Genomic DNA, 141873 nt, shown 5'->3' on the forward strand with positions numbered 1-141873 from the left:
ACACACAGGCAAACACTCGGTCACAGAGAGATCGAGTGACAGAAATTTAGTTTTTTCTGCAGTACTTCCATAAGTTAATATTGTTTATTTATCCAGCCTGCATCAGGAAACTTATAGGGCTGTGACAGGCAGACACAGGCAGATTGGCTCAGGCAGGAAGTTGTTTAGGGGAGCACTGATGACTGAGCACACATATTCAATATAGGGCTTGGGGAACCACTTTGCACTGTGGGATGTGTCGTCCATGTTTGGGGCTTGCGGTGTCAGAGGTGAACGTAAAAAAAAAAAGCTGTGTTATCTGGCAACCGGAATCTGGCAAAAAAACAGCGCCTAACATGGCCGACACGCCCATGATGCAACACGGCGCGAAGACATGATCCCATTCTCTAATGAATGACTACGTTCATGAGAAGTACAATAGGACAGGTGATGCATTTATTCTAAACAACTCTCACTTCAATTCACTCCCTCAATGTTTGTGTCCCGGATTTTTCCAAGTTCCCAAAATGTTGTATTTGTGAACAGATGGACACATCTCATCATATTTGTTTCTGTAAATCCCAGATTTTCTGTGGGAAGTGACGATTTAAACTCTATTTGTTTCCATATAAGGTGAATTAATGCGGCCTCAAACATTTGCATAAATGTAAATCAACATAGTTCCTTTGAACTGATGGTACAATTTTTGTTCATGAGGATAACACACACACTTGTTGTTCTCTGATCACTGAATGTAATGCATTTTTTCCATAATTTGCTTCGACGATTACATCACATCTTCAGGGATCTTTCCTCACTAATGTTTCTGAGAGTAGGAGTTGTTAAAGTGGTGATTTCTTTTTCCAGTGTGTTCTTATTTACTCCCCTGTGAGCTGAACTCTTGAGCTTATTGTTGGAGACTCTTTAAATGATTTCATAAAAAAACTAACACAAGCCAAGAAAAAATCAACAACAAAATTGAAAAAAGAAAACTTGTCATACAATACATGATCATTTACACAGACTATTGAAATCCGATGATCTCAGCCCAGTGATTTGAAAACAGTTTTTTCCATCAGAATGTTTAGTCTATAATGAATCAAAATGAAGAGAATTTTACCTGGTCATGACATGACTACAACAGATACTCAGCCTTTTACTGCTATAAAGGACTATTCAATGCAGTCACTCTATATTTACACATGCAGGTCATCTTCATGTCTTTACTCTTATTTATTTTGTAGGATAGCTGATGCATTTATTCTCTACAACTTTAACTACGTGGGTCTTATGAATAGAAAAAAATAACGTACTTTAGATTAGATTAGATTAAACTTTATTATCATTACACATGTCACAGTAACGAAATGCAGAGGGCATCTAACCAGAAGTGCATAGCAGTGAGGTATTCACACAAATATGTACAAATGGTTATGGTGAAAAATATAAATATGAGATTATATACAAGAATAAGTAGGTTACGAAGTGATATGGCTATAAATATAGCAGTATATACGGATTGAAACAGAACTATAATAGGTTATTGGTAGTAAGAGTATACTTTTACACTTTATTTCAAAATATTTTACTTGGTAGGGAGGCTGAAGGTAGTTTTAATTTTAGTTTCTGTTATAAAATTGACTTCTTACGTTATATGGAAATACGACTATGTATACGAAACAAAAAGTATGAACATTTTACTGACGCACAACAATCAGCTGTTTTTAAAAGTGTGACACAGACCGACCGGCTCCTCTCCCTCACTCTCAATACGCCATTCTTTTTTTTTTTAAGTATATTATTTACAGTGATTTTGAAAGCCAAACCCTATGTAAAACACTGCTCTGCAAAGTGGATGATGTATAATATAAATATATGCATGAGTATTGGAAATGTTTTGCTTTAGTGCACTTTTATAGTGTATAGTTTAATGCAGAAATGTTGCATAGTGTATCTTTAAAACAAGTCAATGGGAAAGACTAATTTAATGAGTTATTTAAAGCTCAATTTTCCAAATAATTTTACACAGTGTCTCACGAATATGTGATCTGTTTCAGACAATTACAATGCAAACTCATCTCAAATGGCAATTGTTGAGCAGGACCACAAACCTAACAAAACAGAGTTTCACCTATTTCTCTCCAAAAAAACACCTCTCTCACCATCTTCTCTGCTTTAAGAATTTAAAATAGATGAACTTCATGTGAAGTGAGCATGCTCTCCTCCCACCTGGGCCTCAAGACAGTAATCAATGATTGAGTGCTGAGACAGATTGATTGTCTTTTATGTGAAGACACACGTGGAGGAGATGACAGGAACATTCATGTGAGTTTTCAGTGATGCACTTTGCCTTTCAGCACTGCAGAACATGTCCCACTGATGTCATATTCAGCCAGTGTGTCATCACTGGACTGCATCTTTAACTGATCGCCGCCATAATACAGCTTTGAGGAGCAAGTATGGAAGCATTCAAATCAGTGGAAAGAAGTTTAGGAACCTGAATTTTAGTGTATCAAAGATGTTGGTCAGAAGCAGCTAAATACCAAAATCCGAACTGAACCAATCACTGTGCAATCAATTCACACACAAATATGCTGTAAATATGTTATAGAAGAAGGTTTTAGATTTGTTAACAAATAAGTGTGCAGCAGAGGCAGTGTGGTGATGTCTCAATGGTGAGAGCATCCCAAGTGTACATATTACAGTTTTTTAAATAAAAAGGGGGAAAAAAAAGAATCCCCCTCCTGGCAAATGTGAAACACATGTTGGCGCCATATGAAAGTAATAAACAGCTTCTGGCCCCATGTCTTCAATTCCAGCCATCATACAAGGCAAGCGTAGATAATAGAAATGATGAATGCCCAAAACACATTTATTGCATTTAATTATTTAGTATATGGCGCTTTCAAGTCCCTGAGGTTATATGAGACACAATCATTTACCATTAATCACACAGTTGGAAATCCTAATCAAGGTCATGTGTGATGGCTCAGTATAATCTTGGTATCATGTCCATTTTTTTATGACTGTCAGAAGTTTTCCATTGACTATTGCTAAGAAATTGAAAATGCAGCATCATAATTTGATTTTTTAAAATCTCATGTTTGTTTTTTTGTTTTGTTTTTTTTTACAGTTTTTATAGTTTAATTATGCCACTTTTCCCTTCAACATAAACAGATAACTCTTAGAAGTTATTTAATAGCAGATGCTGACTCATACACAAGTCATTAGGATACATCCATACATCCACCTGTCACTTTATTAGATACATATAATACCTAATAAAAGTGACCGACAATGTGAGATGGTCTTCTGCACACCTTGGTTTTAACAAGTTACTTCTGCCTTTTATATCACTTAAACCAAATATGTCCATTCTACTTTGAACCCTGGCATCAACACACCACTTGGCAATAGCCGCTCCCAAAACAAATAAAATGCATCACTATTGTATGCTCTCATTTAACACGGATTGAAGTATAAAATTTGATATTTACTATATGCAATCAAAAGGCTTAATTCTCTCCCATGTGGGTCATACATTTGCTAAAATCTGCATTAGTGAGCACTCATCCACCTGGCAGGTGAGATTTATCAAGATGAGAATTGTAGCCACAGTGAACTCAGCTGAGTCTGCCAGTGTTTTGATTTTGCTCTGCAGACACGTCTGGCAAGGACGCCGTTTTGGCCAAATACAGAATCTCCTACAGAAGGGTAACCAATCACAAACCTCTGGCACATTAGCGGTGGTTTTTAATGTGATGATGACAGAAGCAACGTCTAGCTCTTTCATCTACGTCCATCGATCACAGGTCTTCAAAATGCGAGCTGACTGATGCAGTGCCTTAGACTGATCACAATAGGCCACTCGGGCAACACAGCACAATGTCACAGGTTTCTCAGAGAGCGTGCAGCTGGCACACTAACTACAAGAATGTCCACCAGAGACGTTGCCCTTTCTTTGCATATACACAAGACCTTACATTGTTTCAAGAAAAATGGAAGAAAAAACAAAAGTTTATTGTGGATTTTCCCCTTTTCAGACCATTCCCCTGTAAAAATCTAAACATGGCTACGTGTGAAAACCGCAGTAGATCAGCAGTTTTCTGAAATACTCAGACCAACCAGGCCATGCCACGTTCAAAGTCACTTACAGTAAATACAATTTCCTCCACATTCTGATGCTCTCTTTGAACTTCGTCAGGTCCACTTGACCATGTCTACATGCCTAAATGCACTCACTTGCTGCTCTGTGATTGGCTGATTGGCTAGTGGCTATTCCCACAGTCTGGCACCCAGTATCACACATGGACACACACAAATCACTGCTCCAGCTTTAACAAATAAATCTAAAGACAAAACGTTGCACAGTACATTCTTGTTCTTGTTTTTCTAGACAGTGTGGACAATAGCACCAGACATTAACTTCTAAATCTACCGACTTTAGCGAAAACAAAAGTAAAAGACCTTCCTGAAAGGATTTGGCTTTATTAGACTGTCAAAAATGATGGCCGGCTAATAGGAACCGCAGGTCACTGGAGACTTTGTGGCCAGAATATAATGCAGTCAGCTTCAACCTCTTCTCTTTTTTTCACTGCAGAAAAAACAGCGGTTATGGCAGAACAAGAGTAGGACCAGCAACCACACTGTCACTCACAGCGCTGTGCCTAGACTGTGTGGGGACATGTGTAAAGTGTGTGCATAAAAAGGCATTTCTATTTGTTGTAAACGGCGAGATGCACATCCATCTGTGAGCACACATCTACAGCGTGTGGTGCCTGAGTGTTTTTTTTCCCCCTCTAATCTGTCAACTAACCACCTCGCTGTTTGATCGCTAAAGCGTCGGTACTGCGTGAGGACAGTGGTGGTTCAGACTGGTATTCTTCGTCTGTCCCCTCGGGCCAACCGCAGATCCAGATGTGAGATAGCTTGTAACCTACAGTAAGTCTGGTGGCGGGCTGGTGGAGACCTCCAGCAGTTCAAAGTGGTTTCAGTTTGCAGCTGCCGAATTTGGCGGGAAGTGTTATTTTGTTGGAATTAGTTAACCTCTGTTGTGCTTGCGTGTTGTGCGGGTCACAGTTGAGTTCTTTTAAAACTTGGGAATGCTTGCGTACATGTGTGTGTCTGTCCCATAAAAAGGATGTCAGACTATTTCATAAAGGGCTCCTAAATGCTTCGCTGCTGCCATCTGTTTGTTTAGAGAGAAAACAAGCCGAATGAGACAGAGGAAAGACTCTTCAATTTCCTTATCTCCAATTCTCTCTGGAAACTGTCCAATATCCTTAGTGTGTGTGTGTGTGTGTGTCTGTGTGTATAATCCGTCTTCTCCAGCAAGCAGAGTCCAGTCTGTGTGACCTGATTTCACAGGCAGCCTCTCTTGCTCTGCTTTCTACAGTAACAACGTCCATATGGCGGGGGATATGATTTTGTGCTTTTCTCTTGTACGAGATGGATCAGATAGAAGCATCCTTTCAGTCACACATGCAAGCACGTGAAGCTATTGGTATGCTTACAGTGCATCAAAACAAACGCTGTCGAGTAAACTGGATACAGTAAACACACGGAACTTACTGTGTGCGAATGTACGCAAAAACAAAACTCGAGACTTTAACACACACAGAGGACATACTACAGTTGGCCTACACCTATGTCTTTCTCCACCCTCTTCTCTGTACCACACTGCAATCTCGTATCACAATAATGATGCATAATATTATAATAATAATGATAAAATAATAATAATAATGTTATCTCAAAGAAAACAAGACAAAGATTGTGGAAAGGAACTCTGGCCAAGACGGCAGCAAAGATGTTGCAGACAACAATGCAAAGACAAAAGCCAAAATGAAAACAGCACACAAGACAATAGGCAAAAAAAAACATGAGGCCGTTCTTCTCTCTCTCAGTGGGAAAGAGAATGTGGGATGAACTTTAAGAAGTTTACAAAGAATAAGATTCATCTCTCAAGGAAAACCCAGTGACCTTTCCACATTGACCATAAAAAATATCGTGTTAACATGGTTCATAGGTTCATCCTTCCTCACCTAGAGTTATTTCAGCTGGAGAACATGCAGCTGTATTATCATGCAAGTTATGAGATGGTACTGTATATACAACTTTGTTTACATCAAGTCTAAATTTCTCTCACAAGAAGTTCATCTCCACTACACCGTTTCCTTTGCTTCACTGTCTTGTCAGCTGTCAGAGTTTATCTTACCTTGGCTTTAAGACTCAGGTCCTCCACGAGTTGATGTGAGAGGAGGAAAATACTTTCACATTTTAGAGTCAACAGGTAAATGTTTGGCTTAAACTTATCATGATGATGTTAAAAACTGTGAAGAGGAGAATATAAAAAAGAGAGTCTCCAGTCTTCGGTTAAATAATATGCCTCGATGATGCACCAGAGCCGTAGCTTGCACAACTCCTCCTCAAACGTTGTCATGGTATAAAAAAGCCTCAGTGCACTTTATCTGTGGTTTACTGTTCACACATGACTCGGTGCACCTGCTCCAACTCTGCCACCTTCTACTCTATGCCAACTAGCTTAAACATCTTTGTTCTGGAAATCGTTCCTGGATGCAGAAACACGCAGACAAGCTCTGCCACTTCATTCAAAATTCTTTAAGATGAGGATGATGTTCTCAAATGTCTTGTTTTTGTCCACAAACCAAAATGATTCACTTTTAATGATTTCTTTGTTGTCTGGAGCAAATAAAATAAAGAAAATACTCAAATTTAAGAAGCTTAAACAATCGGAAATCTTGTTTTAATCATGAAAAAAGCTTTGAACCGATTCATCGATTATCAAAATAGTTGTTTAATTGTTTCAGCTCTAACAGATATTGTCAATTAACTACACCACAAACACCACAAAACTATTCATACCTCACTGTAGTGATGTATAAATCAATTCACAAAGATGTCCACAGAAAAATTCTTCATTTACAATGCGGGAGGGACCCTCCATTCAGAATAGTTACTATGGTCTGTGGCCACAAACCTTGAGGTGTGTTTGGCATATAATTAAACAAAGTTGAGCGAATGAAAGATCAAACTTGAACACACTGAAAGTGTCCCACCAGATCGTGATGTGATATTGCTCCTAAATCCCTGTTGGCCGAAAGGAGGCGGAGCTGAAAATAGGAGTTCTGAATGAATCCCACAGAGAGCAGAGAATGACTGTTCACGCTGCAAGAAGAACCCAATTCAGTGTCAAATTTTGCTTCCGATCCTGATGCAACATTGATGGGATTTGACTCATGGCAAGTTGAGTTGGCTTTTAATTCCTAGCCAGTTCACTTATTTACATAATTAAAAAGAAGGGTCATATTTGCACCATGTTGCAGCGCAATAACGCGCTACATTTAAGCTATAATTGCAATGCATTTCATGCAGTTGTATACTTGGGTCTGAGCAGCACGGTTTAAGTGATGACATGGGTTTTAGGTAAATGTGTACTCAGGATGGACAGCAATGATTGTAGCTTGTCCCACAGACTCACATTTTAAAAAGGTTGATCAGACAGTGTGTGGGCCTGATCCTGGGCAGATACAAGACAAGTCTCCTTAACCAACACCTTCTAGCTAGGGATTTGGGGTTAAGTTCACATCATGTGCTAGAGTTTAGATATAGATATATAGGTAGATACGAATTAACTAGCTAACTAATTTAACTTGACCTAGCAAACTACAAATTTAAGTGTTAAACTGTTAACTCATAGATTGGTGATGGGTTAAATGTATTTAGTTTTTCTTTCAACTTGTGTCAGTTAATATATTTTCTGTGTCTTTTCTCCAATGGCTGTTTTGTGTGATACAAAAAAACAGCTGTCTCCATGAGGCAATACTGAAATGCATTGTCTAAATTATTCCACACAATATGCACGTTTACATGCCATGGTTTTGCGTCACACACCACTGCTATTATGCTCCATCTGTGCAGATTGGGGCGGAGGAAATAGAGAGGCAAAGACGAGCAACGTACACGACAAACATCTCCCACTATAACGAGAGCTGTACAACGTGCCTCCACACTGGCACACAGTTGTTTCCAGATGTTCTCGGATTCGCGGCTGTGGTCCCACCGTGAATGTGACATGTAAGAGACAGAAGCACAGTATGGAAAACTACAAACACCAGAAAAAAAAAAAATAAATCACGCAAGTGTGAAACATCGTACAGCACTCGGCCAAGAGCCTTCCACTAACCTGCTCCTCAAAGACAGAGCGGGAAACACACACACACACACACACACACACACACACACACACACACACACACACAGGTCTAATGAGTCCCAGCTGTGATGGTTGCGTGATACAGCAAGACAACAACTAATGTGGAGAGGAGGCAGGACATGTTGACCTACTAAACAGGGAAAGAGTGGGAGAGAACAAGAGGATGAGAGAGAAGGGAGATGGAAAGATGGAAGGAAGGTGAGAGGAAAGAGGAGAAGAGTGAGGAAGCATAAAGTAGAATAAAGATAAACACTGCCGCAGTGTCTTCCAGGAGAGAGACAACAGTGTGCAGCTGCCAACAGAAAACACCACTTTCTCAAATGTTTGACAGTGAAATACTGTCACCGTGAAAGAAAGAAAAGAAAAAAAAAATACTGCATACAGTCTCATCCCCGAGCAGCGGTTGGAGGGCAGTCGATGTCAGTTTAACTGCTCCTGACAAGCTCCGCAGTGCAGAGAAAAACCACTCAACAGATTTCCCATGTGTTTGTGAAGATCTTACATGACTGGGATAATCGTTGTGAACAGGAATATGTCTCTCGCAAAGCTGGAAACCAGAGAAATTAAGAAAGCAGTGAAGGCTGAATGTTTGTGTTTAAACTGTAAATCTTTTTATTTCATTGCGGTATTGACGTCTGTGAAGAAGAGAATGTGCCCGTATCCCCCATAAAACTTCCCTCTGTGCTGCCAATGCCTGTACAGTCAGTTTTTCATTATCTGTCAAAGGAGTGACTGTTGGGATTGTGAAGTCAAAGTCTGCAAATCGTGACTCGGCCGTTCGACAAAGCAGGTTTGTGCGAACTTGACTTCAGTGTGTTTAACCTCGGTCTAAGAAGTTGAAGTGAAGAAAAGCTACAGTATATTCATGAGTCAGACAAAACCAAATCCAGAAAGATGCTATTGTGTCGTGTTACTGCAACTCTCGAAGGTGTAAAGTGGGGTCATGTCTTTGCACATGTTACGTTTCAACGACAGCCATTGTCTCTCTTTTACAAGATCTGTGCACCAGACTTTCTCTTGAGAACTCAACTGTACTTCTGTGCCCATCATCTGTAGACTCTCAGTACTGATTTTAAAAGGTTTTTTTGAGCAGGTGGCAAAATAAGAGTCCTGCTTAATCTGATTGATCATTTTATTTAATTGCAATGTGACGTACGTAGCAATATTTATTCATATAATCAGTATAATGTTCATAGTAAACACACTGTGGTCTAACACCACTATGCACACTGGCTTGTCTTTTACTTGAGCAACAATAATCATTTGTCATGGAAGGCCAACATTCCACATCAGCTTTTCTTGACAGTTCCTGTGATGTTTCCCAGTGATGACACATAACCCCCGTGTTTTGAATTCACCTTGACCATAACCTGAGAGCTACACCTCTGGAAGGGACCACATTGAAGGCCATGTTATACAACAACTGTTACACATTATTTTCTTTTACCACAGGAAAAACAAAACCAAACATCATATGCTGTATCTGTAGCTATTCTTCTCATTGCTGTGAAACTCTAGCTTCTATGGCCATAATGTCAGATTTAAAGCATTCTTGAGAACATTTTCATTTAAAAAATAGACTAACGTTATATATTTTGTTGAGTATTGTACTTAAATCAACCTTTTCTCACACTTGTTGTCAAGTCACTGAGAATCCTCTCAGTTTGATAAAAAGACATCACTCCATTTAATCCAGGAGGCTAACTGAGACAGAAAGACCAACTGTAAGGTCAGCTGTATGTAGTGATCCTGCTTTCTGGCAGATAACAGTCCAACAGGAGCTGCTGCCATATCGGCAACACCGTCTTTTGAATGTATTGTAATATTCTTGCAATATATTTAGAATTCTGTGTGGATATTTGAATGGCATGCTGTGCTGCACCTGTCAGCAGGTGAAAGCAGCTGGGCGCGTTAAATGCCTGTTTGTTGTTGCAGACTCTGTAAAACAAAAACAAATAATACAGTAATCACCTCCCCACTAAGATTTTAAGAGGTGAAGTCAACCACACAACAACCACAGCAACTGGTCAAAGTGCTCGAAACAGACGCACACAAACAAGCAAGTACATAAATATATAAACTCCCTGCTACAGTTACTCTCTCCACACACACAATCAGCCAACAGAGTCATGCTTTTAAATTTGGCCACCCAACACTCATCGAGCTAATAAAGCATTTGGGCCGCAGCCCAGAGAGGGTCTGGGTTTGAGGAGTAAACAGAGCTTTAAAAACAATAACAAGTCACTTGTGAAGATGTTGGCTTTGCCGCTCTGTTGATTAATAAACTCTGCGTAAGCGGCCAACTTTATTCAGACCTTGGGGGGAAATGCATCAGCGATCAGACTATCTGGTGTCTCTGGTGACGGCCCGACGAGACAAGCAAGCACAGACGTCATTTTTACTGTACTGGTAGATATTTGGACTTCCGTACCAATTCCTGAACAAAACCATTGTAAATCCACATTGAACAAGAGTTACTTCACATATTTCAGTAAAATGATTTGGTTTTAGCTGACCCGGTCATGTTTACAAGTCCAATAAAAGAACAACTTTCTGCTCTTGTAGTTATTCCATGCAGCATCAACTTTTGAATTCAATGTGTTGTGTCAGTTTAGATCCACATCTCATGAGTCATTAAATCAAGGGTCTCAAAACATGGCAGAGAGATTAAAGACACATTAAGCCACTTCCTCTTTTCCTTTAGGGAATGAGAACCATCTCTGGCCGTGCCTTCCTGCACACCTTGATCTCCAAATAGAGGAGCTATTAGCTTTTGGGCAAACTGCATACTTCATTGCTATCTAAGCACAACACACTTTCAATATTAAATGATACAGAGGAAGTTCAGTCACTACCACAAAGGTATTTAAGTTCCAAACCTAACTCTAGTCCAGTTTTACTGAAGCACAGGGTCTGCAGACCAGGGCAGAAATTAAATAATGTTCACAATGACAATAAAAAACACACTCTCCCTCCAAGAAAACAAGCGCCACAGCTAGTGAGGTGGAAAAGTATTCTTCACACAAAGATGTACGCTGGAAGATGGAGCAACAAAATCCTGAGGTTAGAAAAGAATCTATCCCGATGAGTTTTGATGAAGAGGTATACAATTAGAATGTGTCTCTAAAACATCTGCCATCTTTTTTCTAATCCGAGACAGCAGCGCCAATGTTAATACGCCTCTTAGAACACGGAGGCAATGTTTTTTCAACTGGATATTGAGTATCTGTCTGTGTGTTTGTGTGAAATTACATCTAGGAATTGCCAAAATGACCCAAAAAGTCCATTTCAAAACCACACACACACACACACACAATGGAATCTCCACTATGTTTATTTTGTTTTGTTTAATTCCAGAACCCCAGTATGAGACCAGTGAAACAGGAGCTGAACAAGGGCCAGGCGCTGCCAGGAATGAGACCAAAATGCACTCACTCACACCTTCCCAAGCCTCCACCGAGGTGCACCCCATCTGTCATATTTACAGTGATCTTGAAATCATCTCTCAACAGAGGAAGTGCACAACAAAGGAGGACGCTTCGTTGGGTCACTTGTGGTACCTTGTACCGGAGAAGTGATAACGTTTACACAAGAGAAAACTTTTTGGGAGTCGTTCAGTACGAGACAGGCTACTATATTTGGAAAAAAAAGAATTTCTAAAGTGGCCACATACAGTAGTGTTCCAAAAAAAATGTTTCAGTAAGTGCTAAAAGGTTAGCACTAAAACTGGCTCAGTGTTGAGGAAGGAATTTGATCAAGAGACAGACGGCTATTTAAAAACACATTTGAGAAGATCACCACAACCATGGGGGCCACACGGTGGTGTAGTGGTTAGCACTCTCGCCTTGCAGCGAGAAGACCCGGGCTCGAGCCCCGGTTGGAACAAGGGCCTTTCTGCATGGAGTTTGCATGTTCTCCCCGTGTGTGCGTGGGTTCTCTCCGGGTTCTCCGGCTTCCTCCCACAGTCCAAAAACATGCAATGTGGGGATTAGGTAAATTGGACACTCTAAATTGACAGGGAATGGTCGTTTGTCTCTAGCTGTGTGTGGCCCTGCGATGGACTGGCGAACTGTCCAGGGTGTACCCCGCCTATCGCCCGATGAAGCTGAGATTGGCACAGCACCCCCCGCGACCCTCTGGTGGAGGATAAAGCGGTAGATGATGACTGACCACTGCCATGTCTGTGTTAAATGGGCAGCCCATCAGGTCAAAAGGTCAAGGACTGGTACCCCTGAGCAAGGTAACCAACCCCCATTGCTTTCCCGGTCGCTGCTCAGTGGCTGCACCCTGCTCCTAATTCTAGGGACTGATAAAGGATTAATTTATTTAAATGTGTTCAAATGGATGTCAAAATACCTCATTCTGAAGCTTTATGTACCCGATTTAAACATTCCACAGGTATAAGGTTGATTCATAGCAGTGACATCTTTTAAAAGCAAATATGTATGAAAACCCAAGAGCACATGGTCCAAAAGTTATAAAGAATGTTAACTAATAATATGTATTTGCAAGGAAGTATTTAACAATCTAGTTTCATCAAAATATATGAAACTAGATACTACACTGAATGGAAATCTGCAAACTGTCTGAGCCAGGATCATATTTGGAGAATAATTTGGTCATCTTAATAATAAATAATAATAAAGATCTAAATTCAGTGCACCTGTGCTTTAGGGAAATGTGATTAACTCCACGCCAGATAAGGAACCAGGCGATCTATGAATAAATACACTTCCAGTTTAAATTTATGAAACAATATTTCCTATTTTTTGCTGCTTACTGTATGCTGCAGGTTCTTCCATTTCTTCCAGAACTTGCGACTAGGTTTCCTTTTTGGCCAATTACCTTGTGTTTTGATATCATTTCAGGAAAAAAGCCTCAGGAGAGAGCTTGTGTAAAGAGCTGTACAAACAATGCTGATTTAGATTTTGTTTGAGTGACATCGACCGCGATCGCTGATGGGAGAGCAGAGATGATCTGTGCCTTTCCACATCTAAACAGACAGGCAGGTAATTTTAGACGCTAGGAGAACAAATTGGCCTGTTTCTCCCACACAAGTCAATCAAGAGATCGAGGGGGAAGCGAGACACAGAGGGTAAACCAGTGATGAAGATCAAAAAGAAATGAAAGCAGGAGGGGTTGTTTTTTTAAAAAGCAACTGAGAAAAAAAATGTCAAGAAAACAAAGTCATAATAAATAAACTGCGAGAGAAAACAAAAAGGGGATGATTTAAAAAAAAAAAAATAATCCACCTCTCCATCCACCTACTGGTGGTCCATGTTCCCACTGTTGCCTCTCTTGGTTTAATTGCCCGGGTAGGAGTGAGATCAGAGCAACAGTTCAGCACTAGGCTTCTAACAGAGTTAAGAAACAATAACAAATAAATTAAAGACAGGAGACAGGAAAAAACAACATGACCGAAGAGCAAAAAGCCAGTGATGAATGGGGGGGAGGGGGGAAGGCAAATTACAGCGCACATCTACAGAGCAGGCAGGAAGACTGAGTGAAAGACAGGGACAGACAGAGGAAAAGCAGAAACAAGGAGAGCTGGTGGTCCATTTCCTTGTTTTCAGATATATTTAATTACCCAAGTAGGAGTAAGTTCAGTAGATCAGTAGTAGGAGTAGCAGGCCTTCATCAAAGCAGCAGTCACTGCTTATTAGAATATTATTACAGAACAGCAGCAGTCAGCCAGTGGGCTGATTACTGACTGGGTCCAATGGGAGGCCTCATTTGACTGGAATGTATGGAGGCTGAAATGGAGAACAGTGATAAACACAGAAATGCCATTTATAGACTAGACGTTTTGATATGCTTTTATACAGCTCTGTGTCCACTGGTGTGGGAGTAAAAGAGCAGGCGTTCTTTTTCATTATGCAATGCTTCTCAATGGCTTTCATTGATCTCTAAAAAACACGAGGTAAACTGTAGAATTCCTGTGTTCGTACGTAGCTATTACACGAGTTAAATGCGCTAAATGAAAGGTGTTGATTATAATAAGACGGGTGGACGCTTTTGAGGTGGTTTGTAAATAATGATATTCACGGAAGCTTCACACAGGCTGTTGTAATAAATGTCCCGGAACAAAGTCAATGAGAGGAAGCCAAGTTTAAGCAAACTTACATGAAAGCTTTAACGCACAAATTGTGTAATTGTGGAGCAATATAGAAGAATATGAGAGTCAATCCAACCTTTAGTTTTATTTTTGGGGGCAAGCACTATGCCTATATGAGTTGATGTCTATGATGTCTATTTTAAAATGTGAAACACTCTACTCTTAGTTGAATTAAACCAAATGTCAATCAAGGACAAAGGCAAAATCCTGTAAAGTAAATATTTTTAACTTTACATAAACATGGAGTACAAAAACACAGACCTGATCTATGCAAACCAATTCTACCTGAGTAGAACAGCACGCTTGGTAATTATCATAACCAGAGGTATTCATATTTCATCCTGTCCACCAATCAGCACAGTGACTGAACTGGGGATGACTGCTTAGGTGAAATTAGGAAAAGCAGTGCCCGATATTTATCGTCAGTTTTGATATGGTTGGTTGATACTTGGTTCTTTCGCCACACACACACACACACACACACACACACACACACACACACACAAGTATGCATGTACTGTACTGTAGGCCAATTTCCTGTACAACACATCACAGCTCTCTGAGCTCACACAGAAAACATAATGCACACCTAGTGTGGTCCACGCGACGACCACCATGACTGAATGAGACACAAACACACTAACCACAAACATTCAGTCACTCCTAGCTGGGGGGGAAGATCCATGTAAAGGTTTGATATGGTAAGAAACATATGACGTGTGTGAACAATTGAGCACAGGAGCCAGTGCTGTGCACAAATACATTAACACATGCATTCACGCTGTTAACTGGATGCCAAAAGTAAACCCCCATCATATGCTGAGGTGATGTAAATCCTCTTATAAATGGACAAAAAAGTCTTATAATACATGGAAAATGCCCAAGACTTAAAAATACAAGGTCTCTTCGGGTGGTTGAGAAAAACAAATGCCTCACCGAGCTGGATATCCACAGTTTGTACTATTATGACTTGGATCACAAACTTAAAGTCCCGGCCCGGCCAAAGAACACAAATGGTGTCCATCAGGGAGGATTACTGGAGAATTATTTCCATGATTTTAGTATGGGCACTACGACTTTTCTGAAGTCTGATGAGTCAAGTAACGGCAACGCACAAACTAATATGTAAACAATAGTGTAGTATTTTCAGGCCTTAGTTGGGTTCTCATGTCTTTGTGTCTTTACCCCACTGTTCCAACATGGACACATACAGAAGATGAGGTGGCAGAGTGTGTTTGTGTGTGTGCGTGTGTGTGTAAAGTACGGGGTAGAGCGAGTCAAGGTTGGCTTAATTGGAGGTTGTTTGTGTGTCTGGGAAAACGTGTGTATGATGGAGGCAAGAAGAAAATGAAAGAAAGGGAGGGAGCAGGTGGCCTCCATCATCTGGACCACAGCTGTACGCAGCATGACTCACACACTCCTACCTTGACCAAAAGACACACACACACACACACACACACACACACACACACACACACACACACACACACACACACACACACACACACACACACTTGAATGTATAACACATGCACGTTTAAACAAATTTGTGACAGCACAACACTAAAATACCTGGAGACATCTTGAATCAGTCTGCAAGGACCTCCATGACACCCACTGATGCACGCTTTGATGTGGAGGACAAAGTGTAATCAATTTAATTACAAAAAAACAAATATTAATTTATGGCTTTATCGTTGCTGCTGCAACACTGTTCACTGCACAACATAAAAATGCCTTCCTAGACATATAATTTCTAGTTTATTTTTTATTTTTTTAAAAAGGAAAAGGACGTACACACACGGCTCCCATTACCAAGTGTGTCAGGGAACTATGATGGCCACGAAGGCCTGGTTTTCTCATTTCAGGCCTCCCTAAAGCAAGGACATTGTCTAAAGTACACAAGGCTTCTTAGATCTCAAGATTCTTAGCTCTCAATTTACCGGTCGATCTACGTTCCTATCCTCACCTATGGTCACAAGCTGTGGGTAGCGACTGAAAGAACGAAATCATGGATACCGAAATGGATTTCCTCCGCAGGGTGTCTGGGCTCTCCCTTAGAGGCTCGGTGTAGAGTTGCTACTGATTAACTGGTTAGGATGCCTCCTGGACTCCTCCCTGGTGAGGTGTTCCAGGCACTTCCCACTGAGAGGAGGCCCCGGGGAAGCTGGAGAGACTATGTGTCGAACAACATTCTTAACGTTAGTATTTTTAATTTCTGTCAATAATCCTGCCTAAATATTACACACTGAGCCTTTAAAGTATATGAGAATTATACAAGGAACTTGTTCACCTTGTCCACTCATTCAGAACTTTTTAACTTCATATCCTGAGCAGTCTCCATAAATGAGAGTCACAGTCACTTGTGCTGAGAAAATTTGCAGGTCATTTGTGTGCATGTGTGAGTGTGTGGGTGTCACAGAGGGGATGTGGAAGCACCCACACACGTACACACGTGCACACCCCCAGCAGGCAGTTAAGGTCCTTTGGAGTTTTTTTTCTCCCTCTCATTTCACTTTGATTCCTGGAACACTTAACATAGCACACGCATGAGCAGATTGAACACACACACACACACACAGACACACCTAAACATACATGCTTTACTGACAAGTCTGGCAACAGCTCAAAACGCCGTATTCAATTGAAACCACACAGTGACACACTGACCCCGGTCTCACTGTGAATCACTTACATGAATGTTGCTTTTATTTTAATCAAATTTGGTGTCTGATAAAAATCAAGAAGGCATGCAATTTTATTTTATTTTTTATTTTTTTACTTCAGGTTGAAATAAATGATGAGCCAAAGTTTTCTTTGATGGGAACTTGAGCTAATGATTTGGAAGTCATGCCAAGAGTGAAACTTGAAACTTTGTGTTTTATTCTTTTATAATTTCATATAAGCCATTGGTTAGTTGGTGCTTGAGCAGTATTTGGGCGTCTTAAGGACACATTAGAGTCATAGCTGGAATAGCTGCAATTTGTTGTCTAAGACACCAGACAACAGGTAACTAATTATCCTGTACAGTACAGTTCAAAGGGCAATAGCTCATAGTAACTGGTACTTAGAGTTCGGCCACACGACCATTTTGGACTGTGGGAAGAAAGTGGAGAACATGCAAACTCCATGTAGAAAGATCCCTTGTTCCAACCCGATGGAAACCCGGGGTCTTCTTGCTGCAAAGGCCACGAACAGTGCTAACCATTAAAATGATGTCTGCTGTTTGAATTAAAGTCTGTCGCATGGGACCGGCTCAAACACGAACCCTTTTCTCCTTCCTCATAAAGATCATTGTGAAGCTTGCGTGTGTGACTGTACAAAGCACTTTTGCTTTACAGACGGCAGGCATTACCAGAGCAGGATTTGGGTTTTGTTTTTAGTAAACAGTAGTGTAAGATGAAGCCTATTAGTGCCTTGTTCTGTTGCATGCATGTGGCCTGGGTCGGATAAGAGATGGACCATACTTGCATCCTCACAGGGAGTCACACCCTACACTCAAGATACCGTATAAACATTACAACACAACAAATGGTAAAGAAGCATGGAGATCCAGGGAGATAATTACAGCTGCAGAGGAAAATTATTTTTCCATAGCCATGGCCCAAATTCAAATAGTTGGGAAGAAAAAGCCAAGTTTGGACTATCACACAGGCCTGTTGTTGACAGAAGACAGGAGGACCCGCAGCTCCAGACCCAGAAAACCCATGGTTTGGGCAAACTTTAGGATAATTCACAGATGAATGATTTTATTCAGAGATTTGCTGAACCAACATGTGTGATGGATTAATAGTGTGTAAGAGGGCAGCATGTACTTCAGACCTCCTCTGAAGATTCTTTTCCTTCTCCTTGTAGACTTTTTGTCAACATTTTTTTTTTTTACACTCTTCCCACTTTTACACTTTTCCCACATTCTTCATGGCTTGTTGAGATTCCATGTCTTATATTGTGGTTTTCCTTCGTCGTGATGGTTATTTGACTGAAACCTGGCATCGCTCATATTCCGAATTCTTAACATGCCCCATTTATGGTGAGACAATTGAGGACTGATTGTATTTTCCATTGTTGGAGAAAGCCAACGCATGCTTGTTTTTAAACATACCATAGCACTTATTGTGACGAGATTTGGTTTTCCCCTCCTTTTTTGAATACAGGGATTTAATGATTGTTTTTAATTGTTTCACTGGATTCCATTTCATTTTTGACATTTTGACAAAAATTTTGACTGGACAAAAATAGAAAGGATGACACGATGCAAAACAATGAAATCAATGTAAAGCAGATGTACACAGTGCTGTACAAGATTTGCAAGTGTATCATGGAGGACAGAACTGTACGGTGACATACCGTTATGATCTTCCATGAAGAAGATGTGAAACAGCGTGATACAAAGTCAGGAGCCAAACACTGGACACAATGCAAGGCCTGGATATAGTCACATCACATAGATAGTGACAGTAAGAAGCATGGCCACCATCCTTCAAATGTTACGCATATTTGTCTCGGATTAGAGAGAATACTGCTTTGCATGGACTGTTTTTGGAAGGAGTTGTGCCCATTTCAAACTACATAATGGCTCTGCTTTGCTTTGGTGTCTCGAAAAAGCTCTGTGGCAAATTCATCAGTCCATCATGGTGTGCGCGTGCACAGCGGCAGAGATAGATAATCAGGAGGGCAGATGTGTGTAATCCACACAGCTGAAAACTAAATCCAGCGCTAATATCTAAACATTTCTTAGAAGCCGATTCAAGATTTTGCCGAAAGTAACAAGGACTTAACTTGAAAGTCGCGAACAACCGTTTTGTTTGTGTTTCACTGGACCTTGAGCCAAATTCCGACTTCTTTTTTTGTTAATAGAAGTCTGTGTAATTATTATCATTCAACAGTACAAACATTGCTACATCTTCAGCGCCATAATCAAAACAAACTAAACTCTATTGTTATCCAGGACACAAACTTTTTCCAGCTTATTATCAAGCTGTGTATAAGATGGCAGACACCTCCTTTTAGGGTTTCAATTCTCAGAATAGTAAAGGTAATCGGACTGTAATCAGTGTTACAGACAGTTTTATCAATATTGATATCATCTTAAACCAAACACAAACGCAGGAGTGGAAAGTTTTACCCCTTACCGCCTCCTGCCCCTCATCAAAATAAAACTGTAGTGCAGGGAAAAACAGGAAGACAAATGCTTTTTTGACTTGTATATGAAGAATTAAAATAGTTGGATGTTGCACCATTCGTGTTTTTTTTTTTTGTTATTTACAAAAGCCACCAGTGACTTCTAAAGTTTCCATCTTGGACATCTGTTTTTGTCCATCACCCCTTTTCCTACTACTCAGTTTTTCCCCAAAAAACTTTCTCCTCAATTACATCCAGTGTTGGTTAAGCTACTATAAAAAAGTATTATACACACAGCCCAGCTCTCTTTCAGTGATCTGACTCAATGGTGCAAATCCATTAGTCACGTCATTTCTTTAATTTTATCACAAAAATAAGTGTTAATTGCTGTGGCAACTATAGACCTTTGAAAACAGTTATTACATTACCTAATTTTTTTACCTGCAAACCAGCCGTAACAAATCACGTTACTTTTGTTACGCAGTACTCCCAAAACTAGTTACGTCACTCCTCTCTCTGCTATTTCCCACTCCCCTGCTATTCCTCTACCCTTTGTCCTTTACCACATCTTCATACTTCCCTCTGCCTCCATTACCGGATCTCTCCCACCCCATCCTTTACTCCATCACTCCCACAGACCCATCAGTGCTTTCTTGCGTCCAGGCTTGTGTATCCATTAGTCAGTGTTATCTTCGTGTCAACAGTTCCTCTCAAATATTTACAATAGTCGCTGGTGGGGAGACGTCCAGCCCGCAGTGGGATGATTCACCCTTCATTAAAACACCCTAAAGCCACTCGGAAACACGTGGACGTGAGTAATGGGCCCAAAGTGTCGCAAAATGTTTGGCACACCAAGAAGAAGTTGACCTTTTCAGAAAAAGGGTTTATAATGTAAATCAAAAAAGACGGGAGAACGAGACGGAAAGAGGAGAAACGTGGGGATTATTACACAGTAGCAGAGGAAATTTAGGAAATGAAATTAATAGGAACGTAAGAAATCAATATAGCGAGTGTGTTGGAATGACTACACCACCTCTAAATATCAATGAACTGTACACTTAGTAAGAGCAACACCTGGAAAAAGCAACTGGAGTTAAATGCATCAGACAATTGATAAATTAAAAGGTTATAATATTATAACTTATAATATGAACTAAGGTGGCCTTCATATACCAGAAAGGATGCAGTCACACTTCTGATTTGTCTTTTTGAGCTGCTATAGAAATAGGGTGGTACAAAATGTGGCCTCCATGATACAAATATGCTTGTACAATTGACTTGTGGGTAGTATATTACACTTATGCCAGTAAACCTTCCTTGCAATGTTAGAGGAATTGGTGTATGGTCATTGTGAAAGGTCACAGGTGACTTCAAAGGTACAGAAATAATGATGGATTCCTTAAAGCTGCGCGGGAAAGTGTGCTGCACCAAAGACATGTTAAATAGGTTTCCCTGTAGTTACAGACCTATTTCATGTCACCATCCAGACACACTGTGTTATTACTTTTTCAACACATGTCAGACAGCAGCAGTAGCAGAAGCAAAGAAAAACAAACCCAAACATACACTTTGAAACATATACTGTACCAGCAGTGGCAGAAAGGCCACCCCATGTTAACCACAGACAGTATAAGCTGCAAATGCACACTTTGTAACACCTCTCAAGTATGACCAAATGACCAAATATTGTACATGAACACAACAAAAAACCCAACACGTGTTGCACAAGCAAACGCGGATGTGTGTTCACACACATACAGACCCACAAGCAACACAACATAAATCCAGTGAGTCACCAGTAAACTCAAAACATCAACATTTTGGAGGCCAGAGTGTTTATTTGACATTTTCTCTATTTAGTTCTCTTTATAATGTCTTTTAGCCCATTTTAAACCTCCCGCTCTATTTGTTTTAGAGGTGGGGCTGTTCAGGGAGACACTTGTATGTTGGACACACACACACACACGCACGCATGCAGTCTCATTTTAGAAAATTACTTGAAGGATTTAGTGGAAAATTTTCCATTCTTAACAAAAAGTATCACCAGGTCTTCAATATTAAATTGGTTCTTGAGCTTTAACCCTTTAACACCGAGTGTATCACAGATGTCACCGTCAAATTTAACACGCAAAAAATAAAACCTTTTGTTTTTCTTCATTTTAAATTGTTAAAACACTCCTTAGCATGCAGTAAATTGTAAATAACTGCCAGATATTTTGGAAAAATGTGCAAAAGCACTTACTCACAGGACATTTTTTGTGCCCTTTTATGGTTAAAATAAGCAAAAGAAAAGGTCAAGACGGACATTTTGAGGCTTAGGTATTAAAGAGTTAAAGGACTTTTGGATCTTAATCTAAAGATGAGAGACAAGCATGCCATTTAGAAGCTTGGAATTTTTTTTTTTTTAATTACCTTTATATCAGCCATTTTATACTTATTGGTAGGAATAACACTGTATTAAGAAAAAAAAACTGCCAAGATGGTCATGAGCAATCACCCCCATAAGTCCAAATTATCATGTGGAGGAACAAAAAAAGCAAACCAACTTATCGGAAGTGCTACAAACTAGTTTGTCCATGTCCTGGCAAAAATCCCACAGGACCATATCTTTGCTCCTAGACCTGAATGAAAAGTTGTGGTATTTTTTTTTTCTTAAATAATTACATCCAGAGAAGGAAGGAAGGAGAAAGAACAGAGAAACAGATGAAGAAGGGTAAAGGTTCAAAGTCAGTATTTCATATTACTGTCATTATGTAGACATCAGCTCGGTTTTGATGAGAATGGTGTATCTCCCTGGGTAGTCTTTCAGTCAACGCTGCACTGGTAGTTAACCTTATACCTTCATAGACTGCAGGGTAATCAAGGAACACCCACACATAGGCACGTACCGAGGAATGCACACACACACACACACACACACACACACACACACACACACACACACACACACACACACACACACACACACACACACACACACACACACACACACACACACACACACACACACACACACACACACACACACACTGTAATGAGCTGGCATGTGGAGCAAACCATGTGCATGCTGGGGTGTGAGGGTAATGTTTCAAAACACGTGGCCAAGTCTGCTAACAAAAAAAAAGATGAAGTACGTACACGTACATACACACACACAGACACACACCTGTGTGGAGAATTTGGTATCAACATCCAGATATGAAAGGTTTAGATGACAGAAGAATTATTTGGCAGCAGATACAGAGATTTGCTTGCCTATTACTTATCAGACTTTATTGATAATCATAATATTTACCAATAGATGAATAGATTTTTCAAAGATTAAAAGCTTTGGAAATGAGCATTTATGTGAGCCAGTGTACAGTATGACAAGGAACATTTCTCCAGAAAACTGATTTTTCAAAGGCTTGGACAACATTCTCCATATTAGGCTCAGACGTCTATGACGTCATACAGTGCAACATCATATTCCTATTTATTAAACAAATTGATAACTTGTCTTAAAAAGTGATGTCCACCTTGTTTCACTGGATGCATCGAGACTGGATCGTTCAAAAAATGTCGAAATGACACATGGTTCTGTTTTAAAGTGGACTTTCCCATTAATGGAGTTCAAACATTTTGCTCGGGCCATCTCAAATAATAGACCCCAATCAATTCTGGTATTAATGTCCACCCCAAGTGATTTGATCGCACGCAGACAGCTCATAAGTTCAGGTCTGAACAGAACAGATCTGATCACTAACACCACAATTGGACATGGTTTGAGGACACATACAGTCCGTCCACACATTCCTGAGCATTTTTCACCCATCCAGCTTATAACGCTTTATCCTCCACATGAGGGTACAGTGCGGCAGGTGAAGCCAGATTCATGGTCACAGAAGACGGAGCTGGGATGAATGTTCATGTCAACTTTGACCAGTCAATCTTAATGCTTAATCGTGATCAGATCACTCAGGACCGATGTTATTGACCAGGTCTGACCGGAGCCTGAGCGACCAAAAACAATAGTGTCTAAGCTACATCTGTATTCACAATCCATGCCTTTGTGTTTGTGGGTGGGTCGCATGCAAACTTTAATGTCGGCTTATCCACTGTGTATTTGTAGTTTTGGCTTCAAGAATTATCTGCAGACAAATAATCGACTGTGGTCTCTGGGTTCACTCCATCACCGAGAAAGACACTGGAGAGGATTCCGTGACTTTGGTGCATATTTAAAGTCAGGCACCGAGACAAACCGCACTCCGATCAACTCAAACGCACACACGTGCAGGAACAATGTAACCCCCTCTGGAGTAACCAGAATAATGCAAAATAATAACGGCTTCGTGGGATCATGGGTATGACAATGCAAACGTGGTGACGGCCCGGGGGAAACTGTTCTTCCACTGCAACGACTAAGGAACATCACGTACTGATGCTGTAAAATGCACACTTCTGAACATGGTGTCTTAATAATACTGCCTAATCTGGAGTGTTCTCTTGGCAGACTGAGATAAGCTGTAGCAGTGTGTGGCCCCTGATACACAAACACATGAGAGTTTCACTAAATCCTCTCTAAGTTTTATTACTATTCCATGAGGTGACTCATCAGACCAGGGTTCCCCTACTTTTTCCTCCCGTTTTGTTTACTTCTGTGTTCTGGTGCGGGCCTCCCTTCCCCTGAGTCATCACAATCATTAGGGTCTGGCTGGTGTAAATATTTTCGGACCAAATGGTGATTTGGAGCCAAAAACCAGCCGGGTATATCAAATACAACTGGTGTCATTTCATAACTTTAAACTTTTATAACTTCCCCAAGTGTCAACCACCAGTTGTTAGAGTATGAATTTTTCAATTCATATTGAATGTGAATTTATACTTTTCACGTTTATTTCCCTGCTCCTGATTCATTCAGCAGTAGGGATGAAATTATTATTGGACTAATCGATGACTAAATTAATTGTATTTTTATTAGTAGAGTTTAATAACTTGAACCTTTTACATTTTATGGACAAAACATATACTCGATTCGTCAACAGATAAATCGATTAAAGAAAATAATAATTTGTTACAGCTCTGCAACACAGTGATGTTGCAAGGCTCTGTAAGTATATGACACTGGAGTAGATTCATGAAGATGGATAAGTGAAGACAGATAAACTGTGACTAAATGAAAACATGGCAGCAAAACAAGAACCAGAGATTCTCTTTGCTATTCAAAGTTGAAAACTTGTGATGTAAATATGGAAATTGTAGAAATAGCTAAAAATAGACTTTTTCGGTACTTATAAACAATAACAACCCAAGACACGGTCTGGCTGCTGGACACATCTGCACAGCAATGCAGAAAACATCTGAATGGTTATTATTTCCATAAAAGGTTATCCTTTACCTTTCTTTGCATATTATCTTCTGTAAAACACTTCAAGGAGCAGTGCTGCCGATTACAGCCGTGATGCCAAAAACTCCTAAATCTGTACTGAGCAGAGCTCATCGTGGCATATTTGCTGTCAGCACTTACTAATATCCTCAATTAATGCAACAAATCCCAGATGGAAATTATGTTTTTTGCTGATTAAAGTCTGAGATGTTTCTGATACCATTCAGGGAAATCTTGTTTTTCACTTTGAATTGCTCAATTTTCCATCTGCACAACACATTTTACCGTTGGTTACGAGCACAGGAACCTTGACCTTTAAACAGAAACTAAAGAGACTGAGATTAATAGAAGCACTTACCGATGCTTTGTTAAAATAACAAGTGACAACCTCCCATAATAGAATGGAGGAGGAAAAATTGCTCTTTGTTGTGTGTTCCAGAAATACAATTCAAAGCAATCACAGATGGCCCTCTACTGTTCTGCTCTTGTTCTCCCTTTTTCACCCTCTTCTCTCATTGCACGAAATATCCATTGTCCATCCCACAGTCGTGGTCACGAAACACCCAGTACTACATCAGTTTCTTTTATGTGCCTCACAAACTCCTGATTCATGTGACGATGTGGGTACACTACACTGGGTTCAAGGGTTTACCACAGCTACTGTCAACGCTGTCAGGAACAGGAATCCACGCTACAATGCTGATGCTGTCATCAAAACACCCTTAACCTCGTCTCACCAACATTCCTTCACTGATAAAGTGCTGCCAAAACTCCGATTTTTAAATGGGTCTGCTTAGGAAACAGGAAACGTTTCTGTTGGGTCACTGTTTTTGAAGGAGCAATTGCAAGATGCCAGTGATGACTTGGATATTTTTCCTCAGAACCAGTATTGTGTCACATCTCTGTGTGGAAAAACATGATACACTATTCCATTCAACTTCTTGTTTTTGGATAAGGAGCAATGGCGTTCCTCTGTGCCATACACTGAGCCATGAAGTTTTACGCAAAAACTTAACTCAAAGAGAATAACATCATTTTAAAAGCAATTCTTACAGGAGACGATGCAAATGCAGATGTTTTTCTATTGCCATTACACTATGCAATTAGTTTTAATGTAACAATGACAAGTTTAATCCAAGAGAGATCTTTTGTGGCCCTTTCCTGGCCATCTTCAAAAACAACATGTTCCCAAAGGCATTATCCCAAATATTTATACCATTATATTGTGTACTTGGTCTGTTTCGGTCCTTTGTTGTTATTTTTTTCCCCTACACGTGAGCTTGGATGCCTAGAAAAGCTTCATACGAGTCTAAATTACTGTTAAAAAACGTGTTTATTATAGTGTTAATATCACTATACAGGATAAGGGGAAGATAGCTGATAGATTCATCTTTTCACAGCAAAAATCACAGTTTAAATGTGTATAGTTGATCTGTTATTTGTTGGTACAGCTGGGTAGAAAAGAGGAATATTAGCTTTCATACGATGGATCTCACTGCTGAAAAAACAAACAAAAAAAGTTTTGGAGTGACTAAAAACTTGATTTGAAAACAATTAATCTTGCAACTCATTGATGTTAGAAGTTAATTATTTTAAAAGCATGTAGTCCAACAAAATGAGAGACTGTTGGTCCCTCATTAATGGATGTCGTATATCCGAGGTAAAGCACCAGCCCAATACATCAGCATCACTCCCTCCCTGGCTAAAATACAGGGTTCCATCTGATACGCATCCAGACTGTGTGATCAAACACTGATCACTGAATGGGCCACCATACAGCTGGGGAGCGTTCAAAGGCTCTCAGGTAGGTAGGCAAGTGAGGTATGCTGGCCCTGCTGTTTCCCTCTCATTCAAACACCAAAACAAACACACAAGCGGCACATTCCTTCTGTGACATTAGCGCTGCCCAAATAAGGGGCTCAGGTGTTTCTGCCTTTGTAGTTTCACAAACACCAAGAAAGAGACAGAAAGTGAGTGAGACAGAAAAAGAAAGGGAGGGAAAAGATCTGATGTTTTCCTTTTTCTGCCTCGGCTGTGAAACCTCATCCCTCTTTCATTCCCTCCTTCATTGTGTCAGTTGCTCTTTTGTGTGTGTTCCTATGAGGCCCCCTCGACACCAAAGGTTAGCCAGCTGATACCTGAATCCCATTGAAGATGCTTTTCACTCAAAACATAGGCCTCAGTCTCTCCATTTCTTCTTCGCTTTGTTCTTTTAGTCACCTCTTTACCCCCACAAAGATACACAGGTCACACCAAAAAAAAAGACAACACTTACATCATCACTGAGAGGAGGAGAGGGAGGGAAAGGAGAGTGGGAGTATGAGGTGGACAGATATCTTCTCCCATCTGTATCTTTTTATCCTCGTCCCTGCCTCTAATTTGCACAACTCCTTTCCTTCACCCTTGAGTGTGAAAGAAAGGCTCTTCTTAATTAGACCCTGCGTCCATCATTAGCAGAGATTAATAAAGTTCCATCACCTTGTAAAGATAAGCAAACTCACTGACAACCTCCTACAGTCCAGATACAGATCTAAATGGATTTACACCCTACTCCAAACTAACTTACATAAAACTCTAGAGTTCCATGTTAGGTTAAAGACAGACTCAAAAGACAAGTGACAAAAAAAGGGTCTCTGTGAGGTCTTAGGCCCCCACAAGCCACAAAACAGCTTGGCATAGATTCATCAAGGCTTGGAAACTGTACCAGATGATTCTTTGAGAAAACTTTGATGACAATGATGGAGATAGTGGTATGCTAACAAGTTGGTCCAAACCCTACCATAGGTGTTCAACTGGAGTGATATCTGGTGCCATAGTCCATGGCTCACATCATTTTAACCACCCAGTGACCCCTCATGCCCTGAGGATGGGGGGAAATTGTCATCGGGGGTTTTTTCCACTCAAGCTGCCAAGTTACAAATACAAAAGCATTCCCGGGCCAAGTCTATCCACTTAAATTGTAGGATTTAACTTAATCCACAGCCAGCATAAAACATGGTTAAAAAAGGGTTGAATGTAAACATAAAAAGTGGGGACAAAGTGGCACAGCAGTCTTAGGTAATAGCCGACCACAACAGTTATCATCGTTATCAATGTTCTCACTAACCCAGTGCCCACAACGTTCAATTGCAAGTGGCCTGTGTCCACATGAGCACCTACGGATGGAGTTGGAACATTTCCAGCGGGAAAAAAAGTTACACTTTTGACCAACAAAAACCTGGTCTGGAGAAGATAGTGCATTTTTATTGTTATTTTAAAGGTAACATTGAGATCGTAATTATACACAAGTGTGTGGACAAGTGTTCCGTCTTGCTACTTATACTTTAAAAAAATGCAAGGGCATCTGGCTTTTAAAGGAAATGGAAAATGGCTCTGTGATAAGTTAATGGTATGTTATGAGTCTCAAGTGATTGAGGTCATACACCCGCAACTTAGACGGTGTATTTTTGCTGAAATGTAGGCATATTGCCACCGAGTCAAGTGTGTCTGTGTAAACTGATATAAATCTACAAGTTATGCAAGCGCATGGTACATTTGATAAGCCCCGATGAGACGCGCTGTTTGAAATATGAATAAAAAAGAGACTGGATCTCAGCAGTATTTACCGAGCCACCGTTTCTACTAAAAGTTTAAACACACAAACCCCTTGCTGGGACAGAGCTGTTCAAACTGCCACCCTATAGAGGATGCATTTTACAACCAGACAGGCCCAATTACACACAGTGGGGACTTGGCAAAGTAAGCAAAGGTCTGACCCCAACCTCAGACTAAGCTGTGGTGTCTGTGCTGCCTTGTGGGTCATTTTAAAACATTCATGCAATAAATATAAAAGGGGGGGAAATGTTTTGGGGGTTTTTTTATTCAAGAAATAGACAACAAAGGAAACGTTTCAACATCCAGTCATCTCTTTTCTCATCTATATTTAACTTTGTCAGCATAGAGGATGCATATACGGTTCAAAGCTGCACACACACACACACACAAATGCAAACTGCCCGAATAGCGTGTCCCAACAACAAATCTATATTTGATTATTTGCATCCCATCACTTGTGTTCAACAGCAATGAGACAACACTACCTTTGAAACCAATGTAGTGTAATCCCCTGACTGAGTTTCCTAACCATTAAGTGTAAATATCATTTGTTTTTGTTTTGTTTTTTGGGGTGGTTTGCCCCTACAACTCTCGCCTAGCCACAAGACAATAACAAAACTGATAGTAAGTGGTCTGGGAAGATGGTTTAAATAAACATATTGTTCCTCTGAGCTTTGCGATGCCTCTGCTTTAAACGGCACATATGCACAAACATACAGATGCAGGACACAGAAATATAGGGGGGGAAAACACTCTGAATGATGTCTTACTTCAGGGAAAATCCTCCCCTCACTTCTCACCACTACATTAACCACCCCCTCCCTTTTCCCCTGCTTTATTCCCCTTTTTCTCCCAACCTTCCATCCCGACTTCTCAACAATTTACATCCAGGGGTTGAGGAGCAGCTGGACAATAAAAGCAGCTTAAAAGGACTCACTCCCACCATGTTTATGTTAGCCAGCCCTTAGCAGCAATGAAACAGTAAAGAGGCCAGTTGTGTTGCTCACTGGCTCAGGTTAGTGTGTCTACATTTATCTCTGGCTGTCACCATCAAAAAACGACTTCAGGACAGTCTGGGGCAGATGCTTTGTGTGCGTGTGTGTGTGTGTGTGTGTGTGTGCGTGTGTCGTTGGGACCATGTATCCAGGAGGCCTGGGTCTGGGGTTTTAAGGCTTCTCTAAACAAGCTGTTAAGACGATCAGATTAGACATTAAGTAAGGGAACATGCCCAACAACGAGGATGAAAGAGATTCCTCTTGTTGAAAGGTCCACAGACTGATGATACACCACCACTCCACCTGTATATGTACAAAGACCAGTGCTAGAGTGATGGATAAAGGACCTCCTATTTGATCCTTATAGCCGTTACTCAACATATAATGGCGGTTTACTTAGAGGGGAAGTTTCTGTCATGTGTACAGTGCAGGTACAGTATAAACACACAACGTAAATGTGGAGGTTCATATTAGACATATAGTAGCCATGATGAACAGGGAAACTGATCATGCAAGGCAACTTTTCACAGTGACTCAGTCTGTCTTGTGTCTGAATTTAAACAAGCAGCTAAAAGTAACTAAATAACACAGTGACTGTGTTTCACAATGTCATTTTGTGACAGAAGTATACCTTTATATAGTTACTCATTTAATGCCAGTACAGGAGAGAGAACAACAACATGTGTTGTCTTTATCAACATTGCAATGACAATGATTCAAATATCCCCAGAGACCCAGAGGAAACCCTGTAATATTGCAGTCTGAAACAAATTTAGTGAACTGTAATTCACACAAACCCACTCAAGTAGAGTCCATGAATAACAGTAAAACATATTACAGATGAAGGAGAGATATATATATTTAGTTAAACGTAATGTCATACCAGATTTAAGGCCTCTGCAAGACAGGTGCATTACAGCACTATGATGAAACCTGTTGTGTGACATTGATATAAGAAAATTAATATGATAGATTTAGCCAGTTTATTCTATTCCCTTTGCACATACATCAATACACACTGAGAATATTTTAATAGGAGGTTAAATACAATTAGAAATGTTATATATCACGACAGCAGCTGCTCATGTTTATTGGAATTGCTAAATGGCATGTTAATCATATGTTGATTGTTGTATAAAAAGAACATTTCTTCTCATTTTGACGCAAACAGAAACACAAACACCACAGATCAACTTCATCTGTGATGAAGGGCCATTGACAAATCCCTCCAATCGCACATAGTTTCATCTGCACTTCTGTCATCGAGGATTACTTAATGTACACAAGTCTACGTGTGCGCTCTCGACTAACTGGGGTCTGTTGGTTTGTTGCAGAGATGCTTTTGAGTGTTGTGCAGGGAGAGAACACTGCACTTACTCAAGACTGTCAAAGTATAGCGGTGACTCAGACAGTGCAGCGGGAACCGAAAGTGCTGGAACAATGGGTTCCTACTGTGGGACAGTGAAGGAGTTGCACGATGCTTGCAGTTTCACGGAATTTAGGAATACGTTTTGAACTCACAAGGAGCAATTCTACTAAGCATTCAGGAAGTAGTCAACCCTAACCCAGGCATCATTGCAAAAAAGTTACTTTACAGTACAATAATTAAAAATTGAACGCAATGAAACTATTTGCTCCTAAAATAATACATAGCATGTGATCAGCATAAATAGCATGAATCCCTGGGATGGGGAATGTTCCTGCAATACCGGGAACTGAGAAAGATCTGCAGCAAGATGACCAAGGAATTGATCGACGTGAAGGTGGAAAGCGCAATAACAAAGTGAGTCATGGTTGGGCTGCACTCTCCTCAAGCATGTGAAAAGAATGGAGAAGCAAAGCGAGGCAAATCCTACAGATGAGATGGATGACTAAAGGGAAAAAATTATGCATTGACCTCTATTGATTGGATTATTTTGTGACCTTTGGGAAGTTGAATATGCCAGGCAACAAGTCGAGAATATCACGCACGACAGAATATCATGGACACATGTACAGACGCACATGGAGTCTGAGTTGACTGTCGAGAGCTAGACTATATTTCTGAGTGCTACCGGATGAAACATGTTTTCTTTGTCAAAATGTCATAAAACAAAAAAAAAAAGATAAAAATGAAATGTATGATGATAATGTGGACGGGACTAGATAAGCTTTGCTTCTCCCGCTTTCCCTTTCGGTTATGTATATTGTGTGAACTGCACTGTTGTGTGATGAGTGATCTAAATGTCATGACCGAAATAAATAAGTAAAAAATGAATAAATAAATCATTTCTCCAGTGATCATACATTAACAGTTTGAGTAACAATTACAGGGAGTGGAAAATATTTACTCACAATAATGTGCAAAGGCACTTTAGCCATTATTATTTATTACCATTCATCACTCAACATGATACAAATTCACTTTGCAGGATGAAATTTGCAGGGGAAAAGCCAGAGTCATAAACCAACCTGCAAAGTACACTGAGAGACCACGTCAACAAATCACGTGGACCATCTATAAATTTGCTAAATGATGTGTAAGGGGTTTGTGCGATAGGTTTATGTGCATTTCCACCAGAGTGCAATGTTATTTGAAGGACCTGTGTGCAACTAATCACTTGACAAAGGACTTCAGGTGGAAATTAGCCTCAGGCTACAGCCTAGCATAGTGTTTATTAACATGCACTGTCCATTTCCATTAATAAATTAATAAAACACATAAGTGAAGGCTTTTCAAAGGCCAATGGTGTTTTTTTACCAAACACTGACTTGATTTGTTGGCCGTGTTTTCCCTGCTTGTTACAGAGCAGTGATGTAATAACGTTAAGTGTGGAAATCCCAACAGTCAACATGCCACAGGAGTGTAATGTAATGTTGCCATAATATTCATTACACTGACCTCATGTGAATTGACCCACAACAACAACAGCTCTCTCCAAAAAGGCCTGTTAATCCCATAAAACTCTCGTTACACAAACATGACCGTTCATGAAAGCAACGGATTCAAAGCATCATAATAAACACATCCGACAGCAACGAGCAAAACAAAACTGTTCAAACCACAGCAACACGTTAATTCACAGCAGCAGCAGCGGTAGCAGCAAGTGAACACAAGCCAAGTGAATCAAACAAACATTATAAAAGCACGACTTACTGTACGTACAGGAAGAAGAAGGCCTTTAGCATCTCAGGCTGTGATAATCCAACAGGACATGAACCTCCATTTGCAGTGTGTGTGGGGCCTGGAACAGGCAGAAAACAGCAAACTTCACCACAAACACAAAAAAGAAAAAGAAGTTTTGAGACATAAAAATATATAAAACTAACATTTCTCTATGAAATACCTCGCCTTGAAACTGTTACAGTGGCAGGCGACGGTGTATCGATCTTTTTTTACAACGTAGATTAGCAGCACCTGTGGCGTTGAAAAAAGTGGGCGGGGCCACGCGATTTAAAGTAACCGCTTTTCAGAATACAGGTGTGTTGCCAGATCTCGCGAGAGAAACAAGCAACCGAGCCTACTTCTCTCTTCCGCACAATGACCACAAGTGGGCCTTAAAACCAGCTTTTAACGTTTATTAAACATAATAAAACAGATGTGAAAACAATTTTAGACTGCGTCTATATTATATACACAGTAAATATCTGATAATTAAACTTTGCACACACATACATGTCATCTTTATTGCTTGTTATGTGCTCAAGTTCCTTTTTTCTTTTTGTTCCAGAACCTCAAACCAATAAAATGTCATAAAACAGAACCAAACTCAGATTTTCCCCTCTTTCAAATATATCTCTCACCAATAAAGAAAGACGGCATAAAGTGTCGGAGACTGCTGTAAACAAAGCAGATCCCATTTACAAAAAGGAATTACAAGATAGAAACAGGTGAAAGAAGATGAACTCGCAGCAATGATGTGGTTCATGCTCCGATAGACAAATGAAGTCTTAAATCTTAAATAAACTAAAATGGTGTGAAAACCAGGTGGTGAAACATGAGGTTCAAACAAGACACAAATGGCCTATTGTGCAAGTCAGTACTTGGATACTGGACTAGTTCTACATTACTACTCATTTTGTGTTTTGGGACCTCACATAAGAAGTGAGTATAAACTCGTATAAACTATGTTTAAATGATGCCTGTTGCTGCATATTGTGAATTGCTTTCCAGAAATATTGCTAAAATAATAAAACAACACTATATAAGTACAATTGGTTTAAAAATTGATAAATTGAGTGAGTATCCTAGGAGCCACACAGTTTAACTGCAACTTTTAATACTACTTATGCACTAGTTGTAATTTTACAGTGTGATGTTTTTGCCTTCACCTGTGTTTGGAATTCCAGGAGAACGAAAACACATTCTCGTTGTAATAATTAAATACCCTCTACATCAAATTGCATGCAAGGCCAGGCAAAACAAACCTGTTTTTTTCCAGGAGGGGCTGACTGACTCTCCTTGATGGGAGAATGGATGGAGGCTCATTGTGGGATGGAATATGCTGGCTATCTTCCAGCCCAGCCAGATAAATACAGGCAGTGTGACAATAGGACCAGCTTGAGCTGAGGAGGCTGTCACCTTCGTGCGTATCACACCATGGATCTTCATGCTCTTTATCTCCCTCCCTCACACACACGACCTTTGACAGGATTTGAGACTTAAAGTTATTTAAATAACAAAATAGGAGATAAAAATTATGTGGAAATATCCTCTGCTTGCGTGTAAACAAACACCACAGAGATGATGCACACAACATGACACGCAACAGACACAAATACCCTTGAAGGTAATTCCTTCTTTTATCACTACTATCTATCGCTGCATCTCGCCTCTGCTGTGGCAGTGACAGTTCTCCTCAGATCTCCTCCCCACGCGTGAGAGCAGACAACAACCCCCGCCTGAGTGCTACTTGTTGCAGGATGAAGCCACCCTCATCGCACACACATGCAATCCCCATCGCCATAAATCTATCTACGGTCTAATCTCCTCCATCTCTTTTGGCCGCCACTCCCCTTTTAAGTAGCACCAGTTCACTCGCCGCTGATGAATGGCAATCAAGTGCCGCTTGTAGGTGAAGATGTAACACACACTGATATTTACATCTCAGTCATTATCCCAGCCCTCATGTCGGACTCATGCGATCTTATTCCATTGCATGGGGACACTGAGGTTTTAGAGGTGGCTTTCCTAACCATCATCTCATTGAGGTAGAAGCCCTTGTGATGATCTCTTCATTTATTTTTTTATTTTTTTATGGAGGGGATTCCTGTTGCACGACACAGATTGCAGCATGGTAAAGAGGAACCACAGGAATCCCTGCTGTTTTCATGCCTTTTTATGCAACACATGTTTGATAAAGGTTTGAGTGTGTCCTTAGGACAGGGGTCTGCAACCTGTGGCTCTTTATAGATAACATCTAATGTCTAAAGTCAAATACAAATATTAAAAAGCCCTGACAAATTTGTGTTTGAAATATGGGAAGCCAAGTAGTAGAAGTACACATTTGGAGTCCTGTCCATCTTTGGATCCACATACTTACTGTATACCAAGCAGGTTTTCTCAAACATACATAACATCCAAATATTGTTTCATTTATGTCAAAGTGGGTTACTTTTAATTTTATTTCATTTTCAAGTCTGTGTTTTATTTCAAAGTAGATAGATAGACAAATTGTATTTTATATATATATTGTATTTTATATATAAAGTATATCTGTAGAAAAAAAACTTGATATTATTTTTGATTTAATGCGTTTTGTGGCTCCAGATTAGTTCTATTTGGGTGGAGAGGGAACAAAAAAAGGCTTGACTTAGCAGAATTCATTTGCAAAAATATAATAAACTACCCAAATATGCTTGCATACGTGTGTAATCACTTTGAAATAAAACTTCTTTGCTTTCCATAGCATTAAAATAAGCCTTTCATATGTACTTTAGGCTGTCATCTTGCATCGCCACATCTCTCAGCAGCCCAATCCAATCCAACTTTATTTATAAAACACGTACAAGTGTTGTGCGGTCTAAAATCTTTATGTACATAGTACGCACATAAAATCGACACAAAAATGCGAGCACCCAAAAATTAGTAAAACAGCACGTTTAAAAAGTTGTGGTAAAAGCCCAAACAAACTTAAAAAAAATTGTTCTTTTGCATGTAATCACCATTTTAGTGCGATTATAATTTGGAAACAGCCACAGTGTAGTTTATAAAAACTTTTGTGCGAGTGTAAACATTTATTTATTTTTTTGGACGACAAAGCTGCAAAGTGCTAATATTACTTCGCACAACATGTAGCTGTACATGATTTGCTCTGACCCCTTTAAAGCAGCGCTGCTCACATGAACTCTGTGTGCGAGAGTCAGTGTGGATACAACTCCTTTCCCTCATGATCCGTCATCCAGGTAATTGCAGCAAATATTTGAGTTTTCATCCCTGGGAAGGTAACATTACCGTCGACGCTGTGGTAAACCACAGGGGAAACCGAGCAGATCAACTTGTTTACTATTAGGGAACCCAGCTGCATCTTTCAGAGTGTGCCAATGAAGAAACGACACCTTCAGGCAACATCTAGTGTAAATACAGGTTTATTAGGGATGAAACTGTTCCATGACAAACAAAAGAGACGGGGGGGAAAACATTCACAGTACATTTCAGTTAATTCATCTCTTCAACGTGGTGCACTGAAACAACTTCAAATCCCACTGCTGCTCTGCACACATTCGATGCCTGCTTACAAAAATACTCTTAAGGAAAAAGGGGGGTCGTCTTGGATCAATTATCACAATATTCCACCTGTCTTTAATTCGATCAATCCCTCATAAATGGCGACAAACTACAAACATGAGGCGGGTGTATAACAGTTGCTTGTGTTTATTGACATGTTTTTATAATAACCTCACGTGAGCATCCATGACATCTCAAGCACCGCGTGCCGTTTTCTTGCGAGTTTTACTGCACGCGGTGCAGTAAAACTCGCAAGAAAACGGCAAAAACGGCAAACTGAGGTCTGATGGTTAAAAAATGACAACAATGAAAACTGAAGACAGTTGGTCAGGTTCAGGGAATGAAGTGTGGCTAGAAGATGACTGGTCCACTGTGTCCTGTTGCAAATTCAGTAAAAGGTTGATTGGTCTGATTGTACGGGGGGGGGTGAGTTTTGTGGTGAGGTAGGATCGTTGTCATGGTCAATGTATCAGGTCCCAAGATAACCAACTTCTTACAGTACTTGTATGTATGAGCTCAAAGTGACAAAAGCTGCTGACGTGGCAACTCATGGGTTATTCTTCCTCAAACCTGGAATTGGTATAAATCCCTTCTAATTCAATGTGACGTCAATATGATATCCTCAAAATGAAAACTCAAAGGCAACGTTTTTGATGATTTGGATGAGTTGTGTAAGGACATAAGAAGAGTGGTGGCTACTTCCAGGTCATCAGGGCTCCTTCTTGAACTATTCAAGTCCAAACCTTTATATAATTGTGCCAAATAATGTATTCAGACTGATTGTAAAGGTTTGGGTAAGGTTTGGCACAAGTCTACAATTTAAATTTAAAAATTCACCTGGACAATTCATGTACTCTGAAATGTTGCAACACAATATAATCGCAGAGACGCGTCGTCGTTTTAGACTTCACACAAAATGTCATTTAACATCTGGGCCTTTACAAACAATTACCCTTCATTTTCCATCGAGAGCAATAACAAGGACACATGTAGATATCGGAGTGGCACAAAAAACGCTAAGGCATCACATGTACTGTCATATCTAAAAATCACATGGATCGAAAACATAAAATCCATTCAGCTATCAGAGTGACATGAGTGTGTGTGTTTGTACGGAAGAGTTATTGCAGGACAGCTGGGGTTTATTGCGGTAAATGCTGGAAAGACGAGGTTTGAAAGGATTTTGTACCTTCTTGGTCCATGTGGTTGGTTCAGTAAATGAGTGGAAGCCACTTCACGGCACACACGTGAAAAGAAAAAAAAGAAAAGAAGATGCACAAAACAGTGTAATCTCACTGTCACAACAGTTTCTAAAATGTCATGACGTAATTGTCGTTATGATGATCTTTTGAATACAAAAATCTCCCAATACAGTATAAAACTCCAACTGAAAGAACTTTACAAAATGTTGCACTATTCTGCTTTTTTTTTCCTTTTACCTGTGTAGAGAAAGAGGGAACGGAGAGGAAAACACGCAACGTCGGATATAAACATTTGAGCGCACAACTTTACCACAACGAAAACAAACTCGGAGGAAAAGGGTGAAGACGGCGCTTTAAAATGTGGGTAATTTAATGTTAGTGCTGAAGTCTCTTCTACTTCTTTCTCTGGTGATTCAGTATCCGCTTTTGATTTTCACTCAATTAAATCTAATTATCAAAAAGTTCTCCTTCGACGATTACCTAAAAAATATCTTAATAACGAACTTTACATATCTAACATCTTAATGCATCTACATTTCTGACAGTTTTCATGAGATTACATGGAGCACATGCACGGTTGTTGTTGTTGTTGTTGTTGTACCACCCTTCCTCTAATATCAAGAAATAAAAGAAAGCATCAAGAGCAAAATGTATTTCGGTGCTTAAATACAGTGGGACCACTAAACAAAACCTACAGCGTCTGCGTCGCTCAGCTTCTGCAGCACGTGTGTAGTTTTCACGGTAAACTTTGCAGTTTCTTTTATTTACAGATAATAGGAAGGGTTTGCCTTTTTTTTCAAAGATGATGTTAATGCTGAATAATGTTTGTCTCATTTGTCTTATGTCTTCTTCACTCCATAAGTGTGTGCCTTTTGTGGGTGGGTGGTGTCTGTTTGGAGCCCAGTTGCCTTATTGGCTCTGGGACTCGCGGACCTTGGCTTGCAGGGCATCACACGTCTTCTTGGCGTCGCCGAGCAACATCGCCGTGTTGGGCTTGTAGAAGATGGGGTTGTCGACGGCTGCGTATCCCACGCCCAGCGAGCGCTTCATCACGATCACCTACAAGTAAACACACACTTACATGAAACTATTCCATCATTCCACACGCAACTTTGAACAACCTTTTACTTTTGAGCTTAAATGTAGAGCTAAAGTCATCTAATTTATTTTCCCCAACAGCTGGGATGTTTGAAAAGTGGAAAAAAAAAAACACTTTGACAAACAAACTAATCCGTCTTGGTCCTAAAATCTCAAGTTGCTTCATTTTATCTCCTTATCGTCAATTTAGCATCCAATTATTCAAAAGAAATTCACTCCAATATAATGTTCTACTACTTGAAGTGGTATAAAAGTAAGTTGTTTACACTGGTGTGTGTTATCACATGACTCATGCATGCATCACCGAGCACTCATGACGATTTAAAAGCATTTGTGTGATTTCTTGTAAACCCAAGTTAAGTGTCTGTTATCTGTGCACCTTAATGTGCATCTCTGTAGGCGTACAGTAACTCTGACTGTGTGCGTGTGTGTGTGTGGTTAGAATGCAGTGTAGTTTTGTGATCCCAGAGAAGTGTGAGTGGAAACTAGTGGGAGTGCTGTATAAATCCCAGATCTCGGAGCGCTGCCAGTGCGATGCTCCGAATGTCGTCATTCCACAGCGACACAGGCACCACTAATGGGATCAGGATGGATCTGCACCTGGAGCTGTAAGAATCTGGGCCTGCATGTTGCGAGCATGTATGTCTCCGAGTTTGTGTGCATATTCAAATGGGGGCCCCCTCGACGGGTGTGGACTGCAACGCTCATTCGAGGCAATAAAATGTAGTCCAGTCATCGTAAAACCTCCTATCCCTCTTTATCTTTTTTTGGGGGCTTCAGGACAACCTCATTATCACACATGCCTGTCCCAGATGTCTCACCTGCTTAGACTTCCAGACTTCCAGCACTGGCATACCAGCGATGATAGAGTTGGGATCTTCCTGGGAGGCTGAGTTGACTGTGTCATTGGCACCGATCACCAGAACAAGGTCAGTCTCTGAATGAACACACACAACAAATGACTTTAAAACTTTATGTCTTCTGTTGCTGTGCTGCAGTTATAAAGTATGGGAATCAAAAAAAATCTAATTACTTTGTGTCATGTTTTTCTTTTTTTTCAAACACTGTCACAGCTTATTATATCAAACGTGTCATGCCCTAAAAAAAAAAAATCACTGTCGACAATCATTTGAGCTCTCTCAGCTACACTGGATGAGCAACCTGTTTTTGACATCTGGTAAAGATTTAAGACTAATCCAAAGCTAGTTTCACTTAGCATAAAGACTGCATGCATGGGGGAAAAAAGAGGAGAGGAGAGAGAGACTGATCTTACCAGGGAAGTCCTCATTAATCTCCTCCATTTCCAGGACCATATCATACGGGACACCAGCTTCAGCCAGAAGCACGTTGAGCTGACCGGGCATACGTCCTGCCACGGGGTGAATACCAAACCTGAGGGAACACGTGGCTCATTTTAAATGACTACACAGACACAGTCTTTCCTCCAAAGACCTGGTTCTAAAAAAGCATTAACCTAAATTTCCTGAACCAGAGAGACAGACACGAAAAAAGGGAGAGAAGTGATGTCAGAGGTGGTTAGAGAGCGATCAAAATGAATTATGTCACAGAGAGGAGGAAACGGCAAGATGGAGATTTTGGACAATTGGAGCTGAGGGATGTTTGTGATAACAGTCTGGTCACACACACTTCCCACTACACTCTAATAGTTGCTAAATATGTGTGCATGTGTGTAATTGGGTATGCATAGCTCTCAAACTCAATTAGCCATGCCCTGCAATCAGCAAAGAAGTAAACACCAGCCACTGAATTCTGGTGGCTGGCTCATTCCTGACTCTTCTAGCCACTCCGTCACGTGACCCGCCACTATTTGGAAACGCATTTTCTGTTTGTTTGGTGAGTTGAGGCAGACACAGATGGTCTCCTGGTTCTGGGATGTATTAGCAACTGTGGCTGCAAATTGAAAAAGTCAATTTGTACTGCACTTCACATTGTTCCATAAGGTCTGGAAGCACATGAGGACAGTGGGAAGAGAGAGCGAGGCAGGAAGTGTGCTGGTGGTTCTACACTACATACCACTGATATATTTTTAGTGTCAAAGGAAAAGGAAGTTAATGGAACAAGAAAGAGAAAGGGTGTAGAGGGAGTTTCTAGATATGAAGAGCAACACAGAACGGTATTAGACTGAGATAAAACAGCACTGAGAAAGAGCAAGAAAAAAAAATAGGAAAAAAGAATCAGAATGGAGGAGGGTTTTTCCCTCTTTTTCTCTGACCACCCACTTTCTTTTAATCAAGTACAAATGCTCTAAGTAGCAGCAGCTGCAACAGACAGGATCAAACGACTGTGGCAAGACAATTACACAAGCTTCCGCTGTACCTTTCCTCTCTTTTGCATTTCCTCTTTTCTCATGCTTTCTTTGCACACAGGTCTCCATCTGCTCAGTCCCATCTTCTCATCACCCGAGCCAACGCTTACAACTTTTATTTTCTAGCCTTCATGGTAGTGACCATGGATGTTTTGCATCAGGTTTTACACCCTAATCTTAATGAATCCATCCTGAATGTATTTATGCTTTTTCATCCATATGTCTATAGGTATTTATGATAATGACAAAATAATAAAATACCTTACCTGGCTCTCTTGTTATTCTAGTTTATTTGATAAATAATTCAATAAAATTGAAACATACCTGACTTGCTTGCCAGCTTCTTGGAGCATCTTCACCAACTCAGCGATAGGATATTGGGCCTTTGCAGCACAGAGTCCATAACCTAAAAACAGTTGAGAATGAGTCTAGTTTAGACTACACACATTTTGAGTAGTTTGCTTTAAATAAAAAAAAAAACTCTTTCGAGGTGTTCCTGACTCATTTACGTGTCATCACTACGACAAAAAGGCACATGGATGGATGACACGCTCTGCTGTCATGTACAATAATCACAGTGCAATGATTCACCACACATTCAGCCTACAATCTGACATGTATTAAAGTGACCGACGACAAAAAGACCAATCTCAGAGAGATATGGACAGAACCGGGACAACACATCCGCAGGAAACGGGCTTAATTACAAGCCCCTTTTAACTACATGGTACATGTTAACTTCTCGAAGGAGCACTTAACAGTCGTGTGTGTGTGTGTGTGTGTGTGTGTAAAACCTGTATTTAAACAATTCTATCTGTGGCAGACAGCAGTGGGATTGACAGATGATGTCATGTGAAGAGTTAACTTTTTAACTGGACAGTAAAGTTTTAGATTCTTTCAAGTAAAGACAGATTCACATCCATTGATGCACTCTGGAGGAAAAAAAAACCCAGCACAACCAGTAAAAGCTGGTAAAGTGTGGTTATTGAGTGAGAGAGGAGCAAAAATAGTACACAATAGTACAATAGTATTTGTGTCTGAACAGGAATAACACATAGTTAATATTGAACATGTGAGATGTGCATGTTTCCTCAATGCTGGTTTACTCTGCAAGTGTTTGGTTCATTTGGATTCGCTGGAGTGTGTCAGACATATGGATAGAGGATAAGGATTATAATCGATTAATGACGATAATTTTCTTTATTAATCGAGTATTTGTTTGGTCCATAAAATGTCAGAAAACTTTGAAAAATGTTTCCCAAATATGTAAATGATGAGGTTCTCAAATGTCTTGTTTTGACCACAAACCAACATTTTTCAGTTATAATTAATTCTTTGATTTATGGAGCAAAGAAACCAAGAAATATTCACATTTAAAAAGCTGAAAAATCAAGAAAGCTTGTTTTAATTATTATAATAGTTGACAATTCGTTTAGGAATCGATTAATTGAATAATCGTTGCAGCCCTGCTCTAAACTGTTTGTTTAAGTCTTATAGGAAACTTCGACATTTTTCACAGTTGATATAATCAACTTGCATTTGAGTAGCAGATAGGTGGCGCAGGATTCTGTGTTTCTGTCTCCTCTTGGATTTCTCTCATGTTAAAATACGGTGCTGTGCGTGTGGTACTTGATCTCTATCTCACTGTCACACACAGACAAGCGTCAAACAGTCCACTGGTGTTTACGAGCCTTGTCACAACAACCAGTCAGAAACCGTCTCGTTACAACACACCAATCACAATGACAAACACGGCGTAGTGGAAAAAAGAAACCCTCAAGAAACACGGTTCAACTGTCTGCAGCATAACAATTTAATAATTTTTACGTTCCCCATCACAATTGTTTCATTTCTTGTGCTTCCAATATTCTCTCTGGAGTTTCTCCTGTGAGAAAAACAAGTGGACCCAGACCACGGAGAGATGGACCAGACGAAGCCAGGAAAACACTTATGTTTATCAGACAGAGTCTTAACCGTTTCCACAGATGTCAATCATGCAAAGTGAGTGTGACGGCTCCAATTAGAGAGAATGGTCAAAATGGAAACAAGGGGACTGAGAAACCATACAAGTCTGGATATAGAAGGAGGTATATAGATGGGACATTTAGTGGAATCTCTGTCTTTACACTCACATGGTGTATTGAGTTTAATGCATAAGCAAGTGCCCTCATATTTGTATGTAAACCAAACAAACTTTGCACTTGAATTTCAAACAAGCTTTGTGGCAAAGGAGACACTTTCTTCTCCTGGTTCCAAGGCTTTGTGACGTCGTGCTGACTGCTCAAATAAGAAAATGTATTTTTACTCTGGACCTCATGTTAGCAATAGAAATGTCCAACATTTCATCTTGGAGTGGTACTGTTTTGTTTTTTTTTTTAAAACCATTTTAAGAAAAGGATCAAACATAATTTTTCATTTCCGCTCCTTCATGTCTCCCACACTTTCCAACTCCAAATTTCTTTGGCCTGTTTTTGGTTTTAGCTGTCAGATCTGCTCTTCTTTGTCTCAAAACGTGAAAAACAAAAGATAGTTTAATCTACATGGGATGTTGCTCTTTTCACTTCTGTTTTCAACTTGCATTGTCCTCTTAACCATGAGACCACTTCAATTTAGCAATTTTTATAAATTGCAGCAGAGTTTCTTTTTTGAATACAGGCTCTCAGCGCTGTGACTGGAATCACCAATTTGCAGGCTGGATGCCTTTAGTCTGTGTTTATATGTACCCACGTGAGTAAAACAACTCTGTGGAACTGTGACTGGTTTACAACAGTCTGGTGAGAGGAATGAAATGACACTGGGCCACACAATGATGGTTTAAGGATAGCAGCACTAATGACTGTCGTTTTGGTCCAAGTGGGAGGTTCAGTCACATATTTAGAGTCAAATACTGAACATATGTGAAAAAGAAGACAACCTGTGTCACTGGAACAAAGGTTGGAGCCCACACACTAACCCCCAAAAAGGAAATACAAGCCAGTTTTGAAGTTAATATTTGAATTGTCAACAAAACTCCAACATACCCTCATCCCCATTTCCCTTGACCTTGCCTATATACGCTGCACTGTAGAATGTCTATTTACCACAAAATGACGACCACACAGAAACCTCAATGTGTATGTGCATATGTAGATGTGTGTGTGTGTGTGTGTGTGTGTGTGTAGCCACTCTGCCATGACTTGTCAATTAGCCTAGCAAAATGGTGATGTAACATGGGTCAAGTAAAGGTTACATAAACAGAACACACACTTCGCTAATGCTGGAGAAAAAAGTGACTGGCAAAGACAAAGTACCATGTTTTTCCACTCACATACAAGACCTCTGAAATGTGTGTGTGTGTGTGTGTGCGTGCGTGTGTACGTGTGCACTTTACCTGGAGTGATGATTATGCTCTGGGCCTCTTTAATCATCTCGACAGTCTGATCCACGTTAACCTCGGTGTGTGTGCCTGTGATCTCCATGGGTTTTCCTGTGCCGGTGGAGGACGTACCATAGCCTCCCAGGATCACATTAGCCAGAGAACGATTCATGGCCTGAAAGGAAAGCAAAAATCATTTGTGTTTCCTCACTCTTTTGCTGTTTGTTAACAACAAATTCTGGCAAAAACAGAGGATATTTGAAGGGGACAATTACTCTGGAAAATGCACATTTGTGAATCGAGATAATACTCAAATTCAGGGATTATACAATCTTGCTAAGAAATTTAACTAAGAGTCCCTCCTGGTGGGTGGAAGAGGAACAACCAAATGAAACAGTGAACTTAAAAAGACTCACAGGAGCATTTCAGTGTATTTCCTTCCTGTGCTCCACTCACCACACACATGATGTATGACAGAATGGCTCCCGAAGACCCGATGAGAGCTCCGACGATGGTCAGCAGGTTGTTATTGAGCAAGAAGCCCTCGGCACACAGGGCCCAGCCTGAGTAACTGTTCAGTACAGTGATTACCACTGGCATGTCAGCACCTCCGATAGCTGCTGTCAAGGTTACACCCTGAAGGAGAAAAAGATATGACAGGAGGAATTTCACCCACTGGTGTGCTCAGATTAACCATTCAATACAGTGATTAGGGCCGAAGTAAAGGACAGTTTTGAGGAAAAGAAGTGCTATGTCTAGGAGGAAAGAAGAAAGGTATGATTAAAATATGATTTTTTTTCCCCTTCCATGGGGAGAAAACAGCTTTCCAGTTTTAGAAAAATATTTGTACAATGAAATCAAATTGTCTTATGTCCTTCTATCATACAAACAGTTTTTGTGAAGCAAGGGTCAAATCTCTTTAGGATAGTTGTGCAAGTGCAGGAACATACACTATTGACTCAATACATTGCACTTAAGTTTGAATGGAGATCCGATTGATCTTCATTAAAAAGATCTAATATCAATTTATAAAATCCTTCGAACAGTTTTAATATATGCCATTTCCTGTATCGTCTGCGCAAATCTCACATGACAGTGATAGTCTCACAATATTTGTAACATCATTCTACAGGAAACCGCAGATACAGATCGCCAACTTAACACACGGAACGTGGCATAAACACGCAGTCACACCTGGCCAATCTTGTAACTTCAACGCAATAGTCTGAGTTTGCAGATTTGTTCATTACTTTGCCAAAACACTTAAGTTTGTTCTTGACCTCCATTGTCAGTGCAAAATTACATAACATCACCGTCTTCTTCTCATGAAGAAAGAGGGCATGGCTACAGGCCAATCTCTGCTTAACAACATTGTAATTACTTCAAACCGGATACATATATAAATATACACAATGCAAAGCAAATATATATTTGCTTCTGTGTTGGATATTTAGACTTAAGGTTTTATGTACACATTGATATTTTAACGATGCATCAAGCTGGAGAGATCCAAATTGTGTACAACTTGCAGGGTTGGAAATATCTCTGAATTTAAATTTTCTACAGTTGCGCATGACTTAGCATTGGTGGAGTCCAGCATACCGGGTTGAAAACAAGCAGGGACCTGGCAGAATTACAAAGTGAAACCTGCTTGTTACTATGCCAGCCAGACTATTAACAGCTCTGCTTAACATCGAATGGATTTCTGGGCGGCTACTGTTTCCAGTGCAAGAAGCCTCTTTCTTGACCCTTTTCCGTAAATCCCTTCTGTTGTCTCCTTTCTCATTAAGTACATCCAAGTCTGTCTCCAGCATTAAATTTTTCTGACTCTTTTATGCCTTTTCCCTTCCTGACGTTTACTGAAGTCTTTTAATAACATTCTTACATGTTCTGTCTGTCAGCATGTAAGAACTCCAAAATGAGTTTTCTCTTCAATAGTCTCTCGCTATGAGAGCAAAAACAGGCCTCAAGAAATGCACAAAAACAAATGGGCGTACCATGACAGCTGAGAGAGCGGAGACGGATCCAAGGCAGGTGAGGCCTGTGGTGTAGCTAGGATCCAGCAAGTAGGGAACCATCCCACCAACAGAACCTGCCATAAGAGTGGCATTCAGAGCGTGACGACCGGGCAGCATCAGGGGAGCACTGTTCAGCACACCTGCATGAAGAGAGAGAGGATGACGGTAAAGGTTAGCACACACTTAAACCTATTTTTGAAGCTATGGTAAACACCACTTGAGGACTTACATGAAGTGAAAGTCCTGCCCATGCAAAATTTGTCATTACAAAATAGCAACATGGAAACGTGCAGCTGCCAGGACTGGTACCAGCACATGAACCTGATTGGCTAATTCTCTATCTCATCGCTAAATAAAGGTTTAAGCTAAGCATAAAAACATGATACAGAATAATCAAAACATAGCAATACAAGACACCAAGCATCCGCTCACATGTGACTGCGCGTCTCACCTTGCAGTTTGCCGTACGCTACCAAAGAGCCGCTGAAAGTGATTCCGCCGATGTAGGTGCCGAGATACGCGACTATCTTGGTGAGGTTGGCTGCGGGGTCGGTGGCGAAGTGGGGGTACTCGATCATGTATTCCGCCACACAGGTGAGCACGGCGGCCAGACCAACCAAACTGTGGAAGGCAGCCACCAGCTGGGGCAAGTCAGTGATCTGGATCCTCTTAGCAATGGCCAGGCCTAGACAGATAACACATAAATACATTTCAGCTGCAGTCACTGAGTAACACACAAATAACATGCAAACACACACACACACATACACACATACACAGTCAGGGCTGCTGGGAAGTGAGTCCATCTAAGGCACCAGGTGTTGCTGCTGCAACTAATGCCTGATTAGGGAAATTCCATGTTTGTGAGTGAGTCTACTCTATGCGAATGTGCGAATGAGTGTGTATCCTGCAGGAAAAAACGTGCAACACTGCTGCATTTAAAAAGGGCATTAGTGTCTGTATGGATAGTTTAGTCTAGAGTTGAGCCTTGTTACTGGAACAATTAGAATTTAAATGAAACGAGTAAGAGAACGTGAGTAACAGATGATGCCGACCATTTTGACAAACCTGCAGCGTTAGTCATGCTGTGTTTGATGTCTGTGCGCTCAGCACAACTGCTGCTCCGTCTGTCCAAGCTTAGACTACATGCAATCAATGTTGACTATTTTACAGGGGTTTTCCATCATCTGCAACTCTATCCTGGTAAGTCTCCGGGTTTGCCTAAAAGTCTGTTTTCACTTCCTTGATATGACTACACACAGACTCACCAGCGGTGCCGCCTACAGCCATGGCTGCACTCATTTGTGCCAGAAGCTCAGGATTTGGTTTGAGGGCACCCAGAGTGGCAGCGATCCCCCCGGCGACTCCAATCATGCCCAACGCATTACCCAGACGGGCTGTGGACTGGTTGGAAAGGCCAGCCAGGGCACCAACACAGCACAGACCTGAGCCCAAGTACATCATCTGGTGTGATAGAGGCAAGAAGGAAAAAAAAGAGAACTTAAGGACTACACAAAAGTCAAATGAATTACTTGGAAGGTCCTGGACAACATCTGGGCAATGCATGTGGTGTATGATTAGCCAACTTTAACATGGTCATCCTACAGGAAACCACAGACAAACTCTTCAACTTAACACATGGACGTGGCATAAACATCCTCACACACCTGCTCAATGTTATAACCAGAATTCAGAGCAGCAGCGTAGCCTCCAATGAAGGCACCTCCAGGAAGCAGGTAGAGGTAGTTGTGCTCAGGCGGATCAGTGGGGCGCTTGAACATGTCCAACATCTTCTGAGTCACCAGGAAACCACCTGGGTGAGAGAGCAGACCGAGCGAATAAAAAAAAACAACAGGTTTTTAAAAGGTATTTTACAGCACATAATGATCAGTAATATAAAAAATATTTAATGATTAACAAAGAGCCAAAATGTATAGATGAAGAATAGATGAGGACAACTTTGCACCTGTATAATATTAAAAATAGCTCATTTTAGACAACAGGTGCCTAAAAGCCAATCACTAAAATCTGTTGCCAAGCACAATAACCAATGTGAGGTATTTAATGACTCTACTTTATGTCAGAGTGAATATTTCAAGAAGCAAACATCAAAAGTGTCAAATTGGGACCAGACAGTGTCTCACCGCTTTAAAAATGGGGATCATTTTACTTTGTGTGTGTCTCTCTTTGGCCCTCTGGCATAACTGTAGCCACGTGCACACACACACACGCACGCACACGCACACACACACACACACACCCCCCCATACACCCATACATACAAGGGTGAATCTGAGGCTAGCACCTGTTTCTTTTCATTTCATGTAATTTTAGTCCTCGACTGTCTAAGTTTAAACATGTAATAACAATCTTGCGACTATTATTGGAGACCAATCTGTGTAAATATATTAATATGGAGGAATGTTCGTGAACTTAGGCAACACAAAGTCAGGATCTACTCATCTCATTTGATTATGTTTCCCCCCAGAATAAATGTGTTGGCATTATATTAAAAGCATATGCGAGAATAAAATCCCAACTAGTCAATCTAAAAGGAAGCAAAAAGGTCAAAAGGGCACAAAGCAAGGACTATAAAGACATAGTTTGGTGTGGAAGAACTTGACTGGCCCACACAGAGTCCTGACCTCAACCCCATCCAGCACCTTTGGGATGAACTGGAACAGAGAATGCCAGCAAGGCCTTCTCGTACAACATCAGTGCCTGACCTCTTAAATGCTCTACAGGGTGAAGGGGCACAAATTCCCATAGAAACACTTCAAGATCTTAAGGGTAGTCTTTCAAGACGTGTGTTATAGCTGCAAAAGGGAGACCAAGTCCATATTAAAGTACTGTATATGTATTTGGACCAGTCATTACAGTTCATGTTGGTGTAATGGTCAGGTGTCCAAATATTTGTATAGTGTATCTGGTAGCAGAAATATGCATGCCTTTTTTAAAAATGTATATTTAAGAAAAATGCATGTACTTTCACCACATTATATCCACAGTGTTATTATTTAAAATGTCAATCAGAGAACTGACTTTTGTTTTAGTAGAGTTTCTGATCAGATTTAGCACTAATGGCTAAAATCATTAGTCTGGTGATATACTGGTGTTTTCATGAATCGTACCACTATGTCGACACAGAGGAAACAAGATTATCCAGCCAGGGACAAAGGCACACAAGCTGAAAAATGTCAGGGTCTGTTTTAATGGAGTTGAATTTTACTATTGTATTTCGGCCCTTACCATGGAATGTTTTTTTTTTTGTTTTAAAGTTCCCAGGGGTTTATGGGTAATGTGGTAAACCACTTAAAAATGTGCGTGTGGAACTGAACCCATGGAGTACATCAAAAATGAAATCAAGCAATGGTTAAGAATTTAGGTAGGACTATAAAAGCTGTGGTGTTCTCTCGCTTTTGTTATGGGATCTAAAAACACTAAAACGTGGTGATGCCACAGAGCCTAAAGGGCCTGTGATTTGTGGCAGGATTCACAGCCATGCATTTGACTTGAAAACTTGTGGTGTCCTGCATCTTTACCACACAAAACTCACATGGTTTTAGTGTAGCCTTCACAAAAACACATACATGAGGTTAAACAGATCCGTTATGGCAGTTAACTACTCATCAAAGCCCTGGTGTCTTGCTGTGAGTTAATGAGAGAAATGAAAACAAATGTGTGATGAGTATTATAATGACTCCAGGAACACTTTGTCATTTTGATGGGAATCATTAAGAGTAATAACAGGAGTGGATACGTGTGGTCCAAGACTCTTTGGTATGAGCAGGTGGGAAGAAACTGCAGCTGCGGAACTTGGTCGAAGACATGTTATTGTATAATCAATATAAAACATTTCAATCTTCATCCCAAGTTGATATTTTATTGGCTAAAGGCTGCTTTGACTGGCAGGGATCACTGTGAGGTGTCCATGTGCCGGAGACTCACCAGCTATGTTGACCGAGGAGATGAAGGCAGCGAGCACAGCCAGTGTCTCAGCAGAAGTTGTTGGGGTGTAGCCGCCTCCCATCAGGGACAGACCACCCACAGCCGTCAGACCTGCATAACAAGGACATTTCAGTATTCATGAAACTCCACTTTCTTTAATACGTTATACAGGGCACAGAAAACCTTAATGAAGATGTTTCAAAAACAGCAGTAAATTATTTTAGCTAGTGACTTCAGAAGTGCATCTCAGTACATCTATAAAACTCATTTTTATAGTTTTTTTGTTATCTTAAATACTCTGTTGGCCCTTTTAAATTGGAAAAATAAAGGAATACAGAGATAAAAAGAGTAGGAAAAAGAAAGTGAGGCTGTATGTGAGTGTGTTTACCAAAAGAGACTCAGGAAACCTTGATACCATCAGTCCTGTAATGACTTACAGGCAGCAAGATGCAGTAGACAGCACCCCTGGAGCCTGCATTCACACTGACTTGTTTGTGTACAATTTAAGTTGAAAAACAGGTACAGAGAGTGAGTGAGGGTCTGTGTGTATGCGTGCGAGTGGTTTTGCGCTTGAAGTCAATCGTGTTAGATAGTACATGAGGAAAAATGCGATGCCTGACCTTCTCTCACTAAACAAAGCAAGTTTCATATGCTGCCAAATCATTTCACAACTTCCACGACATAAACACCGGCTAGTTTAAAGTTTCCACGGATACCAGAGAGACGACTTCAGTGGGAAACACCGTTACTGTGATGAGCATAGATGACAACAGAGTTCACAGGAAAATTACCTTTCCGGGCCTATGTTGTTTGCTGTTTGGCAGAAATTTACCAGAGTGTTAGGCTGCTTTTTTTTCTCCATATGCTAAAGATTAGCACATTTTTGCTGACGCAAGGTGTCCATAACTACCTTATATGGCTCACAACCTCTTCATGCCTTTATGCACTCAACATGTCATCTCCACATTTCACTTTTGTGGCCAATTCATCAAAAATCAAGGTCAATGAAAATACTGTCAAAAAGACACTCTCCAACATATCAATGAAACTAACTCAATACAATCAGAAATAAATCATATTTTATATCATATTGTGGTAGCACTGTTGTAAAGTTATAAAGAAATTTAAAAACATGTCATGCATAACTTAAAAAAAGAATGTTTTCAGGTAACTGTGCATCCAATGGACATCATATAAATATCTGTACAGTTTGAAAAATATCCTTTATGTCAGGAATGATTAAGTATGCAACAAAGCGCCAAAGACCCACCTAGACACGCACGCACACACACACACACACACACACACACACACACACACACACACACACACACACACACACACACACACACACACACACACACACACACACACACACACACACACACACACACACACACACACACACACACACACACAGTGTTTAGGCCAATGGCCTGAATATCTTGAGCGTCAGGCTAAAGGCAGACTGAGGGTGAATCAGGGCTCTCAGGTAGATTAAAGCCTCCATATCAGACACCAAATATTAGATGTTCTTCAATGGGTCATTGGATACGAAACCAGTGTCTTTAGGAGCTTAAGATGACCCACCAGTCAAAGTCATGACTGGTTGTAACACTATAATCTCTCTCTGTGAGGACCGTAACTGTCCCTCATTCAAACCCCAAATTCCAAAGGGATTCCCTAATGTCTGAGTGACTGTAGGTGTGTAAGTGTGCCTTTACGATGGCTGGCACAACAACAGAACTATGCTGGTCTCGCCATTTCCATAACCACAGTCAGTCAGTGACAAGAATTATAAAAAAAATAATAAAAATAACGAAGGCCATGGAAAGTAGAAAAAGGAAAAATATCTGGACAAGGAGAGAACAAATGATGGCAGGCAACAAAGAAACAAGGGGATAACCCCTAAATGAACTTAATGAAAATGTGATCCCTGGGTGGTCTGGTCTCAGATACTATTGATGTCATATCCAACATTATGAAATATAATGATTATTACACATTTATTGATATCATTTAAGAAGATGAGATGGTGAAACAAAAGAACGCAGATATACACAAATCCGGAGGAGCATGTAAAATGGTGTGATTATGGGAATGTGAAAATAGAGCATAGGTGTCACTAATAAAGCTTTAGAGAAAGTGAAAACAGTCCCTGAAGTTGTTACACTCCTGAAACACCATAGCTGAGCTCTGATGTCCGGCTGTGTGCACGCGACTATACAAGCAAGGGACTTCCCTGACCCTCAAAGATCACCAACAGTGTGTTACTTCCTACACCCAGTGAGGGTCTTCGAGTGATCAAAGCTGTGAGAACACACACATGCACTTACCCCTTTCACCTCCTGACCCCTCTGTGTTAAGCGACAGCCCACAATAAGGGCGCAATCTTTTTAAGTTTTTATTTGGACTGAATGGCGGAGCCGCTGGACGCGGCAGTGAGGCTGCTCTAGCTGCTCAACTTGTCACGTGACACGTTTGATCTTTGACGCGCTTGTTATTCAATAGACCAGTCATTCCCAGTGATTGTGTGGATCATGGGAGATTTATTCTGGGTTACCAGATACAATGGATAAAATGTTACTAGCATTTTACTTAGTTGTAAATAATTATGTAAATCAAATGAGTAAGAATACTGCAAAGTATGCAGAAAAATGTTCATCACAATTTATGGTATATTGTGAATTGGGTCATATAGTTTGTCAAATTTAATGCTACAGCAATGCTGGACAATGCTAAGCTTCCAGCTTTTGAGGAAGGTCGTTCTCTATTCCAACACGATGGTGCCCCACAAAGCACTAGAAAGACAAGTTTTGTATGAAAGAACTTGACTGACTGAATACTTTTGTCCATAAAGTGTGTCTTGATGAGTCATGTTTTAGTCCTTTGGCATTTTCCAAATAAAATAGGATCTTGGTCTTTGGTCCCCTTGCCCTTGGTCTCCCGATTTTATGACTGGAACTGTTTTGAGAATTAAACTTGTATTTGCATATTCAAGTTAGAAACAGTGTTACTCACTCACCAGGGATAAAATTCTATGAAGTACTTCAGGCAAAATTTGTGTTTATCCAATGCTGAATCATGAAGACTTAAACTCAATTATGCAAGACTTTGTGTAAAAGTTGAATAATAAAAACATATATATGTTTCCCTTTCGGCTGTTTGTAAAAGTCTACACAACTGACCTGAGATGGCATTGGTGACGGACATGAGTGGGGAGTGCAGAGCTGGAGTGACGCCCCACACTGTGTGGTATCCCACGATGCCAGAGAGGCCGAAGATAGTGACGATCTGAGTGAAGGCGGCATTTGGAGCCGCCAGACCCAAGCTGAGCAGGGTGGCAACACCTGGCACAGAGAGAGAGAGAGAGAGAGAGAGAGATAGTCAAATAAAAAAGAAAAGAGCAATTGTTGACGTGTCATACAAAATCATGTCCAGCATTTTCAAGGAAAAAAATCCATGTTTAACTTCAGTAAATGCATATAAAGAAAAAGATGAAGACTTGAAACAAGCCAATAATGATATTTTATTTTAAAAGGAAATGAACACTCGATGAAGTTTATTTTATTAGTTTATTTGACTATCCTGATAAAACAACATTTTAAATAGTATAAATGAGGAGTAGATCTAGACATAAGACGTAGCAGGTCCACAACTTGACCACCCATGTTCACTCCTGTTGGTTCATCTCGCATTTATTTATCAGCCAAAGGTTTTGAGGTGATCAGCTTCATTTAACTTTGTGGCCTGAAAACGTATCAATGTCTAAAATAGCAGCATTGTATTTAAAGCTAATTCAAAACAACACTAACCAACTTGTCACTCTTTAAAATAAAACAGTAGTTGTGTGGTGGTGTGAAGTAGGAGACCAGTCCAACACCTGAACAATGAGTGAAGCACATAAAGCGCATGCAGTGCACTTACATGCAACACTGTGTGGCACCACTGGAGCCCCCACGACAGCGCTACTTCAAACACACACTCCGTGTGACACAGCTTTTACAATGCACACTTCCTGACACTAACAGGGTGTCTGTGTGTCTGCGTGCACACTTGTAGTCTGGCTCTGTCACTTCTCACCTCCTGTGCACATTCCAGCAGATGATTATTAACCTGTCCTTCACCTCATGGGCAGAGCCCCCCACACACACACACACACACACATACACACACCCACCCACCCACCCAGTGGGGGCAGTTAACAAGTTACACGTTTTGAAAATAAGCATTTTACCCCTATTTAGTGTTATCATGTTTAAAGTACTTCACCAGAAAATCCAAATTTAATGGCACATTCACTTTCAACGACAACAACTGACCTCCAGTGTACACGCCAGCGGTGGTGAATGTGGTCCTGAAGGGGGAGATTTGTGCAGCCTTCTCTGCCGCCAGCTCTTGGACAGACTTGGGTTTAGGAGGAGCAGCAGTGGGCAAATTATTTGGCTGAGGAGCAGGGAACAGGTTCTTTCCATTCTGAAAGTCATAATGAACAGAGAATGAGAAAATGTGGGGGAAAAAAAAAACAGCAAATCAGATTAGACAGGAGAGAGAGAACTTAAATCACATTCATCAAAACAGTGATTTGACGTCTGCTTTTATTCCTTTATCTCAGTACCTGATTATCTGTAGCATTCCAAAATCTTTAGACGAAGATGACAATTACTGAGAACTGTTAACCGAAAGATTAAGTACAGATTATCTGAGACGGATTAAACTGTTGCAGAACAAATCCTTTTTACTCAAAAACACCATGACACTGAACAAAGCTGAGAATCATTTAGTTTGAGATTTTAAGATATCCTATTTTCTTTAAGTAAGTTTAACTTTAAAACGTATTCAGATTTTACACAATTTAAGGATCTCTATATTAATTTATTTCAGAACTGAGAACATCTGTACAGCAGACAACTTTTCTCAATCAAGTGAACTGGCTGTTTCAGTATTTCAGAAATAACCAGCATGAGTTTGTGATAAGATAATAGTTGAATATGTTATCAACAGGCTGATTATTTTTTTGAGTCTAACATCGATACCCTGTCATGGTAACATTCCATATGCAAAAGTTAACTTATTTTAAAACATCATTTATTGGTGGATTATGGATAATCTAGTGATGTGATCTCAGTGAGAAAGCCTCTAGTCAGAGTAGATTCTGCCAGAAAAAACAAGTCATCCTATACATATATTGACATTATGCTGCAATTTAAGAGCTCCATTGTCTGAAGATACAAATAAATGGATAACTACTTACTAACCAAAGAAATTATGTTTGTTTAGTGAAAGAAACATCAATACTGAAAGCTGTGCACCCAGATGTTTGGTATATTAATGGACAACTGCAAGGAGAGAACTGTGTCCATCTGGTGACATCTAGTGTCTGTTGGTGAGACCTACAATGCATTTTAATGATTTCCTACATGACTGCATGTATCCTTAAGTGTCACACCTTTCAGTGCACTAGCTCTACCTGCTGAGTTATCCGATGACCTGTGTCATTCCCTGTTTATCCACAGAATGCCTGCCGTCTTATGTGATTTGCAATGCGAGACCTTGTACCTGCATGACAACTGATCCTCTGACAACATGATCCATGGTCCCGTAGTCAAACACGTCCTTAACATCCAGGAAAAAGTTGTCCTGGTCTGGGCTGATGGCTCGCATCAGCTTAGTGATGTTGTTGGAGTACAGGGTGCTGGACTGTGTTGGCAAACGGCTGGGCAGGTCTGTGTAGCCAATGTGTGTCACTCCCTAAAACAAAATGATAATATTTGTTAGATTGTCAGAAAATCCAACCCCATCAAAAATGACCAAAATCATATTTAGTATTTGGGCATGGATACCCCTCCCAGGCCTGTTGAGTCCCAACAGTACCCAGTGGATAATTGTCAGGGAGGGTCGGGTTCCATCAAAAAATCAAACACAGTTGCTTTTCAATTTGCTTGACCTAGTGAAGCGAGGTTTATCATTTACGACACACTGAACACAGCGCACAGCAGTGGATACTTTCTTATTTGTCAACAAATAGTAAAAATAAAAAAAGATAGTTGGATTACGTAAATTATCATGGCTTACAGTACAATAGTTAATAAAGAAGAAGTGATGATCAATAGTGAGGAGTCTGAAATGTTATCATAACTATAAGTGCTTGTATTAACTGTGTGTGTTCATGGGGATAGTGTTTACTCTTCCTGGATGTAACAATAACTTTAGTAATTTACCGTAACCATAAATAAGGCTAACCTCAGACTACACTTCACCTTATTTAAATGTGTTGGTTCAGGATGGCTCTGACAAAAAAAATACAGTTGGTGGAGTTCAGACAGAAAAATGCGACCACACTCTATTTGACATGGATAGAAGAATGTGTGCACAGTACACGTGCTGACCTTGTATACTGACAGCTCTCCAGGTACTGTGGTCTCGATGTTTCCTCCAGCTTCTGCAGCCAGGTCCACCACCACCGACCCATCTTTCATACTCTCTACCATTGGTTTGGTGATCAGGATGGGTGCCCGTTTACCTGCAATGCAGCACGGACATTAACAAAATCACAATCATAATAAAATTTACTTTATAAGATGGTTCAAATCAAATAAGTAAAAAAGCTCTGTGGAAGTAAATCTGTCAAGAATGAAGACGCTATAAATACACAGACTTCGAGGCCACATGTGAAAGATATTCACGATGACTGAGCTGACCACAAAGTAACGGAACAAATGTGAAGTTGCTGTAAAATATGTTTTGGAACATTTCTGTAGTTATTTTTAAGCGTTCAATATTCCATGACTTATTGTTTTTTATTTCCAAATTTTGGGACTGGGATATTGGGACAAGCCTAGAATAGATGTCCATTCAATGCTATCCCAGATATTTCACGACCAGAGGTCAAAGCTGCTTATGCCTGACATATTCTCAGTCAGTGTTTATGTTGTGTGTGCAGTTTTGTGCTTCTGTACATACCAGGAATAAGAGCTGTACTGATGACAATGTCCACATCCTGACACTGTTTGGCAAACAACTTCATTTCTGCCTCTAGGAACTCTTTAGACATTTCCTTGGCGTAGCCTCCCTGGCCCTCTCCTGACTCCTTCAAGTGTACCTCCAGAGGCTCCGCACCGAGAGATTTGAACTGCTCCAAAGCTGCGGCTCTGGGAGAGGTAGTGGGAGACAACGTCAAAATCTCTCATAGTACATGGGCACACAATTCTCAAGAACAGTAATGGTAACACCTTACATTGCATACAACCAAATGGTATGTCATATACATAATGTTTCTCATTATCCATACGTCATGCAGTGGTGAGACAAATTTTACATATTTACAGTGAAGCAAACATCAGATCTACATCAATTTTAATGCAGTACTCAATTTAATATTTAATATAATTAGCTTTAAGATATCATATCAAAAACACACCTGGTGTCAAATCCTCTGACAATGGCTCCCATAGCCCTGGCAGTGCCAGCAGCTGCCAGTCCAGCCACACCACCTCCAATGATCAGCACCTATTAAAAAAATACATATATGAGATGGGAAGTGGACACACTCAAATGGCCTGTTAAAAGCAAGCGTATATATTATTCCCACTTGTGATGATACAGAAAGACAAATGCTCATGTTACACACCTTTGCGGGTGGCACTTTCCCAGCTGCTGTGATTTGTCCGGTGAAAAAGCGACCAAAGCTGTTGGCTGCCAAAACAACGGACTTGTACCTAAAATTATAGACACATCTGGTAAGTTCACAACAAATATGAACTGTTTTTTTCATGCGTTCAAACACGTCCAATAAATAGAACTCGAGAAACTAGTCAAAAGCCAATGGTATAAAATGCAGGATACTCTACACAGTATGACTTTTTTGTGGCACCCATGTACTGAACATACCCAGCGATGTTTGCCATGGAGCTCAGAGCATCATAACCCTGGGCAATGGTGACTCGCGGGACCTGGTCCATTGCCAGGACAGTGGCTTTCTTCTGGGACAGAAGCTCCATTAGCTCAGGGTTCTGAGCTGGGTAGATGAAGCTGATTAACGTGGCTGCTTCCTTCATCAGCTCTGTCTCGTGGACACCCAAAGCGGGGTTGAAAATGGGAGCACGGACCTGGAGGCAGAAACATTTGGTCAGAGAACATAAGCTAAGAAGTTGAACCCTCCCACCACTTGGTCCTTCAATCCTACCTTCACCAACACATCAGATGCCAGGACATCTTTAATGTCTTTAATTGTTGCTCCGGCCTGAGTGTAATGTTCATCAGAGAACTTGGAAGTCTCTCCAGCTCCAGACTCCACGATGACATTGAAGCCCTGTTTGATGAGTGCCTGGACACCGGCAGGAGACAACGCCACGCGACGCTCGTTCTGGAATATTTCTTTGGGAACACCGACTGTGAGTTGTTTGTAGGGGATTCCAGCTACAACAGAAAAACAACAACGCAGAAGCGTGCAAGTTAAACGACAGCTGTTAAAATGACTTATACCTTATAAACCCAAGTTTTGGACAACTAACCGTGGCATTAGTATTTATTCTGTGGACATATAAATGTCGAAAACAAAACATAAATGTTTCAGAGTCAGCAGAGTTTTCGTCAATGACCAGAAGCGTATTTTCTGCTTGTCTAAGCACAGCTGTTTCAACACGTGTGAAAACCAGAGGAGTTTAAAATAAATTACAATGGTAAAGGAAAGAAAAACAGGAGATTAAATGAGCGAATGAGTCAGAAAAAACTAATTAAGTAGCTAAGAGTAATATTAGGCCATGCTGTTTTAGTGATATGTCCATGTCTGGCGATCTAGCGACAGGTCACATGGTGTGTTGGCTCATATGGAAAATTCAAGTGCAGCTCTTTCCCACAGTTTCCGCGTCTATATATAAACATTAGAGCCTGGCCAGGCTGCTGTTCCTCTCACCCTGCTGCAATGACCTGTTCTCTAAAAAGCTGTGATTTTACACAAAGCTCCACAACAGGGGTGGAAAAAATTGAGCTTATTTTAAGTCACACAGTGCACCAATTATCTGGATCTCATGAAAAAAATGTCAAATCTGATGTGCATGTGCCCAGTAAAAGTCCGAATCAAATGGCACAACTCACTATATGCTGTATTTTAAATAGCTGGTTAATAGATATAGACCATAGCAGAAATCACACTGTGGGATGGTGATTGGGCAGCCTTTGGTCAGCCTGGAAATCTAGACGCACCCTCGCGGTAGCAAATTTAATTTGCAGCCAGGGTTAACCAGACCTGCATCAACATCTGATGTTGAAGGACCAATGTTTTGAAAACACAACCAATGATATTGCCATGATGAAATGGTCTAAACAGTAAGTGCACTGCATTTATATAGAGTTTGTCCAATGAAAAAAATGCTTTCCATAAAGCCAAGCGACTCTAGAGGTGTTTCTACTTGAGTAGGAGTATAAGTGCATCCACATTTTCTGAGAAGATGGCATATTATTCCACTTATCCAGCAGCTGGGACATGTTAACACCAAAAAGAATATATGAATGCGCTGATAAAATGTTGAATTTATGGGGAAAAAGTATAGGTACAGTCCTCACATTCAAGTGGAGGTCGTCATTTTAACTGTTGTAACTTAACAGAATATGTAACCATGTTTTTGAGTTAGATAAGCCTTTAACTCACTGTTTGTGTGGCTCACGCTCACATTCCTCAAACAGATTATATTTATCTTATTCCCCAGCACCTCAAGCACTGTGCAGAGGCAGAGCAGCATTTGTAGCATCTGCTTACTAAAATTATTTGCAGTTATTAAACACTAGACCCTAAAACAAATGCTTTTGGGTTGGAAATGCTTTCAAGATGTTTGTTCATTAAGCACAGTGTCAAAATATCTTTGTCACAGTTCACAAATGCATGTTCACATGTACATGCTGCCTCTGTCTGTAGGCTTGCATGAGATGAAAGCACACGGATTAGTGTGTGTTCTCCTCTTTTACTTGTCTACCAGAGTGTAAGCTGATACTTGTGTGTCTAGAATAGACACTGCCTATCAGCTGTTAGTGGAAAAGACTGAACTACAGGAATGTCAACCTGTGATCACTATGAACCGGGTCACCAGCAGTCAATAAACACCACATACACATGCACCTACACACACTCAGAGACATTGGCACAATCATGAACCCAGCACATGCAGACATGAAGCACCTGCAACCAGCTGGTACTGGCTTTCACAGCAGGCCCACATTGTGCCTGGTTAGGGGAGAGAATACTGCCTTAGGGCTCCATTATCCTGTATATGACCTTGCCGATCAGAGCAAATGACAGTAGCAACAACTACGTTTATGGTAAACAAGAGTCAGACAAACAAGTGACAGCTTTTTATTCATCTCCATTTTGCCTAAACAGTGGATTAACTTCCAAGACAATAGACATCATTTAAAAAGGAATGAGTATGCAATGGAAAAAGAATAAAGCTCTGCTGTATAATTACTCAACCATAATTGATGTATTCTCCAGTTGCCAAGGCCAACAAAGGACCATGCTATGAATGGCATAGTTGTCTGAAAGCATAACCTCTTTACACGTGTATTTGACGAGTTTGAAACACATGTCACACTAAGGTCCTGCAACTGATACACAGGTTCATGAGAAAGCACACAGAAACTACAGGTGGTGCTGCTTCCATGTTGATATTAATAGTTATTACCTATGGTCTGTAGCTAAAGGTTGTGAGTGGTGATTAGGCTGCAACTACAACCTTTTTATCTACATGATTTTCAATTAACTAATAAATCACTGGATCTATAAAATGTCAAGATATAGAATCTGTTTCATATTTGCCCATTCATTGCCCAAGGGAAAGTAACCAACGTACATGTATCAATGTTTTTATTTTAAAAAGTGACTTTAAAGATAAAGTCATGATCAAACCCTTTTTGGATGCATTAAATTCTTATCGACAAGTTACGTCATTTGATAAATAATTTATTTCCCACAGCTCTTGCCTACAAGACTGAACAGAATGTTTAATAATTAAATATGAAAGGTAGCTACCTGGGGTTGCAGAGTATCAATATAGTAAATCATTAAGCATTACTTTTACTTACCTATGACCCCTATACATTTTTTATGCTGTAAGTAAAATGGCCAAACCTGGACAACAGAACCAACAGTTGTGTCACTGTCACAACCTCCATGCTTTATATCTATATTGTAATTTTTTTTTTATTTCTCCCAAAGAGTTTAATCTCGTCTGTCTAAATGAAGATGTGCCGTTAAGGGCTTTGCGTCACAGTTAAGTTCCCAAGATCCTCTGACCCCAGTAGAGCTCTTTCATGCAACACTTCTGTGAGTATCTTACCTGGACTGGCGCATCGTCCCAGAGCTTGAAAGGTCCTGAAAAGGCGAAGGCATGAAGATTTGACAGTAGGGCCACTCTGCAGTTTGATGCAGGAAACACCGCTGAACACAGGGGTAGAGCAGGTGGCTGCCACAACACGTAGGAGGCTTGCCATGGTGTTCACATGCACCCGACACTCACACACCAGGAGGAGCTCAACAGGACAGGCAGCACTCCTCCTGAGGCAGAGACACGAGAGACGGGTGAGACACAAAAGTCCTGACAGATAGAGAGAAACATGTCCCACCCCGTACATGTGTAGAACAAGCACATACTACATATAAATATTTGTTTGTGCAAACATTCCCACACAAACTGGCTGCCAGATTCTCATTGTGAATTTGTCCTACATTGTTGACATTACATTACATGACAAGAAAAATTTTCGACAAGCTTGGTTTTAGGAGGGGGGGAAAAGAGGGAATTGGGCATCTCAACTATTACAAACATTGTGGACAACCACTGTGACTTCTTTAAATTGACATACTGACTGCATGTTTACTTTAGGGAGATAACAGAACTGGGGTAGACAGGTTTAGGTTGGCTGGTGTAGGAGGGTATGAACCAGAAGCAATTGGCAAAAACAACTTTATCACAGTTCAGTTTGCTCCACACAGGTGGAAGGAGAAAAAATATGAGTGTAATATAAATGAGTATAATGTAAAAAATATGAGTCAATCACATGATTAGTCAACTGCAACTTTCAATGTTTTCCTACATTTTAAACATTTCAAAACTGATCATGTAATGTCTACAATATAAATTTGCATATGATTATACACTTGCTGTGTCCTAATGGGGCCATGTAAATAACTCATAACATTAATTTAGTAGCAAATCTACTCTGTAAGTATATACTGTATATTTTCATCATAAATTAACTGCCAGCGGTTATCTTGGTCAATTCTATATTTTAGTCACGACTAATGAAACATGTCCACCATAATTTCCCAAAGACCAAGGTGACACGTGTAATTTTGCACATTTGCTTTAAAATGTCAAAGAGAAACACAATTATTATACAAATTGATGAGGTTTTATCTATTACACACAACCAAAGCACAAACCATTTATGTCTAAATATCATCTTTATGGAAATTGCCAATCAAAATATTCTGGACAGGGATCAATTCACAAGTTCCAATTGAAAAATTAAATATTATTGGAAATATACGGCTAAAAAAACGATTACGAACCCATTGTTGGGCCTGTAGTGTGATGTTCAGGTGCCGTTATTGAAAAAAATATGCACATCTGAATACACGTGACTGGTGTTTATTGCTTTGTCCTCAGTGGCAGAAAACCCGGGTCAAGAATTGAAAACGGTTCTCATAAAACTCAATGAACCAGTGAGTCGCCAATGAAAACACACGTACGTGGCGGCTCTTACGCAGATTTACGAAGCTAATGTGTAAAACAAGGTGACGCGTTGAAGTGTACTGTAAGTAAACCAGAAATCACACATTAAATCAGACACCACGTCTATCTTTGTTGTCTTCTTTCGCTGCAGTCTATGAGGGAGGAAGGAAAGGAGGGAGGGAGGGTGAGAGACAGGGTGAGAGCCACAACGAGCTAACGTGCGCGCTAGCTTGCGGTTAATCCGCATGTCATTTCATAAATGAAAAGGCGACTTATGACTCAAAGGGCTGCATTACACACGCGCGGAAACGCAAACCGAAACACATGCAAGGTGTAAAGCCAAATCGTGAGACGACAGCAGATAGAACGACTGACCTTTGCAGACGCTCCTGACTGTGCAGCAGCGGCGAACGCGAACTCTCAGTCGACCCGGAAGATGAATGCACGAGAATGCCGGTGCACGAATTGTATTGGATCAAGTGAGACACATCAGAGGAAATCCGATGAGACTGCTGCTGTTCTGTCTCTTTCCTATGCAAGCCCGTTTCCGCCACCGGGGAAAAGAAGACTGCATACCCAAGTCATTATTATGAGATAGTAAGTCATCATTTTGATGACATACCATTTCAGGATTATGACTTATCATCCCATCATAATTATGAGATATTTAGCATCTCATAATGGGATACTAAGTCATAATAATGATATACTAAATCATACTTTTGACTTCATAAGATATAATAATGACATATTTAGTGATAATACTGAGCTACTAAGTCATAACTATGAGACACTAAGTCATAATAATGACATGCTAAATCATACTAACTTTGGGGATTAGGCAAATGTGAGAGTGAATGGTTGTTTGTTTCTATGATGGAGTGGTGACCTGTCCAGGGTTTTCCCCCACCTTTCACCCTATGTCAGCTGGGATTGGCACCAGCGCCCTCCACAACCCTCATGTGGAGGATAAAGTGGTAGAAGATGAATGAATGAGTGAAGTTATCTCCCTGTGTATTTGTTGTTTTTGTTCATTTCTTATTCTCTGGGAAAAGGTATTTCTATGACAGGACATTAAAATACAATATCGCATATATACATGGATTGGCTGAACCCTCACACTCACACCTACAGTATGGTGAATTTATAGTGTCCAATTTGCCTAAAAATTTGCATGTCTTCCGACTGTGGGAGGAAAGTGGAGAACCCGGTGAAAACCCACGCACACATGGGGAAAACATGCAAACTCCATGCAGAAAGGCCCTTGTTCCAACTGGGTCTCGAACCTGGGTCTTCTTGCTGCAAAGGCAAGAGTATCCTGCACTGTATCAAAAACTGTTGTAGATGCAGTACTGTATTTGTCCACTGAGGTTCGCCATTTTATAATTTTTTTTTTATTCATCCTCAAAAGTGTTTTTTAGCTTTTGCTGTTTTTGTGTCAAATTCTGTGATCATTGGCATTTGGATTGGAATGATGTGACTGAAAGTCAGTCTTACCCTATACACTATTAACAAGATGTCAGTGAGTTTTAACTCATACAACGTGTGTATGTAAAGCTCAAGCATGTCTTAAATAAACCTGGCGTAAACTTTGCACAGTACTGTATAAGTACTTTATACTGCAATAATGTGCTCTCATACATATATACCTATAAGGAGGACTCATGATATATCATGTCCTCCTTCTTGGTTAAACTGATGCAAACTGGTGATTACACTATGCTTACTAAAGTTAACCTAAGTGTTACTTCCTGTTGCAGCATTACATGTGACTATTGTGCTGCTTTTTGTGCTGTTGTAGCCATCGCATTTATTTGTAGATGCCATGAGGTGTTTTTGAAAAGTAATGGGCCAAATAAAGTGTCAGATATTCTGATATTGGCATGAGGTGAGCGTATGTCACAAATGTAAAGTCTGTTCTCTTACTCATTGATGTGCTTGCAAAACACATGTAGGTTTAATTTTGTGTATATGGTGAACAGTTTGTGTCTGTGTTTCTAGGACATATGAAAGAAGGTTGGGCATTTCTGTATTTGTTTACCTTATAAACAACTCATCTAATTATTCACATAGGCCTGCACTGGCACTGGCACTCACAATATAGTATATGCACTGTTTGAAGAAGTTATCCTTCCTCTTGTATACACACATATGCACACTCACACATGGACTCACACACACCGATCTGATCATCTGGTTCTTTTTATCAGGCTCAGAGAGTGGAATGCATTGTCGCTACGCCTGGTTTTCATTGTAGCTTTTTCACCATAAAGATAGTTCTTATAATTGCAGTGATTCTGCCTGCACTGCTTTGATTTTCTTTTTCCATTTGTTCGTCTTCCTCTGTCACATTGAAAAAAAGAAAAATGCAACAGATGGAAGAACATTTCTGAGTTTCGAATGAAGCTTTGTCGTAGCTGCATGACATGTAAATACTGTAAAATTAAAGTCTAAGAATTAAAATGTACATCGGTCAATAATAAGTAAGATAAAACCTTCAAAGATATTTCAAGACAGTCAGAGATATATTATAAATATAGTCAGGCATTACATTTTTGGCAAGTTTTTCACTTTTTCACCTTCGTTTGTATCACTTTTTGCCTTTTTTTTCACCTTTTATATTTGGTCAAATATAACCATTAAACATGGAACATTGAACTGTTGGAGCTGCAATCATTTTTTGGCATGTTAAAAACGTTAAAAACAGCCTTTTGTAAGAGCTACAGTTAATGGATGGTCACACTTGTGTAACCATGGTTTTCTGAGTGAAGAGACTCTCAGGTAGAGCGAGAGAGAGTCCACATATAATAGAAAACTGCATTTTGTTGGTTGTATTAGACCATGAGAGAAAAAGAAGTGGTAGTTGTAGTGTTGGTAACTCAGTGGGCTATAATCTGTCAAATATACCCCACAAGGATTGAAATCAAGTCGTTTTCAGCCTTCATTTAATAGCCTTTCATCACGAGGTGAGAGGTGCAATACTCTGTCAAATATAACTCTCATGTCATTTTGAGACAGAGGATCATAACTCACATGATAATAATTTGTATACATCCTGTTCCCATATTGAATTTATGCTAATACTGTGCTAGTATTCTTTGCTTCAATTTTCTTTGTATTTAATTAATAAAATCATATTAACACCCATTTAAATTTGTACTAAATTAAATGTAACGTTCATTCATCTTCTTCTTCTTCAGAAAAGGCAAGGTTCACCTTGGACAGGTGGTCAGTTCATTGCAGGGAACACACATAGAGATAAATAACCATTCACTCTCACTCTCACAGTCAGTTTATAGTGTCCAATTAAACTAATCTGCATGTATTTTATACAGTCTGGAAGAAAACCCACGTGCACACGGGGGAGAACATGCAAACCCTACACAGAAAGGCCCTTAGTTGAACCAGCATCTGACCCAATGACCTTATAGCTGTGAGACAACAATGCCAGCCACTTAAAACCTGTATGGTCAAGACACTTGTCACTTTCACAGGTTTTCCAGTCAAAAAGTCTCCTGTCAATCATTGTGTGGACTTTTCCAGACGGTGGCACCTGTGACCCTGTCAGGTTTATTGATGGTTGCTGCCACTTCCTTCAAGTTCCAGTTGGACAAGTGGCTTTTAAGATGTTTTACCCTGAAGCACCAAATTTCACTCCCTGACGCTCACACACATTTTAAAGCCCCTCCCCCATCCTTTTGTTGGGCAGCCTGCAATAGATTGCAATTCTTTTACTTAGGACATTACTGAGCTCTAAAATAAAGTGACAAATATTAATAGCATCAAGAACAATCACAGTGGATATTATATATTATAAACGGTTTATGTTATCATTATTTATGTAAGCCATTTTATATGTATCTACATTGTAGGAATAACATCTTTTCACTTCTACGCAGGATCCTCTTGACCAAAAGACCCCTCCCACCCTACTAATGTTGCAACATAACATCCATGTGTATGTGATTATCTGTACATGATTATGTAAAATATGTGTGATTGCTTTTTATTTGAGACGACAACAATCGTCAGCTGTGGGAGAAGGCGCCTGTGTGTGTGCATGAGAGTGACAGAGTGGGGGGGAGAGAGAGAGAGAGAGGGAGATTTGAGCAAGAAAATGCTTTGAAGTCAGAAAATTCCAGGAGTTTCCTGTTAACAAGAGTGGTGTGTAATGTGAACCAGGAGTGTGTGTCTGTGTCCAAGCAGAGAAAAGTCCTTCCCCAGTCAAGTTGGATATAGTATGAAAGTTTCTTTCACTCTTTTCAGTGACTTTTAAACAGCTGATGAATCCATCTTGTCTGCTTCAGATGCAGCAGCAGCAGCAGTGGTGGTGGTAATAGCACGACATTACTGTCTTGCTTTTTTTCAACTGAGGATTTGTGGGACACTAACCAGTTCCAGCTGATCAACAAACAGAAACACTCAACCATGTCAGTAAGGATGTGTAGTCTCTATACCTCACACTCACATCTGCTGATGTTTGCTGCATTGTGGAGCCTCAGCTACCAGAGCGTGCTTGCTGCGGGGCCAGGCATCAGTCGGAGCAAGCCCAAGGAACAGTTGGACCCGAATGTAAGGGACTGGGGAGACTATTCTGACCTTCCTCCAGGAGTAGAGCAGGGACTGGGGCTGCATGAAGACAGAGAACATGGACACAACAGAGGAGTTGGTGAAACATCATCAAGCCTGGCTCCAGAGCTGGATTTCCTGGCTGAATTTGCAGGCAAGAGAAACAGAATGATCTGCGGATCAGTGCGGTTGTCTTATTCATATTACCTACACACCCTTCTCCCCTCTAGGTAAAAAGCGACTGTGGGTGATAACAGCCCCATCACACACTGATCACTATCTGCGTATGATGGAGAAACAGCTGGAAGACATGGAGCAGGTACAAAATCACTCATTATTATTTAGATATAATAAGAAAAAGACATTGTTAATACAACATTATCCTATGTTTTTTGAAACTCTATTTCTCTCCTTCTTTTTCACTCAGAAACTGCTAAACTGTCGTCTCGCAGAGAGGGACACCTTCATCATCACCATCATCCAGAACGCCATGATGGAAGGTCGGATACAGAAAACTACTTTCCAAGGAGAAGCCACCGTGGAGAGCCTCGACCCAGATACAGTTACCAGGCTGCTGCACTATCTGGAGCTTAACAGCCAGGTTAAAAATACTGTCTAAAATACAAATATGAGTTTAATCGCTCTGGTTTACCTGCTCATTACACAACACCAATCATTTCAGGGGCAAGCCTTCACGATGCTGGTCCTGAAGAAAAATCTGCGGGTCAGCGAGCGGTTCCCATATCCAGTCCGTGTTGAGGCGATTTTGGAGCTCATCGATCAGTTCCCCAAGAGGAAGCTGGAGAAGATGACCAGATATGGGGCCAATTTAAGGTTTGGGTCTATGACTTTTAAGATAAGATTATCCTTCATTAGTCCAACAACAGGGGATAATGCAAAGGTAACAAATGGAAAGCATGCATTTTAAACACCAGGAAATATAAGAAATATAGAAAATGGCTAAAAAACTGTTTAATATCTACAATGTAAACAGTGTTTAATCACAATATGTATGGCATGGCATATTATGAAGTGTGCATTCATGATGTTATATTTTATACAAAAAATGAATAAAATATAACTTTGTGTGTGAATCAGGTGTATCACCACTAAAAAGAAGGTTGTCATGAAAAGAAAAAAGATTAAAAGGAAGAGGGTGCTGAGCCCTCAGAGGCAAGGAAATGCGACGTCTTTGGTGGCCTTACCACGAAAACCTCCCATGGACAAAAAGGCTGCCCTGAAAAGTAAAATCCAAGACATACTGAGTGGACGGTCAAGATTTGTTATTCGTAAAGCGCCTGCCGCAGGGTCCACAAGGGGAAAGGACTCCAGCAATGGTGTCCAAACTGTCTCTAACAGACTGGAAAAAGCGAAAGAGAACAGTCCTCCATCTGTGTCAAAGAGCGATGAAGAGAGGAAGAAAAACAGGTGCCCTTTTTTTCATATTTGTGTCAAAGATAAACGAATCCATGTGGATATTGTGAATGATTGAACTGAAACAGTGTTTAGACTTTGTATTCCTATCAGAGGGAGGCCTGACATGTCCATCATGTCTCCTCATTAACCCCAAACAGAGATGTGTTTTTTCTTTTTAAAGAGCTGGATGAACATCAAAGTAATGTTTCGGTGCTGTTTTACAGTCCTGACCCCAGTGAGGAAGAAGGAAAGAAAACACATGGAGAGAAAAATGGCGAGGACAAAAAAGAACAAAATGTAAAGGGCGACTCACAAGAAAAACAGGGCTCTAAGAAAAAGGGCAAAGGAAGAAAAGGAAAGAAAGGAAAAGGAAGAGGGAAGAAGTCAAATAAAGAAGCCAGTGAGAAGGATAAGAAAGCCTTGAAGGAGTTTTTGGACAGTTTTAAAGGAACAAGAAGACTGATGGTGAGAACCTTTCATAACCCTATTGTACACTAGCATCTACATAGTGCACAATGTACATGATCACACGTGTGAGTTGTCCTGTTTTTAGCTGATCTCAACACCCAGCAGAGACGCGACACTTTACGTCCAGCAGAAAGAAGAAAACGAAAAGTATCACTGTGACCTCGCGATCAGGAAGATCACCGTGGTGACCATAGAGGAAGGCAGCGTCGCCACGCTCACACTACAACACTACCACCTCGGTAAGTGTTTGTGTATTTCTGTGTGTGTGTGTGTGCTTGGGATATACTTTATATCCAAAACACTTACAAAGTATCACAATTCTACTTTGACTGGTTTGCCAACATCAGTTGTTCTGCTGTTTATATGCTGTGGGCATTTTTGATGTCGTAGATTTGAGTAAACAATGGAAAAAAAGTGGAGTCTATAGCCACGCTGGAGGTTGTGTGAGATTGAAATCAGGCACTAAAATCACAGAAATGCTCTGAGCTAAATGGCAACACAGTAATTGGGTTTGTGAGCATATTAGCATTTGATAATTTTCAGTAAACACAAACTACAACTGAGGCTTACAGGATTTTTGTGCAGCAGGAGGAGTGAGGGAGACCAGCAAATCAATTGTATTTCACTGTTGGGGGGGAAAATTAATGTGTGAAAAAATTGGCAGGTCAATAATTATTGAGGCTCTTTCCTCAAAATAACAAAAAAACAACATCATGGTGGCCCTGGAAGAGAGGTCTTCAATATGATAGATAGATAGATACTTTATTCATCTCACAGAGAAATTCACATATGTGAATGGCATAGTCATTCTGGTCAGTTATTGTTGAGATATTCCTCTGAGACTGACAGATTGAAATCACCATGCTTGCATGTGCACTACTAGTGCTAGCATGCTAATTAAAATTTCCAGTGATCAGCATGATGCATACGTTTGACAATCTCATACAACACCAGTGTGTTATCACAACATATACAGTTTTAACATGACTTGTTTATGGAAAGGTCTTGGTTGTTATTGTTGTTTTGGTTGTGTGTATTTCAGAGTCCGAGTCTCCACTCACTGACCTATCCGAGACCTTTGATTCAGGCCTGATCTCCCTGTTGAGGGCAGAGCTCAGACTGTCGTCCTCTGACCTCTTTTCCATGACTGTCACTGATTACGACATCAAGTCCGATGTAAGAACTTTTGTTTTTTGCGCTCATTTAGTTGAGTATTTATTCTCCTTTTCAGTATCACTTTTACATAGGTTGGTGGCCGTTGCTTTGTTTAAATGATGCAAGGTTTGTGACATATTCAACTATGAACAAATCCCTATTTTACTTTCCATAGTGAATTTCTGTAATATTTTTAAAAAGGAAAGAGGAAACGTGTAGTGAATGTTCAATATATTTATATTTCCTCAGAGAGTCTTTGAAGCTCCACCGTCAAGCTCTGCTCTGTTTGAGTACATAGACAACTTTTCTTCAAGGCACTCAGAAAAAGAAAAGGAGAGAGCGAGTCCACCAGTCTGCTCCAAAGACAAAGAGCCTGAAGAGGAGAATTCCTTGCTCAGGTAAATTACTGTGATCTAGATGTAATCATCTAGTCGTCTTGAGGCAACAATTTCTGGAGCCTTTTCTGCTGACTGCTGCCTTTAACCAAAAATAAAGATTTATGTTTAACATAATTTAATTTCTGTGTATCCCATTATTGCACATAAAAACAAATAACCGAATGCTTGGATGTTATAAGTCGTCAACATAGTGAGACATGTTATTGAAATATGTACAACATTCAAACTTGAATCCAACTTTTTTGTTGGATGTTGCAGGTTCATGTCTAAGAGAAGACTGCTGATCATCTCTGCTCCCTCTGAGGATGACTACTCTTTCCAACAGCAGCTCTCTGCTATCAGGGGACAGGAGTGTCACCTGGGTAAGTAAGACAGAACACAGGTGATTCACCTTTTGTCTACTCTGCTCTTTTTGGTCAAAAAAAGGTATAATGTGGCCAGGTCCCTGGTAAAAACTAAACAAATCATTACATAATGAACGAGTGAGTGGGTATAACAATGTGTTAGATGTACAATGTGTCCAATCTTTGAGGAGCCTAACTCAAGAAGTAAAAGTTATTACTGCTATAAGACTCAGACTCAAGTGTGTCTTTCCTCAGGTATTCGACACTTTGTCATGTTACAGCTGACTGGAACTGGGGACAAAGCCTCGGGAAAGGTTGAGTTATTTCCTCTAAATGGTGAGTCACATTAATGTGAGCAAGTCCAGGTACATGGGACAGTAATAATTCCTGAAACTTGTAATTTGGACATTCACCCAAGAGCAGAGCTTAGGTTTCACTCTGTCATCCTCCTTGCAGGTCGCAGTCAGAGTGAGGTTGAGCCATTATCCCGCATTATGGTAAACAACATGAGAGAACAGCTGAAGATCAGCAAGGAGTACTTCAGCATGCTGATTGTGGGCAAAGACGGTGATGTCAAGATGTGGTTCCCGTCTCCCATGTGGTCCCTGGAAAACATTTACGACCTGGTGGACTCCATGGAGCTTCGCCTGCATGAGGAGATGCTGCAGAAGAGACTCGGAATCCACTGCCCTGAGGACAGGGGAAGAGGAGGCAGCGAGGCAGGACACTATGGAGGCTATGATGAAGACAGGGTGGAGGAGAGATACTGATATCCCTCAGAAGTGCAATGAAAAAAGGGATTTAAAAAGGAGGCAATGGAGTGATGTGACGTAATGTATATGAAGCATGGAACTTTTTTTACATGACTGATAAATAATGACTGACAGAAAACCCGTCTTCAGGACTTACAAGATTCTATGTATTATATGTTTACAAGTAATACATTAGCCAAATGGTCTAATTCAAGAAATCCTTCAGCTGATATTTAGATCATTTTGTGTTGTGTTATTTTGTTGATTAGATGAGGAAGACATGGAATGTACACAAGTTCCTATGAGTGTGCTTTTTAGCAATATGTAAGCTTTTCTAAACATATCCAGTAGTGTAAAGAAGAAAAGCAAAAATGGGAGGATTCTGTTCTACTATAATCAAAATTGTAATTTAAACAAGTCCCAGGACATTCTTTTATGACATTAGTTTGAAAAGCATAATTTAACTTGATGCATTTTGAATGTAATAGTACCACTATGAACATGGCCATTTTAATCTTAAGTCCTTGTCAATGCCATCCATATAGTTCTGTGGCCAGTTTAAGTTTGTTAAATACTCCTTACACAACAACCCAATAAATACCCTGCAGAAAAATGTATAACTGTATAGGAGAAATGTATCTGTATGAACATGAACAACAAACATCACACACACATGCATAAATCTGAATGTTCAGTGGTATCTTATAGTAGGGTTGTGCATGTGTGTTTCACATGGGGTAGTGTGTGTGTAACAAGTGACAACATAAGGATCAGCTGACATTGTACCATACTAGCAGTAATGCTGTTGTGTGGCATGTGAAAGTGAGCAGAAGAAAAGGCAACATGATCATCAGTGCAGTGAATGAGGCAAATGAAAGACTAAATATTGTCACTGCCATGGAAAGGGAACTACTGTGAAATAGGCTCTGTAGGTAGAAATAAAGATTTGCCAGTAAATATTGTTTACACTTGCTTTCCTATTGAATTTAACATCTAAAGATGTGGCACCCATGACAGCCACCAGGGGGACTCTGAGGCACAAACAGTTCTTCTCAAGAACATGATGATCAACTAGGGCATGGGTCTACTGTGACCACATTATACTCACCAATGTGACAGCTGTGAAAAGTAGTGCACATACACACAAAAATTCTCTGAAACCCTGGCTTATGGATGTGACTGTGTCAACCACAATCATATTAACATATCAGTCAGCTAACTCCTGCACCTGTCCAACTGACTGAAATATCTCAATGTCTGGTTGATGGGTAGATTTGGAATTTTCTAGAGACTTTCATTGTAAAAAAAAACAAAAAACATTTCAATAAATAATTTCACACAAAAAGTTTTAACATTACCAATGATATAATATGTCAAACTAAGAAACAAAGCACAAACATGTGACCATGAAAGCCTTCTCTCATTTTTTGTTGACCTGCCAGTGACTGAGAGATTAATATTTTTAAGGCACAGATGGAAAGTACAATGATTTTTGCCAGTGATAGGCAAATGCATTAGATGAAAACACACTGATAATAACAGGCGCAAAGAGGCCGACACTCACACTACACCTACTACTGGGAGAGGAAGTAGCCAGTTGCAGACAGATGCTTGTTGCCAACAGAGCGGTAGAATAGCGTATATTCAAACACAGGCTCACTCATTCACTGTCTCTCTGTGTTGCCCTTTCTCTCTCGCTCTCTGTTCAACAGAAACTCACACAGAGGCACTGAACAAACACCACTTCCTCCTCCAACCATAAAGGACATAGCAGAATCTTCTGGGACTGTTGTCCACAATATGGTGAGTATGACTTAATAATTAACTAAAAATATTTAAAATGCTCACTATCTGGATGTTTGGTTATCTCTGGTATGGCCAGGTAGGATTCAAATGTTTGTGTGTGACATTTTTAAAGACTCATGGCATCTCATGAATGGACGTGTCTTTGTAAGAACACCTTAAATCATACTTGTGCTTCAGGATTTCAAAACATTAAGATTAGGGGAAAAGGGCTCTTAGCAATTTGACTGAAAGTCACTCAAGTGATGTGTGTGCTTTCTCTATATTAATGTTCTATATGTAATTAAGGTTTTGCACTCATATCCAAGACATTTCTTCACATATGTTGCGTAAACAGCGGAGTCACATTTAGTGTTGGGAGGGTTTTTTTGTTGGGTTTGTGTCAACAACTTTTGCCTACATTTAGCATCAGAGTGACAAGAGAAACTGTGGTTCCTCTTTGCTTTGAGCAGAAGAGCCACATCTTTCCTCTCATCTTGATCAAATGTACACAGATAGCTGTATTGTTTTATTGTATGCATGCTGTCTGTGTCCAACAATGCTGTGGCTGTAATTTCTTGCAAGGAATTCCCTCATGCTGTTTATGCATATTACAATGACTCCGCCTTAACTGTATATTGTACACCCATCTACTGTATATTCACTCAGTAGTTTCTTGATATGCATGCAAGTGTTGATTTAAAGATAGTTTTAGAGACTGGTGCCACTAAACTGTGTCGTGCGACACTAAGAGGCGCTTTCAGTATTGGCTGTAATTTACACAGTTGCAACTGTTTGGAGAAGCAGTAACTGCAATTCTAGTACAGAACATATTGGGTAATTTTTTAGTTTACCGCAGCTGAAAAACAGAAGCACAATGAGGAAATTTTCTTGTGCTTCTCTGCCTCTGATTTTATATTAGGACTTATGCATAGTGTTAGCACACTTCAGCAAGATGTATACGGCCCCACTCAACCATTTGTAAACCAACATTTAACCAACGCTGCAATCATTTTCTTCCAACATCTGTGTGATGCAAAAGCACCTTCTGGCAACTGCATGTCTAATTATTTAGTAGGATATAATCCTAAATTGTAAGTTTGATTTCCAATTTATTTGCTGTAGTACGGTATCTCCTTGCTTTTAAAGTTCTTGTGTAGGAGAAGCAGTGACTGTGTGTCATTGTCCTCTTATCTCCACTTCCCGGTATGGTATCAAACTAGCCTCATTAAAATAGGTGTGGCTGCTACATGGTCACTCCATTGTGCTGTTCTGTGACACAGCTAGAGAGCTAATAATGAACATCCTACCTACATTTTTGGGGGTCATATTTAGGATGCAACTGATGACTTGAAATGTTGTTGTCATGAATATTCAAACTATAATAAACTGTACCCCAATTTCCTTCAAAAACAACCATACAACAATAATACTTTGTGAGTAATTTGGTATAAACACAAACACAAGGAAATTTAAATATTTATAAATAATTAATAGTTGATTGTGTTTGTGTGATTAATGGATGACCTGGTGGTTGTATGTGTTAGTTACGTTCGAGACTTCTCACAGAAAAGGAAAAGAAGAGAAAACAAACAGATTAGTGATATAAGTAACTAAAGCAGAAGCAGGAATTTATCTGATTGGATACAACATTCAGAAATAGAAGAAGGAAATGCCTCGACAGGAAATAAGGTATTTTAAGTTTTGCAACTCTGTGTATTTTTTTCTGTGTAAATCATAGTTATTCCTCTTCGTCCTGCAATCCTAATTAAATGTTTATCGAGTTTCTTGTTGATACTGAGTCACTTTGTTTGAGGTCCTGCTTAAAGTTTTGTATTGTTACACACATGCTAAATATGATCATTAACTCTACTTTTGATCCTCTTCCATTCATTCCAGGATAACAAGACTGATGTAAAGGCCATGATGGCCCGTTTCCAAGTGGCAAATACTGATGAGACTTCCTCCTCTACACCGGCTGGACGAACTAAACAACCCCTACACCCCACCCTCTCATCTGGCATGACTGTACAGACCAAGAAACCTGTTCTGGAGAGCCTCTCGGGCAGTGCAATAAATCATCCTCCAAAGCCATCTTTCCTGAAAAATACAGTAGCCACGAAAAGCACAACTGCAGTACATGAGCCAAACAAAACTAAGGCCCTAGCTGGCAGGTTTGCCAACATACAGGATGAAAACAACACCAACAGCAAACCTTTAATAGGTAATAAACAGCATATACCCATGAAGCCACCTCCTTTGCAACCTCCTGAAGCCAAAGACCAAGTAGAGAAGCCTCCTCTCATCAAACCCTCCATAAGCTCAACCCTGTCCAACACCAAACCTGCCTTTCCCAAACCATCTCCCACAGCCAAGCCCAGCTGGATAAAAGAAGACAGTGGTGGGGGTGTGCCATCTACTACCAGCTTCCCACCAAAAATACCCCCATCACAACAAAAACCAAGCAGCAGCTTGGTAAAATTATGGCAGCAAAATGAAGAACAGACAGGCACTACCACGGACGCCGCGAATAAACCTTCACCTCCAACATTCTCCCCTTTTAAAGTGCCAAGCAATTTCAGGACTCCTCAGGATATATTAAACAAGGAGGACAAGAATGACCAGCCAGATAGTGATGGAGTCAAAAACACATCCTCAAAACCTCCTCCCAAACCTCCAGCCAGTAAAAAACCAAGCTTGAAAAAGCCATCAAGGGAGTCTCAGCCCAACAGCTCTAACAGTGAATCCACATTGGGACCCAAGCGGAATCCCTTACCTAACAGTTTAGCTCTGGGTACTGCCCCTGCTAAACCTAACCGCCCACCCAGAGTCAACCTGGAAAACTTTAAAAAAGGTGCTGAAGCATCTGACAACGGTAAGTGAGACTTAGAATTAAAGCTGTGGCGCATAACTTTTGAATATAAACACATTTAAGCTACATTCAAGTCCACACAATGCTGGTTATGCCCATCAGCTCCACAGGACTGTGTTTTCAGTACAGTACTGTTGAGATCTGGTGTCGCCTATTGACATTACCACACAGCACACACAGATTGACAGATTTTACATCAGTTACAGTTACATCAGGCGAGAAGGCGGTGAACTGTTTGCAGGTCCCATGACAAAAAGAAAAAAGAAAAAAAAGAAACAGAAGAGGGGTTTCTCTTGTTTTGGTGTCTCATGTGCATTTCCTCTCTACCAGTGGAGAGGGCAAGGGTTGCTTTTTTTGTGTGGTTTCATTGACATTTATAATGTATAGTTATGAGTTTACTTCTGGTTGTGTCAAAATGTCTTCCTCTGTGCCTGAAGTTCTTAACTCGAGTTACAAAGACGTGTCAAGATAAAGAGCAAAAGATAGCAGGCAAAAGTCAGAGAAACACTCATGGGTCTTTTACTTCCTCCATCTACTTCCCTGTCCAGTTTCTCCTTTCTCCACCCCTTCACGCTATGCTCCAACAGCTGAGCTTGTTTCACCACATGGGGAAGTAAGTTCCAGCAAACAGGGATCGTTTTGAGGGAGAGGCTGTGTTTAGATACACATGTAATCATTATTCATTTATATACAAAAAGACTGAAGTGACAAATCTAGTTTAAAGGGTTGATTTAGTGTATATTTTTTAGTTTTTGTCTCTTTTGGAGAAATATTATTGCCTTTCAATCATGAGTAACAACACTGACTTGTTTTTCCTTCTAACTTGGTTGTGCTCCTGACCAGTGGTTGGTTGTAATGTATGTGCCTAAATAGGCGTATTTTTACTTAGTCAATATGAGCCAAATCTGTTTGAGTAGTTTTTGCAAGTGATCTCAGGATTACTATTTGCTTTATCGGACAAAGCCTTTGTTTACTGGACCCCAAAACCCACAAAAATAATTTCAAAAGCAGCTAATAATCAACATTGTTCCCTGAGACAATAGCATTCTGTGGCCACAGAAGGGCAGTATATTACAGATCATCTGATCATTTATTGAACAGAATTCTGTTCTGAGATGTAAAGAGAGATACTGTATCTCTTCCACTTTGGTATCCTTCTACTTGATGTCTACTTTAAACCCTAACCAGTCAAACACCGCTTACTTTGATTATCCTGATGACACAGCACTGATATTAATGCCTGTATTCAGTACACATGTGAGACAAGGCACTAACAAAGCCTTATTCTGTGTTTTCTGCTTTTATTACAGGTCCTGGCACCTTTAAGAATCCCATCATTCCAACTCTCCCACACTCCTCTCATCCCAGTAACCATAACAACTATGTGACTCCTCCTCCACCTCCACCTCCACAGGCTGCCCTCCCCAGTCTTCCCCCACGACATCCTGGCTCAATGTAAGTCCTATCGCCACACACTCAAATGCTCCTGAAAACATTTATATATATTGTTTCTTAATTGTTTTTGTTCCAGTTACTCAATTTAACAAAAGGTAAACCCTGACTGTGCTTCACAGGATCCAACAAGAAGATTTCTATGACGATCTTGATGAGCTGAACAGCTCCGCTCCTCCACCTCTACCACCACCCACAGGTACAGTAAATGTCAGATATACTGTATTGCAAAAAAATGGTTATAGGAGACAGATTGTGTCTGTGTACTGTTAAAAAGGCATACATTGAGAAGGTTTTTTGGAAATTATATCCTACAAGTCTGTTTTTCTTCTTACTTTCCTATTTCAATGTATCTTCTCTGGGTTGTTGATTTTGATTATTTACAAATGATGCTTGGCGTACTTGTCTGGGCGACTCAGATTTTCTGCATCAAAATAGAAAAATAGGCCTGTGTATTGCTAGAATTGTGCACAATGTGTCTTTCCTCTTAGTTTATCTCATTTCCATACTTTGGGTTGGCTATCTTTCTGGGTAATATGGCCAAAAACGTAATCATGATAAAGTTTTAAAATTTCTCAATATCAATAATTACTGTAGTACATGTCAGATAAGTTGACAGAGTTCTGTTGTAAAATGCTGTTTGCGCAGCACATAAATATTACATTCATATGCATAGAACCTTTAATATATCAAAAATATATATTAAATTACTGCCCAGCCAAATTAGATTTTTTTGGCAAATGATGCTGGCCTTGTTTTCTTTGTATACTAATATTTAACACATAAAGGTTGTGTTGTGTAATGCTATTACAAAAACTAATGATACATTTTTTTATCTTTTGCAGGTCATCCGAGTCAGAGGGCAAAGGTGAGACACACTGCATTAAACTGATTTGAGTAAACATAGATTTGGATATTTATGTGTGACTAATACAGTCGCTCGAATATGGACTGTCCCAAAACATGAGGTGAAAACGGACAGCAGTGTAACGAGAAACACAGTGTTTTTGCACTCAGTAATGCAGGCAGAAATTAAGCATAATGGGAAAGTGATATGTTATATGTTTTATTATAGAGGTGTGTAGCACAGTATATACAAAAGTTATTTTAAAAGCACATTTCAGGTTTTAATCACTGTTTTTCATATCTGTCCCCTTTGTCTAGGAGGACAATTCTGATGACGATGGAGAAATGTATGAGGATCTTGATGATGAGAGATTGTTTATCCATGTCTCACACAGACACACACACACATAAAGACATAAGTCTATATGAAATGTATTTTCTTTAAAAGGGAAGAGAAGAAGAAGGCAAAGAAAAGACTGGAGGCTGAGAAGAAGGAGCAGAAGGAACGTGAGAAGAAGGAACAGGAAATCAGGAAGAAATTTAAAGTGAGTGGGAAAAGACTCATTCACTTAAAACTGCTGTTAGACGGTTAAAGGGGTTAAGTATCTTCATTTGTTTAATCAGTATGACAGCTCTCATGTCTATGTTAAATATAAAGCTAGAGCAAGGGGATGTTCATTTAGATAAGCATAATGGCTATAAACAGCAGCTCCTGTGTGTTGTATGGTTCATTGACTGGGCCATTTTTTGGCCAATCAATCAAACAAATGAAAAATAACCTTTGAACCACAAACATTAGTTTTACTCTGACGTGTTTTAGATTATAAAATTGCATATATGTTCTTTCCTGAGCTTGAGGCACTAATATGCAGATTAAGTTGCCACTGGATAGCATCAAGTTCATTTCCTATTTTCCAAGCCCTAATGCTGAGCTAAGTGAATATAACTGTCTCTTAGCTTCAGTTTCAAAGTTACAGAGCAGATATTAGGATGGCATAGATAAAGGTAATTAATCAACACTTGTCCTCTGTGTGTACCCGTGGCTGTGTGTGTTAGTTGGTTGGCCCCATAGAAGTCATCCATCAGGGGACAGCTTATGAGGACTGCAAAGGGAGCAGAACTGACCTTGGTCTGAAGCAGGGAGACTCCCTGGACATCATCCGCGTACAAGGCAACCCAGAGGGAAAATGGTTGGGACGGATGCAGGATGGATCCAGTATGTCATACATAATTATTCCCTCATTTTCCTCCAGTGTTTCCCAGTCTCACCTGGAAAACAGCAAAATACATGTAAAAATACTGAAAATGTCCATTTATTACTCCACCTACTCTCTTTATTAGTTGAACCCTGTTCAATAGTTTAAAGAAACCTGCCATGAAACCTTAGTTAAATCGGTATTCCATTTTGCTTTCCAACAGTTGGTTATGTGAAAACCACTTCAGTGAAAATTGATTTTAATTCCCTGAAGAACCATCAAGCTCAGCAAGCGTATGACCCTGAGGTCTACGATGACATCGAAACCGTCTCTTCTGAAAACAGGTATCAGGAAGATGAAATTATATGTTTTTCCTTCTGGTTCGAATAGGGAGAAAAGATATGCAAAATACGGTATAGTTTTTCACTGAAATCTGTCAGGGGAATAATTGTTTTGTTGGTTTTTTTCAGTTGGGCAATTTGAATGGCTCTAATTATTAAAACACCCATGAGCCTAATGAATTCTATAATAACACTGTCAGGGAAGCAAAAACTACTAAACACATTAAGAAAGCTTTATTATTCCAGAAATCCTCAACCTAAATCCTAAATGTTTGTCCATTCAGTGTGGAATTAGATTCTCTATCACTTCCCAAACAGGGTAAAAATACATTTCACCACAGTAGCCAGATGTGAATGTTTATATCACCTATTTTCCCTCTCTCTACAGTGGCACTAAAGGACCAGGAGGTATGATTATAATCTCACAATAGTACTGTTTATCTCTTTATAATTGGTTTCCAGAATTGCATTAAATTACATTGTCATTTAACTAAGAAAAACAACTTTTTTTTCTTGCGTGTGTGTTGTAGTTGTTCTGCCCCCGCTACCAGGAGATGGAGAAGAAATATATGATGATGTTGTTAATCCAAACCTGGATGTCAGGTGGGAAATTGGTAGATGAAGAATAAATGCAGAATCGTCTTAAATTTATAGACAACAAATGCTAAATGAAAAGGGATACAAAAAAGATAAGGAGATAAAATGACACAGAGAAAGAAATGCAGATCATTTTCATCCCTGATCGATTTTCTAGTCCCCTGGACAACAGGTTTTCTTCCACGAAGACCCGCAGCTTCCTGCGGATGTTTGAGAGGAGCAATCGTCCTGTCACCACTAAAGAGTAAAATACACTCAGTAGTAAGACTGACCGTAGATCTACTGGCCACCTATAGCTGAATAACATGCATGAAAAGCCTGGAAGTCTCAAATCCAGCCGTGCTGCCTGTAATTACGATCAGTTCAGCTGATTATCTGTGATTTTACTAATCAATTTTTTGTTGTGTGTGTTGACATAATAAGAAAATCAAGGCATTATCTGCTAACACCACAAATGTAACAAATATACTAATTGAATGTTGTATTTAAATTCATTAATATTTCTAATTTAGGTTGCTTTTAATATTATTAATCAACTTTCTAAAAGTATAATAAGAATGATGTAAATGATCTAACATTGTGATATTTTTCTTGTATTGTGCCAGTGTGCCTCCACCCAGCCAGTTTACAGCACAGGGAAATTCAGGTATCTCTCACTCTGATAATATTACCATGCTGTTGCCATTTACTTTACTTACTTTCTGTCTATTTTCAATGACACCCTTTACTGTTGACAATCCATTCTTGTTGTAGTGCAATTAAATGTGTTCCCACTCATTTTTGTGCATATGACCACAGATCAGGCAGGAGATGAGGAGATATATGATGATGTTGATTCACCGAATATGCCTCCACCTCTGCCCAGGTACAACATCAATCATTCAAACAGCATCTGTTCCTTTAAATTCATATTTTAAAACCACTAATACAGTATATTTCACTAAATGTTTAACTGTTTTTATTTTGTCCTGTCACTTGTTATGTTTCTCCACAGCTTTCCAATCTTAAAAGGCAAAAGCAAGATTGAAGAGTTGGACCAGAAGAAGCAGAAAAAGTTGGAGAAAGAGGAGAAAGACTTCAGGAAGAAATTTAAAGTCTGTCCCTCTGTTTTATGCAAACTTTTCAGTCCAGTCCAATATTTATTTAATTGGAATACTGAGTATCATACAAAATAAAGAAGATAACATTGATGTTTGTTTTCCACAGAATTAGATCCAATGTGCTACTAAGAAAATAAAATGTAAAATCACAGTCAAAAACTGAAAAAATTGAGAATATTGTGTAATCTTTTTCAGTATGATGGTGAGATACAGGTGTTGTATCAGGTGACCATTGTCCACTCACTTACAAATAAGAAGTGGAGTGGGAAAGAGCTGCCACTCAAAGCAGGGGAGACACTGGATGTCATTGTCAAAGCTGTGGACAACAAATTGGTCTGTCGCAATGAGGAGGGCAAGTGTAAGTATTTGTGTTTGTTTATTCCACGTACATGCAATCAGTCTGTTTATCAGTGTTATTTTTTCCTTAACTTTACAATGCATGTCCCAACATATTTTGTCTGTCTGTAACAGTTGGTTATGTTTCCACCTGCTACATTGTTTCGGAGTAAGTAAAACAAACACTCACACAATCATATCACCACCCCTGGCTAATTTTACTTGATTCTGTTGTAAGTCGCTTTGGATAAAAGCGTCTGCTAAATGACATGTAATGTAATGTAATATCATACACAGACTACAAAAAGGGACACAGTGATGATGTTTTGTTTTTTGTTTACAGTGACGGTGATATCTATGATGACATTGGAGATGGTAAGTTTAAGTTCACTTTTATTATTTCATGCATTCATAGATCTCAGTGCAAGTGCAAAATTGTGTTCTAATCCATATCATTATCTCTTTTTTTTAGATTGCATCTATGACAATGACTGAGAAACATCCTCTACTCGTTTCACTGTGTCATACTGATATTGCTGATGTTATTTATTATGTTTATGGATTATAGGGTATACACTAGTATTTGCAATTCAGAGATCTTGAAACACAATGGCTTTAAAATCTTTAAAAATGTGATCCTTATTAAAAGAAAAACAAAAGGCTTAATGCTGTTATGTTACTTGCATGTTACCTTTTAAGTTACTTAGTTTTTTCCCTCTTGTTCTATGGTACTGCATTTTGGTAAAAGAATCACAGCATTTCTAAAGGACAGTTGTAAACATTAAATATAACGGAATTAAAGTTTTGTATTGTCCATGAAATTATACTGACCATAACTCTGATTTTATACACATATGACACACATGCACTTTGTCACTACAAATCGTATTTGTCCCATGTGCTACAAAAAGCCAAATTGATTTACTTAGTCTCTCCCCAATAAACACAATTGTGGTATGTTGCCTTTGATATAGATTATGTGCATGTGTAACAACTGTGAATGAGAACCTTTTACAAGATCTACTTTCACTGATTTTATTGCAGGTTTTGTGCAATAACGTAACAGTGACATCTAGTGCCAATCATTGTAACTACGCTAAACGTCAAGCACAAAGCACACGAAGATGTGAGTTTCACTAAGTAGTTTTAGGTGCTTTACACACTATTAACAAAACAAGGCAAAAAGCTTTAATACTTACTTGTGTCCACCAGAGGTGTGGTCCCAGGTGCGATAGGAGTCACATCATGTCATATCTCCTAAACTAACAGCAATAAAATATGCTATGCATCGCATGATTTAAATTAGACATTAGACAACATTTAACATGACTATATAAGTGCACTTGATACAATCTGATGCATTCTACTGCAAACTATAAATAGGCCCTTTTGTATAAAGCTGTATACAAATAATGTAATCAAATATTTTGCAATGGATCAGGTTTTATGAATAATATAATCTTAATTGTGATATATGATGAATGTACAGAATGACAAGTGGCGAAATACATCTGAGCTAATATGAGCTAATTTAAAGTAACCTACCTAATTATTCATTTTGATAATGTTATGTTTATTTACCGGGTGAGTACATGCGTTCATTAATCCACTCTGAGAATATTCTTTGTTTGAACTGAAGGAAAGAAACACGACAAATGTTAAAGTCCACATTTTGGGAAAACAAAATTAGCTAAATAGTACAACTTGTGCTCCACTGGTTGGAATAAAAACGTACTTCCGCCCTTCACCGGAAGTCTCTTCTCGTTTCACCATGGTTCCTCCTGTCGCTGTGTCGCCGCTCATTAAGGTAATACCATGCATCATTACTCGACCCGAAATGTTTTAGAAATATGTTTTTCATATATAGGAGAAATGTGTGAATTTAAGAATCATAATATCCCATTGTCATCAGCTACCCGCTAAATAATCGCCACTGTACGCTGTTAAGTTAGCATGCTATTCAGTGATTGCTAGCAGTGACATTGACAGGGTTATACAGGTGAACCACAGTCTGCAGGAAAACCTGGAACCTTTCACAGCAGACTGATGTGAGCTTCCCGGTAACAGTTATGAGGTATAGTCCTACAATAAGCCAAGTGTGCAATTTCAATCAGAACACAGTTAACCGGCTATATAAATCACAAGCAAAGAAAAGCATGTGAACTTCGCCCTCGTCTCAAATCAGCGTGGTGTGTGTGTACAGTTTTAGGTGTTTGGTTTGTTAAAAGGTGCTCAATTCACTTTCATTAATGTAAAATACTATTGCAGCCCGTATGGTCTAACTGGTTAGCCTTTAATTGTTTCCGTAGGTAACTCGCATTATCTCTGTAATTTCAGACTGCCAGGTGGTCTGCTCTGCTACTTGGCGTCTTCTATGGAAAACAGAGGTTTGGTAAGTTGTGTTACATGTGGCTTATCAAAGGTGCAATCCTTACCAGGAAATGACTGATAAATAGATGTTGATTCCCAAACACATGTGGAGACCATCATCAGTAACATTAGAGCAGTGGACAGGGCGTTTGATGAGATGTCATATGTTTAATTTGTGTGTATCAACAACAGACATGTGTTCTAATTTTAGAATACCTGAAGCCCATTGGTGAGGAGGAGAGGAGGATTGAGGAGGCAGAGAAGAAGGCCAGAGAAGAGCAGGAGCGCATTCAAAAACTGGCTGAAGGTAATATATACAGATTCATGGTCATGTAGCACAAAGTCAGCCCTAATTGTTGGTATGGTTCATCATGAGACACCCATACTAAAATGCATTCATAAACAATATTTTATTTTTCTTTTCTCTGCAGCAAATTCAGACACTATCCTCAAATGAACCATCCCTGGACCAGTCTTGTTGTGTTTTCAACTCAATAAAAACAGAACTTATTTTTCATGTAATAATCAGTGTTCTTGTGTTATTTATTTTTTAAATGATATCAAGTAAAAACTAAATATCCAACCAATTCATGTCAAATAAATGTGTTTTTATTATTGTTACAGACTATTACATAGGTTTCATCCAGAGCAGGTGTGCGTGTCCTTGTATTTGTTACCCCTTTAGGACCTTTCATGGCATAAACACATGACATTATCAAGACCAGTAGTCCTCATAAGGACCAAAAAATAGTCCTAATGAGGCAGAATGTAATTTCTGAGGAACTGATTAGAGCGAAGATTTGAGTTGTGGTTAGGTAAATTTGGGATTACACCTTAACTGATTGTAATTGAGGGGGAGGTGTAATGCTTTGTTTAGGCTGTCCAAATGAGTGGTTGTCAGTGCAGTGTCCTAAGGATAGCATTGCAAACCTGTGCGCATGTGCATGCTTTAGGTGTGTATATACCTGTCCTTCAGTATAGGATGCGAGCCTGGGGCTACAGCATGCTTGTAATCCCAGCCTACTTTAGCAACAATCCCAGGATTAGGGTCAGGGACCAGCAGTAGAAAGTGCAGTGCAGACAGAAAGTGTTCCCCTAATATGCTTCTGTGTTGTATAATATTGTAACCTTCAGTGTGAGCTCTACATTGCATTATAGCATTAGATAGTTCATAATACTAGTGCTGCCAGACTGCTAATATGGGTTTACTTCATTTCATGTTGCTACACTTAAAGTAAAAATGTCTTTTATAAGATATTTCCAGTTAGTATCACAGATAATTAATCCACAGATACCTGAAAATAAAAATTTGCTTTATTTTGGTTGTCATTGTACACATGGTTCACATGAAGAGGCAAGCTTCAACATACTGACCATAATGTAAGTAGTCTACTAAAAAAAAATATGTATATCTGCATATATTAAGGTACTGCCTGTATAGTCTAATACAACTTGGTCATCTCTGATACACCTGTGCTTTTTTTTTTCTTCCATTCTTCAAATACCTGTACATCAGTATGAGGCAAGCATGGTAAAACCATTATTTGATAAATAACAGAAATAAACTAATAACTCATTCTCAAAAATGGCTAACTCCAGAGAAGAAAAGCATCTACTATGTTTAAACTAGAAAAATAATAATATATATATATATTTACAAAAGGAGGGGAAAGTATATACACTTCTGGTTCCTGGTCTTTTATTTCACTTTCTTTTTGTTTTTTGCTTTTGACTTGTGTTTCATTCCCCTTCACATGAAAATGCATCAGTTCGTATTTTAAAGACCATGGCCTCATAGCTCGAGTTAGTTCTCATTAGAAGAGCACTATGTTTGACCCCTGCTCCTAATTAAGACATTTCTATAAGGGGTTAATAACTAGTTATGTTTTTGTTTTTTTAATTAATGAAGAACAACAACTTAGATACTGGTTTATGCTTAACAACTTTGACTTCTTCATACTTAATTTTCCTAAACATTATCAGCTACTCTGTCAGATGTATGTACAGTAAGAAGGCATCATGAGTAAGCAACTACAGGCCTGATTACACACGTTAAAGGTAAATTTCTTTAACGGCATCTCATTGTCCCTACACATTTTTAAGAAATTTGAAGCCAAAAAAAAAAGAAGAAGGAATTATAAACAGCCCTGAGCTTGTCGTCATCTACTTTTGGCTCTCTGCTATCGAGGTAAACAAACTCTCATGTGTAAATGTGGAGTGACTGGAAGTAGTAACATGACTTTATCACTTTTGGAGTACATGTACTGTGGTTCAGTAACAGTCCTATCTACATACTGTCTGAATTCACATCCAGAAACACTAAAATGAATATGACATTAATGTACAATTTACATAATATTTCAAACGAATATGACATCAGCCTAGAATGATGACTTTGCCTTAAAGGAACGTCGCAGCACACTTGTTTAGAACGTTCACCTTCACAGGATTCATAGTAAATCCTCAAACATCGGGAAACTGATGCAAATCAAAATCCACCGTGTTATTCCCTGATGTATTTATTTATTCATGGCTCACCTGCTTATTGTCCTTTTAAAATATAACAATTATCTCCTTGGTGATGATAATCTCCTCACTGGCTGCAATTCTGAGGTTAGTCCGTGCTCACACCAATGTGGACACAGCTTTTTTTCTCACATTCTAGCACACTGAGCAGGTTTTGGAGCCTCCACCACTTGGGTTGTTTGCAGCAGCTGTTGGACAAAGAAAACATAACAACAGATGAAAGAAAATCAAGTTATCATTAAAATGTAATATTAAATGTGAAAGAGACTGAAAAATAGCACAATTTCAGATTTCTCATGTAAGAAATGTTGGCACTGGCTTTACCAGATGCATTAGCAGTAACTTAAAGTAAACAACTTTCCAGTAATCCCTCACTGTTGTGTGACTGTTTCAGAGAATCACTGCACCTTTACTGGCAGCAGTCGTGTCGTTAGCAGCCTTCTGTTCCTCTATAGCTTTGAGTTTAGCTTCATACTCTTCTTTCTTGGCATTCCACTCCTTCCTGTTATTGAGGATGCCATCCAGCATGGGCTGGATTTGTGGATGGAAGCGGGAGAACTCCTGAACAGAAAAGTGTGAGAGACAAACAATGTACTTTTAAATGAAAAGGTTACCAAAGATAACACAGTTTAGTTTAATCAGGGTGAAATATCACCTTATAGACGAAGGTGCAGACAAAGTCAATGAAACCACATTGTAGCTTTGGAAGTTCATCTGCTTTGTTCCTGTCCATCATGGGCTGGTGGGAGGGACAAAAACATATGCAGTCGTCAAAAACAATATATTCAATATATTCATGTATATTTTTAGGAAAAATTGTCTGTTATCTGGTTTTATCTTCTCTGATGTGAAGATCTGCTAAACTAAATCTGTTAAACATCATTTTGAGTGTAAGGTTTGGATAAAACAGCACATATGATGATGTTACTAAGTAATATGAGAAATATTGGTGTGTATTTAATTCTATTTTTTGGTTTTATGGTTGCAGACTACACCACATAAAGCCCTCCTTTCCCACTGGTGACAATGTGTCCCCATTTTAACACACATTCTTTAACACACATTCACACGTTATTATAATTTGTAAACTCACAATAGGCTGCTGTTCCAGCACTGTCCTCTCCAGGTCACCCTGCTCCCAAAACTCTGCCGCTACAGACAAGGCAACCTAGACACAAGGAAAGAGAGTCTCCTTTATTAAATCATATCAGGTTTATTCACTGCAGAGAAAGAAACATTTGGAATCCATAACCGACAAATATTAAAACACCCCAAACAATGACAAATTAAAAGCACAAATCCTCAGACATACTTAACAACAGCAACACTCATGTGCTTGAGGTGTGTTTAAAGTTGCACTTGCATGTCAAAAAAGGCCAAATGCATGATATGGTCTAGTTAAAGAGCATACAGCATGTTGTATTTGAATTTGAAAATGTAGTAGTTCAAGTTCTGGCTCAGAAATACGGCATGTACTAAACTGTTGTGTGTTCTTACCTTGCTCTGCACCTCCCAAGGCTTTGTGATAGCAGACAAGTCACATGCGGTCATCATCATAGCCCTGGAATAATAAAGATTTTTTATATCAGAGTAAATTTCAGGGAATTAAAATTGTGTTTGTGTGTACTGTGTATGCTTGGATTTTCTACCTAATAGGGACTTTTTCTGGCATAAACACCATGAAGAACAATAGTCTCCACAAGACCAAAACATGGTTCCAATGAGGCAGAAGCTAATTTCTGACTAGTTAAGTTTAGGTTTAGGTCTGGTTGTGGTTAATGTTGGGATAATGAATGGGAACGCCTTAAAATGACAGCTGCAATAATCTGTGTATGTGTGTGTTTTTTTTCAACTCACATGACGATCTCTTTCCTGGTTGTTTCTAGAGACATGAAGTCGACCCACTTCTTCTCATCCTCATATGTTTTTGAAAGGTCCACAATCTTCTGGAACATGGTTCTTTTCCTGGTTAAGTACACAGAGAGGAACTATGACATTAATATATGTTGAACTGTATCAACACAAAGGCAACATATGGAGATAATGAGAGAACGACAGACTTGAAATAAAGAGCCAGGTCAGTGGCGATGATGGCAATGTCTGTGAGATGAATGACGTGTTCCACCTGTCGCCTGTTCAGGTTCTGGTAGATATTCAGTGTCTGCAGGTTGAGAAGGAAGGAAGGAGATAAGTAATGAGGAGGAGGTTTAGGTAATATATGCGTTCTTTAGTTCACCTCCTCTTTCTCACCTCATCAGCCAAGAGAAACTTTCCAAACTCTAGATGGTGTCGTTCCATGATGGAGGAGCCATGTAGTTTAGCCAGAGGGTTACCAGATCTGTTGGTTTCGAGAAATCGATAGGATTATGTGATCATATACATATGCAAATATACATATTTACTTATTTTGCATCGTTTCATAGTGAGACACATAAGCAGAGTGATGGTTGTAGCCTACATGTTGGCCGCAAACAGTTTATTTGACATTAAATTGATGACAACAGTTCCCAACAGCACTCACTTGACTTGGTACAAGTTGTTTGTCCCTCTGTGATCAATATCGTGCAAGAAGCCTGCGGTTATCATGGCCATTACCTCCAGGTCAGTGTAGTATCTCTTCAGCACTCCCGTCTGAGCACACAGAAAAAAAAACATTCCCGGTAGTAAAAGTAGGATATTATAGGTGAATTAGTAGACATTTTAATATTTTCTGTTGCAAACAGAGGTAAAATAATGCACACACTAATACCGTTAATAATGTAAACATAGTCTGTCCCACGTTGAAGCCATGGCGCCAGTTGTGGTAGGTGATTCGTCTGTAGCCTTTACTGACTGAGTACATGAACCGAACCAGCACCTGAAAAACAATGTGAAAGAAAAATAACTGTCAATCTGGAGTTTGTAAAAATCAAGACAGAAACTTGTTACACATAATTTGGACATAAAAAAAAAAAAGTCTGTGCATTTTCTCATCTGTCTAGATCACCTCTTGAGGGATCTGGAACTTCTTGACCACCCCAACCTCATAGTACATCTGGATCCCGCACTTCACCAGATCCATCTCTGTGCATTTGAAATCCGAAAAGTGGAACTGGTAGATCTCATACTTGTTGATCAGTGGAGGTAGGTCTTTTTTCTTGGAAAGGAAATGATCAGAAAGCAGCGTTAGAATAAATGGATGCCACCTTCATGGCATGCTCTTCAAAAGAAGTGTGTCACACAAACACACAAACGTGAAGAAGATAACAATCAAGAGTTGGTACTACCAGGATGCTGAGGAGCTCGTCCTCTTCACAGTCTTTGGGTTCACAGTCATAGACCTCTCTGGTGTTCTGAGAGACAGAGGACAACAATTCAGTCAAAAGCACCTCACAAAAGAGGGTGTTATGTTCTGACACGATTGGCCTTTTGATGAAGATACAATTCGAAGCACTGACCAGGATGTTCTGTATCTCATCATCCCGACATCTGACATGGTACAGCACCATATCCTGAGCGATGTCTTTCCGATTCTCAAGTCTGTTCATTTTGTCGTAAGTGTCGGTGTTCAGAGCCGACCAGCCCAAGAACTGGGTCAAAGCCTGAGAAATCAACGGCACAAAATCAGTATCAGGGGGACAGAATTTAAAAATGTATAGGAGTGATGAATGTTACCTCCATGAGCTGCTCATCCTGATCGTCGAAAGGCTTTCCGTCCTTTCTGTTGTAAAAGGTGGCCACACCCACTATCTCTTCTTTTTTGTTGACAATTGGCAGCGAGAGAACATTCTTTATGGTCCACCCACTGCTGTCAAGTGGCTCAGTCTGCAACATCGAGCAAGAACATGAGCAAGAACAAGATCCAGCACTTTTTTGTCCACCTTTACTGCTTTTTGTCCTTTAGTCTCTCACCTGAAAACTGAACGTCTCGTCAGAAGCTGCATTCATGATGTTACAAATCTAAGCAGGGAACGGGGAAAACAGTCTCAGAGAAGTGCACAAGTGCTCTAACTTGGTCTTAATTGGTTGAGACATAAGAACTTACAAAACCAGTCTCTGCAACATAAGTTGGTAGGCCACTGCTCAAGGCCCAGTGATCTGCTGCTGGAGTTCTGTGTGACAGACAGATTATTCATTGTTTTTCATCTTTTATTTTTACAATACAGGCTTGAGAGTTGTTGGTGCTACATTTCCACCCTGAAGCAAATCTGAAAGTAACTACACATTAACTTACGGTATTACTTTGATGTCTTCTTTTCCATGCAATATATAATCAATAACTTTGTAGAAAATGACCTCCTAGAGTAGACAAAAAACATGAAGTACATAAATGTCTTCAAGCAAAGGAGTGCTGATAAACAGTGATTGATTCATGAAAGTACCCGTCCATCTGGAGTTACAGGGCCAGCATAAGGTGGCTGTTCTCCCATCAACACTGGCCAGATGTCAAAAAACTCCTGAATAAGAAAAGAACCGTCACACATTGTTATAAATGCATGAATGCAAAATTCAGTGCAAGAAAAAGTCCCTCATACGGGACGAGTACCTTTTCCTTCGTCATGTCCAGTAAGCCGACGGAGTAGCGGTCACAGTTGAGGTAGGCTCGGACTGTGTACAAGGCTTTGTGAAACTGTCGCTCAATGTCTGTCAGCTCTTCAAACACCTTGTTGGCCGACCACAGCAGCAGCTGGGAGACATGAACACGGTCAGTCAGTTCACAAAGCTTTATGCATGTGTCTGTATTTGAGTTGAATGAGTAATAGCGTCCTGTCCTTTACCATTCCTTTACGTGTCTCACAGCTGTGGAGGTAACTCAGATGGTAGATCTTCAAGTTCAATGTGGCGATTTTCAGATACTTTAAAAAAAGCTGAACGGACAAAGAAAGAAGTAACATAGAGTTATATGACACAGCCAGTCTGACTTGAAAGTTATATTATTTCCATTTTCATGACCCAAGAATGAGCCATGTTTTCACAACATAGGTTCTTCAACACACTTCAACAAATGTTCAACATACAATAAATGTCCCATTATGAAAATATAAGGTGCTGTGATGAATTTGATGTGATACCACATCATAACCTTTCTTTGGAAAGTCTTACTCCCCACAAACCATAGCAATCCTCATTTTTGATTTGGCCATATGTAATTTCTCCATCTGTAAACCACTTTTCTTTATTTTGTATTCTTTTGATTTCATTATCTGTTCCTATAAGACATATTTCATGGCTAAGCATCTAAAACAGATACGGCTAAATCCTCAGTAGTGATTTTTAATGAAGGTCCAGTATAAGTTGCTTAAATAAGCTTGTTTTTAGGACATTATTGTCATTATGCTATTAACCTGCTCTTCACATACATAACTGACCTGTCTTCACCTCAGGCTTATCTCTACTTCCAACAATATTCCTCTTTTGGATCACAACATGTGATGGATTAATGACCTGATATAATAAATGGAACACACGCTTAAACACCTTAATAATCCACCAGGCGCCTCAAAGGGAATTCCCTTCCAACTGTAGTGACATACTTTTCTGAGCCCTCATTCAAATTAGAATATTCATCAATATCCAAAAATCCCAGTCTACCTGTCTTCTGATTCATGGTTATAGAAACTATGATTTTATATACTTGAGTCATTTTGGCTGGTCTTAGGTGTAAGATAGGGTTTGGTTTACGACAAGGCTAAGAATGCTCAGTGTGTGTTGTTTATACTCACATCTTCATCCTCAGCAGTGAAATGTGGCCCTGTTCTTTTATTTAGAGCCATGATCACTGCCACCAGGTCTTTGCCGTTGAGGATGGGCGCAGCCAGAACGTTCTTGGTCTCATATTCTGTGAGTTCATCCACAAATGAGCTGAAATACTGGTCCTAAAAGAGAGAGCAAGTCAAGTTTTTAGGTCATATGGAGAAGCTGGACAAACTGGTGATGTTTCATTGGGAATGTTTCATTGGGAATGCTTTAATGTAGGATACTCTAGATATACTTTTTTTTTAATTATGTGTAATAATGCCTTAGAAAAACTAGAATTCACCATTCTGGGCAAATGTGAAATTCCTGATATGAAGCAATGAAACTCCTACAGTGTTAAAGGGGGCAGTATAAACTAGTGAACTCTTTCTGATCGGTTTCAGATTCCTGCTGACTAAATGCCAGGGGCGTCTAATCCTCAGCTCGACCAGAGGCTGATGGGATCTGGAAATAAATGGATTATGTGTGAAAGGGGATTTAGGCCCACACTTGGTCAAGTATAGCTTCGTAGTACTAATGCCTCTTTCACTTGTCTGCAACCAACAGGAACTACGTGACACTTCCTGCAAACAATTAGATAGATCGTTCAGTTTTCTTTAATAATCCATGTAAATATGATTGGACGCTTCAGATGCAGAGACTGTTTTCGACTCTGTAAATCACAGTTCAGCCACATCTCCTATCATAAATAACAATCTCAATCTGATTAAACCTGCACTAGAAGAAATGATACTGATTGGTTGAACTGTTAGCTATTAGGTTATTGTCTATTAAAGTTTACATAATACATAAATAATAATGTAAGGCTTGTCATTGAAAGCTTTGATTTAAAAGTCATGCAGTTCCACTTTTTTCTGACCTTTTTACGCTTTCCGTGTTCTTCAAGACACAGTTAAGATTAGTTTTGATCCCTTTTGTCACTTAAACGTCATCCAGTTGAAATACAAATTGTAGATTTATTTCACAAAGCAGAATTTTATCCTCTTTATCTGCTCTGTGCAGTGGTTTGTGTTGTGCTACAAAGGGTAGATTGACCGAGTTCCATGTGACTACATTAAATAACATGAAGTATTTCTTAAAGCTACTATGTGTATTAAAGGCTGCTGCAGTACCTGGTGGTTGTATCATGAACTACACTGTGACAGTAGATTATTCTGCAGTTTAGGTTTAAAGGTAATTGGTGCATTTTTTTACCTCTTTTACATCCTTCACATTCACATTCTTCTTGGTCAGGGCCACATGGCCGACTATTCCCAAGTCCAGGGGATAGACGATCTCAGAATCCGGCTGCACCACGCAGTCGTCCAGCTCTGCCTCCGCGTTGACGTTGAAAAGCCTGGTTGCGAGCTCTCCGATGCCGTTCCGCTGCCTGTAAATGAACAGGCTGCAGCGGTCGGCGTGGATGAGAGCACTGACCCTTTTCAGGATCTTGAAGACCACCTTCTCCACGTTGATGTTCTCCTGCATGTCTTTGATCAACTCATACATGATTTGGCTTTCCTCAACCTTAAAAAGAAGATTAAAAGAAACAGATTGAAGCTCTTGACCACCAACGTTAAATGTCCTGGTTAAGCTTCTGCAAAAATCTAGTAAATAAATTGTTTAATTTACCTGACTGAGCTCCTGGAACTGACTGAAATCAATCTGCTTCTCAGAGAGTCCTGACACCTTCGCTATAGAGGCAGAGCTCATTGTCTTGGCAAAGTACTGTTTAGCAAATGCAGGATTCCCATTGAGGAACTTCTCCACGTCTTCCTTTTTCACACTCATGGCTCCTTCCTCCTTTTCCCCCCAAATACCCCCGTCTTATCCTTATTCAGCTCAGTGCCGGAGGTCCCGCTCTAGTCCAAAGTTGCTCTAAAGGAGCTGCATCCAACTGTGCTTTGTAGAAGTAAATGGAAAAAAAGTGAGCAAAAAAGGTGCAGCTTATCCTCTAAAGAGAAGAAAAATGGATCTTACCCATGGAAACCAAGAAAGGGATGATAATAATAATAAAAAGAGGAGGGCACATTCAAATGCAGGTATGAGTGTGCTGAGCGTGAGGGAAAGCCCCGAGGCAGAGGGCTGAATCCGAACAATCCTTGTGTCATCAGCAGATAGTGCTGAAGGTTAGCAGGGATCTGCCGCTGCTAAACTTGTCAGCTGATCATCTGGTATCAGATATGTGGCCGCTCAGAATCGGCGTTCACTGAAACGTTGTCGGGTCTGAAAGTTAAATCTGTGCTGAAACGAACTGTAATGAAAGCACAACATGGTTTAATGTGAGTTTTTCCACTTTCCACTCTTTTTTTGCAGACAGATCAGATGTAGAGTAAACTTTCTTACATTGTAGGTGTCACAAAACAAAGAATGAATTCTGTTTTTCCTGCTGGATTTGTCTGTTTTTCATTGTTTATACAGTATATCATTCACAGTATTTATTCTCTCTCACAGATCTCGGTTTACAAGCTCTTTAAGTCCTTATCAAACAGCGTCTCTTCTGGTATAAACCTTGTTCATCTTGCCACTGAAACAAAAAGATGAAGCAGCTAGTTAGTTGTCACACAAGGTGGAAAATAAAAAGATTGTCTGCATTTTTAAAGGTAAATTAATCGTTTCATCGAGAACAGGGAGGTGTGTCTATATTAAGGTTGCATAAACACCTTAAACAAAAGGTCAAATAGATAATCTGCTTCCACTATAATAGATTATGGCAGGTCCTGTGTGTGAGTGTGTGTGTTCTTGTATGTGTATCTTTGTGAGGACATTTTGGGAAAGTAAGGACCTTTTGTCTGGTCCTCACCTTAAAGGTTTTTTGAAGGGGTTTTATGGCCTGGTTTTAGGGTTAGAATGATACACATTATGGCTCAAAACCATTATTGAAAGTCTTCACAGAAACTTCGATTATATCAAGATTTCTGCTCCACCTACACAATCAATAGTTGGATAAAATTGTTCTGCAATCATTCAGGCAACACTACAATGTTATACATTCAACACTACAATAACAGTGTTTTCCCCTTTACTTTAACTGTCAAATAAACTGTGATGAATAAATGAATTATGTTTCATTTGTGCATAAAATGTGAGTCTTACATGTCTTAAAAAAGAAAAACTAATGCAACAAAGAAACCCAGGACACAATTACTGAAGAGTTAAGGAGTAAAGGCTGAAGCAGAGCTTATAACACCTCCCCTTATTACAATCATCACTCTAACTCCTCATTACTGACATTAATGCCACAATTAACAATTACAAATCACCACGTTTTACTCTTCTTATAATCTCCACCCTCCACTTTCAGCACATATGAAACCTCAACAAACTTATTTTTACATTTATTTATTTTTATTCATCAATAATTTGAACCTGTAAGTGTTGTTACATATTGTGCTCTAGATTACAGCCTGACTTGCTCACAGTGAGGCTCACAGTGCTCATGTGTGAGCAAAGCGACTCCTATAAATTGCAGTGCTGACAGTCACCAGAGGGTGGCAGCAGACTCCTATGTTACATGTGCATTTACAGTAACATTGTTGCACGCATGCCCAGAACAACAGTGATGACGACTGAACCCAACAAACACTCGGAATAATGGAGCTCATGTGTGCTTTGTGCTTTTACACTCTGGGCCAGCAGGGTGCGCCAAAGAAGCAAGAATAGTGTGTGAAGGTAGGTCGTGGACACACGTGTAAGGATGAATAGGATGTAATTCCTCAGAACTCGAGGTGAAAAAAACAAAAAAACAACAACTTTTATGAAACTATTCATTTTCCATGTGCAGAACCAACACAAATGCCATGAAACATATGTGTGAAAACAAAATGGGCTTCTTTTTTTATAATATCTGCTCCTGTCAGATGTTTATTTATTTATTTTTTATATTAATTTGCCCAAAGTCTGAAGCACATATTCTTATTTATTTATGTACTTATGCATTTCTTCTAATTGGTTTCATTTAATTCTTCTTATTATTGTTATTTAATGCTTATTTTTCTTTCACATTTTGTGTTGTAAAGCGCAAAGAGCTCAATTTTATGTTTGAAACTTGGTGAAGCTGATAAAATATGATAATTAATTAATTAATATGATAATAGCTTGAAATCTGTAAATAAAAGTATTATTGTATTATTATTATTAGTAGTAGTATTGTTATTTATTATTATTAGTAAAGCTCAGTTGAACAAGTCATGTTTGGGCTCACAGGTTTCCTCAGTTCAAAGGTTGATACATACATAGAGTTAATAAATGTGCTTGAACATGGATGTATGGGCAATAAGGACTTTCCTGTGTTGCAATATTTAAATTAAATCCTCATATGATTCCACTAATTTCCTACATGTTATTATTGCCTTATATAAAAAAGGATGAATAGTAAATCTCTTTCTGTCAACAAGCCATTTAAAGGTCAAAGGATTCTCAGGACTATAAAAAGATGCCAGGTGAAACTAATTCTGTCAACGAACCTTTTTAAGGCTGTGGGATTACAACACTGTCTCGTGTGTGTTTGTCTGTCTGTGTCCACACTGAAGACACTTAACTGTGTAAGATTTACTCAAACATTTTATTTGATATGTATAAAAAAGAAAGATCTACATTAGTATTACAAAGCCACACTGGAAGATGACTTTAAATGTCAGTACATGGTTTGTTATACCCGCAGTAATCTCATGTGTCCACTGTAGTTAATCCAGAGAGTTCAATAGTTCAGTGTATTTGTGTGTGTGAAAGGGAGAGTGTAGCCGCAACTATGCATGAAGAGTACAGCAGTGTTTACTGGCTTTCCTTTTATCCTTTTTTTAAGCATTTAATGGTTTTAACATGTAATCCCTCAGGTTTTCAGGCAGCGGCATTTTAATTATCCCCAAAATCACAATAAAACCCTACAGTGAAGCCGCCTTTTACTGTTTCAGCTTCTCTAGACGAGCTAGTATCTTCCCTTAAGACCAAAGGGCAGCAGACAATATCAATATTTTTTAAAAGCAAACTTTTAACTGAGCTCATTTTATGATTTGAAACATTTTATTTCTTCCACTCTTCAGTCTCCTTATGATTGACGTTGATTCTACATAACAGCATTTCTTATTATTTTATTTTAGTTTTTGCTTGAACTTCCTGACACTTAATGAAACTCTTATTTTCTTCATTTATCTATAATTTGACCCCTTTCATTACCTTTATTAGATAAACATCTTTTACTATATTACGCTTAGTTATGATATAGTTATTTATTTTTCATTTACAAATGATTTTGTAATTCATTAAATTGATGTTGTTGTATTTGGATGGGGCAATGCATATTAATGAACATACAATAAATGGCAGTAAATATGTTGGATTTAGCACAATGCTAATTGTTTATTCTAATTTATTCCCACAGTGTTTTGGTCACTCATTAGTATTTTTGTCTCCAGTTCAGTTTTTACTGAAATCAGGTGTGTGGGGTCTTTGTTTGCACTTCACTTTGAGTTGCATTTCTTAGTATGAAAGGTGCTACATTAATAACTCAAATAAATGACTGATTCATTTATTGAGTGACTGATTGCATTTATGAGTGGCTGCCAGTGAGATGTTTTCTGTGGGTAAAACTCACTCGAACTCGTATTTAATATAAGCCCTTATCTAAGTGTATTATCAGTGCTGATGGTATTATTAGCTGATTATCCCTTTAACTGGAAGAGGTAGACGTGCTGTCTATCTCTCAGAAGATTACACATCCTCTGTTCAGTCAAAACAAAGCAAAAAAATACAATGCAGTTCCTTTGCCACATTATGTCCCTTATACAGAAACGTATATAGCTCACATAATGGTGCTAATGTATATACTTACACTGTACATGTATAATAATGGAAATGTGATACATTGTAACTATTTTTAAGGACTATTCAGAATTGTTATATGAACTTTATGGTTAAACTTCTCTCTGCTGCTGAGTCACATGTTTTGCGTTTCTTTGCTTACTGTGAGCTTTTCTGCAGTCTTTATCTGCTGTGGCACTTTAAGCTCTGGGAACAGGTCTGTGAGGGTTTGGATGTAAGCCACTTTGTTTATTTAATGAACGACAATAACAAGGTGCAAAGTCTCTTTAAAAATGCAAAAATGATTTTCTTACAATCACAATGAAACACAATCAAAGCGATCGTCCTTGCACTCACCAGTAAGTCATCCTGGCATAAGACATATGTCAAATTAGGTAAGTAAGTTAGTAAATAAGTAAATAACATACTACAGCAAAGAAAAAATAAGAACACACACTACTATGTTCTTGTTACTGAATGGCAAATATAAATAAATAAATGATAATTTTGTGTCAAAATATCTGCACAATAAACATAACACTGGAAATCTCTTCTTTTAGTAATGTGATCTGATGTTTTGTCATTATCTACTGTATATAATCATTGTGATGCAGATACACACTTTCTGAGATGGCGCAGTGAGCATGTGTGAGTGTTGATGTCACTTCATAAGTCAAACATCAGACAGCCATAAAGCATCTCAGCCATAAACTGCACCTTCATTTCACATTTTCCTTTTAAAGCAAACACCAAAACGAGAAGAACAAGCTACAAAGCATAACTCATTCAATAATAAATGTGATCATTTTAATAAAATCAAGCAAATACGGATCATTTGTCGGCTGCTGCGTGTGTGTGTGCACACACGTGTTTGTTTCATTCTACTTCACACCACTTACATAAAGGTTTAACTGTTTTTTTGTATAATAAATCTTGGGTAGTTTTGAACACAGAAGCCAGATTACGATAAGGATTTCAACCCCAACAGGATTACCTCTAGATTTAAGCACCTTATTTAGTTCCAAGCAATGAAAGTCTGCCATAAGCTTGTCTGTGCAGTGTGTATATAAAGGCAGCGTCACGACACTCACTGTGGTGGATTGCTTCGAAACTGTGCGAGAATTTCAATCTCTGTTGCTACTCTGACTCAAAACAGGTAAGAAACAAAGATTTTGACCCTCCACCTTTAGGATTTCTTATCTTATTTTATCTTATCTGTCATATAGTAATCACTAAGCATGTATGTGTGTATATTTCCTGTTATACCAGCTTTGGGAAAATAGATACTCATCAGTGTATTTGTCTAATTATATTCTAAGAATCTAAGAAAATGTAAGTGATATAACTGTCTGTCACATATTGTTTGTTGGTCCTGTTTTCAACATCTGGATGAGGAAAATGAAACTCATATCTGTATAAAACGACCTGTTAGAAATAATCCCATGGCTCATGTGGCAATCACTTCTATTCCTCACAGAATGGGATCCTCTAAGCTGGCCCTGCTTCTGGTGTTGGTGTCCTGTGTCGAGCGCTGTCTCTCTGCTTCCTGCGTCGTGGACAGCTTCTCAGTCAAACAGGACTTTGACCCCAAGAGGGTGAGTTAATTCAAAAGCAATACACGTTCACACATTCACATGGCAGGGATTTTATGTTATGAGAAAGTTAAAAAAAATCTATTCTATTGCAGTATTCAGGGAAGTGGTATGCGCTGCAGAAGAAAGACCCAGAAGGCCTGTTCCTGCAGGACAACATCTCAGCCGAGTACACCATCGATGATGACGGCTCCATGACCGCCTCCTCCAAAGGACGCGTCACTCTGTTTGGGTCAGTGTGGAGTTAATTATGCTTTTTTTGTCATTATCAGCAAGTAAAGTCATATAATCTTTAAATTAGCGACTTACATACCTAAGCACAACTCACTATAGACCAGCCAAAACTGGCAAATCAAACAAAGGCCTCTGTGTAACCGTGGCAGCCATCATTTGTCTACAGTGAGCCTCATTATATCTTTGTTGAACCTAAACTCGACTACGCGGTCCTCCCCAAGTTCGACTATAGGTATCAGCAGAATTCTTGACCTGACGCCTCGCTCTCCTCTCCTCCAAACCAAAGATAAACCTTAACTCTGAGATTCACTAGAAGAATGACAGACGATGCCCAACTCTTAACAGCTCTTTGTTCACGTTGGGCATTGTCTCAGTTCTTCTTCGATAAACTTAATCACTGACTCCAGAAAGTCCATCCTTGGTCGTCTCACCTGATAATCAAGGGTCAAGGGCCAGTTGAGGCACAAAGACCCTCTTGAGTCTTTAAGATATGGGAAGTTCAAATATTCAGTTTCCAGGGCCAGACCCGAGGAGAGGTTCTCAGGTCCCTGAAAGTCCACTTTTCCCAGGATTATGAAGGATTAGGAAAATTGGAGTGATGGGATTTCACAGAGGAATGTGGGCGAACTTAACAAAATAGCTGCTCCAATCTTCACGACATGGGAGAGAAAACAATCTTAAGATGTTTACATTTATGTTTTTTTTCTTGCAGCTTCTGGGTGGTGTGTGCTGACATGGCTGCCCAGTACTCTGTCCCTGATCCGACCACCCCCGGCAAGATGTTCATGAACTACCAGGGACTGGCCAGCTACCTGTCCAGTGGAGGTCAGCAGTGCACACCTCAGTAACCTACAGCCCTCCTATTCCTTTTTTTCTTTACTTAAATTCTTCCTTTCTTCTCTCTCACCAGGTGACAACTACTGGATCATCGACACTGACTACGACAACTACGCCATCACCTACGCCTGCCGCACTCTGAACGACGACGGCAGCTGCAGTGACGGCTACTCCCTGGTCTTCTCCAGGAACCCGCGCGGCCTGCCTCCAGCCATCCAGCGCGTCGTGCGTCAGAAGCAGGAGGAGATTTGCATGGCCGGACAGTTCCAGCCCGTCCTGCAGTCTGGAGCCTGCTAAAGAGAAGAAGAGTAAATAAAACAGGAAGTGTGTGCCAGTGTGCTGCAAGAACAGGGAGGATGAGATAATAGAGAGTGTGTGTGTGTCATGTTGTGTATGTGAGAGTGTGACTGTCTTTTTTCCCCTCATTCTTGCACAACAAAGTAATAGATGAGGAAAAAAGAAAAGAAAAGCCGGAGTGAAAACCATGACGTGAAGACTTTAAAGTGGGGTTTGTCACTGTGGTTTTTGGAGAGATTTTGAATAAACGATTTTTTTCTAAAACATTATCGGAAGTCACTCTTGTCATTTCTGTGATGCCACAACGTGTTCAGTCTCATTTCACATGTGTAGATGCACACATACACGCTGTTTTTCAAAATTATGAGTGGATGTTTTGCAGTTACAAGTAAGAGGTCATGTGACAGCTTTGGCCAAAGGTTCAGGCTTTGTAAACATGTTGCACTTTGGTCACGTAAGTGATCGTGATCCTTCCTGAGCCCAGGAAAATCCAGCCGAAGCAGCCAAACTCAACACAATGTGTACCAAGCAGTAATGGGTTTACTTGTGGACCGATGTTTAGAGACGTTAGTCCTATTATGCTAACTCGGCTCACTCCACAGGTCCTTAAAAACTTTATGAAGGCTGGATTTTCAGAAAACAACAAGCAAAATAAGCCAAAATCAAAACAAAAGAGCACAAGGGTAAATACAAACATGTAGAAAGATGAAAAAAAAACACACAAAGAACACAAAGGTGTTCTGTGCATTTGCTGCTTCACACCAGTAGCAGGGAACAACTGGTGCAGTATTTTAAGACTGCAGGAAGTAAAGATGCACAAACTAAGACAGCACAACAATGAATGCATGACAAAAACACAAATGTAACCGAATCAGGATTCCGAAAATACAAACCTATTTGTTCATTTTCTCTTCTTTAACACTCTGATAATTACGTTAAAGAAACATGCATAAGTATTGTCACAAAGAGAAAGGGGCTGTGTGGTCACACAGGAGTTTAAATACAAAATATATGAATGAATGTAAATAGAATTGTAAGTGGATTTCTATGCATACGCTTGTGCAGCTCCAGTGCAAACATTCCATGTCTGGAAATGGTTATATTATTTTCTTTAAAAAAAAGCAAAGCTATATTAATAATAAAGAGAGTAGTCAGAATATTTACTAACATTCAGACTATACTGCATTAAATTCAAAGTTTGCAGCAGCATTTGTGTCTTATACTTTCTGCCATCATCATCATCATCATCATCATGTCTCTACATTCATTCAGATACAACATTCTCTTTTTCTCCTTTTTATATACAATATATATTATATACAAGTGAAACATTAATAATTTGACTGAATGTGCCACTGGTTAAGTGTAATATTATGATGTGGCCACTAGAGTGCACTCAAACCATGTTGAACCTTAAGTTCAAAGACCATTACCATTAGATAAAAAGAACTCTCAGTAAACTTGACATATATGTACATATGTATGTATATATACATACATATATATAGAGAGAGAGGCTCTATGCAGTTTTAAAATGATAGCTTCTTTAAACGGCAGCTGATCATTTTGTGAATCTCTGAAAGCTTTTTTTGTGCCTCACCCTCAACGTATTTGAATAATTGCTTTGGTTGCTTTTGATTAAGATTTGACTGTTCAATTAATTGAAGCCATTGCTTGTCTTCAGATAATCTGATCACCTCTGAGGTCTTTCTCTCTCTCCCTGACAGTTTCTTCCATTTTATTATTGTTTCCTATGTAAAAAACTGTATTTTCTTTGAGGACAATTTTCTGTAAAATTCTGTAAAAGGGCAACTTTTACTAGTTTGGAAATTCGAACCTCCCCATGTGGTCATGCATATAACTGTACAATTTGACTTTATATTATATTATATTATATTGAAAAAAATACTAAAATGAATAATTGACCATTCATTTGTTGGAATTTATTATTGAAATACATTCTTGGGAAAACTACTCCTACTTGTTATTAATAAGCACCTTTCAGAACACCCAAGGACACTTATAATAATAAAGATAATAAAGAAAAAAACAAAAAAAGCTTTCAAAGCTTCTTACCACCTCAGGACCACAACTGTGGTAGTTTATCTCTCTGTTTGTTCTGCGCACTCCTCACTGTCTCTGTTTTTATGACTATTTGACTGTGAATCTGTCGAAGTGTCGACTGTAAACTGGCGGCACTTTTATCACAGTTGTCGCTGAACATCAACAACAACAACAACAAGCTGCTTATTAGAATGACCTGAGGAACAAGGACTCATCAAAATATGACTCTGCTGATTATATTCTTTTCTAAATTTGTATATATATTTGTTTACTTTTCTAGATTTGTAGAATTCCCACATTCTAACACAGCCATTGTCCAACACTGGACAATGGCTTTGTTTATTGTGCTGTACACATTTGACCTGTGACCTCAGGCAGACAGACCGACTGACTGATGAACTCCTGTCTTTGTCTTTTGTTGGGCCGCTCCATTTATAACGTTTGCTCGGTAAACTAAAAAAAAAAAAAAAAAACTGTTTGAAAATTGGGGGAACAAATGTGTAATAAAGCTGTTGTTGGATTGTGTGAAAAATGGATGACGAATTTGAAGGAACTTTACGAGAGCCACATTATTTGGAACGTCTAATAAAGAAGCACCCAGGGTCATTTGACTCAAGCTTCAGTTGTTGTTCTTCTGTATACTTTGGCTGTAACAAGCGGTTATTTAATGTAATAGTTATAAGTTACCACTCTGCTCATTCTTCAATCAACATTCTCAGAAAACTGCTGCTCACTGGGTATTTTCTCCTTTTTTGACAGTACCTCTATAGCGCTAAACATGGTCACGCGTGAAAGCCTTGTTACCATAACATGTTCAGTCAATTAAATCATCTTTTTTCCTCATTCTGAAGCTCACTTAGAACTTCAGCAGGTCATCTAAGCCATGTCTACATGTCCTAAAGCATTAAATAGCTCCCATGTGATTGGCCAATGAATTATTTGCTACGAACAAGCCGTTGAACTGGTGTACCTAATAAAGTGGTCGGTAAGTGAACTTACATCTAAGTTTAAATTGAAACTTCTGTCTGTTCCTCAGTTCTTTCCACTTTTGACTTTTGTTCTTCAGGATCTTTGGAGCACGGTGACCTCGGTCAAAAAAGGTCATGACCTTAAATTACAGGGGTTGATAGCTGTCGCTGTGGGGGTTCATATGTCATCACAGACAAAGTGTGTTACTCAGGTAGGATGTGATTATTCTATTCAGGGATTATTCGAGCAGAGGAAAACAATCCTGAAATGACTCACAGGACATTTTAATCCGTCAGAGAGACACACACACAAACCTTGCAGACATATTGACTCTCTGTGAATTTTTCTTCTTATTTGACACGTCTGTGTCATTATAGTAATTTTGTCGTCTCAGAAGCGTCTTTGATGAGAGACTGAGACTTCAGTTCAGACTTCACACCTCACGCGATGGTCAGACAATGGTTGTGCTGTAGGGAGTTTTGACGAACAACATGTAACAATGATTATAATTACAGGGTTAGTATTTCTGTTCTTTCATGTCTGTTTGTCAAACTTTTTTTCTTTTTTGTTACTGCGGCTACTTTTGTCTTCCTCTGATCTCATCTTTAAAATCCAGGATTTCAACTGTTTTACATGTACATGTGCCTAACTGTATATATATTGAATATAAACAAAGATCTTTTTTAATTGAATAGTGGTCAAAATGCTTTTGCTTAATCTAAAGAGGAATTTAACGCAACAAAGACAACAGACACAGTCAATATAAGTGTTGAAGCCACTGTGTTAGAGTCGTTTGTACTGACTGACATAAGAACAAAGTCATTCAAAGTTTTATTTAAAGCACAAAAACAGCAAAAACAATTAAATTATGTCGTCAAATGAGTCAAATGAATGTAGTATAACATTCACTACAGTAAACTTCACCACACAAAAAGTACACATTTAATGGTTAAGTACTAACATTTTGTTAGTAAAACAAAATTGTGATTCCTAATGGATTTAGACGTGAAGACTAATACGGCACAGGAATACAGAGCATAATTGGTTAGATGTTGTTGATGACGATGTCGTACTCGGACCATTTTTCTCAAGGAAACTTCAGGAGGACATTTCTCTGACTCAAAATGTGCTTCTTCGTGTTTTCTCTCTCTCCTTTTCCAACCACTCTTGTAAGTGTTATCTCCAAATCCATTCTTTTTTTCTATTTCTTGGTCTCCTCGATCTGCTCCACCTCGCTGGACTCGTCCACCACTTTGCCGTTGACCATCGTCTGAGTCACCACCTTCACGATCTTCCTGGTGCGGACATCAGGCTCCTCTGCACACACACACACACACACACACACGCACGCACGAGATTAGATGTTTTGGAGTGAGTTGAGATGTATGAGATTAGGCAGACTGGTTTAAATTAGATTGAATGAGATTCACACAGAGGAGATGACATTAAATGAGACAGAAAGGCAAAAGTCTGATAAAATGAAATGAATGTTGGTATCAAATCAGTGTATGTGAGTATTGATTATTACAGTATTGTAAAAGTCTGGTTAGTGATATGAGAAGAAACTTTAGAAGGGAAAAGACGACGCAGTGTGGTGGGATGAAAAATGAAAGGAGATTAGATGGGATAATTTGAGTTGTCTTTTAATCCAAGTTGAACATGATGTTGCAAGTAAAATTGTACCATTTTATTTAATCTGTTTTTACCTTATTGTATTTTTTTTTATTCCACTCTGGTGGTTTTTAAAACTTAACTTAAAAGAAAAATTATTCTCAGCTTTTGTTTGTCATAAGTACAGTATTCCATTGTCTTTCTTCTCTGCTAATGGTTTCAGACTAAGATGAAGATTGTCAAAACATGCTTCCACCCTGTTAATCCCACAATGGGAGTCAGTTGGATTAGGACACAGTTACAACATTGGGATAAAAGGTTAGTTTTTTTGTTTTTTTTTACACCCACGCCTGTTGCTTTACAAGCTGAGCTCATTGTGGTGTTTGGAAATGCACCAGACTGCATTCATCTGTCAACCGTCATCAGTTGTGGGCGTTATTTTGGGACGCGTGTGACGACATTCACATCGTTCACTGTCTCCGTCTCACGTTGATGCTGCGTCTCAGTCATGCAACAGTGTAAGGCGTGACTTTACACGACAGCAATTAAACATTTTTGTCCCTCCTTCGACTTTGATATTTTCTAAAGGTGGAGATAACATGTATTTAAAATGAATAAATAACCAGTGCAGCGCTGTGCTGTGTTGTGTTATCTAATACTTGTGTACTTGTGCTTGTGTCTTCCTGCTCTTGACAAGCATCAACTTTTTTATTTGAAAAGGCAAGAACTTACTTTTTGGTGGAGGAACTTCTTTAACTCTGAGAGGCAGAAAGAAAATGCATAAGCAACACTTTTCTAAAGACACAGTACAGAAATGTTGGTACCAGTTTGTCTGGCTCTTTCTCAATGGAACTCCTTGTCTGAACTTCATGCGACGGATTAAAGACTCACACATCCTCTCCCTCCAGTAAACGCCTGTAAGTGGCGATCTCCATTTCCAGGTTCTGCTTGATGCGGAGGAGCTGCTCGTAGTCGGTCTTGGTGCGCTGCATTTCCAGCCGGAGCTGAGAGAGGTCGTCCTCCAGCTGGTTCAGAGTGACCTGCAGACGCTCCATCTCAGAAGAGTACTTCTGACCCGTCTCTCCCAGGTTGATTTCCAGTGCCGTGACCTGAGAAGAGAAACAGCAAACAATCTCTTTTACTCTTTGGTGTTATTTTGTGTGTTTATATGTTTTTTTTAAGAAAGGCATAAGCGAACTAAGCGGCTACTCAGGGGCAGATTGTGTAAAAAAACAAACATTTAACATATGAAACATATCTTTGGGTATATATACATATCTAAGTAGTGTTTATGTGAAGCCATTTGGTGGAAAATTGAACATTCCACGCACATTTGCACAGTTTTAAAAAGAAAAGCCATTAAATTGGTTCACTTGTTCACAGCAAGTGAACCAATGTGAACTGTTGTATTTTGTCGTTTTTCAATTCAAATGTAGTATCACCACACTTAGGGCTTCACTTTGAGGACAAAAATGCTAATTATACGACAGTGACACTGCAATTTATAATGTTGCATTTGTATCAATAATAGTCAAGCGCAGGTGAATCCAACGTGGTGGGAAGGGGGCCCCCAATTCAGATTTCGCTTAGGGCCCCCTAAAGGCTTGGGACGGCACACATTGTGTTCACATTTTTAATGTACTTTGAATATATTTAAGCACTGGGAAACTGGGACACAAGATTACACCCACTATCACGGCAACTGTGCCAGATAAGCATGGTTTATGTTACAGGTAAGGCTGAGTGATATGAGCCAAAACATGATCATGATAAAATAGTTTCTAATCAGTCAGTATCAATCATTATTTATTAAATGTCAGGCAGTTAAAGATAGAGTTCTTGTTAAAAACTTAAATATATATATACACACATATATATATATATATATACACATATATGTATATATATATGTATATATAGTTTTTGCCATTCAAAATAATATTAGATGTGACAGAAATGGCATTAAATGTCATGATATACATTGTGAATTTGGATTGTGATAGTTTGTCATCTTTAAAAAAGTGATAGTAAATTGTTTGGGAAACTGTCAATAAATAATACTAGCTGGTGGTAGAGTGTGTATATCTATATCTATATATATATTATCCATTGTTAATCTGACTGAGATGCAAGACACAGACTTGGCTGTTTCCAAAAAAAAAGAAAGAAAAAGTTTTGGCTTGTTTCCTGTGGCCACAGGTTTAACCAGTAGAAACCAAACCTCAAGAATAAGCCCTGATTCTGAAATTACTTCCCAAACCATTATCAACAAATACCTGTGACCTGACAAGGTTTTGGCATCCCAAAGCAAACATGTGCTGCTCAGACATGAATATCGCCCATATCATCCATCTCGCCACCACCGAAACGCACCCTCACCCACTTTAGCAATGGAATCTTGCATGACTTTGTGATGACTGTCAACGCGGGATTACATGGAAGAAAAACAAAATGACTTTTCCAGACGGTCAAAACAAACCATACCATGGACACGCAATAATTAGGAAGTGGGTGTGACTGACACAGAATCTCAGCTTCTGCTGGGATTTTCTGCATTGTTATGTCACAAATAACCTTTATCCAACACAATTAGTTTGTGCTTTGTGAAGAGAATATGCTTTTCTTACGTGACTTGTAATTCCTCTCAGACATGTGTTTTTAGCTCTTAACCTCACACAATGACACGGAGACACTTCATGTCCCCCTCATTTCATTGTGATGCATTTCTTGTCTGACTCTTTGTGCTTGTGATGTGTACGTATGGAGGTGCAGCTGCTCACCTGTTTGTGCAGACTCTCCAGCTCCACCTCCAGGGTCTGCAGGAAGCGCTGCCTCTCAGTGAGCTCGCTCTGGGCTCCTCTCAGAGCTTCGTTGCTCTCCTTTACCTCATTCTGCACCGTCTCCAGCTTCAGAGGGCACACACACACACAAACACAAAATTATACATTTCTTTTGTCCCTTGTCATCATGACGAAATTACACTTTACTCCCATACTTTTTTGCGGTACCACTGCTCCGCCTGCTCCTTGTTCCTCTTCACAATCCCCTCATACTGGGTACGCAGTTCGGACAAAATAGTGCCCAGCTCTGGTCCGCTGGCAGAATCCACCTCCACATTCACCTCGTCTCTTGCGATGCGAGACTTCATCTGCTCGAGCTCCTGCAGTAGGAAGTAGAAACATTATTGTTGTAGTACATGTAGGTACAGGATGTGTCTGTTTTTAAAAAGGTGACACAAGTGAACACTACACCACAGGGTGGCAGAGAGGATGTGAGGGGGCCTTTTCATTATTTAGATCTTCTCCATCAATACTTGATGGTGCAGAGCTCGCCTTACGCCTCTGGCCTTTCATCGGACACGCACACAGTCCTCTCCTGTTCGTGCACGCACAGTGGATCTCTTTCACTCTCTCTTCTCGGTGACATTGTGTTTGATTACATACAATTTGCTTTAATTTGATGTATTATCACTCGTTCACACAACGTTATTTCCCATGCCTCTGTTGGATGCTTCGTCTCAATATAGTCTTTATTTTATGTATTTGTAAAATCAGGAAGTTTGGAAGTATTTGGGTGAGTTGTTTATGTGTTTGTTTACAGACCTGTTTGCCTTTTAAGTGCCCAAATAAAGACTTTTTGAAACTAGTTTCCTAATTAATCTTCACACATATAGTATGAAGTAGAGTATAGTGTAGAGACATCTTCAGTAAAAAATAAGTTTACATACAGGATATCTGTGTATTTTAGGATTCAAATAGATCCAATCTTGTCTCTAAAATCTGCACTTGCTCTTGGTGTAAAACAGAAAAGTGAAACCTTCCAACATCACATCTGACAAACACTGAGCTTGTTCTTCTCTCTTTGCACCTTATGAATGCACTAATGGCTGTAAGTGGCCTCTGAGCCATTTCAAATGAACTGGATCTGTTTAGCCTTATGTGACTGTGAGGGAGATCAGTCATTCATTTGAAGAGAGAGGTGAGGGTAAGTTTATCTTAGCTCCCAGAGGACAGTAGTCCATGCTCTGTGGATCAGCTGATTGGGCAGAGAGAGCAGGTTTAGAGAAACCAGATCTTCCTGCTGCTATTGTGTGTAGTAACCAGAAGACCATCACACTCTCCCCTCCTCCCCCTCCCCCCACCTCCCTCCCTACGTGTCTTTTTCTGTTCTCCATTAAAAGACCTTGTGAGTACATCAAATTGGGTCAGTTTGATACCAAACAACGTGTCGTCTGTGAGAATAAGAAGAGCCGGAGCCAAAAGGAAAATGAGACAAAATGTCAAATGAAAGTGAAGTTAAACAAAAAAAAAAGAACAAAAAAGTGAGGAGAACAGACTCACCTCCTCGTGGTTTTTCTTCAGGAAGTACAGTTCTTCTTTCAGGCTGTCCAGATCTCCCCTCAGAGAAGAAATGATCTGCTCGTGATCTGTCTTGGCCTTTTTTAGTGCGACGCAGTCTCGCTCCACGGACTGACACATCACCAGCTCAGTCTCCCACCTTGTAGGAGATGGGCAGTATATATAATATAAACGCTTTGACATCATTTATTACATCACATCACTTTTTAGTACGTCATAAACTTCTATATAAGATCTATTTATTTATTTATCTATTTATCTATCTGTTAGCTTAAAGTTAGCTAAGAGAAGACATTGCTATCTATCTATCTATCTATCTATCTATCTATCTATCTATCTATCTATCTATCTGTTAGCTTAAAGTTAGCTATCATGAACATTTCAATAATTAAACGTCAAATAAAAACGTTACAAATGTGCAGAGATTCTGCCACAACAGGAAGTAGATATAGCGACTCTTATCAGTTTCCATTAGATCACTCACTTAATTCTGAAATCATCAGCAGCCAGTTTGGCATTATCGATCTCCAGCATGAGACGAGCATTCTCCAACGTTCTCTTTCTCACCTGATGAACATGAACATGAGGTAACAACGTTAGCGTGTGTCTTTATATACATATACTGCATCTAAAAACAGGAAAAGGAAATTCTTGCCTGAAAACCTCACATTTCAATATCATTACGCTGCAACTGTTTAGCCTAGCAGGTAAAAATACTTCTTGACTTCCCTTTGAATCCGTTTGCTACGAAATTCACTCGAAAGATGAAATGTGGTTTGAATTTGGCCTGTGTGGATTCAATGTGCATTTGCATTTGAAACATTTGTCTATGCAAAAACAAAGTGAAGTCATCGCATTCGCAGTTGACTTGAGCTTTGTGGAGCGGGGATGGTGCACGGATGGTGCAGCGCGCACTTATACCTCTTGCTCAACGGCATGAGCTTGGGCCATCATGGAGTCAAGGTCGTGTCCTTTGGGGATCCGGTCGAGCATCAGCTGCTTGATCTTTGACTCCAGGTCAGCGTTGGAGCGTTCCAGTGAGCGCACCTGCACAGAGAGGTTTATGATCAAAGTGTGTCATTTCCTTCTCTGGTAGAAATGACATGTACCCATCATCCATTTGGCTCCTGACCAACAGCCTGAACAAAGCAGTACTGTGTGAAGTATACCTTGTCCAGGTAGTTGGCCAGGCGGCTGTTGAGACTCTGCATGGCCTCCTTCTCGTTGGTGCTGTTGCCGTGCAGGCCATTAAGCTGGAGGTTACTTGGGCCGTTCAGATCCTGGCTGATAGAAGCAGATCTGGACAGAGGACTTGATGCCGCAAAAGACACCGAGGCTCGGGAGCGAGTGCGGCCCGTGTCCATGAGGGAGCGACTGGAAAAGGAAGGCTGGCGGTTGATGGAGAAGCTCCTCACTGACATGCTGGAGGTCATGTTGAGTGGATGTGGAGGCTGGAGACAAAGAGAGGAGAACATAGAGGCTGGGAATTACGGACAAAATTGAGGAAGAGAACATGAACACAATTGCAGATGTTCTCCACGATCTCCAGGAGAGAGTGTTTAAGTGGCAGATGTCATAAGGAAAATACATAAAGCCAGACAGTTTGGCCTATGTTGTAGTCATTTAAAGCTCATGTTTCACGAGATCCGGTTGCAGAGAAAAAATCTCTTTTGTGGCCTCTCTTGAGCAAATGTGTTTTATTCTAACATTTGGCCAGACGTTAATGGAAATACAAGTGGGCCTAATATTCAAAACCACTGAACGCCCACTGAAAATGATGAAAGGAGCCTTTAAACGAGTACATGACTCGCTAGTGGCTATTCAGCCGCGCGCATCTGCATGGACGAGGCGACAGACTTTTACGGTCGGAGCCACTTCAGGCCGTCATTCTCGTCCTCGCTCAAATACGCCTTCAACTCAAGTCAATGTAAAATCTAAATGTAAATGAGTGCAGCTCAACCCCGGGTCGAATAAGAGCCTCTCACTGGGACTTAGGATGCTCTCATGGAGTCTATTACTATGATAATAGGATTCTTTTTTTTTTCTTTTCTGTTTAAGAGGATCCCAAAAGCAAGATAATAAAAAAAAACAGCCAAAAAACAGACACAAAAGAGGAAACATGCTTGCAAAGGGAGAATATTCCTGGTCAAATGTTGAACCAAAGATATTAAAAAGCTGAGAAGTTAAATTATAAAAGCCCTAAAATGTAAGGCAATGTAAAATGATATTAGAAAGTTCTATATTTGTTTATGTGTTAAATCCAAATACATGCAAATAACATTTTGATTTCCTTCCCTGTTTGTTTTAACCTCATTTGATAATAACTTTAACATTTTGTTTACATTATTCCATAATTTCATTTTCTGGCATAAACACTGACCTTGTCAGGACCAGTAGTCCTCATGGAGACCAAAACCTGGTCCTAATGAGGAGAACTTCATTCCTGAGGAACTGGTTAAGTTTATGGCTAAGATTTAAATTGTTTAAGTTAAAGTTAGGGGTTAGGCATTAATGCTTTGTTTAGGCTTTTTAGATGAAGGGAAGTCAATGCATGTTACATTATTACATGTATGCGTGTGTTCCTCTGCGGGGTTTCAGTGGCAGATTATCAGTGAAGGGAGCCTCTCATTCACCCTGTCATTTGATCCTTGCAACACGGTTCCCACAACACTACAAAGGAGCGAGCAGGAGAAAGACGCTCGTTGTTCAGATAAAAGGTAGCATTTTTTGGAAAAATGATCGGGAAAAAAATATTCCGAGTAAATTCCAGCAGCTTCACAAGGAGCCACTTTGTTCGCCTACCAAGGACCTTTAATGACAGCTCATCAGTGCTAAACTCATCAGTGTTGTGTCTGACAACACTGAATGATTCCGGATTAGGATTACAGATCATGAATTAAAACATTTCATCTTTATTTACTTTATTTTTATTTTATTTTTTTTTAAATCTCAACAAATTTTACTTCATAAAAGGTCAAACAATAAACAATATTGAAAATGTGTGTAGTTCATGATTGTTAAATGCAATAAACTTAATAAATAAATAAACACTCTTCTTACCAACCAGGATTATCTTCAGGCAGAGTTGGGATGATTTCCAGAGCAGAGTAGGAGGCTGTAAGATGCTGCTGGTGCTACAGGTGAGCTTATATGCAGGTGTGCAGGAAGTGGGAGGGGCTTAGTGCCGTCAGGAGGTGTGTTTACCTTCCTTGTCTTAAGGAAAACAGGTGCAGAATATTGTTGTAGCTTAATTATAGAATTAATTAAATATATTTTTGTTCATTCATTTCAGTGTTTGAAATTTACTCTTCATGTGTATGAGAATATTGGCTTCTCAATTAGTTTCAATGTATAAAAAAACATCTTAAAGTAAGATAAGATGAGCTCATATAAGCTTATAGTGCCTATACTGTGTGTGAAAAAAGGAAATGAGATAATGAGATACCACATTCATAGAGACGTTGGCATTCATTTTTAAACACAGTTTGAGAGTTTTTATTTATTTATTTAACCAGATAAAGTCCCATTGAGATCGAAATCTCTTTTACAAGGGTTGACCTGGCCAAGAAGTTAGCAACACACGTCATAATAAATACTAGTTCAAAAGACAGATTACAAACTTACACATTGATACAGACACTAATTTAGGAATTCCAAACAGTTTTGCTGTTTGTTGAGTTGTTGAGATCAGAGTAAGAATTAAAACCACAGGTACTGTTCACTGGATTCTCTTGTCTAAGTTTTAAGATGGAACAAAAAGCTTCACTTGAGATGAGTTCAGATATTTTCAGTTCAGTTTGTAACTGAAAACTTAATGCTCATTTCCCCCAATTCAGTCTGAACTCTGGGAACAATCAGGTGACAAATGCCACACTGGCAAAGAGTTTCATTTGTACAGGCAGAGAACATGATTGTTTGTCAATGCAACGCTAATATAACAGTTAGTGAGCAGTGTGTACTTTAGCTTCTGTCTCCTGAGTGTGGGGGTTGGTTAGGTTTGGTGTTGTTTGGTTGATGTGAAGCCGACAAGTTCTCTTTGCCTGGGGGCAAAAACAGTGGAAACTGATGAAAGCAGTGATCTCTCGACTTAAAAACAATTTGAAAAGATGCAGAGCAACTCTGTACGACAGAGTCTCATGAGTCAGATAATAATTCTCTACATACATTCTTCACTGATGTCTGTGCAGGTGTATGTACTTTAAATATTACGTTTAACCTTGTTGATGCTTGTATGTGAGTGACTCAAGTCCTATGTCCACTTCCGTTTTATCATCCCACTGTAACCTGACCACCACCTGACAGAGATAAAATATTAAACACAAGTGAACAGTGCAGGTTTAAAATGAGCACACTGGGCTGCAGAGGCTCAGCTCAAGTGAACTCACGGTAGTGAACTCAAACAAGGTGAAATCACTTGTGATGTCATTTGTCAGTGGTTATGAAGTTGTTACTTTGAAGGATGACGTTATTTGTTTATGCACATGAGATGAAAACCTCACAGTGGCCCAGTGTTTACTGACATTTACCATTTCCCCCGTGTGTGTGTGTGTAAATATTGATATCCCACAAAGAATACCTGTGTAGGCTTGTGCAGTTATTTAGGCTGTCCAAATGAATTGACCTCTGTTCATTTAAACAGCCTAAACAACACCATATTCAGTTAACCTAACCCTAACTATAACCTTAACCTAACCACAAATCGCATCTTAGCCCGAAGATTAACCAGTTCCTCAGAAATGTAGTTCTGTCTCGTACTGGTCCATGTGGGGTCAGTGTTTATACCAAGAAAGGTCCTAAGCAGATAGTACACTCACTCACTCACTCACTCACTCACTCACTCACTGAAGGATATTCTATAAATCCAAAAATGGTAATAAATACATTTAAATAAAGTAAAACCTATACAACCTGTATGAATTATATGAACAGGGCAGAAAAAAAGAGTTTTAATAAGTAAATAATGAAGACTATATGAAACGATTTGGAAGAAGTTAGTATTATAGTTATATTTCATTATTGCATTTTTTCTACACTAAGAAAACAGTGAACATTCAGATCCTTCAGCAGTCAGAGTTTCAGCTGTGATCTAGCGCCACTCTGTGGTCAAAGCTGGTAAGTACAAGCAAAGTGCACAATAAAACTGGTGCCAGTGTTCTCCAAAAGAGGGCAGTAACAGGCTGTTCTACAGCAGCACTCCCACTACAGACGAATTTTAACTCTGCTAAACTTTTCTTCCATAAGACAAATTATTAAAAATCTTTACTGAAATATACTATTTGTTTATTTTACAACTGCACCATTAGAACTGATGTTGAGAAAACTAAAAAACTAAAAAGAAGTGCTTATGTGTAAGCGTCTCAAAAGCAATAATAAATGTTGCTATTGATTGATTAATATCTAATATGGTCTTATATGTGGCTTGTTAATAGTAAGTAAGAGCTGATATGTTAAAAGCAATAATACATGTGTATATTAACACACTCATATTGATTTAGTTATGATGATACGCATCTTATAAGGTCTTTTAAGTGGCTTATTAATGGCCAATAAGAGTGTATAGGGTTGTAAAGTGATAATAAATGTGTAAATGACACTTTTATTAATGGTTATATACATATACAACTTATACAAGCCTCTTAAATAAAGTGTTTTGTGCTCACCATTTTATTCACAGTTCTTGATTCATACTCATTCATGACACATAAGGAATGGCACAGGTTTCTAGCCTGATGAGTGATCACTTATCTTAAGTGAGACATGTGTGTTTATTGCGTTATATAAAATATAAAAAATACTGCTACATTTGGGACACACGTCCATGACAGGATATCAATCATGATCAAGCCGATCCTTAATCAGCTTCACTTCCTCCTAACTTTCCCTTTCTCATCTTCTCTGTCCTCTCGCTCTCCGTCCCTCAGTTGGTTTGGATCAGAGTTTTTGGTTGTTAAATAAATAAACAGGTGATTAGACTGGCAGGATGTCAGGATACTACTCACGACCCCACTTGACCCCCAGTGACCCCTGTCACAAGTCATCATGTGACCATGGAGAAGAGTAAGGTTTACGCTGTATATGCTGACAATGTGTAGGGGGTCATCTCTCTCTCTCTCTCTCTCTCTCTCTCTCTCTCTCTCACACACACACAGGCTTTAAAAATAACAAACTGCACAGAGAGAAAATGTTATGGCTTATTTGGGTGCAAAAAAAATAGAAAAGGAACGTGAAGTTGACGTTCACACTGAAATTGGCGTGACAGCTCAGGACACGAAGACAACGTAAACACGGGATCTTTCTTTCAGTTTGCAGTAAGAAATCTAATTCGATGAAACAATGTGATGCTGAGGGAAGCAGCAACAACATCCCTAACAAAGTCAAAGAAAATACACACATGTGACAACCATAGCTAATAATAAAACATTTAAAATAAAATGTAATCTACATGTAGCAGCTGCTTTACTGGCTGTATCAAGTAAAAAATGATGGAGAGTGATGGTTTCCTGGTACAAACTGATCGCTTACAGACAAACAGACACGCACAGACTAACAGATTAACAGCAACTTTGCTCCATGTATTTACTAAACTCCACCTGCAGCGTCACAGACATCACATCAGATCAGAAAGTAGCTGCAGAGCTCTGCTCACAAAATAAATGACTTGTTCTCCTCAAGCTGCTATGAATAATAAATAATGATATATCGAGAAAAGGTCCATGGTTTCATGTGTGTATGTACATATGTGGTTATGGATAATGAAGGAAAGATGTAGATTATATAAGCACTTTGCTTCTGTCTGAGCCTATTCAGTCACTGCTGTGTGTCATTGTTTGGTTTTCTGTTTCTGTTTGCCGCTACTACCACTTCTACTCATAGTACGAGTAAGTAGTAGTTCATCTGTTATTTAATCTGATCTACAACCAAATCAACACGTGCAAATCTCTGTTACTGTTACTGCTGACGTCACAGTTGTAGGTTGGCGGTAGAATCAGAGACTCAAACAGGCTCTGTGAGGCCTTCAGGTGCCCACAGGACATTTTTTACATATACAAAAGCATAGAAAAGCTCAGGTAATGGCCGAATTCCATTTCAGTTTCCAGGTGGTGGCGTTGTGCGTGCTGCTGCTCGACCGTCGTACGTCTCACTTAAATAGAACACAGCCATTTGTTATCAGAGCTTTTCCTGCTCCGTAAAGTCAACCCGGCCGCTGTCAGAGAGAGAGGTCTAGTCTCGTCAAGTGATGATTAAAGTGATGTTGACATTAACCTGTGTACTTACATGTTTTTCCACCGACTGTTGTCTGCGAGCCAAACTGCTCCGGGGAGGACGTTTAACTCTCTCGCAGATGTACATGCAATTATCTCCACTGGACTGAGAAAATCTGAATTGTCTCGCTCCAAATCATAGAAGTATGATATTATATCTCAAAAGCTTGTCAGCGGACCAACATGCCGCAGCAATTCTGTCATGTTTCCTGGTTTCAATCGACGCATGATGGTGAAAGGAGATGATAAGAGAGGGGTCAGGCTTTTTAATTCTTCAGGTGTGATGGAGTCTGGAGATCCATTTAACTTGCAAAGCAGGTCACATTATGTATAAAGGAATCTGTTAGCAATCACATTTTTATAAGCAATGCAAGAACAGGTCATTTCACAACACGACAGTGAATTATTGAGCTGTTTTTTTTTTTATTTTAATACTAAACTGCTGTGTTTCTCACAGTTCCTCATCAAAAGTTGAAATCTAAGGTAACGAATGGAAGTAGATTTGTTATTCCGCCAATTTAGGGAACTCAAAGAGCCGCTCCACTCCAGACACTGATTGATGCAATTTGGGCCCCAAGACACTGTTTGATGGGCGGACTTGAGTCCACCAGCCGTTTCTGTGATAAGGAGATACAAATCTGTGGCAGAGAAATTACACACACACAGATAACGGCATATGTGAGCAACTCTGGAGGTCAGCACCTGCACGTGTTCTTTCTTTTTCTCTCTTGCTTTAAATATCAATTTCTTTTCTTTTCCTTTTGGGTTTTACTTCCCCCGGCCTAGGTTGCTTTTGTGTGACAGAAATACGTCAGACCACTCGGTGTGTGTGTGTGTGTAGATTACTATCAGAGGGGTTTGGTTATATTTAAGATATGGATCTATATGCATAGCTGGTGACTGTATGAAAAGTTGAAAGGAAAAGAAGTGTGTATGTGTGTGTGTGTGTGTGTGCGTGGGGCGGCGGGTGAGTAAAGGGAAAAACTTGGCTATGACCAAACTCTTATTCTGATCACAGCTTGTACAATTAGCCGCAGAAGGCAGATGATATCTACGGGAGTTGCTTGGCTCCGTTCACAGCTGATGCTCTGTTATAGAGTTACTGTGTTGTATAAAGTACCTTAAAGGGGATACTTGAAGTAAAAGTAAACTCCCCAAGTAAACGTGAGGAGTTGGTGGTTCAGTGGTACGGTGAGTTGGCTTTCAACTGGAAGGTTGTGGGTTCAATTCCTGGCTCTGCTCGTCCATATGTGTCCCATTGCCAGCTCTTCTGCATCTGATTTTATTTGGTAGTAACGAGTAACAATAGATAGTTGGAGGAAACGTAGTGGAGTAAAAGTTGCAAGTACAGATACATGAATTTTGTGCATGAAGGATAATTGTGCATTAAAACTACAAACAATAACAGCCTGAACGTAAATATTGTCATTTGATAATTGGAGCATGTTTATTGTAAAATGAGTGACGCAGGGACAGCAGTTGAGCTCAATTAAATCAGATTTTGTTTGTGTAGCACTAATCACATTTTTACCTCACAGGGCTTATCGTCCTTTGTCATAAACTCTCATTTGGGATGACGGGGAGAAAAGTGGATAAAATAAAATGTAGGGGCGTTGGGGGAGAGTCAAAAGTGAGGCATCATTCTCCCAGAGGGGTCAGAAGTGTGATTGATGTTGCATGTAACAGTATAAGACGAGAGAAAGCAGTCTTTTAAAGCAAGGCCAATATGTCATACACAGCTAAATCTAACCATTTCTTCTTTGGGCCACAACCAACATCCCCAGAAAATTTCTTCAAAATAAAGTTTTGAGTCAGCTGCCCACAAACTGACAGACGACCGGCCAAAAACATGACCTCCTTGGTGAAATAAATAAATGGATAAACGCACCAAAAAACGTGGAGAAGCAGGTCAGTCTTTGGGGCCTAACTGCTGATTTTTTCCTGACCAGAGCGACTGACATTCACCTGCAAACCACTCACTGCAACTACAATCACTCCTGTTTACTGTGTTTTTGTCATGTACTGATAAATAACACTCCCTCCCTACATACATATGTTCCCAGTTTTCATGTCATAAGTACAACAGACGCTGTGACATTCCAGATCACTACTGGAACAAAAAAACAACCAAAAAAAAATCAAATCCATGCATTGTGAAAACCTAAAGAAGTTTTTTGTCATTTCATCTTTAAGTGAAAATGACTGAGGCCGAGGCTTTAAGACACCCAAGACAATAATGATACAGCTCTGCGATCCATCGCTAATGTGATCATTGGATGTTTGTTTTGAGGGGAAAGGAACTTCAAAATCCGATGTTGCTCAGCTCTCCTTCATTTGGTCCCATTAACCGCTGGCAGCGCTCTTGTTTTTCCGTTGTTGTTGTTGAAAGTAGTCCTTTCATATTCATATTCCATGTTCTCTGCACTCTGTCCATGTGTCTGTGTGCATGTTTGTGTGTGTATGTCCCTGTGAATGATTCCATTAAAGAAAAGCATGCTCTGCATAAATCAATTATGGACACAAAATGCAAACCGAAGCCAGAAAACATCACTTGTCACATTTGGGGATATAAAATAAAAAAAATAAAAAAAATAATGGGTTAAGTAAAAACAGGGAAAACACTTGTCATTTTAACTAAGTGATTATTGTAAAGACATAATTCTGACTGAGTGGTGTAAAGTCAATTTTGGAGGAGAAGTGCGTTGCATTTAATACTATTACACATTTTCCACTGTAAGTGAAAGTGACATTAAAGGGATAGTGCCATGTTTGTTTATGGTGTGGCTGTACGAGGTCAGTCAGTCATCATCTAACCGCTTTATCCTCCACCATGCTGTGCCAATATCAGCTAGATCGGGCGATAGGCGGGGCACACCCTGGACCCTGGACAGTTCGCCAGTCCATCGCAGGGCCACACACAGATAGAGACCAACAACCATTCACTCTCACACTCACTCCTATGGTCAATTTACCTAATCCCCACATTGCATGTTTTTGGACTGTGGGAGGAAGCCGGAGAACCCGGAGAGAACCCACGCACACACGGGGAGAACATGCAAACTCCATGCAGAAAGGCCCTTGCTCCAACCGGGGCAACCGGGGTATTGGCACATTATTCTAATTATTATGAATAACATCAACTTTGCTGATGTTGATGGTTGTTTACACGAACCAGCCTAGAGAACATGTCTGTCTACACCTGCTTGAGTCTACGATATCTTCAGATTATGTCCGCTGTTGTATCTCATTGCTAAAACTGAAGTTTTGTAAAGCACTCTTTCTTACTGTCGCACCAGTGTCCATAGAGAAAATCAGCATTTTTAGCTCATGGGAGCACAGGAGCTGCTGGTCTCCTGCTGCCTTGTTCTGGCACATTTGTGTCACTTGGGTAAATCCAAACAAAGGATTCAAAACACTGAAGTGACAGTATCTTACTTTTGAACTTTTTGATGGAGACACCATAGGATTAACAACTCCTGTGAGCTGTGGATTTTCTCAATGGAGTTTGGTGTGAGGCCGGAAAAGACTGTCCAACTGTGAAATAATATCATAGACTTTAGATGCTTAAGAGTTTATCAAGTCAACCCTTCTTTCACTTATATGCAAAAAAATGAGTCTATAAAAACTGGAATATTTGTCATAAGGCAAAACTTAAAGCTGCATGTCATTCCGGAAGGGCAGTAAATGTTAAATACAGTTAATTAGTTAAAGCATGTGTGGTAATTCATATTTGAATTAAGACAATTTTCTAATGAATGGCATATTTTGTCACTTCTTGAATGTGACACATTATCAATTAGCCCATACCTGGTTCTGATTAAAATAAATACTCCTCACGTAATTAAAGGGATTGTCCTACTCGATATCACGGTGTCATTTTTGACAATAAGCAAAGTTTTATTTTTTTTTATACATATATATATATTTTTTACTGAGCTACGTGATACATTTCTGTGCTTCTTGCTCGGAGTAAGTTGTTGATCAATATGCCCAGCAGGAGCAATGAATATGCACGAGGCGTCCGCCGTGGCGGCCCGGTAATTGCCGGTCGTCAGGGGTGGCAGGCACAGTAATTTGCATCTTGCCGATCCTGCAATCAGCGTTCTATTCATTAGCGTGCCAGCCGCTTCATCTGCTGGCCACTCAGAGCTGCCAATCTCCCCTCAGCAGCCAAAGCATTTGGAGAGAAAAAAGGGAAAAGACAGAATGGAAAAGTTTCAATTACAAGCCGTGGCTGCGGGTAGTGGTGTAACAAGTCTTAAACCCTGTATTTAGGCTGTTTTATGCAGGTGATTGACTGTTACTGCATTGTGAAAGAGAGCTGGAGGAAAAGCTCAATGAAACGACCTTAATCTTGTGTATTCTATATCACCTTTTATCTCCGGGTGACCGTCTGCATGCACACGACGGAGAGGACGCCCGTCTGTGGCGTCTTTGCTCGTCTGAAGTGGGCCTTCAGTGCTTCCATCAAAACAGTGGGGGGGTTACATGAAAAGAAAGATTATTATACCTCGATGAGACAATGCTGGTATTCAAGGTTATTGTCTCAGGAAGATTGCGCACAGTCTGCAGCCTTTAGGGCTCACACAAGACACTGGGAATCTATCATTTCCCTTGCAACAATAATGTTGTGATTTCCAAAATGGCTGCATGGCAGTTAATCAGAGGAAGAAGAGGACAGTTAGCTGATAAAAGGGCAACACACACACATACACACACACACACTCACCTGACACTGTCCTCACAGCCATTAATGTCGTCAATAAATCTGACAGCTCGTACGTGGACACACACAAGACTTCTCACTTCTATTTCCTGAAGCTTCACTTGTTTTAGGAGGCAAGACGTGAGCGTGTGTGCTTGTGTGTGTGTGTGTGTGTGTGTGTACAGCAGGAAGGGAGTTCCTTGTGGTCGACTTGGCCAGTTCTCAGGAGAGGTGAGAGCCAAAACTGTGCACGTAAGTGTGTGTGTGTGTTTGCAGTAGAGCTGTGAATCTTCTATTGTTTTGCAGTGACATAGTCGCTGTTTCCTGCATCATAAATCTACATGTTCATACACACATATATACACACACACACGCACACAGACGTGATAGTTTATCATATTCTGAAAAAAAAGAAAACAAGAATCAAATATGTCATACAATGTCACACAAACACAGACATGATACATATACAGATTGTATTAAAAGTTTATAAGACACACTTAACAGACACACACACACACACACACACACACAGAGCTCGTTTCGCCCTGCCATTGTCTTACAGAGGAAGCCTGCGAGCGGAGGAGGAGGAGGTGGTCGGATCTTGTCCTCTTCAGCTGGACAAGAGAGCGGGGCAGAGGGTCGCCAATGGAGAGAAAACACCAGGATGGAAAGATGAGGCCCGGGAGGAGGTGACAAAGGAAGAGGAAAAAGATGAGGAGTGGGAGGTAAGATGTTGTTGCCATAAATCCAAATCTTTCATCGGGCAAAAAAAGAACAAATGGCCCCTCTGGTGTGACGTGCATTTATTCAAAGATGTAGCTCAATTACATTCTTCTGATAGCTTTATAATAACATCTGCTAACCACATCAATCTGAGAGTGTGTCTGTGGGTGAGAAAGATGCTATTACTGATGTGCAGTCGTTTGATTAAAAGTATATTGTGGGATTAAAATAGAATTTATTCATCCCTCGAAATAACCTAATAAAGTAGCACATATCACTTAAATTTTTCCTCCCTCCTTAGTCTCTCAGTACACCATATTTGTTTTGTACAGGATTAAACCACGCAGTATTTGACACATAATAATCCCGTATTCTGTTCATGGCAACAAATGCAAATTTGTTAAAAAGGGTGTTTTCTTTGCACCACACCCCTATACTGTATTGAAATGTAAAGCAACCTGTTCCTGTAATCACTGAAACAACATCATTTATTTTGACGTGCAGCTGTCAAATTATGGCAGACATTCTGCTTTGACTTCCCCGTGCTGTTAAAACTTCCCTCTCTCCCTCTGTCTCTCCACATGCACCCACAGTAACTCCCTTTCTCCAAATGACTGAAATAACACTATTACTCTTGCCATCATCACGTCAATATCCTTTTCAATGTCAGTCTGTCTCACCCAGCACGGATGACCAGACCTGCAGCTGTCAAAATCCCACAAATAATGTGCAAAAAAGAATCCTCATGGCACAAGAGGAGGAAGAGAGGAGCAGTTAAAGGGGAAGGTAAATTCCAGAGAAGTAATATGCTGGGAATTTACGACGCTACTTGTCTGGTGTGGAACAACAAACCCTTGAGAGGTGTGAGCGCTACGCCAGCACAGTCACGGCTTCCTGGACATGAAAAGAAAGAAAGGACGGGGAGCCCCTCGCGAAAACCACGACAGCCTCACAGCTCAACCCACGGAGGCACCTTGACACGCACCTGTCAGAAATATCAAAATGGTTTGTGTGCACGTGCACACAAGAGAGCAAGAAAAGAGATTGAGAGGCGGGGGGAGACAGACAGGCAGACAGACAGGGAGTGAGAGCGGAGTGTGCAGTGCAGCTCTGTGGGTGGCAAAGGAGCTATTTGACTAATCCAAAACAACAGCTGTAAGGTAGGAGAAGGAGGAGGTGGACGGAGAAGTACAGGAGGAGAAGGGGGAGGAGATGGAGACGGCTGTCAGTCGAGGAGGAGCATTTTGGGTAGAAGGGAGAATCATGAATATGAGAATGAATTCCGCATGTAAACCCTGAAGCGTAAAAAAAAAAGGAACCTAAAAAGACCACAAATAGAAAATAAAAAACGTTGGACACGACAAAAAGGAAACAGGAGGGGTGAGGTGATGTAAGATGTGCCGAAAGGTGAGTGAGAGACAAAGAGAGGGGAGGGACGACGGGGAGAGACACAAACTGCTTTGCTGAGTTGTCTCCATTCGCCTCCATGCAGTGGGGCTGTATTAGCATCCACTGCAACACAGGTGAGAGTGATTATATATCCACACACATGTACACGCATGCACCGTCCTCGTCCACACACACACACACACACACACCGGCCTTCATTGCACATCTGGTTGAGTTTTGGTGAGTGGAGCGGCGTTGGGGTGGTCCACGCTGCTCTGACACGTCTGTTCTGTTAACGTGGCGGACCACGGGGAGTCTGACACCCTGCAGCGGGTCAGCATCTCAACATCTTAACATCTCACCTCAGTGCAACACGACGGGCAGCTAAACGCTCGGAGCAACGCAAAAAGAAAATGGCTGACGAAACCGGTCAATTGGTAACATATGATCAGTCAAACTAAAGTTAGCAAGCTGCTAACTTTACCTCAAATTAACTCGATCTATTTGAGTGTCATGGGTTTAAGTATTACAAAAAGTGACCATCAGCTTGAACAATCCACTCACCAGGATCATATGTGTGAGCTCATGTTTCTGAACCAGAATTATCCAACTTTTTTTGTGGAAATTCAATGATGATAAGCGTTTCCTGATAATGGGAAAGAATGTTTTTTTGTATCAGGGATGGGACGATACCATAGAGTCATTGTAGACCATTTATGAACGTATGAAGCTGTTAACAACACATTTGTGCTGAGTCATTTCAGACAAGGCAACTCTCCAACTGTGTCACAAATATTGTTCTCCCAAAAAGGAGAAATAAATGGCCCAAATATGACTCAGACTAATGCTTTAGCTGATTTTGATTGAACCAAATTTTACATTTTTATCTGTCCAACATCCGATCCAGTGATTTAGACCATTATTCGAACCGATACCGATTCTCAATCCTAAAAAATAGAGACCAGATCTTCATCTGTTATATGCTGAGTTCAGGCTGCTTCCATCAGGGTGATCAGGTATAGCTTCCCCAAATGTAGCACCAATAACTATTCTATTATTTTGGGTGTTATATTCTCTTTATTTACTGTATTTTTATTTGACTACGAAGTGCAAACCAAATTAAAGGTTTTACATACAAATCTGATGTTTGGTCTCAGACTGTGAGGATGTGTTGCCATGCAAAAACTATACCTCACTCACAGTGATATGATTTGTAAGAAAAGTATAACAGCAGTGTTGTTGTTTCTGGGAGACCAGGCTGGCTTGACATTGTTCTGTGAGGTTTTCCTAATTTCTTGATCCACATGTAATAAATGAAGCATTGCCTTTTCTTAAATTATCAGAAAATCTAATCAATTACAATGTGTACGTTTCAATCTTTGTCTTTGTTCATGTGAAAAAAGCAAACATGAGGTTAAAGTGGAATCCAGAACCCCTCGGCATACCGAGACAGAGGTCTGCGGTTCTGGGTTCCATCTAACAGACTGAGGTTATGTTGGTTCTGCTCGGGGATTTGGCTGTGAAGCACAGTTCCTGTGGCTTCGGACCAAACCAGGAACAGAAAACCCCTTCCCCTTACAGAACTGCTCTTGACGTCTGGCTCCTCTCATCTTGAATCTCAGTGTTGCTTCGAACCCAAAGCCCGTGAGAACAAAGTGGGTCTCTTCCTCGCCGCTCCCATTGCTGTGGACGTAACTGAGGTTTTCGCTGAGGTACTCTGAGGCATCACTTTGATGGGATCAGGCCATGTTTGGTCATGAATGTGGTTTTGGACGAAGAGACCTGAAAGAAAGGGAAAACCAAAACTGACAAGAGACGAATACTTGAGGGGTGAAGGGCTGAACAAATGGACGGCTTTGGCCAGACAAAAGTGGCCAAAGTAAGTATCCAGGTGCTGTGTTTGCTCTGGCCAGAGCTCCAAGAAACGAACAACCATCTGCATGTTGGTAATCTGACACATGAAGGAAAAACACACAAACTCTGTACATGCTCACGGTTAATAAGAAAATAAGCATGAAGTTACAGAGACTTTTCATTCAAAAGAAACTTGAAAAAAACCAAAAACTACTTCGGGTCTGTCAGACAAAGCAATAACAGAAGATCTACTTTGAAGACTGCGTTGGACACGGCTGTCACTTTTGATCGAGAATTCAGATTCATATCCATTTACATCAGAACTCAGAAGTCAAAGATTTCACCTGCAAGTTGACCGAAGTCGCAAAACAACACAATCGTATAATCGGTCTTCATTGCCGCTAACATTGTTTCAAGTGAGTTGTCCAGCAGAGGGCACTGCAAGCACAACTCGGCCTGCATCCATGCTCTCTTTGTTCATCAGAAGAAGACAGGAGGAGAAGAAAATGGAGGTTAGAAATGAGATAAAGTGCCCTCCTGAGCAGACAATCACGAAGCAAGGCTTCGGAACTTTAAAAGTAAGATATTTCCTTCCGTTACCTTGAAAACTGTTCAAAGTATGTAACGTTAATCACACTTACTAATGCAGAAATGTTTAAAGTGATGATCCACTCTGCACGCACCCTCTTAACCAAACCATTACATGTGGAGGTCTAGACCTGGTCTCCTCTTTAAAGTCACTTTGGGAACTTTAAACACGTCTTCATGTCTGATTGGGTCTCACTTCCTCAGTAATTTATACAAAACAGCTCCTGCACCATGCATATGTGCATGTGTGTGCATGTGAGTGTGTGTGTGCGAGGGCTCATGACTGCATCTTGGGCCTAAGTAGCAACAGATGCGGCGCTGACCTCAGAGGCTTCCTGGAAACTCAAATTTGTCAAAGTGAAGCAGGAAAACGAGAGAGCAGCAGTTTAGGTAAATGTAACATATAGGACACACACACACACACACACACACACACACGTTTGCACAGCATTCATAGTGAGGACCCACATAGACATAACGCACCCCCCATAGACCCTTACCATAACCTTAACCATCACAACTGAATTCATAGGGGTGACAGAATATGGGCCTTACAAGCCAAAATGTCCTCACTCTCTTAAATTTATACATTTTTTTGGTCCTCACAAAGACCACACACACACACACACACACACACACTCAAAAACTTGTTGTTATGTCTTCGTCAGGACACATCATTGACATAATGTCCTTACTAGCCCTCCAACCCTAACCTTAACCATCACAACTAAATGCCTTACCCTAACCCTTAACCTAAACCCAAATCTAACCCTAACCTCGGGGCACATCATTGATAAATCCCTAACCTTAAACCCAATTCTAACCTTTTTAACCTTCAAAAAGCCATTTTATGGGCTGGCAGAATATGAGGACAAGCAAAAATGTCCTATATTTTCCCAAAACATCCACACTCCCTTAAGTTTTTTGGTCTTCACAAAGATAGATATGAGAAATTCATAGTGAGGACCCCCATAGACACAATCCCTAGCCCCTTACCCTAACCTTAACCATCACAACTAAGTGCCTAACCCTTAACCCCCCAAAAAGCCCTTTAAAGATGTGAGCACCAGCCGAAATGTCCTAACTCCATATGGTTTATACGATTTTTGGGCCAGACAAAGACACACACACACACACACACACAAAACTGCAAGACTGCATGGAGACATTCCTACTGGACAAACATACATCAAACTTCAGTATAGTGTTGAATTATCACAAACTTTCTAACCATATACCTGGATGCCGCATGCGCAGTTATCCGAGCGCCGCATGAAACTGCCAGACTAATGAACACATGCTGAAGGTTTTCCACGTCTGACCACAAACACACAACCTGCTGATGTGCGCTCACGTCGCTACAATCAGTTCTGCTCTGTATTTTCCCTCCGTGACGTTTGAATTCACCGTCGGTGTCAAAGGTCGAACTGAAAGGGTAAAATCAGAGAAACTCTTTATCTACAAATCCACACAGCTGACGCGTTATCTCCAGAAGTGTTTTAGAGGATAAATGAATAAGCTGGAAATGTTTCCTGCCAGTGTAATGACGGAGCATTTGAAACACAGCTCATGACCTTTGGCGTTGTTCTTTTTTTTTTCTTCCTCTTTCTCCCCGCTAGACGATAACGCCAACATAATCTGATGTGTGATTTAATGCCACAGTGCCTCACTGAGAACCACATTGCTCCCTCATCCATCTCTTCCTTCTGTTTTTTTTCGTTCTACCTTTCTTTTCTGTCTTCAGAACCGGAAGCAATCACACTATCTCGGTGACGAGCAAGCGGCCCGAGCGCATGATATCACCTCTTTAGGAAAACAAGAGGAAACGCGTGCCAGTTGCTCTCACATGCGATCAATTATTTTTCGGGTGAAGTCGATCTGGAGGGGGAAATTTTCAGCCATTAGCCCTTTAGTGCGGGGATCATACTGAGGGTAATAGTGACTAAACACTGAATAAACACATTTGGCTAATAGGTCATTCGAACCTGAAGCCGAGGCGATTGTTGCAGAGTCCAGCTGCAGCAACGTGTGCATGTTCACTCCCTCATTCAGAAATGAACGTATGAGGAAAACAACACAATTATTTGACAAAAGCTCTGATCATTTTGTCAAGACTGTCGCAGCCAATCACAGCCACTACTGTAAATCACCAGTTAAAGAGGAGCGGGCTTCACAAGTGAGTCACGCTGACGATTTAGCTGCAATTAGACGTGAGTGTGTGTGTCAGTTTTCAGGATAACACATGGTTATTTCACAAAGTCTCAGCCTGGTTTGTTCATCACTTAACTCAAAATGGTGCTATGTTTATATGGAGAAAAACTATGAATTTTTAATGAATTAATATTAATTTGTAACATCCCCTAATTTTCCCCCTAATGAGTCAAAAAAGTGGTCAGTTATATTGTATACATATTTTAAAAGTACTACATTAAACAGGTATGGATAAAAGACACTACATACATCCACATTATTGCCCAAACACACGTTGCAGATGTAAAAGCACATATAATGATGATGATCATAATGTATTATTGTGCAATTTTTAACCAACTATAACAATAGCAAAAACTGTCATTACACGCAATAAAAATGCAAAATTATGTGAGTATTACAATGTATTTAAAATTGCATTATTATTATTATTAGTTACACCATTACTATATCATTACTACAGATGCACGACAATGTAAGAGTGATACTATGGTTTAGTATCAAAGCCAACATTACAATTTGGACATTTTGCAAATAAAAAATAAAAACAATGTTTTTTGTGTAAAAAGTACATATTATAGTAAATATTTGCTCTGACATCAATTGCTGTAAAAGAAAAATGAAAAACTGAACATTATGAGCATGTTATGAGAGCTGTTTGGCTTTTTAAGGTCCCTCTCTTAATCTTGTACACATACACACATACACACACACACACACACAGCTCCAGGCGCTGCATGTTCAGGGTGAAACTTAACTGCTCAGCTAATTAACACAGGCTGAAGGTTTCCCTCTCTAACTGCGGCACCTTTAACCTCAGCATCAGAGATTCAGCGGCGACTCACCACTGAGGAAGCCGCTATAAATACAGTACAACTATTTTTCTATATAATATATATATATATATATATATACATGTATGTGTGTGTGTATTTACTGATCAGTATCTTGAATTAAAATTCAAATCTTTGTGATCCTATACTTATACTCAGAAGTACTTATTTACTGTATCTTAAGACAAATGAAGGAACACACTGGCCCTGCTCTCTCCCTCTCTCTTTCTTCCCATCCATCCCTCTCTCTGTCTTTCCCCGCCTCTCTCCTCCCCTCTGTCTGTTTATTCTTCTGGCGGTGCAGCAGGCCCCAGAGCCCAGAGGCAAGTCATGTTCTCAGGGAAACGGCAACTCTCCACAGAGCTGGTATCAAAATAGTTTAAAATGCGAATTGTCTGATAGTTCCCAGTGAGCGCAGAGCCGAGCCAAACACTTCCAGATCCCCCTGCCAGCAGAATGTAAACACAGCCCGCACTGGGAGAGAGAGGGAGAGAGGGAGAGAGAGAGAGAGAGAGAGAGCAAGTGAATCTGTTGTGCTCTTGTCACAGAGCTCACATCAGTCTGCTTGGATTAGTTGGTTGCTACCAAGGTTTCCAAAACCCAAACTTTTTTTTCTTTCCCCTTGCCATGTAAAGAGCACTGTGTTGTTAAAAGTCAAAGGTGTGCAGAGGCCGAGTCTTGACGGGGAAATATTTTGTCAGAGCTTGAACGCTGAGATGAAGCAGGCATCGGTGTAGTTATTTCTTTTAGTCCAAAATTAACTGTGAGAAACAGATGTATTTTCCTTTTGGACGAAATGATAAAAATCAAAAACCGCTGAGTTATTTGTTGGCCTGAGACGCAGACCATTCAATCCTCGTGTTTCCATAAATATTCTCTCTCTCACTCTCTCTCCCTCTGTTTTCTACAACCTGTCGACCTGTTTGCTTTCATATTATTATTTTGTTACGGAAGGGCTTTTTGCTGATTTAAATATTGTGTTTTTACTTCCCTAATTTGTGTTAGTTTAGTCTTTCTTGCTTATTTTCCTTTTTCTTAGGTCCATGATATAAACCCTTGGCCTCTTGACCTCTCCTGACACACTTTAATATTGCTTTTTATTTGTGAGTGCAACACTAAATTAAACTAAACTAGACAAATACTTAATATGGCTTATTATGAACAAGTTGTATTCTCATCCATGTGAAATCAAGAAAAATATGTCCATAAAAAAGTCATTTTAACATGCTACTAATAAGCACAGTGTTTATACATTTAGATGTATTTATTTTACATTAATGTGTAGAATCTTATTTAGTGATTTGTTTATGAAAAATGATCAAGATTAATAGGAACATCAAACATGAACATGAAAACATAGCTTTATTGAATAAAATCAATCATGATGTCCCGCACAGTGAAGTGTGTGATCACATGGTCAGCTTTGCTAAACATAGAAATTCTGACCTGTTTTTGGAGTCATTTCATACAATTCTACTGTTGAATCTGTTTTTATTTATCCATTGAATGTAGCTCACATATCTGTACATCTTGTTTTTTTGCCTTTATCTTTAACCGAATTATCTGAATTAAGACATAAACATGATAAAAATCCTACTTTCCACGTGTCATTCTAAAAACCTGAGATCACTCTTGCTCCACTGGAGATTAGTCAAACACAAATATTAAGATTTATCATATTTATTTTACCGATCGCTGCACTTGCGATGCACTTGTTTTATTCTTGACACGGCCAAATAACGATTACTATAAAAACACGTAAATGTACAAAAATGCATATGTGCACGTTGACTTGTTGGGGAAGTGGACAAGGATTTTGCCTGAAAAAGCACTGGAACTTTCCAGCATTTCTTTTCCTTTTCTTATTTATTTTTGTCTGTGTTGTTTTCTCAGTATTGCAATGCATCACTTGACATTACCCAAGCAAGTTTGAACTGCAGCGCATCAGCTGAAAGCAATTTGGTCCGGAGCGCAGCTGCCAGGCGGATAAGACTTTCCTTCTTTCGTTTACTTTGAAATGTTCCTTCTTTTTTTTTCAACATCCAAAATACACAAGGCAGCCAAATTGCTGACATGTGTGAGAGGGGCAGCAAGTCTCCTGCATTCTTTCATGCCCCACTATGCAAAACTCCACATTGTTTATTTAAAGAACACTGAACACTTTAGCACTATTAAGAAACATGTCATATAGTAAACTAAAGGTTTCCTCTCAGGAAAAATCCCTGTCAGTTTATTTTTCTTTTGCAAAAAGTTATTTTAGTGTTGACTCACAAAACTGCCTGCATTCACAATTAAGCAACAGCGTTGCAGCTCGCCGCGTGTAACGCAGGACGGGCTAACAGGCAACGTAAACCTGGAAGTGGTGTGATTATTTATGTGTTGAGATACGGAGGAGTGAGAGGGGAGCAACGCTTTGTCTCCGTCTCACTTCCTAACCGTCATTCTGTCTCTAAGACGACTTCGAGATATGACAAGTTCAAGTTTCCTCTTTTTTCCCTTCCCCTTATTTCAGCTCGCTCGACGTTAAATACGACAAACCTGATTAAAAACATATTCAAAATACGCAGTGATTAATTGTCTCTGAAAGCATATGCCTGGACTTCAGTGATCATGATGTTTCCAGGAAAAAAAACAAAAAAAAACAATAACTCAAAACATGATTCAATATTATCTTTGCACATACGGCAAAGTAATTTAACTCTCCCCGTGGCTTATTGTGCACTGCTGACAAATAGAGGGCAACAAGAGTTTGCTTTAATGCAGGATGGATTTAAGAGACAAATTAAGGATGACAAGTAAGGACCGTCCACTGAAGCGAGGGGGGGGTGGGGGGTGTAAGGTCTGAGAGACAAAGACAAGGAGAGCCATGAGACATGAGAACCAGCCTGTGTGTGTCAGTGTAGGCGAAGTGGTTGATGGAGGAGGAGGGTGTGGAGGGAGGACAAGAGGCTTCCAGAGAGCGAGAGAGAGAGAGACGGGAGGGCCCGCTGTGAGTGATAGCCCACCATGGCCTCAGAGCGGCCCAACGCTGGGAATAGCTAACCTGCCTTGACATGCGTAGGAAACCCAAAACTCTCTGAGCCCTCTTGTCAGATAGGAGCCACCCAGAGGAGCCCCGCCACGACTGTGTAGCCCGAGACGCTGTGTGTCCTTTTTAACTAGCACTGTTTAGATGAGCGCACGCCAGAGGAATGCTTCAGTATACCTTGTGGAAACCACAAGCACAACAGGATAGGGCGACATCGGTTTCCCTGCTCATGGGAATAAGTCGACTCTGGCTACTATAGCGGGATCAGAACCACTGCCTTGAATGTATGTCATCTGCTCTTGGCATCATGAGTGCTCAAGAAAATAGATCATCGTTGATGCTGTACTGTCACAAAGACAAGCGCTGACAAGGGTCAAGTGAATACGAGGTGGTTTTAGGTCATGTTAGTATAGTCATAATCATGACTTCCGTGACTGTGTTCACATTACCAGCGTCACTGTTCAAATCTGATTAAACACAGATCAGATTTGAAGGGTCACATGTGCACTAATACCTTTTGTGTCCTCATGTGTCGTCAACAACAGAAAACGACAACTTTGGCCTTGTTTAGACTGCAGCCCAAATTGGATTTGAAAGCATATCCGATCAGAATCTGATCTTCCTGACCAACTGTTCACATTTTAGATCAAATAAAGTGATCAGATGCGATCAGTGTCCATATTGACATTGTCTTTTCTAGTCTTCTAGACACAGAAACAAGATAAACAAAAAAAACTAAATGGACATTGGTTACGTGGATGGTTACCTGCTGAACTGAAGCATTGTGTTCCGTCATCTGCCAAACACTGGCATATTTTCTGCGGGACCCATGGACCTAACGGGTACGCAAAACAAACACAAACGTCATAGAGTCAGCGAAAGCTAAAGTGAATGCGTATCACTTCCACAAAGTATACACTGTCAGTTGAATCCCAGTCAAAGACGCTGTGAAATCCTATCTGAGCAAACCGAGGCGTTCAGATTGAAACAGATCTGTGAAAGAATTCGATCAGAATCGCATTCGAAACCACCTGCGTATGTGGTTTGAATAAGCTTTGGAAAAATTGGATCTAATGGGTTTTTTTTTAGCTGTCCAGGCTGCAGAAAAACCATGCTGCATGTAATCTGGATATGCTTAAAAATCCAATTTGGGCTGCAGTCTAAACAAGGCCATAGAAGCAGAAGATAAATTAAGATATACATAATTTTCCTGTAGTCCTGTAACACTCTCCTTAATTGCAACACTCAGCACATGCTTATAGACAAAAAGCCATCTACGACTGTTCTCACACACTGGATATATATATCTGATCTCGAAACACATAGTGAAGTGACAAAAATCTGAGGTTTCTGTGTTCACACAGCCCTGAAGAAAAAAAAATCTGACCAAAGTCAGATCAGCTATGAGTCACTTTAGCCTGGTAATCTGAGCGTAGCCATAATCAATAAATGGAACATCTAAAGCCTAATGTGTTTGTAACTCACACTGTAGTTAAGACCCACTTGGGACTCTTAGTTGCCTAAAAATCTCAAGACCTGACAGCAAGACCCTTCAAAATATCAAGCGATGACCTAATAAACAAGACAATGTCAGACAGAGCTTTGGCAAACGTGGAAGACAGTGATGGACTGATGGGTTCATCATCACCTGCCAAGTATTCTTTGAGAGGCTGCCAGTTTCCACTGAAGTCCTCACTGATGGTTCTGAGAAAGCGGCCATCTGGCATGTCAGGTTATGACGACTCTGCTGTAGCATGTGACCACACGGAGGAATTTCAGCTCATCATTGCCTTAATTCTGTCAAAAAAAACAAAAACTGACACACTTGTCTTCAGCCAATGGCTTTTGAGGGATCTCGTCTTCTGCTGTCATTGCAGCACAGATTGTGTGTCCCGTACCCTTTCGTCACCACAACCACGGATGTCCCTGCAAAACCGAGCTCCATTCCTCCTCCTCATGGTCATCAACATCACAACCACCGTCTAAATTCTGGGGAAAGGTAGGTCTAATTCATCCAATGGTGACTGACTGCCCGTGTCACATTTAGGAAGGTTTATTCACTCTCAGCACATGAGGAAGTTTGTATGGTTGTATAATTTCTTTTAAATAATAATTATTCGTTTTTTGTAGCCTAACAATTTGACTTTTTTGTCATTTATGTGCCTGTCACCTTCTATAACTATGTTATAACTGTGCTATAGAAGGTGCTAGATGCTGCATTTTGCAGCTTACGATGCGAATGAAGAAGAATGACATCCTTGAAGGCCATCGTCGTTCCCTCACATGCTGCGTGGGAAACGGAGGAGTGAGTGGAGGATTGTCTACTTATGATGGAGACACAGCAATACAAAAGCACACAAACAGCTATACGGCTTCACTCTGTTTGGGTGCGAAGGATTTTTTTGGGTTTGGGGAGAACACTGAGACTGTCCGAGACGAAGGAAATGATGCTCATATGAAAAATAAAGAGACTCCTAGAAGGAGAGGAGAGGAGAGAAGAGAAAAAGAATTGCATATTGGCACGCAGGGAAAGGCAGTCTGCGGTAGACTTGTAAATAGCCGGAGGGACAGAGGGATGGAGGAATGGAGCTATCAGCAGAGAAGTGATGAAGGTCTGGGATCAGGCCAAGATAAACACAGGCCAGCCCAGAAGGAGCTGCAGCACCATGCACACACACACACACGCACGCACGCACGCACACACACACACACGCACGCGTGCGTGCACTTCCCTCACACATACGTGTACAAATGCACAAACAAACCACGAAGCTGCAAGTACTTTATATCTATTATACTCCCACAACCAAGCATATAGGCACAGGCACACACACACACACCTGCAGACAAATAAACAGTGCTGTGTGCGGCTCCCATGCAGACCACAGCTCCTTGAGCGTTCAGCTGTGTGACAACAGGCTGAGCTGTCATTTCAACATCTCATTTCATCACATACTTCACATTAGTCCATTTGCTCAGATGCCGCGGAGTAAACACTGGCTTGAGTCTTAATTTACAGACGTGGAATAAACAGACTTAAGAGTCGAGAAAAGTCACAGTAAAAAAACAAACAAACACTTCCTTTGTAGATTCATACTCAAACACGAAAATATGCCCTGCAGATTTAATCCTGCAAGGTGTTAATTTGCACACTGGCAGGCATTTTCCTTTTTCATTGTTGTTAGTGTATATGTGGTGTGTGTGTGTGCTCTGAAGCCGAGGATCTCCTGCTCCGTCTTGTCTTTGGCCGGCCAAACACCTTGAGCGGAACCTTACAAAATTTGCTAAATGTTATCTCAAGCACGGCATTCAGAGGCGTTTGGCGAAACTGCGGCGTCAAAGAGCAGCTGTGGAGCGTGTCTGACTGGAATGCAAAACACAAGTGATGGTCATCACTCTGTCACCACACAGATTTAGACTGAGGACCAACAGTCTGGGTGTGGGTGTGTTTGTGTGCTTTTGTTCGGGCAGAATTTAGATTTTCTTTAATAAAAACAGTGGAATAAACGGAGTGTGAGTGAGTGAGTAAGTGAGTGAGCTTCAGACAACTGACCTGACTCTGTAGATTATTGATTCTATATGGAGCTTTTCAGCATCCTGTTTTGGTTTGCCAGTCTTTTAAAAACATCCCTGCTCAGCACAGACCTATGGGCTGTCTGTGAAGTAACACTGCAGCAGTTTGCTGGAAGTGTCAACAGGCAAATGTTTACCATATATTTACCTTCAGAGGATGGGAGTGAATGTCCTGAGCATCAAAGTTGCAGGTTTGACTCTTGGATGGGTTGCGAAACAATCTCCTCCTCTCTTTCGCAAATTCCCTGTGTGAAAAATTGATTACAGTTAAACTGTATGCTGTAAGTGAAATCTTGGGTTTTTTTCTGACCCAAAAATGCAGGTGTGCAAACGCATTCTTATATTATAGTATATTATCTGAATTGAACAACCCACAGCATCCTCTATAGAATCTATTGTGCATTATACCGCCATAAAATACAGTTACAGCATATTAAATGTAAAGATAATTCACTCACCGGTGTTCTGTAACGTGGCAACGTTTACCAGATGGGGTCGTTGGTCCCAAGCTGAACCTCCAACCTGGAGGACCAGTGTGTGCACCTCTTTGTCTGACCCCGACCCTGCACAGACCTGTCCGGCATGGGTGGCCCTACCAGGAGCACAAGGCTCCAGCCGGCATAGCTCCGAGGGTCACTGGGGTACGCAAGCTATTGCACCACACCAAGGTCCTTGCACTAAGCGACGGAGATATTTTCTGTATCATCCACCTGTTTTAACTGTTGTTCATGTAAATATATAAAAAAACAACCTACTGAATTCAAAGTGAGCATCAGAGGGTGGAAGAGAAGTGATTGAAGTGACTTAAAACATGGCTTGGTTGGCGGTGCCGCACTACTGATCTGCTGAGATTTTCATAAATTACCTTTTCTGGGTTTTACAGAGAAGGGTCAGAAAAAACATAAATGATAAAATATAATATAAATATATAAAGTGAGTTCTCTGGGTGAAAATCACTTGTTGATGCCTGAAGTCAGATGAGAATGACAAGACTGGTCATGAAATGATAGAAACGCTAACTCAAATAACTACTTGAGCTCCATTAAGTCAGACAGAAAAATACATTTTTGTTTATTACCTTGACATGTTTTGACCACGTATTCCATGTGATGTGTCTTGCTTCTTGTTCTATACAGGTTTGGTTTGACAACCTGTTGAGGACAGTGTCCCAGGTATGTGATAGGATTCAGATCCCTCATCCTGGTTGATGGAAACAGGCCCCAAGAACCACCCGGCCTAGCTGGATCTTCAAAAAACCTTATTTTTCTGTCTGACTTAAAGAAAGCATAAGTATAATACCAAGAAGACAGTATGAACATTTTGGATTCAAATAACTACCAGTTACAGCCAAGGTATGTAGAAGACCATCGCATCTGTGAAGGCACAACACATCGGACAGACACACAATAGAGTGGCCAATGAGCCAATGAGTGTTAATGCTCAGGCTTAGCACAAATGATGTTTCTCTCACGAGTAGTGACTCATCTTCTGTCAAAAGCAGGTTTTTATAAAATGATCACACATTTAACATGACAGGTTGCTTCCTTTTGGTTTTTCAGTTCCCTCACGTTTGTAAAAACCATTACATTTACACGCTTGCTAAAGCTACACATTTAGTTAACCTCAGAAGGTCAACTGATTCTGTGTCTGAACACAAGAGAATTTGTTCTATCATCAAAGCTAACACAGTTGCACAAAAGCTTTTACTGCGTCATAGTATGGTGGTGCCTGCATTGTCCTCCTAAGAAAACAGACATTAAAAACAACCACGTCTGCCATGTAAGTGTTTTTTTTTTTGGTGTGTGTGTGAGTTTTCCCCTGTTTGAAGCTCTCAGACGATGGAGCTCCGCGAGTGGTGGTCGCAAAAAGCAGTGGCGGTACTTTGTGGCTTGTGGTTGTGTATTTCATACATAACTGTACAGCCTGCATGTCAGTTCAAAGCCCCCATATGTTGTATGAAGGGATGAGTGGAGACATGAAAGCAGCACTCAAGGTCATGTGCAGCCTGAAAGATCACAGAGGGAAGTGGCCATGTAGGCACAACAGCACAAACAAATCAAACACAACTACAGTTTGTAAAATCAAGTGCACCCACATGCTGGCAGAGATGCAGCAGATGTGTCATTGAGAAGTGCACTGCAGTTTTGCTGATACAAGGTATTGATAATGAAGTTCAGAAAATGAAAATTCATTATTTCACAGGGGGCACCAAAAAGCTCTCATGTCCCTAGTGGTTCATGTTTGTATGGACTTACACTAGGTGCTTCTCCTCGAAGCTAGTGTTGTGTTGTGTCATATTAAACCCTCCCACAGTGTGTAGATATCAGGTCAGTGCCACGCTCTGTAGTGTGTTACCGCTAGGCTCCAAAATGGGAGAGGAGACGAGCCCGACTTCAAAAATAACAAGATGTACTTACAATTTAAGGAAACGTTCATCAGTCAGAGTAGGCGTATGTGGATATGTGAGCGCATGAATGCATGAAGTAAAAAGACAGAACAAACAGCTGTGCTCTGCCACGCACCCACGGATGGTGTGTGTGTGTGTGTCAGCGAGCTGGTGGTGAGGAAGGGAGGGGTTTCTAAACTACACAAGCCCCAGGTGTGGCTCATCACCTTAACTATGACCCCGCCTCCTTAGAGCCGAGAAGAGAAATGAGGAGAGCTGTTGACTATCAATTTATTAGGCATCAGTGGAAGTCATGAAAGAAGACCACAAAGAAGGTTCATGGATGTCGTGAAGGAGGACACAAGGCCAGTTGGTGGAACAGAAGAGGAAACAAGGGAGAAAAGTCATGGAATCTAGTTCTTTAGATGATAAAATATGTTTTGCTTGTTGACAGATTTAAAAAAAACAAAACTCGAGTAAAATCCGATACTGACATTAGCCCAATACAGTCATTTTAGATCATTTATGAACTATTACACTGTTAGCAACACATTTATGCCGAGTCATTTCAAAGACATAATTCTCCAACTGTGTAACAAATATTTTTGTAATAAACAGCCCAAACATGACTCAGCTAAAATGCTTTTGCTGATTTTTATTTACAGTAAAGCATGCAACATTTAGGATTTTTGGATTGTATTGGAACTTACACTTGTACCTGTCCGATATCTGATCCAGTTTTGACCAATATTGGGCCGATGACGATTCCCATCCCTACTGAAAATCTATCAACATACTCACCTGATTTTTTTTTACAATAAGGGGCAGCTCTACTATTGATCTTCTTTTTAAATTTACCATAAGATGTGCAACAGTCTCAAAGACTCCAATCCAACTTTCAGAAGTTTGTGTTTTTGCCCATAAAGAAACTGCACACATCATGTATATCCTATTTATATCTTATTACACTTTGCTTTGTCCTGCTGTACAATTTGTATTTCCCCAAGGGAATTAATACAGGTTCATCTTCTTTACTTATCCACACACTTGGGAATCACACCTCCCAAGTGTGACCATCACCACTTCAAACACACACATTATATTATATTAGCTCTGACATTGAACAGCGGGACTATTGACAGTCATTTGTTATGAACAAGCGTGGCTTTTTGAGTATTTTAGCGCACCAGGCTCCCAGGCGGGCTGTAGCTTTGTGAAAGCCCTGTATTGTATTTCTTTCCTGTGCCAGAGCCCGTTTCCTGTGGCGGTGCCATGTCAAACAACGATGACCCTCTGCTTCCTGCAAGTCGCATGGAGACAAGTCTGCCACGAGCCCTAGGGCCTCACCGCCAGCCACTGAACAACCTCTGAACCCCCACTTTGTCTGCTTTCAAGTCACTCCCTACCTTGCCCTCTCTAGATCTCACTTTTCCCTTTCTCCCTGCCCATGACACTTAATCCCTAAATCTAAACTGTTGCTTCTTTTTCTTTTTGTCCTCTTACTTTTATCTCCCTCTCCTACTGCTTTTACTAATTTGCCACCTCCTTTTTTAACCCCTTACCTCCTCTATGTTTCCCTCAGTCCACACCTCCTTCTCTTTTTACATCCCTCCTTCCCTCCTCTCTTTGTCCCACTGTCCAGGTCAGAAGTAGGTCTGTCAGACGTTTCCTGTGCAAGCTGCAGGTCCAGACCACACCTTGTGAGGGGATTTCTGCAACCACCGTGGGTGACGCACTACAAAAACCCAGAGACATGCATACTTCTGTCTTTAAATACACATATATATATATATATGTGTGTGTGTGTGTATATATATATATATATATATATATATATATATATATATATATATATATATATATATATATACACACATAAAAATGGCGCTACTGTACAAAATAAAAATATAAGGTTGTTTTTGGCAATGAGCTGTGACTGTGCGCTGGTAAACGTGCCGTCAGTAGGATAATTAAAAAAGAAAATTGTGGGAACCAGTCGAAAACATGCTGTGCAGTAAGTAAGCATAATGTCAGATCACCATCTAAAATAAGCAAAAACAGTTCAATGCTTTTCATGTATTTTTTTCGATTTTCTGAACATTATCACAGCGACTGTCAGCTGATAGCTATTGACCTCTCTTAGGAGTCAAGTCCTTCTGTTTTTATGACCTGAAACCAGACACTTACATCACATGTAAAACACCCCAGGGCAACATCTCCACGTTTGAATATGAGAAAACTGTCAAATCGTATTGGCCCCCACAGAAATCAACCACATGGCAGAGGTTAAAGACTCAAACTGCCCTCTTGTCGTTGCTGGAGCGATGTAAACTACAAACGCTACAAGCACAAATTTAAAACTACTGATTTGCTACTGATAAAGGATTAAAATAAATCTGAGCTTTTATGGTAACTTGTATGCTGCAGGATTTCCCTCAGTGCGTTAAAGTTCAACTTTGATCATGGACAATGTGCTCATTCACATCTCTTTGAATTTGCTTCTCATCTCTTTCCAATTGAGGTCATGTGCACACGT

The 141873-nt window shown here is 39.9% G+C and overlaps 6 protein-coding genes and 2 long non-coding RNA genes across 11 annotated transcripts; 3 read left to right on the plus strand and 5 right to left on the minus strand.

Moving 5' to 3' along the window:
* Window positions 1–35956: 35956 nt before the first annotated feature.
* On the minus strand, window positions 35957–63243 carry nnt (nicotinamide nucleotide transhydrogenase). Its single transcript, XM_044012363.1, has 22 exons — window positions 63162–63243; window positions 61389–61606; window positions 58244–58476; window positions 57949–58166; window positions 57689–57776; window positions 57479–57567; window positions 57022–57209; window positions 56448–56581; window positions 55618–55809; window positions 54381–54534; window positions 53247–53408; window positions 50059–50169; window positions 47778–47923; window positions 47379–47574; window positions 46562–46795; window positions 46090–46250; window positions 44549–44728; window positions 44108–44267; window positions 41062–41143; window positions 39685–39803; window positions 39233–39348; window positions 35957–38372 (listed from the first exon to the last, which is right to left on the minus strand). The coding sequence occupies exons 2-22, from the start codon at window positions 61540–61542 to the stop codon at window positions 38223–38225; spliced, it is 3267 nt and encodes a 1088-aa protein (XP_043868298.1). The 5' UTR covers window positions 61543–61606; window positions 63162–63243; the 3' UTR covers window positions 35957–38222.
* Window positions 63244–67214: 3971 nt separating this feature from the next.
* ccdc80l2 (coiled-coil domain containing 80 like 2) lies at window positions 67215–72300 on the plus strand. Its single transcript, XM_044012101.1, has 12 exons — window positions 67215–67509; window positions 67586–67674; window positions 67783–67956; window positions 68038–68189; window positions 68454–68783; window positions 68996–69236; window positions 69325–69478; window positions 70282–70415; window positions 70644–70792; window positions 71051–71154; window positions 71392–71472; window positions 71593–72300. The coding sequence occupies exons 1-12, from the start codon at window positions 67215–67217 to the stop codon at window positions 71904–71906; spliced, it is 2217 nt and encodes a 738-aa protein (XP_043868036.1). The 3' UTR covers window positions 71907–72300.
* A 1179-nt stretch (window positions 72301–73479) lies between these two features.
* On the plus strand, window positions 73480–83231 carry fybb (FYN binding protein b). Of its 2 annotated transcripts, XM_044012098.1 has the most exons (19): window positions 73480–73691; window positions 75570–76545; window positions 77853–77997; window positions 78117–78193; window positions 78840–78862; window positions 79159–79187; window positions 79289–79385; window positions 79897–80056; window positions 80260–80380; window positions 80766–80785; window positions 80908–80980; window positions 81132–81218; window positions 81580–81620; window positions 81773–81839; window positions 81969–82068; window positions 82270–82432; window positions 82546–82579; window positions 82754–82785; window positions 82883–83231. In XM_044012098.1, exons 1-19 carry the CDS (start codon window positions 73689–73691, stop codon window positions 82903–82905), a joined length of 2271 nt encoding a protein of 756 aa, XP_043868033.1. In that variant the 5' UTR covers window positions 73480–73688; the 3' UTR covers window positions 82906–83231. The 2 variants fall into 2 exon arrangements, with proteins under 2 accessions (XP_043868033.1, XP_043868035.1); XM_044012100.1 differs by lacking the exon at window positions 81132–81218.
* On the minus strand, window positions 80054–84136 carry LOC122758152. The gene is made up of 3 exons (XR_006358122.1): window positions 83992–84136; window positions 83610–83672; window positions 80054–80109 (listed from the first exon to the last, which is right to left on the minus strand). It is a non-coding gene; the product is annotated as an uncharacterized LOC122758152 (long non-coding RNA).
* Window positions 84137–86076: 1940 nt separating this feature from the next.
* Window positions 86077–95151, minus strand: pde6b (phosphodiesterase 6B, cGMP-specific, rod, beta). Of its 2 annotated transcripts, XM_044012097.1 has the most exons (24): window positions 95002–95151; window positions 94654–94918; window positions 94237–94548; window positions 93009–93161; window positions 92064–92153; window positions 91832–91972; window positions 91668–91742; window positions 91520–91584; window positions 91331–91397; window positions 91198–91245; window positions 90961–91110; window positions 90744–90887; window positions 90573–90638; window positions 90293–90442; window positions 90056–90163; window positions 89828–89937; window positions 89557–89644; window positions 89367–89467; window positions 89164–89271; window positions 88804–88867; window positions 88400–88474; window positions 87962–88045; window positions 87714–87867; window positions 86077–87494 (listed from the first exon to the last, which is right to left on the minus strand). In XM_044012097.1, exons 2-24 carry the CDS (start codon window positions 94810–94812, stop codon window positions 87442–87444), a joined length of 2565 nt encoding a protein of 854 aa, XP_043868032.1. In that variant the 5' UTR covers window positions 94813–94918; window positions 95002–95151; the 3' UTR covers window positions 86077–87441. The 2 variants fall into 2 exon arrangements, with proteins under 2 accessions (XP_043868032.1, XP_043868031.1); XM_044012096.1 differs by having other exon boundaries at window positions 94654–95151.
* A 4740-nt stretch (window positions 95152–99891) lies between these two features.
* rbp4l (retinol binding protein 4, like) lies at window positions 99892–102049 on the plus strand. Its single transcript, XM_044053699.1, has 5 exons — window positions 99892–99976; window positions 100298–100415; window positions 100508–100644; window positions 101359–101471; window positions 101557–102049. The coding sequence occupies exons 2-5, from the start codon at window positions 100299–100301 to the stop codon at window positions 101778–101780; spliced, it is 591 nt and encodes a 196-aa protein (XP_043909634.1). The 5' UTR covers window positions 99892–99976; window position 100298; the 3' UTR covers window positions 101781–102049.
* Window positions 102050–105631: 3582 nt separating this feature from the next.
* Window positions 105632–113894, minus strand: si:ch211-243g18.2 (uncharacterized protein LOC559906 homolog). 2 transcript variants are annotated; one of them, XM_044012551.1, is made up of 10 exons: window positions 113843–113894; window positions 111952–112233; window positions 111704–111829; window positions 111267–111349; window positions 110765–110921; window positions 109420–109584; window positions 109205–109330; window positions 107316–107533; window positions 107157–107182; window positions 105632–106130 (listed from the first exon to the last, which is right to left on the minus strand). In XM_044012551.1, exons 2-10 carry the CDS (start codon window positions 112213–112215, stop codon window positions 106015–106017), a joined length of 1281 nt encoding a protein of 426 aa, XP_043868486.1. In that variant the 5' UTR covers window positions 112216–112233; window positions 113843–113894; the 3' UTR covers window positions 105632–106014. The 2 variants fall into 2 exon arrangements, with proteins under 2 accessions (XP_043868486.1, XP_043868487.1); XM_044012552.1 differs by having other exon boundaries at window positions 113847–113887.
* Window positions 113895–121973: 8079 nt separating this feature from the next.
* Window positions 121974–122884, minus strand: LOC122758715. The gene is made up of 3 exons (XR_006358180.1): window positions 122774–122884; window positions 122417–122505; window positions 121974–122206 (listed from the first exon to the last, which is right to left on the minus strand). It is a non-coding gene; the product is annotated as an uncharacterized LOC122758715 (long non-coding RNA).
* Window positions 122885–141873: the final 18989 nt, after the last annotated feature.

Source organism: Solea senegalensis, linkage group LG21 (assembly GCF_019176455.1).
Source record: "Solea senegalensis isolate Sse05_10M linkage group LG21, IFAPA_SoseM_1, whole genome shotgun sequence".
Lineage (NCBI taxonomy): Eukaryota > Metazoa > Chordata > Actinopteri > Pleuronectiformes > Soleidae > Solea > Solea senegalensis.

What these genes read in the sequence shown, in the direction of transcription:
- nnt (XM_044012363.1), bottom strand. Translation starts at nt 61,542, where the DNA reads ATGGCAAGCCTCCTACGTGTTGTGGCAGCCACCTGCTCTACCCCTGTG. An exon ending in CTCCTCGGTCAACATAGCTG is followed by an intron (nt 47,924 to 50,058) that starts GTGAGTCTCCGG and finishes TCTCTCACCCAG; the next exon opens with GTGGTTTCCTGGTGACTCAG. An exon ending in CCGCTCTCTCAGCTGTCATG is followed by an intron (nt 44,729 to 46,089) that starts GTACGCCCATTT and finishes TTTCTCCTTCAG; the next exon opens with GGTGTAACCTTGACAGCAGC.
- ccdc80l2 (XM_044012101.1), top strand. Translation starts at nt 67,215, where the DNA reads ATGTCAGTAAGGATGTGTAGTCTCTATACCTCACACTCACATCTGCTG. An exon ending in ACTACAACACTACCACCTCG is followed by an intron (nt 69,479 to 70,281) that starts GTAAGTGTTTGT and finishes TGTGTATTTCAG; the next exon opens with AGTCCGAGTCTCCACTCACT. An exon ending in GGGACAGGAGTGTCACCTGG is followed by an intron (nt 71,155 to 71,391) that starts GTAAGTAAGACA and finishes GTCTTTCCTCAG; the next exon opens with GTATTCGACACTTTGTCATG.
- fybb (XM_044012098.1), top strand. An exon ending in ACCTCTACCACCACCCACAG is followed by an intron (nt 78,194 to 78,839) that starts GTACAGTAAATG and finishes TATCTTTTGCAG; the next exon opens with GTCATCCGAGTCAGAGGGCA. An exon ending in AAATCAGGAAGAAATTTAAA is followed by an intron (nt 79,386 to 79,896) that starts GTGAGTGGGAAA and finishes TGTGTGTGTTAG; the next exon opens with TTGGTTGGCCCCATAGAAGT.
- pde6b (XM_044012097.1), bottom strand. Translation starts at nt 94,812, where the DNA reads ATGAGTGTGAAAAAGGAAGACGTGGAGAAGTTCCTCAATGGGAATCCT. An exon ending in ATGAGATACAGAACATCCTG is followed by an intron (nt 90,639 to 90,743) that starts GTCAGTGCTTCG and finishes TCTGTCTCTCAG; the next exon opens with AACACCAGAGAGGTCTATGA. An exon ending in AGTTCCAGATCCCTCAAGAG is followed by an intron (nt 90,164 to 90,292) that starts GTGATCTAGACA and finishes ATTGTTTTTCAG; the next exon opens with GTGCTGGTTCGGTTCATGTA.
- rbp4l (XM_044053699.1), top strand. Translation starts at nt 100,299, where the DNA reads ATGGGATCCTCTAAGCTGGCCCTGCTTCTGGTGTTGGTGTCCTGTGTC. An exon ending in GGACGCGTCACTCTGTTTGG is followed by an intron (nt 100,645 to 101,358) that starts GTCAGTGTGGAG and finishes TTTTTCTTGCAG; the next exon opens with CTTCTGGGTGGTGTGTGCTG. An exon ending in CAGCTACCTGTCCAGTGGAG is followed by an intron (nt 101,472 to 101,556) that starts GTCAGCAGTGCA and finishes CTCTCTCACCAG; the next exon opens with GTGACAACTACTGGATCATC.
- si:ch211-243g18.2 (XM_044012551.1), bottom strand. Translation starts at nt 112,215, where the DNA reads ATGACCTCCAGCATGTCAGTGAGGAGCTTCTCCATCAACCGCCAGCCT. An exon ending in TGGCCAACTACCTGGACAAG is followed by an intron (nt 111,830 to 111,951) that starts GTATACTTCACA and finishes CTCTCTGTGCAG; the next exon opens with GTGCGCTCACTGGAACGCTC. An exon ending in GCTGATGATTTCAGAATTAA is followed by an intron (nt 110,922 to 111,266) that starts GTGAGTGATCTA and finishes ATCTCCTACAAG; the next exon opens with GTGGGAGACTGAGCTGGTGA.